General features: G+C 32.9%; 14 protein-coding genes and 1 long non-coding RNA gene across 21 annotated transcripts; 7 read left to right on the forward strand and 8 right to left on the reverse strand.

Moving 5' to 3' along the window:
• The first annotated feature begins 11,402 nt into the window (after positions 1-11,402).
• On the forward strand, positions 11,403-18,828 carry LOC105792249 (DEAD-box ATP-dependent RNA helicase 5). 3 transcript variants are annotated; one of them, XR_008198669.1, is made up of 7 exons: positions 11,403-11,477; positions 12,276-12,344; positions 14,550-14,638; positions 15,373-15,439; positions 16,846-18,404; positions 18,478-18,534; positions 18,629-18,819. XR_008198669.1 is itself a non-coding variant. In XM_052634684.1 (6 exons), exons 3-6 carry the CDS (start codon positions 16,966-16,968, stop codon positions 18,710-18,712), a joined length of 252 nt encoding a protein of 83 aa, XP_052490644.1. In that variant the 5' UTR covers positions 12,261-12,344; positions 14,550-14,638; positions 15,373-16,965; the 3' UTR covers positions 18,713-18,805. The 3 variants fall into 3 exon arrangements, 1 of the variants encoding a protein (XP_052490644.1); XR_008198668.1 differs by having other exon boundaries at positions 15,373-18,404; positions 18,629-18,828; XM_052634684.1 differs by lacking the exon at positions 11,403-11,477 and having other exon boundaries at positions 12,261-12,344; positions 15,373-16,990; positions 18,319-18,404; positions 18,629-18,805.
• A 7,163-nt stretch (positions 18,829-25,991) lies between these two features.
• LOC105792248 (probably inactive leucine-rich repeat receptor-like protein kinase IMK2) lies at positions 25,992-27,622 on the reverse strand. Its single transcript, XM_012620731.2, has one exon. It carries the CDS (start codon positions 27,416-27,418, stop codon positions 26,216-26,218), a length of 1,203 nt encoding a protein of 400 aa, XP_012476185.1. The 5' UTR covers positions 27,419-27,622; the 3' UTR covers positions 25,992-26,215.
• Positions 27,623-29,581: 1,959 nt separating this feature from the next.
• Positions 29,582-30,079, reverse strand: LOC105793431 (RING-H2 finger protein ATL14). Its single transcript, XM_012622343.1, has one exon. It carries the CDS (start codon positions 30,077-30,079, stop codon positions 29,582-29,584), a length of 498 nt encoding a protein of 165 aa, XP_012477797.1.
• A 1,714-nt stretch (positions 30,080-31,793) lies between these two features.
• Positions 31,794-34,210, forward strand: LOC105792244 (probable LRR receptor-like serine/threonine-protein kinase RKF3). Its single transcript, XM_012620725.2, has one exon. The coding sequence runs from the start codon at positions 32,142-32,144 to the stop codon at positions 34,026-34,028; it is 1,887 nt and encodes a 628-aa protein (XP_012476179.1). The 5' UTR covers positions 31,794-32,141; the 3' UTR covers positions 34,029-34,210.
• A 2,083-nt stretch (positions 34,211-36,293) lies between these two features.
• On the forward strand, positions 36,294-38,539 carry LOC105792245 (probable LRR receptor-like serine/threonine-protein kinase RKF3). The gene has a single exon (XM_012620726.2). It carries the CDS (start codon positions 36,477-36,479, stop codon positions 38,316-38,318), a length of 1,842 nt encoding a protein of 613 aa, XP_012476180.1. The 5' UTR covers positions 36,294-36,476; the 3' UTR covers positions 38,319-38,539.
• Positions 38,540-38,848: 309 nt separating this feature from the next.
• Positions 38,849-41,215, reverse strand: LOC105792246 (probable indole-3-acetic acid-amido synthetase GH3.6). Its single transcript, XM_012620727.2, has 3 exons — positions 40,707-41,215; positions 40,507-40,614; positions 38,849-40,403 (listed from the first exon to the last, which is right to left on the reverse strand). Exons 1-3 carry the CDS (start codon positions 41,018-41,020, stop codon positions 39,077-39,079), a joined length of 1,749 nt encoding a protein of 582 aa, XP_012476181.1. The 5' UTR covers positions 41,021-41,215; the 3' UTR covers positions 38,849-39,076.
• A 1,806-nt stretch (positions 41,216-43,021) lies between these two features.
• On the reverse strand, positions 43,022-49,365 carry LOC105792247 (uncharacterized). The gene is made up of 4 exons (XM_012620729.2): positions 48,269-49,365; positions 44,580-44,787; positions 43,698-43,827; positions 43,022-43,611 (listed from the first exon to the last, which is right to left on the reverse strand). Exons 1-4 carry the CDS (start codon positions 49,132-49,134, stop codon positions 43,343-43,345), a joined length of 1,473 nt encoding a protein of 490 aa, XP_012476183.1. The 5' UTR covers positions 49,135-49,365; the 3' UTR covers positions 43,022-43,342.
• Positions 49,366-52,266: 2,901 nt separating this feature from the next.
• Positions 52,267-67,228, reverse strand: LOC105792250 (piezo-type mechanosensitive ion channel homolog). Of its 4 annotated transcripts, XM_012620734.2 has the most exons (21): positions 66,891-67,228; positions 65,859-65,939; positions 65,326-65,485; positions 65,079-65,236; positions 64,005-64,161; positions 63,702-63,888; positions 62,906-63,021; positions 62,278-62,362; positions 61,956-62,171; positions 61,687-61,861; positions 61,165-61,293; positions 60,804-60,977; positions 60,455-60,688; positions 58,301-59,854; positions 55,455-57,943; positions 54,915-55,310; positions 54,595-54,753; positions 53,528-54,037; positions 53,266-53,419; positions 53,022-53,166; positions 52,267-52,867 (listed from the first exon to the last, which is right to left on the reverse strand). In XM_012620734.2, exons 1-21 carry the CDS (start codon positions 66,937-66,939, stop codon positions 52,732-52,734), a joined length of 7,464 nt encoding a protein of 2,487 aa, XP_012476188.1. In that variant the 5' UTR covers positions 66,940-67,228; the 3' UTR covers positions 52,267-52,731. The 4 variants fall into 4 exon arrangements, with proteins under 4 accessions (XP_012476188.1, XP_052490641.1, XP_052490643.1 ...); XM_052634681.1 differs by lacking the exons at positions 65,326-65,485; positions 65,859-65,939; positions 66,891-67,228 and having other exon boundaries at positions 65,075-65,219; XM_052634683.1 differs by lacking the exons at positions 65,326-65,485; positions 65,859-65,939; positions 66,891-67,228 and having other exon boundaries at positions 63,809-63,888; positions 64,005-64,114; positions 65,079-65,216.
• Positions 67,229-78,286: 11,058 nt separating this feature from the next.
• On the forward strand, positions 78,287-82,427 carry LOC105792251 (BTB/POZ and MATH domain-containing protein 2). The gene is made up of 4 exons (XM_012620735.2): positions 78,287-78,846; positions 80,378-80,726; positions 81,229-81,505; positions 81,979-82,427. Exons 1-4 carry the CDS (start codon positions 78,434-78,436, stop codon positions 82,155-82,157), a joined length of 1,218 nt encoding a protein of 405 aa, XP_012476189.1. The 5' UTR covers positions 78,287-78,433; the 3' UTR covers positions 82,158-82,427.
• A 4-nt stretch (positions 82,428-82,431) lies between these two features.
• LOC105792252 (EID1-like F-box protein 3) lies at positions 82,432-84,195 on the reverse strand. The gene is made up of 2 exons (XM_012620737.2): positions 82,847-84,195; positions 82,432-82,611 (listed from the first exon to the last, which is right to left on the reverse strand). The coding sequence occupies exon 1, from the start codon at positions 83,746-83,748 to the stop codon at positions 82,888-82,890; it is 861 nt and encodes a 286-aa protein (XP_012476191.1). The 5' UTR covers positions 83,749-84,195; the 3' UTR covers positions 82,432-82,611; positions 82,847-82,887.
• A 23,617-nt stretch (positions 84,196-107,812) lies between these two features.
• Positions 107,813-109,644, forward strand: LOC105792254 (probable glutathione peroxidase 4). The gene is made up of 6 exons (XM_012620740.2): positions 107,813-108,077; positions 108,182-108,258; positions 108,352-108,413; positions 108,558-108,676; positions 109,074-109,241; positions 109,383-109,644. The coding sequence occupies exons 1-6, from the start codon at positions 108,024-108,026 to the stop codon at positions 109,416-109,418; spliced, it is 516 nt and encodes a 171-aa protein (XP_012476194.1). The 5' UTR covers positions 107,813-108,023; the 3' UTR covers positions 109,419-109,644.
• On the reverse strand, positions 109,612-113,543 carry LOC105792253 (golgin candidate 5). 2 transcript variants are annotated; one of them, XM_012620739.2, is made up of 9 exons: positions 113,446-113,543; positions 112,869-112,933; positions 112,477-112,639; positions 111,563-112,302; positions 111,171-111,344; positions 110,948-111,064; positions 110,530-110,709; positions 110,374-110,420; positions 109,612-110,178 (listed from the first exon to the last, which is right to left on the reverse strand). In XM_012620739.2, the coding sequence occupies exons 2-9, from the start codon at positions 112,914-112,916 to the stop codon at positions 109,860-109,862; spliced, it is 1,788 nt and encodes a 595-aa protein (XP_012476193.1). In that variant the 5' UTR covers positions 112,917-112,933; positions 113,446-113,543; the 3' UTR covers positions 109,612-109,859. The 2 variants fall into 2 exon arrangements, with proteins under 2 accessions (XP_012476193.1, XP_012476192.1); XM_012620738.2 differs by having other exon boundaries at positions 111,563-112,314.
• Positions 113,544-114,117: 574 nt separating this feature from the next.
• Positions 114,118-115,710, reverse strand: LOC105792255 (probable aspartic proteinase GIP1). The gene has a single exon (XM_012620741.2). It carries the CDS (start codon positions 115,615-115,617, stop codon positions 114,289-114,291), a length of 1,329 nt encoding a protein of 442 aa, XP_012476195.1. The 5' UTR covers positions 115,618-115,710; the 3' UTR covers positions 114,118-114,288.
• An 8,963-nt stretch (positions 115,711-124,673) lies between these two features.
• Positions 124,674-126,601, forward strand: LOC105792256 (small nuclear ribonucleoprotein SmD1a). Its single transcript, XM_012620742.2, has 4 exons — positions 124,674-124,808; positions 124,929-125,005; positions 126,071-126,262; positions 126,369-126,601. The coding sequence occupies exons 1-4, from the start codon at positions 124,795-124,797 to the stop codon at positions 126,428-126,430; spliced, it is 345 nt and encodes a 114-aa protein (XP_012476196.1). The 5' UTR covers positions 124,674-124,794; the 3' UTR covers positions 126,431-126,601.
• An 8,448-nt stretch (positions 126,602-135,049) lies between these two features.
• On the forward strand, positions 135,050-137,036 carry LOC128042916 (uncharacterized). Its single transcript, XR_008198508.1, has 2 exons — positions 135,050-135,113; positions 136,848-137,036. It is a non-coding gene; the product is annotated as an uncharacterized LOC128042916 (long non-coding RNA).
• Positions 137,037-144,179: the final 7,143 nt, after the last annotated feature.

Below are 144,179 nucleotides of genomic sequence, written 5' to 3' on the forward strand. Positions count from 1 at the left end.
AATAAATTTGAATTGAAATGTGATTATTGAATAGAAATTGAAATGGTTTGAATTGAATTATTGAATTGAACTGGAATATTGAAATAGAAATTATTGGTGATTGATATGGATTTTATTAGAATTGAAATTGAGAATGTGGAGATTGATATGTGAAACGATCTCGAATCAATTATGGAATACTTAATATTGTTATGTGTACGCATTGAACTGTGAAAATCTTGAAGCAATGAATTACTTGCAATCTTGTGAAACTGATTGGAATAATGAATTTATAATTGATACTGAACTAATATGGAAATTTTACTGGAAAGTAAATTAAATACCCTATTAACTAGTCGGGCTAGTCGGATATAGTTGGCATGCCATAGGATATGGAAGAGTACGGGTTATTGCTTACTTCGATCGAGCACTTATGTGCCGACTCATCTTATCTTATCATATCGATTCGATACTTTGTGTGTCGAATATTGTTATTATTTATCATACATGATTCAACACTTTGTGTGTTGAATCTTTATCTTATCTTATCTTGCTATCGCGTTCTTCGTTCTTGATCGGTACTATGTACCGTATTAGGCACTATGTGCCGTATTGGTGTGATTGGTTGGAATCTGTATCCGTCAAAGTCCGAGTCAAGTTAATAGGGTAAATGAATAATTTTGATAATATAAATTTTATTGCATGATCTTGAATATGAATTGAAATAAGACATTAAATTGAGGTATTGAAATGAAATGTATGAACCATGGGTTCAAGAAATAGATAATGATATAGTTCATGAAATAGTTTTGGTAGTATGAGATGATGTAAAAATATAAGCAAAGAGAAGCAAACTGAAATAGCCATTGTTGAGAAATGAGAAATGAAAAATGAAAATAAAATGATTTGAAATAGTGAAATAATATGTGAATTTAATTGAATACAAGTTATTGAAATTTATTTATGGATTTAATGTATAAATTGAGTGTTAGAAGATTATAAGTGTAAATTGATTATAAATGAACGAATCGAACTGAAAAATAGTTGTTATTATTATTGTTGTTGAAACAAGTTGATTTAATATATTAAATGTTTATTAAAAGATTAAAAGTATAAATTGAATATAAATAGAAATGATAATGAATGAGTTGATAAATTGATTGGATTTGTATGAACTGGAATGAGTTATTAGAATGAGATGTAGAAAAATCTAATAAATTTTTCATAGTGAAATAAGTTCGAATACACTTAAATATAAGACTGAAATATTGCTTATTGTTATTAATGATCAAGTTGATTTAAAGTATGGGATAATTAATGAATAATTGTAGACATAAACTAAATGTATATAATTTATCCATTAATGTTATTAATTTGAATTATGGTAATACCACTGAGTATTCCCATACTCGGTGTCTGATTGTTTCCGTGCTGCGAGTTAGTAGGAAGCTGATGCTCGGTCCAAAGATCCGAGTAATCTCGACCTCAGAGAAATTTTGGTGATGTACTTTTGTTTTGATAATGTGGCATGTACCTAAGTGATATATAGGTTAAGTATAAGAGTTTTGTGATTGTGGTTTTAGAACGATGTTTAAATTGGTTATAAGTATGAAATGGAACTAATATGACATATTTGATTAAAGTATGCTATGTCTGTTATTTATTTGTGAATTAGTTATAAGTTATCCGATATGTCCGGTAATACTCTATAACCCTGTTCCGGTGACGGTTTGGGGTTAGGGGGTGTTACAGCTATTGACATGTGTTATAGTTAAAATTCGTTAATGTGATATTTTGAAATTAAAAAAAATTCACTTCATAATTATATAAAAATAATATTATAATGAATTGAATTAAACAAAATAATTTTAATATTATTATCAAGTTTAAAAATTAACGTTAGCATTTTAATCGGTTAAAGTATCTAGGCTAATATTGAAGTACCAAATTATATTAAAATTAAAATATAAAGATTTAATCTTAAATTTGAACATTATATAAGCATCGAAATTGAAATTTGATTATTTTACTTAATTTAAAAAGCAGAGCTTATTAACTAAAAAATCCTCGTAAAATAATTCAATAATTATTTGAGTCTTTAATAGAAAACAACATAATTAACCCTTAATCGAATATAAATAATAGCTCAAGTAACTCGTTTACAGCATTTGGTTTCAAAATCTAAATCATAACAGAATTATATCCTACTATACTTGCAATTAATAATCCCCAAAACAAGCAGGAACCAGAACAAATCAAGAACAATATCAAAACAAATGCAACAATTTCCAGTTTCATCTTCTACTCACTAACAATGAGAAGCTAATATCTGAATTGAAAAAACAGCACTATCAACAATTTCCATTGTAAACTCTTTGAAAAAACCAGCAGACTATCAAAAAACTGTCTGAATTGAAAACAGCAGACAATTTCCATTGCTCACTGCCTCAAGTCTGCAGTAAGCCTGGCATTCAATAGTTATGGAATCCGAAACGCACAATGTATAAACATCAATACAGACTCTGATTTTAGAAGAAATTGTGCACAAGACACAATTTTAGAGGCTGATTTTAGAAGTTAAACCAGAAGTTTATGAAGCGCACAAGGTATAAACATCAATACAGACTCTGATTTAGAAGCTGAGAGTTTTGCAGCATTTCTTCTTATCAGTTAAATTGTTATGTTTTGTATGAATTTTATATGATTACTTGTCCTACTAGAAGAGTAAACATTTAAGTTAAATAATTCAGTTTGCTAAATAAGATTTATAAATTCTCACTATTAAAAAGTTAGAGCTGTAGCTTGCATGCATTCATGAGTATGCTACTAGCAAAAGCTCCTTGAATATGAAAATTACATAAAGTAGAAGCTTATTAACTTATTGCAAGCAAAATGAATGGTTCTGTACCTATGAAATAATAAACCTAGCTTAAACAACTTCATATAACATACAAATATTTTAGCATAATGTATAAACATCAATACAGACTCTGATTTTAGAAGACATTGTGCACAAGACACAATTTTATCAAATTTATTTTAGAAGTTAAACCAGAAGTTAAACATCAATACATACTTGCCCTTATGCCTTAAAACTATTTGGATTACATAACAAAGGAAAAGAAACAATAATACAAACATGCAATCGGGGAAAACTAACCTTTCAATCGAACATGCAATACAAATATTGAAAAATACCTATGGAAAACTAACCTGTAATGAGCAAATCGGGGAAGAGTGCGATGAAGAAGTGTTGGAACAAAGAACCTGTAATGAGAAAAGGGAAATCGATTAAGTGAACAGTGCAATAATCGATGAAGAAGAACCTGCAATAATTGATGAAGAAAAGGAAGAGTGCGATGAAACGAAACCATATATATGTATATCATGATCAACAACCAAACAAATAATGAAAAAAAATCATAACCAGCAAGAAACGAAATGCCGATTTACCAAGAACTGAAACAATCGCACCAAAAACTAATCGTATTTATACAAAAAAATTGCAATAACACCCATTAAAAATGCATGCAAAGAGGAAAGAAATAGAGATTACTCACAGGCGGAGATTACTCACTTGTCACTTCAAAGCGTCCGGAGATCTGAGACCGTGGAGTCAGTGAAAGATGCAAAAATGAAAGTCGGGAGCGGCTGGAGGTTTAGTTCACTGTGTTAGGATCGTCCCGATTAAGTAACGAACAAGTAAAAATAGAAGAAGAAATTGAGAAGATGAACACACAAATTTAACGTGGAAAAACTCCTCCAAAGAGGATAAAAAACCACGGGTAAAGATAATTTTACTATAATGGCAAAAGAATGAAGAGTACAAAAGATGGAGATAAAACTAAACCCCAAAAACCCGAAAAACAAAGAACCCTCAAAACGTAAACACAAAATTCTCTGAATGTGTTATGAGTTCTAATCTAATGGGTATTTTTTCTAAGATTGTAAAAGAGCCTATTTATAGGCTAAATTAGTAAGTCAAATAAACTATACTAATAAATGATAAATATATTATACTAATAAATACTAAATCTTCTTGAAAGAAAATATATTTTTGTTTAACTTGACTTGCAAGCAATCTCTTAGAATTTGGGTCACACAACTCTAACAATCTCCACCTTGACACGAATTCTTTCAACGCCATCTTTGTCAAAACCCTCCACGGGCCTATCTTGAACTATACAGGGAATTAACTGAGTCGAATCTATGCTTAGAAGCTGGAAGACTTCTAGCCTTCGACTTATGCACTGCCAAATCAATACTAACCCGGGTCTGATTTTCATGAATACAGTGCCCTAACTTTTCAAAACCTGCATCCAAAAGAGAACCTCTCTTCAACGAAACGGTCATACCTTTTTCCCTCCTATGACCAAGTTGCCTCCGCTCCAAACGAGTTGACTTTGACTCCGTAACAGACGAGGGACGTCCGATTTCACCGGTCAATGTAGAACCTTTCAGAATATAAAGACTGCCAGTTCTTTTACCTTTTAACAAAACGAGAGCTCCACGAGATACTTTAATGTCGCTCGACTCGGTGTTGATTCTACATCTTTTCAAGTCTAAAATACTCAAGGAGATGAGATTCTTTCGTAAATCAGGTACATACCTGACATCTGAGAGTGTCCTAATCGTCCCATCGTGTATCCTAATTTTAACAGTACCAATACCGATTATCTTACTAGATGAATCGTTTCCCATGTGCACAACTCTACCTTCAACTGAACTGTATGTGGAGAACCATTCTCTATTGGGACACATGTGGAAAGAACATCCTAAATCTAGGATCCACTCAGACGTAAGCATGGAGTTATCGCTCGTTGACACTAAGAAATCATCACCACCTTCATCGACCAAATTAGCACCAACTACATCTTCCTCGTTACTCTCAGCAGCTCTTTTATTTCGCAGTTTATAACAATCTGTTTTGACGTGACCTAACTTTTTACAATAGCGACACCTTTTGTCTTGTTTCTTTGATGCTACCAAAATAGAAGCTTGCCTATCTGCTTTGCTATTCAAACCAAACTCATTGTTGAGTTTGTCTCTACTCAACAAATAACCCTTCACATCTTCGAACGAGAGTTTGTCTCTGCCATAAATCAAGGTCTCCCTGAAAGACTTGTATGAAGAGGGTAAAGAGCACAATAATAGCATAGCTTGATCTTCATCGTCAATATGAACCTCAACGTTCTTTAAATCATTTAAAAGAGTAATGAATTGACTGATGTGATCTTTAAGAAGCTCATCTTCGTTCATGCGAAACGTAAATAGACGTTGTTTCAACACTAAACGGTTAGCCAGAGACTTAGTCGCATAAAGAGTTTCTAACCTTTTCCACAAGGCGAATGAGGTCTTCCATTTTGTTTGATTTAGATTCTCAGGCTTTTTCCCTGTAACAACCTTTTTCAAGCCATTTTGAACTAAAATTGCCATTATCCGAACTTGCCATAGATTGAAATTTGTCTCACCATCGAACTTCTCAATTTCAAACCTTGTTGCTGCCATATCTGAATGGGCTGATCTATGAAAATTGAACTAGCTCTAATACCACTTGTTAGGATTGTCCCGATTAAGTAACAAACAAGTAAAAATAGAATAAGAAATTGAGAAGATGAACACACAAATTTAACGTGGAAAAACTCCTCCAAAGAGGATAAAAAACCACGGGCAAAGATAACTTTACTATAATGGCAAAAGAATGAAGAGTACAAAAGATGGAGATAAAACTAAACCCCGAAAACCCGAAAAACAAAGAACCCTCAAAACGTAAACACAAAATTCTCTGAATGTGTTATGAGTTCTAATCTAATGGGTATTTTTCTAAGATTGTAAAAGAGTCTATTTATAGGCTAAATTAGTAAGTCAAATAAACTATACTAATAAATGCTAAATATATTATACTAATAAATACTAAATCTTCTAGAAAGAAAATATATTTTTGTTTAACTTAACTTGCAAGCAATCTTTTAGAATTTGGGTCACACAACTCTAACACGCTGGCAGCTTCTATTGATGTTGGGAGGGAGAGGGTGGGGTGGAGATTGATTTCGGCAAGGGGAGGGTAAAACAGAGATCGATTACCTAATCTTTGCTTTTGGAAGGGTTTAGAAATCGGCGCTGAAGTAGAAAAAATGCCGAATCCGTCCGCAACGTAATAGGCCCGTATTAGGACAATACAGCGAACCAAACGGCGTATTGAGTGGGGCCACGAAATAGGAGTGTAATGGCTAATCCATTACACCCAACCAAACAAGGTATAATAATTCAAATATGTCCAATCTGTCAAAAAGCACTCACCTAACATATAATAACATTTAAAAATATTGTCTTAAATTCTAAAGCCACGTAAAAGAAAAAGAAGTCTAAAATAGTTTTATGTTTCCTCAAAACAAAGAAGACAAACAAATTCTAGCAACTTCCGAGGTTTCTCATTCCCTCATTTTTGGTGAACTATGTGTCAATGAGAAATATTACAGTATTTTATCCCTTTCTAATCTGATTTTAGTATTTTAAATTAGATTTAAATTTTTAAAAGAAAAAAAGTTGAAAATTAAGAAAAATATTTGATTTGTCATTATGGTGTAGAATCATAGTTTCATACAATTCTTTTTTCTCATGTGTCAATTTAATTTTTAAAAATTATGAAGATATAAAGTATTAAAATGATAAAATTATATTTTTAATATCGTAAAAATTATAATTTATTTTCGACCTCTAAAATATGTTTCTGACTTCACCCATATTAGACAAAAAAAGAAAATCAGAAAAACAATGGGTTTGCTAACCATAGCTTGGTTCGAGAGACAAAAGAAGTTTTGTTTGCCCTCTCATTCGCCATTGTGGCCAAGTATATATTGCAGAGAGCTTTGAAATAAAACTATATATATATAAACCAAAGCACAAAGGATGGAAGAAATTAAGAATGTATCTCAGAAAACCCAAAACCAAAGTGTTTGAGTTGGGGGGTTGGAGGCATGCCTAACAAATCCCACTCCCTCAATCAATGCATTCAAGTTTTGTGAAACAGATATGCTAATAATCGGTTGTGGAAGTGCAGAGCGACAAAGTAAGGAAGCGGATGGATAATATCACCTTCTATTCAGTTCCCTACCAAGTCTGGTCAAGATATGCTGGTAGCCGGTGTTCAAAATATTTCATTGGATTCGGGAACTGCTAATAACCAAAGCGATTCAATGAGCCAAGGATATGTTAGTGTCACAGTTGCAGTTTGAATCCCGTGACGAAAGCAAATAGAACTTCATTTGAAAGGTTTATTTAACCCATTTAAACTAATATGATTCGTGGAACACATACTTCAATGAAACTATAGTTAGTAAATTTGTGATCCTAAGAGATAATATTGTATAAAGTTTAAATATTGTAGATAAGTTTTGATCTCGAGAGTTGATTTAATTTAGACTGTACCATTGGATTTGGGGAGTTTAACTATAAATAGAAATTCTTTAAGAACATTTACTCAAACACGTGGTGTTTTTAGTTTTATTGTGACTTTTCTGTTCGTTTTTTTCCTTTTTCGCTTGAAAGTTTACTTAGACCCAACCTAAACACAAATTGACTTAGTCCATGAACACCTTTAATACTAACTAGACCTATTTTAAGGTCGGGTTATTTGCTTAAGCCCATAGTCGAACTTAAACTTCAGGGTTTAGACAAAAAATTAAGTTCAAAAATAAGTTTGACAACAAATTTAAATCCATTTAAAATATTACTTTCCATACTTTATAATGACGAATTTGTGTAAATTTCAAATTAATTTACATAAAATCTAAGGTTGGTTTAATGTATTTATAAACCCTTCATCCATTGTAACGTAATTACTTACTTGTATGAAAAGAATTAAATTATCTTAAATTAAAATTTTAAATTTAAGTATAACAAATAGATGAAAACCATGATTTAAAAAACTCAAATTTTGTTATTTCCTTAAACTTCAAATATTTGCTGCTGAAAAGAATAGCTTTAAATGTAAGTATATAATTTTGTTGGGTTGAATGGTAAAAAATTGATTTTTTTTTTAAAGTAAAGTCTTAAGTTGGAGTTTTCTGTATGAAAATATAACATTGAAAGAATTTTTCCTTACTCATGGATTCAATTAAGCTCCACACTAAATTTAGTTGGGACCCAATGCTGCTACCAAATACTTAATAGATTGTAAAAAATGTAAATTAAATGTGTTTTTTATCAGTAAATTATAAAAAAATTATAAATTTGTTACTAATATTTTTTAATTTGTTTTTTATTCCATTGTTAAATAACTAACGAAAATATGAGGTGATAATTTTTAAAATTAATAAGATAATTAATTTAACTCTCAATTTTTAATTATAATAGTTGAATAAGCAGATATATTATTTTTTATTAATTATTTAACCATGAATGATTAGAAAAATCAAAACTCAAATACTACTATTTTCTTCGGTAGAAAATAATAGCAACAAGTTAAATCTTACCCGACATCGACCGAACTAGATCAGCTAATAGTAAACTTTCCACTGTATTCGAGGGATCATCGTATACTTGCAAACTTAAAATTCTGAGAGTATAACATTTAGCCATACAATCAATAACTTCATTATGAATTTTTGGAATATGACGAATCTTTGCTCTTCAACTCTTCTCAAAATTTAATGCAACAAATATAGCTCTACCAGACTGCTATTGTCTCTCCCATCAATCAAAAATATGTTCAATTGTTGGGATGAAAATATGTTTTTAATTAAATAAATTTAATTTGGAATGTCACGTAAGTCATCCAAGTTAGCATTTAAAACCATTTGGATTGCCACGTAGGACCGCTGTTAGAGAGAAAACGGAACTTAACAGTAAAGTGACCACTTTGTAACAAAACGATAACGTAAATGACTAAAACGTAACATTTCAAACCTAAATGAATAAAATATAATCTGATACAAATAAAAATGACTATTTATATTGGAAAAAAGTAGATTAAATTCCAAATCGTGGGTTACATCATCTTTCCCACATTGATTGACATTTGTTTTCATTTTCACTTATTTCAGTGAACATATTGTCAGCAGTTTGATGGGCATTGAGTTTCGGAGTGTTGGGATAATTGACCTAATGCAATGACAGATTTGGTTTTGTTTTCCTGATGGGTACTTCTCTATCTCCCCATTGATTTTTTATTTAATAATAAAAACATGCTTTCTAATCAATTTAATTTCGACTTAAATAAGAGACGATGGTCCACGTTTGATTTTTAAATTTATAAAATTTTGTGTTGAGTCCTTGAATATCTTTAAATTAGTTTTGAAATTATAGAATATGTAGTTGACAAGAAAGAAAACTTCATACCTTAAGTTTTAGGTTTGAGTTTTATTATGCAAAATTGCAATGTGTGAGTTTTCATCTCACTTTGTACATTTGTCATGTATGGATTTTGGTCGATTATTTTCAATTTGATTTGGTTGTTTTCGACTCTCCGTCTACTGTGTTTTGCACTTGTATTACATTGTAATTATTACCAGTGGCGGATCTAAAAATATGACTTAGAGAGGGTAAACTTATATTAGCATTGTCAACTACATATTTTCTTACTATTAATTTCATGTGTAATTATTCAATAATTAAAATATACATGTATATTTATGATTTGAAATATGAATAAAATTAAAGTTTAACCTTTTAATCTTGATAATTGCATTATGCTTCCAATTTCTAATAAGTAATACCAACATATCAAAATTCAAAACTAGTATAATCTTCTACCATCTGCAAACAAAAAAAAACCAAAATTAAAAATATATATATATTTAAACTTTTTTGGGGTTTGGGGTAGAATTTAAAATTTTGAAGGATTTAATGTAATAAAGTTTATCTTAAAGGGAGTGCTATGTAAATTTCTAAAAAGTTAGGGAACAGTGATCGTTGAACTCATACTTTTATATAATTTTCATATGATTGAAATTTAATTGGATAATATTCATTCTCTAAATCCACTAACTAAAAGGTATTTATTGTCTTAGAGGGGAATCTAGGGGGGCTGGCAATGGCCCCGACCCCCCCTAAAATAGAAAATTATTATTTAAGCTATTTAAAAAATTTAAAATATAAAATTAGTAAAGGTAAAATTACACTTTGCCCCCCTAAAATTATAAAAATTTGATTTAATCTTTTTAAAAATTATAAAGATATAGACTATAAAAAATTAAAATTTCATTCGGCCCCTCCTAAAAAATTGTTCTAACTTCGCCCCTGTACCGGCTTCCATAAAGCATAAATTCCACTAAGAAGTGGATTAAAACTAATATTTCTCCCCAAAATTTTGATCACCATGCTCTTTCTCCATTAAAAAAGACAATTAATAACTTTAATCCAAGTCTTAGTGTCCACTATTGTTGTTTAACTTAAACTTACAATCTATTATTGTTGTTTCTTTCTAATTGAGAAATTTGGAAGTGGTGTAAGTAGAGGTGATCATGGGTTGGGCGGCCTGGCCCGGCCTGTAATGGCCCAAATTTGAGGTTATCGGAACAGTGGTTTCGGGACCACAAATCCGATGAGAAAAATTTTATTTTTCTTATATTTTTATGGTCTAAAATTTCACAAAATTATTTCGTGAAAATTTCGTTCGAAAATTTCGACGTTTGGGCACTCAATTTAGTCAAAAGGACTAAATTGTAAAAGTGCAAAAGTTGAGTTCTACATGTTAGAGGTGTCCAATTGTTATGAAACTTTAAATTGGAGGTCCTTATATGGTAATTATACCATTGGTAACTTGGTAGACAAAAATGGACATGAGATAAGTGAAATAGAAAATTTTTAAGTTAGGGGCAATTTGGTAATCTAGTAATTAAAATGAATTAAAAGGAAAAAGATGACAAATTATGCTCATCTTCTTCATATGAACGAAATCAGCAAGGGGAAGCCATAGTTAGGGTTTTCAAGCTTCCAAGCTCCATAGTAAGTGATCCCAAGCCCGCTTTTAATGTTCTTTACGTTTTGAGATCCCTGTAGCTTAATTTAGCTTATTCTAGCAATAATTTAACCTAGGGTTTATATTTGGAAAAATACCCATAGGTGAAAAGTGTTTATTTTGATGTTTTATGATAGAATATGAAGCTAGAAATTATGTTAAACAACTTTTGCTAAGCGATTTTAAGTGAAAACGAGTAAAACGACATAATCGGTAAAAATACCTAATGTTCATAAGTACATGTTAGAGTGGGAATTTGATGTTGCCATAGAAGGAAAATGTTCATAATGTTATAAAACATAAGAATAAGAGATGAAGTTTAATTTTCGAGCCTTGGGGCAAAAATGTAATTATGTAAAAGTTTAGGGCAAAATTGTAATTTTGAAAAGTTAGAGTCGAGGGCTGTTTTGATGAATGTGATTATTAAATAAGTTAAATTTACTATTTTAGATCAAGAAGTACTGAAACTCGAGGTTAGACAAAGGGAAGAATAAAGTTGAAGACTAAGTTGGTGAATTTGGCTATAATTGGTACCGAGGTAAGTTTACGGTAAATAAATGCAATATTTCCATATTTATTATCAATGCTGTTATTTTCCAGCAACTATGAATTTATTTTATGAATTTATTTGATGATGATCTAAGCATGAAATGATAGAGAATTAAAATTTAAAAGTCCCGTTGATACATAAGGATGGTACTGGATACGAATGTTATGACATTTGGGTAAAGAGATCCCATGTAAGACCATGTCTGGGACATGGCATTGGCATCCTTAAGATCATAAGAGGTCCCCTGTAAGACCATGTCTGGGACATGGCATGGGCACCGAGACGAGAGGTCCCATGTAAGACCATGTCTGGGACATGGCGTTGGCACCGAGATGAGAGGTCCCCTATAAGACCATGTCTGGGACATGGCATGGGCACCGACATGAGAACATCCCATGTAAGACCATGTCTGGGACATGGCTTTGGCATGTTATTATCAGAAGAGACCCGAGTATCCTTATTATTCCAATGTGGTTCAACGGGCTAGTAAACGAATCAGGTACATGAAAGTTCAGTTAAAAGCATGAATGACAAGCTCAGGTAAGTTGTAAGACTTAAGAACTTATTATACTATCAATTGACGTTCAACGATGCAGCAAGGATTGAGTAAGTTATGCACACAAGTATTCTAAGTAAACAAGTAAGAGAACTAGTATGAGATTAACTAAAGAGTAAACTAGAGATATAGACATTGAGTTTAATTATTTAAGTTAAATATTGTTATTTATTTGCTAGTAAACTTACTAAGCTTTATGCTTACTTCTTTTATTTCTCTTTCTCTTATAGTATTGCAAAGCTACTTCAAGGATCCTAAAGAAGTCGGAGATCGTCCACACTATCAACTACAACTGCTCGGTATTTTATATCGAAACACGTTTGAGTTATGGCATGTATAGGGATTTAGTTATTTTGTATGTTTGTAATGATGATTTTGCTAATGAGTGATGTGTAAGTATTTGATGATGTATGGTCATTAAAATGGTTAAGGATGAAGGTGTTTGTTGTTATGAAAGATTAGGTGATAAATTATGCATGGAAATCATGAAAGGATAAAATTTGGCAAAGAAACAGAATTCAGGCAGCACAGTGACGTGAATTTGAAAAATCACCTAGGATGGTATAAAATGAATTAGAGGGTGAATGATATATGGAATTAAATCTTGTTGAGTCTATTTTCATGGAAAAATAACAGTGTAGCAAAAGGAAATTTATATTTTAAGATATGTGAATTTTAGTAAGATAGGGTCAGAACTGTTTTTGGAGTCCCCTGTTCTGAGTTTAGAAAATAATTACAAATTGTACAAAAATGGTTATGAGTTGAAATTTACATGCTTAGATTCCTTAATGAGTCTATTTTCTGTAGGAACAAGTGGGAATAGCATATGAAAATCCTATAACGAGAAAAGTTATTTTTAGTAACAAGAGGTCAGAATAGTCGAATGGTGAAACAGGGGAGACTTTAACTAATAAACTGTACTAATTGGCTGAACCAAAAATTCTAAAAATTTTATGGTGAGTAGATATATGAGTTTAGTTTCAGGGAAAATTTATGGAATTAAATTTCGAGTTCTGTAGCTCAAGTTATAATTAATTTAGTAACTGCTGCGCGATTGGACAGATTTGCTGTAAATAGTGAAATAAATTTTCAAACCTAGTTTTTATGCTCCGAATTGGTAAGATAAGCTAAGTAATGCCTCGTGCTCGACTCCGGAAACGGTCTCGGGTAAGGGGTGTTACACGGCCCGACGGCCCACCCAAAATATGGGAGGGTTCGGGTAAAAATATAGGCCCGAAATATGGGTTTGGGCAAAAAACGAGGCCCATTTAAAAAACGAGCCGGGCCTCAGGCAAAATTTTTTTGGCTTGGGCCCGGGCCGACCCGGATATAATTAATATTTTTTTATTTTTAAAATTTATTATTACATTAATACATTTCCCATTTCCCTTCCCCTCCCCATTTCCCATTTCCCATTTCCCCAACCCCGTGCATCTGATAAATCCCTAACCCCTTCCCTCCCTTTATTCCCCCAAATCGAAAATCCACCTCAACCTCCACCTCCACCGATCCACCATTTCACCTCCGGTCCTCCACGACTCCATGTAACAGCCCAATTTTGGCCCAAATCGGAACAGTGGTTTCGGGACCACACATCCGAGTCTGAAAAATATTTCAATATTTTATTCTGTGTTTATTATGTGTGAATTTACATGTGTGAAAGTTTCGTGAATTAATTTTATTATTTGAGTGCTTAATTAAAGAAAAAGTGCTTGATCGTGTAAAAATAAAAAAAGGCTAGTTAATGTGTAAAGTGTTAAATTGCTAATGTCTTTTTAATATGGAGTCCTTAATAGGTTATTAGCCCACTATTAAGTGAGTGGGTGGTATTGGTCAAGAATGACCTTGTATTAAAAGGTATATAAATTTATGAACAAAGGTTAAATAAGTAAACTAGTAATATGTTAATATATGTTAAATTATATCAAAATATAATTCATTATTCTTCATCCTCTTATGACCGAAACTAAAGAAAACAAAAAGAGAAAAACATAAGCTAGGTTGGGCCAATTTACAAGCTTGATTCAAGGTTAGTTTTGTTTTAATTTTTGATAATTTTTAATGTTTTTGATATCGTTGCTAAGTTATCTTTAAAGCCCATGCTTGAATTTTTGAATTGGTTGTGTATTTTGTGATATGCCATTGAAGAGAGCTTGTTGTTTTTGTTGTTAGATGATGGAAAATAAATATATGTTGTTAGATTTTCATGTTTTAATTAATAATTTTTAATAAAAATGTGTATTAAGGACTAAATTAAGAAAAGTGTAAATTGAAGGACTAAAATGTGAAATATATGACATGCATGGACTTACATGAGCTTAGTGAATATTTGGCTAAGCTATTGTACAATGAAAGTTTGTTAATTTTTGTATTTTTGTGAAATAGAGACTAAATTGTAAAAAGTGTGAAATGTTAGGGGTAAATTGGTAATTTTCCCATTTGTGTGTTTTTGGACTAAACTAAATGACTTATTGAATAAAAGAGTTAATTTTTAATATGTTTAGATCGAGAAACGAAGAAAACGGAATTGGATCGGGGGAAGTCAAAAGTAGTCAAGTAGTCGAGTAGTCGACTGTGTCCGTCGATATCCGAGGTAACTCTATAAGCATATAAATGTCATTAAATTTGATAATATATATATGTTACATGTTGGATGAAATTTTTGTGAATATATTAGTGTATGGCCGAATGTATATTGAGCAAATGAGCTATATTCGAGTTCGATTCGATCGAGATACATTGTCCGAAAGTCCCGTACGAACCTTAGGAATGGATAGGATACTTATGTCATGACATAGGATTTCCGATATGTGTTATCGTGTAAGACCACGTCTGGGACAGTGGCATCGATTTGTGACTACATGTAAGACCACGTCTGGGACGTTGGCATTGTACGAGTTTCCGACTATCCGTGTATCCTTTTTAATTCCGAGCGGTTCAACGGGCAATGTTAAGTGATGACCGAATGTGAAGTCGAATTAGTAATGTTCAGGTATGTATTTATATCATGCTATGAAATTTAAGGTAAGTTGTATATTGAATTGATGATTCAAAGTTGATTGATATATGAATAATGTGTGAGCATGTTCATTTGGTGGTATAGGGAAATCGGCCTATTATCATAGTTTTAAATTATAAAATGCTAAGTATACAAGAAATTGAGTATTTGTGCATTAAGTTTTATAGAGTTCAATGTTTACTTATATTTGATTTGGTTGGCTTGGTAAAGTAGGTTGATATTAATGTAAAAATGAAAATGAATAAGGTTTGCTTATGACTTACTAAGCTTAAATAGCTTACTGTGTGTATATTACTTTTCATTTTTAGATTTTGGAAGTTGGTTACGAGCTCGGGGACCGTCAGCAAAGTCTATCACACTATCGACATCTTTTGGGTACTTTGATAAATTTTTGAACTCGATATTATGGCATGTATAGGCTTGTTTATGTTTTTGGTTAGTTTTGGAACATGTATATAAATGGCCATGTGAAAATGGCTCATCTTATTTTGATCGAGTTTGGCGTTTATGCATATGGTTTTAATGGTCATGGAAATGAGGTTTATAATTTTACATATTGAATTATGGTATAAGTTTGTGATATGATAATAAATGTGATATATATATATATATATATATATAGTTTGGACATGTTAAATTTGATTAAGTGATTAGTATATGTACAATAGTTATGCATTGGATGATGGATTGATTTGATGCATAAATGCTGCCCAATTTGTTGCATAATGCTGTCCAATTTTGATGCTTAAATGCTGCCCAATTTGTTACATAATGCTGTCCAATTTTGATGCCTAAATGCTGCCCAATTTGTTACATAATGCTGTCCAATTTTGATGCTTAAATGCTGCCCAATTTGTTACATAATGCTGTCCAATTTTGATGTCTAAATGCTGCCCAATTTGTTACATAATGCTGTCCAATTTTGATGCTTAAATGCTGCCCAATTTGTTACATATATGCTGTTCAATTTTGATGCCTAAATGCTGCCCAATTTGTTACATATATGCTGTCCAATTTTGATGCTTAAATGCTACCCAAATTGTTGTATATATATGCTGCCCAAATTGATGAATAAAAGTTGTTCAAATAGGGTAGATTACCTATGTTGTAATATGTAGTTTAGTTAGTAAATTGAAATGAAATAAATGTTTGGATATATGCTTGAGTTATGATATTAAGATTTGATTAGGTAAATGATAAAGATATAGTTGGATTTTGAAATATAGTTAGTATATGAAATTTGATTAATGCATGTTTGATTTTAAATTGGTATTGTAGGCCATGTGTATTCGGATATAGTAGAAATTGGTGATAGATAATACAATGTGATACAAATGGATTTGGTTTAATGTCAAGGCTATGAAAAGAAAATGTTATATTTATATTCGAATGTGTATGGTACATGGATTTAATGTTTTTAAATTAAATGTGTTTTAGGTTGCTTGTAATTTTGATTAGTTTAAAAGTTATGAACCTAAGTAACCATACGAAAATAATCCATTTTCATGATTTTGTTCTAGTTATTAATAATGGCACATCTATACTAGTTATACATAATCTTTATGCTTTTGTTAACAATTTGAATAATATGATGTTTGTAATTATACTTATACGGCTTTGTACTTGATTCATTCTGATTGGTATGATATATGATTTTAGATGTAATAAAATTTATGAAGTTTGTACATATGAGGCTGTAATTTATATGCTAAGTGGTGCTTTGTTTATGTATAAAATATGTATAAGTATTTTATATATGCTGTCTAACTTGAGTTGATTAGGTAAAAAAAAAATTTGAGTTGGGTTTTGATCGGTAATGCCTCGTAACTCTAATCTAGAGACGGATTCGGGTTATGGGGTGTTACACTCCACCTCCGCTCTAACGGTGCTTCTAGCCTTGTATGTCTTCTACTTTGAATTTCAAAGGTGAGTTTGCTGTTAACCCTATTTCCTGTTAACCCAATTCGAATTAGTTTTTTGCTTTTTGATTTTGATTGTGATTTTGATTTTTGCTGTTATCGGTTTTTTTATTTTGATTTTGAGACACTGAATCTTCGGGGGGGATTTAATTTCTGCTATTTGACTACTACCTTGGTAGTCACAGCAATGGTTGAAAGATGAACTTCTTAGGCAATTAGTCACTCGCTTCTTTAAGCCATGCCCTTAGCACCAAGACTACTGGCCCTTCCTGCAAGAGCAGAAAGATCCATTCTTTGCCCCTCCTTCAAGGACAAGAGATGGGGATGAACGCTCGCTTATTCGATTCGTCCTCTATCTAAGTTCATTTGTGATGAAATCTTTTCCTACCCTGAGGTCAGGCTTAAGCTTATTCCCGTCAGTTCCCTCACTCTCTTTCAATGGCATCTGCTTTCAATTCATTAAGAAAGAGATTGCCCGTTGGATCAGAAAAAAGAAAAAGAAAACTAGTTTTAGCATATAGGAAATCACTCAGAAAAGAGGAAAAAATACTTTGCCTCTTTAGCTCTATGTTCTTGGCTGCACTATAGATGGACATCTTCAGTAAAATATTTTAACCTTCTTTGCTGCATATTTATTCTGTTTATGAATCACAAATTATATTTTACAACCGTCATATTCTTTAAATATTATTTTTGCATAATGGAAGAGTTATATGCTCATATCATACTAGTGTCAAAAGTTTGATACATTTCTACAAACTATACTTCAACACATTCGGAATGGTGTATACATATTATTCTTTGCAACAAAAAGAGTGATTGAGTCCAACTAAAGCGAGTGAGTGAAAGGCGTGGCAAGAGAGCGAGTTCGACTCGCGAATGATCAGCAAGTAAAGGACCAATCCTTTAACGCCAGTACTGTTGCGAGACTGTTACTTGGTGGCTCACAAGCAACATATAGACTAAGGTTTCCCATCACTCACTCGCTCTTTTTTGAAGGCTCTTTCTATTCTCTTTCTAGTATGGTTCCCCCATAAGAACACTGAACGCCCAGTTTCGCAGAGCAGCTCCCTCCCCAGCCCACAGCATAGTGTGGAATCTGGATCGTTTCATCGAGCACCATTCCTTTTAGATAGAAAGGTGTTCTGACTCTATTGGATCAAGTCATAACCTACGACTTCTACTAGTATAGTATTCTTTGCAACATTTTTATTTACTTAAAAAAAACTATACCATTAAGGTTCAATCAAGCTAAAAAATATTGTTCTGTATCTTGATAGAATAATGTATGAGCAATTAGGTTGGAAATCCTCATGTTGCTTTTAACCTTTGCAGCTCATCAGATGGTAATGTTTAGTGCTACATGGCCTGCAGTAGTTCATCGGTTAGCTCAGGAGTACATGGACCCTAATCCTGTTAAGGTAATTATCTGAATGCTTGATGGTGTTGTCATAGCTTCCTTTATATTTGAGAAAGTAATAAATTTGTTTTCAGGTTGTGATTGGCTCAGAAGATTTAGCTGCCAACCATGATGTTATGCAGATAGTTGAGGTCTGATTTTATTTAACCGGTTAAACTGTCTTTCATATTAACTTATTTTGTATATATATAAATGCTTTTATTAACAGTTTGTTTTCTTATGTAGGTTTTAGATGATCGTGCACGTTATGAGCAATTGACTGCATTTAAAATTTCTCTTCATTGGCTAAATAGAATGGGCAGCATTTAAAATTTGCACTCTGTATGTGTGTGTTCTCTAACATTTTAATTGAGCTTCATTTAAATAAATAAGTTTGCAAATCCTTTCATTCCTTAAATTTAAAATGGTTCTTGAATTTTGATGCTATTATAAGTTTCACTTAGTTGTTGACTTTGAATTAAGCACATGAGCTATTTAAAACATGCGATAGTGCTAATCAATCTAATTTGATGATGTTAGTTTAACATGGCATTGAGATGGTTACTTGATATTCATGTGATTGAGAGTTATGCAACTAAATATATCATCTAGAATTGCTTGATGGCTCAAGTTGTTTGAGTTTAAAAGTTCAAAATAAGTTGTGGATACTTAATTGCATTAAAATTTAAGTACTTTTTATTGGTTCAATTTTGAGCTTTTTTTATGTTCTTTCTTTCATTTAATTTCAGGAGTCAAAACTGTTGTTTAATTGAGTTGATTTTGTTTTGCATGAGTTAATTTACTAAAAAAACGAGCCGGGCCGAGCCGGGCTTGGGCTTAGGGATTTTTTCTCGGGCCAGGCCTGGATAAAATTTCAGGCCCATATTTCGGGCCGGGTCTGAGAAGTGGGCTGAAAATTTTCTTGGGCCCGGCCCATGATCACCTCTAGGTGTAAGGGACCACTTTGGAATTTTATTATTTTTAAAAGAGAAAACAAAGAATCAAAATTAAGGCTGTTGGAGTATTTTAAAATGGTTTTAATTAATGGAAAGTAGAAACGGACAAAGGGCATCTAGACATTTCCTTTTTGACTTTTAGGTCCCTTGCTTAGAATATATGCTTAGTTCTTGCATTCTCCAATAACCAATTATTCGTTATTTTATTTTTCTTGTTTTTCATGTTTTTAAGTTTTTCTTTTTCCTGTTTGTTGTCTTATTATGAAGCTGTCTCCTTGTAAATTAGCTTTTATGTCTGAAAACAGAGTCTAGTCATCGTCAACATTTTGTCTTTTTCTAGGTTTCATTAGTAAATTTTCACTCATAAATTATTTTTCTATTTTAAATTGGTTTTAGTTTTTCCTAGAAGTGATTTATAAACTATTAACGTGCCATGTTCATATTAGTTAATTTCTTAGGGCAGACTAGGACAAACTTCAAGGATCAATGTGAAAATTAAGGAATAGTTTAAGGGTAAATTTACTAAAAAGTTTTTTAAATATTAATAATTATTAGAGACAACATCTTTAATAATGATTAGGACAGAATCCCTTTAATTAAGGTATTGTTTATGTTTTTCTACTTTGATGCTTTTCATGTCTATTTTGTGATTTATGTTTTAGGTTTATAGTTGTCATTCTTAATAATGTCATCTTTAATGTTTAAAATTATGTTCTTTAGGAGAATAATGTGGCTTATTACGGACCCAACACTTGTTAATTAATTGTTGTAAATTTTGTGACAAAAAAATGATTGAATAGTTCTAAAATTTGCATAATAACAAACTTAGTTTTTAACGTTTATATATTGTGTCGAATATTTACACATTATCTCAATTTAATCTTAATATTTTTAAAGATTGGGACTTTAAAAGATCTTCAAAAAGAAAAACATTAAATTTATAAATCAAACATTAAAAAACACAAACAATGGAGCAGGGATGTCAATTGGGCGGGGTGGGTGCAGGGGGTGCTCCCACCGCACTCATCCATGCCAAGAATTTTCATCCCCATCCCCGCTCTGTGACCCTCTACGGGTGCAAAACCCAAAACCATCCTCACTGTCGAAACCGTTTTTTGAAAAACAAAAATTTAGTTGTCGACTTTAAAAATAAAACTGGAGTCGCCACCGATCCTTTATTAAGGTGTGATCGGCTCACCTTAAAAATTGTTTTGGTCCACGAATTTTGAGAAAACGAGTTTGGGAGTCACTTACGCACGAGGAAGGGTTAGCACCCTCGTAACGCCCAAAATTGGTACCAAATTGATTATTGGATGTCTTAGTGTCGAAAGTTAAAAGGATTTTAAAATAAACTCAAATGATGAAATTTGAAAAAAACGATAATCAATTGTTCAAGTCATGTAAAGAAATCGAGTCCCAATACGTTAGGGTACAATTCCTCATAATCCCCGAACTTTGAATATCACTTTTATTTTATGCGAAAATCTTCATTTCGAGAAGGTAACATACCACACCCAATACGTTAGGGCACGACAAATTAAGTTCCCAAAAATGATTTTTGGTGCTCGTATTTAAAATAAAGAATATCCTTGGTAATTTGAAGTTAGCAAAGAAAATCGGAACCCAATACGTTAGGGTTCAATTTTCCTCGAAAATCCCAAAACCTTAAATATTGTTTTTTTATTCACAAAAAAAAACCTTCAAATCAAGAAAATAAATTTGGCGTACGGTTAAAACCAAAATATATTTTCGAAAAGGGTATATCAAAAGTTACTGTATAATATGAAGCAAAAACTCTAATTTAAAGCATATATGAACATATATTTACCAAATATATATACAAATATAATATAACAATAAAGTCGCAAACTTCTAACACATGCAAATAAAATAAATGAAATATATCCAATAAAACAAACAAAAACATGTATAAAAAAATAAATGTATATAATAAAAATGCATATGTATATATTTACGAATAGAAAAATAAAATGTATAAGTATATATACATAGGTAAATCGTGAAAATTCATACACGTATATATTCAAATACATATATATATGTACAATATGTATATAAAAATGATAAAAATATTTACAATGATTTTAAAGAAAAATATGTACATAAATATATTATAAAAATGTATGTGTATTTTAAATGTGGGAGTGGTGAAGATAAAATAATAATAAATAAAATATGTACATGTGAATCAATAAAATAAAAATATAAAAATATGTATATATATATATATTTACAAAATAAAAATGTGTAAGTATGTATAAAATATAAGCATGTGAAAAACTATATAAGAAGAAATTTTAAAATGTGTGAATGAAATATATGCATGCATGTATAAAAGCTTAAAATATATATATATTAAATATGCATGTATGTTATACATAAAATATGCGTATGTATGAATGAAATAATAATAATGTTAATAATGATAACAATAAATAAAAATAAAATAAAATAATGTAGCATAATTATGATGAAACGGAAAAAGATTAAATTGAGTTAAAAACAAAGGAATGGGGCAAATTTAGAATAACATTTAAAAAAAAGATCAATTTGAACGCGAGAGAAACAATGGGGGACTAAAAAGGAAATTATTCCTTCCTCCCAAAACGCTGCGCAGCTGGGGCCGAATTGAAACGCGGATCAAATACGCGGCCTAATTTTTAAAATAAGTAGAAAGAACTTAATTGGAACGCATCGCAGAAAAGAGGGGCCAATTGCGCAATTAAACCTTTAAAGCCGAACACGCGGATCCTCCCCTTCGGGTCGGGTCACCGCTGGTCAAGGCTTGGATAAAACGCGCCGCTTTGAAGTTTCAATAAAACCTAATTTTTCCTTTTAAAATTTCATAAACCATTTTAAAACAAAAAAATGTCTGCACCCTCCCCTTTTTGTTCTCTGCTAGGGTTCTATACCCAAGCCGCCCCTGCTCCACCGTGGCGCCACAGCCCGATCATGACGGAGGTGGCGCCGATCGACGACTCCGCGAAGAGGTAAGCTTCCTTTCCTTTTTTATATTTTAAACGAAATAAAAAGGAAAAAGACGCAAATGACGAACACCAATTAAATAAGACGGAAAAAACCTTTGTTTAAAAAAATCGAATCTGTACTTTTAATCTTTTCTCCGATTTCTTTTGTTTTTTTACCCTCCAAATCCCCTTTACAGATTTGAAATCGGCCTTTTATAGCCGGAATGGAGAAGAAAAGAAAAGAAGAAAAATCCAAAGAAATCTATTCATTATTTGTTGGCCTATTCTCGCCCGATTTTTGATATTCTTACTTTCTTTTTGTCGTATTGTTTGTTGTCGCAGTATAACGTGGCATGAAGCGGCGCATGTTGGGAGGGTCGGGTGCGAGATTCAAGCGGCGAGCGAGACTAGAAAGGCCGACTTGTTTGGCGCTAAGCGTAAGCTAGGGTTTCGCTAGTCTATTTTTTTTTGTGGGCTAGGTTTAGGATTATTGGGTTGAAAAGGTCTGGGCCAATTGAGCCTTATTACACTCACCCCACAACCCACAAGACTAAAACCATCCGCACCCCACCACCCACATAGGTCCCTAAACCCACCTAATCCCCGCTATACCTGCCCCGCAATCCACTTCATATAATATATTTATAAGTATCAGTTAAATAAATATAAACCAAATTTTTTATGAAAAAAGTATGAAATACTTATCCTTCGGACACCCACCACATATGTGACATTATTCGAACTGTCACCATTTAAAAAAAAAAGTCATCGCGACCCTTTAATTGGTAAATAAAATATAACTTCAATACGAGTTTAAAAATTCAGAAAATAAAATCCTTACATAATATCCAAATACAAACAATGTCTCAAATACATCATAAATATCTTCAAATGCAACACAAGTGCAATAATTAAATATTATTAAATTAATAAAATACTATTAAAATAATTATTAAATTAAATTTTTATAAATTTTTATTTTTTAAATATGCTTATTATATTATGCAAGGCGGGCGAGGATGGGGATGGGTAGGGTGGGGTGGGGCAGGTACAAGGTCATACCCACGCCTATTGCACCACCCACAGCGAGTCTAATTTTTTCCCCATCCCACCCAATTGTATGCGAAGTGGGGCGGGATCCAGCGAAACCCGCCCCACTGTCATCCCTACAATGGAGCTTTGAAAATTTTTGTTTTTGTTTTTTATTTTGCTAAAAAAACTCATTTTAGTTTAAAAATTGGTTTGCACATTTGACATGATAATAACTTCCCATCTTTTCCGGTAAAAAACTTTGACAAGGGCGGCGAGACCTAAAAAGAGAAATCATCCTTTAAATTTTTTCTATTAACAAAACCATCCAAAATCAAAACAAATAATATTAATAATTAATTTTAAAATTAAATTAAATATTAAAATATTAACACTATCATCTTTAAATATCAAAATATATAACTTTTGTCAAAATATAAGAATCAGATTAGACCAAAAAATAACACATGTACTATATTAGAAAAAATATCAAATTCTGATACTAAATGATACGAATGCAACTTAAGAATTAAAATTAAGAAAATACCCCAAATATAATAGCAACTGGGTTAGTGTACACTTTAGCCCTTGAACTTAGCAACTTGTATCTACTTGGTACTTAAGCTTTTTTTGGACCTAACTGGTACATAAACTTGAAAACCGTAAACCAAAGTGGTACTTTTTTTAAGTACTTAAACTTTCTTTTAGACCTAATTGGTACTTGAACTTGAAAACCTAAATCAAAGAGGTATTTTTTTTTAGATCCAGTCAATCCTTGTACGTCATGTGTATTAAAAATGAGAAAAGAAAATATTTTTTAATTTTATTTATTAAAATACATTGAAAAAATTAAAAAACTTTTATTTTTTTCTAATACTCTCAACTAGACTTAATCATGGGTGGGGTTGGGTTCAGTTCCCGCTAATGTAAAATTTTAGGCCCATTTTCTAAGCCAAAACCCGACTCGAAAAATAGGTCTAAAATTTTGCTCAAATCTAAATCAGACTAAAAATACTAAATTCAAGCCTAATACAACCCGACCCACCCGTATTAAATTTTTTTATATAAAAATAAATTAAAAGTTTAGCAAAAGAATGAATAAAACTTGGTTTGCATCCTCCATCATTGACCGGGGTTCTTAGGTTTTTTGTCTTACAAAAATATCTTGATTTTATTGCCATTTGAAGTTAGTTTCCATGCGCTTCTTGTTTAGTTGTTTTACAATACAAAGTCATGAATATCATTTTTATTTATTTTACTAACTCTATTTATTTCATTTTCTCTTCTATTCAATTCTCTTATAACCATAAGATACAAACATGCAGATGTGTGTTTCAAAAACTAGACAATTAAGGGAAGAAAGAAAGAAAGTATATGCATGTGTTTGGGCCGAGCCGAGTTCGGGCCAAAAAAGTCTTATCCGATGCCCAACCTGTTTAAAAAACGGGTTTTATTTTTATTTTTTTGTCTAAATTCCTTTTTCGGATCTATATTTTTGTCTAAACTCATTTTTCGGATCTATATTTTTGTTCAAACTCTCTCACTTTTCGAGCGAGCCTTCGGACCTGGATAGGTCGCTCGGCCCATAATCAGTTCTACCCCTACCCCTACCTAGACCCGTTTGCTCTCATTTCTCCTTCTTCTCCCAACCCCTCACTTTTCTCAATTTTTTTTTCTTTATCCCCCGAACATTATGAGTTCAATATGATTCGTCTTTTAATACACGTGTCATATTTTAATTGATTGATATTAAAAATTTAACGATGTTAATCATGTATTTAAAAGACGTATCACTTTATTATACGTTTTCAAATTTAGATATCAATTAAGTAAAAAAATTAAATATTAAATAAATATAATTTGTCAAAATTAAAGACTGAAGTCTACATTAATCCGACCCATATACTTAGATTAGTGTCAGATCCATTAGCTTCATGGAGCAAAGAATGGGTGGTGGGCCTTACATCCCATGCAACTTTGCCAAATAAAAAGGCTACGTTTGTAGTGACCTCACCGGTGTTAATGGGTTTAAGCATATAGGCCCATTTAAGTTTGCTTGGTATCAATTAAGAGTATTAGTTAATATAGTCGTTAATTTGAATATTTATAAAATCTTAATTGAGTTGATGTACGAGTTAATGAAAGATCAACTCAATTTGGTAATAACTAAAATATCGTTATTTGTATTATTTTAAAACTATTTTTATCTTTTCTTTTATATAAAAATTTGGAAAATGCACATATATATAAAGGATTTAAACTCCAAACATTATATTTTACCATTTCAATTAAAGCTCGTTGTTGAACGTTTGCTTTTTTCACCTACATTATGGGTGTAGTGTAATCTTAGTTAAAAAGTTTAATTCAATTATGACGAACTTATATTGATTACACCAACTTATATCTAACGTGTTGATAAAGTAAATAATATTTATGACACATTATATTTTTAAGGAAAATGTAAATTGAACCTTAGAATTATTGAGAGTAACAATCACGAACTCCAAATATAGAATGTAGAATAATTATAAAAAAATGTCTTTTAAAAATTCCAATTAACATTAAACAAAGTGAGATAGGTGAAATAGTACATATTATGAATTTATGATAATCAAGAACATAATAAACCACAAAAATAAAAAAGTAAAAATTACAACTTACATTTTCTAATTTATCAACAAATTCTCTTTGAAAAGAAAAAAATTCAACAAATTCGTTTTGAACCTAAAACATATTCAACAAATTTTCTTATAAAATAAATAAACGAATAAAAAATCCAGTAAAATAAATGAATAAAAAAAATTTCCCATTATTTTTATCTTCCTAAAGTACCCGGCACTAGCACTTCAGAAATTACCAATCTACCCTTTCCATTCGTTACAGAGGGAAGTAGGCCTAGTCTTCTGTGTTTCAAACTTCAAAGGGCAGGGCGTCTGTACGGGAGGCACCATGCAGTTATACTGTATACACAGCGAAGAGCTTTGAGGGATCTCAGCCGTTGGATTAATCCCGATCCCGGTCAAAAAATTATGCTGCAAATAAAGTGTTTGTAAGCTGGCCGATAATAAACGGTCCACTAAGCTGTCCGGTACCTGACCCGTGAACCGGTTATGATTCAAATAAAGATTCTGCACGGTCGAGAACATCGGTGAAATTCGACCCGAAAGCATGTTATGGCTCAGATCAACGGTCGAGATCTTCACTTGATCGCCTGGTTGGACTGGACCGTAAAACGAGTTTCTTTGCAAGTGAAGGTTTGTGAGAGGAAATGAGAAAATCCGGTCGGGGATTGGACCGGTAAAACGGTTAAAACTCAAGTCTAGGAAACTTAACTGGTCGAGCCGGGATAGGACACTGTCCACCGGTCCAGTCAGTTGGTTCCATGAGAGAGAGAGGAACTGGAGGGAAGGAGAGAAGGAGTTGGGGAGTGAACCGGTGAGAGCGTTCCGTTTTAGGTCCAACCGGGTTAAGGCTTGGGAGAGAAACGGAGGGACCGAACCGGAGAGGTTATTGTGGCAGAGAAGAACATTGGTAAGCTCCGGTAAGGTCCCGATAGAACGAGGGATTTTACCGGTGAGTCGATTGTAACTGAGATCAAGCGTTTTAAGCCTTCTCAATCGACCGAGACTCGCCGGTATATCCCCGGAGATAAAATTCCGAGTTATCGCAAGAACCCGAAGGTTCTCTAATCGCGAGATCGACATCGGCAACGACCCGAAGACCCGACCCGGAACCAGAGAGAACTCTGTAAGTGCTGAGAGTTTACCAATAGCCGTGTCTAACCTTCCGGTTAAACCCGGAAAACCAGCACGCGGGTCACCTAGATTAAGAGCTATTACCTTATCGGACTCACAATAAACTCCGGTGAAGTTACAAGGATCGGAGGTGAAATCCCAGGAAGCAAAAAAACTAGACCCCGGTAAATCATTCATCGACTTCCTAATCAACTGTAAAGCTAAAAAATCAAGTGGGTCTAAAATTGCAAAAGCCAAGAATCTACATTGAAACAGAGCAGCTAAAAACAGAGCATAAGAAACCAATCTCTTTCTTCCTTGTTTCCCCATTGAAAGAGCCGATGGGCTTTTTTGGGTCCACGAAGGTTAGCTTTCTTATTGACAGAATACTATCAACTCAAAGGTGAAAGCTTTTTTAATGGCTTGAAAGAGAATGAAGAAGAAGAAGAAGAAGACTGGAGATTGGGTTGTAAGAGGAAATGCAGAGTATTGATGGCTTATAGATGCTGATTACTGAAAAGGGAGTGAATCAGTGAACGTATATTTTTTGGTTTAGTTTATTATTATTTTTTGGTTATTGATTTTGTTTCATTATTGGGATAGGTTCGGGAATAAACGGTTGTCCGAACCTACTCGTAAGGTAGAAATTTAGGTTCGGAGAGTGCGGAAGCTGTATTAGTGCAATTATGTTCTCTTATAGAAAGTAGTGTATAGAAAGTAATGTTACGACAAAAGCAATTATATTTCTCCGGATCGAGGTTTAGGGTTGTGAATTCCGTCGATTGATGTTTTATATACAAGTATCAAACAAGTCTAGTATTCCATTTCGATTTTTTTATTAAAAAAATGAGTAAATTAATTTTTTTTATATTTCACACCATGTAAATTAGAGTATTTTTTAAAAAAATTAAATTCATGAACCATACAATTTAGAGAAAAAAATAGCAAACACTCGTCGTAGATGGTGAAAGACAAGCTTCATCAATACAACAAAGGCTTTAGCCTCAGCACCAATAGAACATTATGACACGTTGATAATTGACTTTGTCACAACTCAAGCACGATGTATCTGGAGTGATTGCAAGCACTTAATACGATAAGAAAATTAGCCCCGGATGGTCCAAAGCGGCGAGCAAAAGTCGACAAAAGAATCGAGCATTCACCAAACTAGAGAGGATGTCAACAAAATCATCCTTAATATCATATGTAAAACTAAGTTTACATGCATAAACAAGACTAAAAACGTGCTACAAGAGCATACAATACTTATTAAACAATGGAAAAACAAATAAAAAATATAAAACTTAAGACAACATAGGTCCAAATTGACACGTGAAATCATTTATTATTTTAAAATACTCTCAAAACATAAACAAATTAAGAAGTTGACGAAGAGCCACCCATTTTTCAAGAAAAACTACTGGTAGTCGATGGAGTTTTAGCGAACGACAAGCACCGTGGAGACAATAAATAGATTTGCAAACTGAAAAGAGAGAAGACATATGTAGTGAATCAGAAGAAGAAAGAAATAAATGATTGATGGGAGAGGAAAAAGGCGAGTGATAGCTAGCTCAAAAGTTGACACCGCTGCTGAGGAAAACAAAAAATAAAAAAACAAATAGCTTGGGGAGAAAATTATAGGAAAATTATAGGAGGATTTAAGGAGGATTTTAAAATTATAGGAAAATCACTAAACCCATATAGAAACCCGACCCATCTTATGCCCGATTGACCCGAGAAAACCCATTCTCGACTGACCCGACACATCACTAATCTAAACAGACAATTAGTAAGGATATTTATCAAATTTTCTTAAGAATATTGACTAAACAAATACCCTACTTTTCACTACATTAATCATGCATTTATTATAAAAAAAAGCATATTACCAATGTAAATGATTACTTTTGTTTCCTTATTAATATTTTCTCTAAACTAAAATAAATCATATAAAATGATCATGGGAATCTTTTTATTTAATTATATGATTATATATGTACCTATTATTCGAAAGGGTAAATTACACTCACGGTCACTTTTGTTTATCTTAAGTTATATTTTAGTTACTTATGTTTGAAATGTTACGTTTTAGTTACTTACGTTATCGTGTTGTAATCTTTTAGTCACTGAACCGTTAATTGCTACTAACGTGACATGTTAAACACCCATATTTTTTTTGTTTTGAGCAATTTAATTTTTATTTTATGTTCTTTAACTTTCCATTTTTTCTTTATTTTCTATTTTCTTCTGTTTTAATTAAAATTTAAGTGACTTATTCAATTTAAAAAGAAAAACCCCAAAAAAAACCAACTTATTTTCAATTCTTAATAACCAAAATTTATTGTCGACTTACAATTGAAATTTAAAAACTTACAATTGAATTCTCAAAATTTTAATATTATATCAATTAGATACATTCATCAATCTATTGCCGACTTAAACACTAAATACCAACTCGTATCTAACCCATAAAATATGTAAGACAAATAAATATCAAGTGGTTGGAGACGATGTTAGTTCCAAAGTGTAGACTGAACCACGACAGAGAGGGCAAACCTCATCCTTAACCAACCATTTATCTATACAAAGTTGATGGTACATATGTTTGCAGTTAGGAAGAACCCTACAAGTATCCCCATCTTTGAACTCTTCCAAGCATATAACGCAATCTGCGTGACACGATTCGATTTCTCCCTCAATCTTGTACTTAACAACGGTCCCGACCGTAATCGGCCTCGGAACTTCATCCAGCAACGTTGACCGGCTTCGCATGGTGTGATCAACTGCCGCTACATATCTCGGCAACCTGTTTTCGATGTCCTCGTCAATATCCCAGCAAAAACAATGGAGCAGCATCAAGATAAACACGACCGTGAAGTATAAACAAGACCAGACAAGAAATACCATGAAAATAAGGATTATGATAATAATGGGGATAGCAAGCATGACCCCTACGGGTATTGCAATTATCATGCTGATCGGTGGTTCCATTATTTTGAGAGATTCAAAGAGATTTTTTTTGGTATATTAATCAACTTAAAGGCAAATTCGATTAAGGGCTATATAAAGATAAGATAATAGACTTTTATTATAAGTAGGATTTAACTATAAAAATTAAAATATAATAATAAATCTATTCTAAAACCTTAAATCCCCTAAATATTACTTATAAATTAAAAAAATTCCTAAATTTCAAAAAAAAAAAATGGTTGCTCTAAGCCCAATCGTAAAATCTTTTAATGACAAAGCTATGAGTTTTGTTAAGATAATTACCATCACCAGTCCAAAACCCAAATGGATTTGGGCTGGATTGCAATAAGCTCGTGGGATTGGCTCGCAGGTCAAGCTCGCTTAATCTGGTCACAGGACAAGTTCGCATAAGATCCTGTGAACACGTGTTTAGTCTAGAAGAGGATATATGTCTATATACATGTATATATTGCATTCTAATTGAATATTCAAAATATCACTATCGTATCAATCAGTTCATTCTACAATTAGTTTAGGCATTAAATAGTATCTCAAATTTGAGGTAGATCATATATATATATATATATATTGCATGAAAGGAGTGAATCTAGGTGTTAAAATAAATAAATAAATAGTTATCCTAGATTTTAATGATATTGTCTATTTTTCAATATATCAGATTCAAGCTCTTTATATAGTGAATACACATGTATTTATAATTTTGTGCTATAAAGATGCTACATGTCTAATTTGAATTGCATTTAACAACTAAATTGATAGAAGAACATGATAATGCAATGTTGATGCTTTGATCATTTATTTAAAACATGCTAAGTTTTAGGGACTAATCTGCAATTTAGACGTCAGTTTTAAAATGTTTTGGTATTATCCCTTGAATTGACTTCATTTTCACCTTACTGAGGTTCTGGAAACAGTCGGAAAATGTTTGCCCTTAGCAAAACATGTGGGAAATTCATTTTCCTAGATGGAAACAAAACATGCCTCACTATAATAACACAAGTTGTTGAAATTTCAACTAACACCAATATACTTTTTATTTACAAGTGGAAATTTATTTAGTCATCCACTAAAAGGAAAAATAAAAGTCAATATGCTCAATGCAAAATATTGTAATAAGATGGTTGGATTTTTTAAAATAATATTCCGAGTTTAAGTCTTATTAACATGGGATTGTAGCGTTTGTTACCGTTTATTTGATAGGCGGAGAGGTTTTAGCGATTAAATATGATCGGAGTTCAATTCTCCATCCATCGAGTGAATTGTCACAAACTGTTACAATCTTAACATTATTCTATTAACAAGTCTCGTAAATAAAAAAATAATGTAAGAACTTTTTATAGAAATTTAATTTGATTTAGCTTTAGATTTAATCAAAATGTCAGTAGAGAGTAAAAGTACCATAAAAGTCCTTGTATTAAAAGTCGGAATGCATTTTGTTCGTTCTACTAAAAAATTGAGTAAATTAATCTATTAACTTTAGATGAGAGAGTAAAATGGTCATTTTGTTAAAACTTCGTCCATTTTTATTGTTAAAAACTGGACTTTATACATTAATATTAGATACAAATAACACGTTATGTGTCACTGTTTGATTATTCTATCAATCGCGTCAATTTTTAACTCTACTTTAAATAAAAAATCTTTAATTTAATATATAAGAATTAATTGTAATCTGAATCATCCATTTGCATCATCTATTACCAATAAAGAAGAACACTGCAATAAGTAAGAATGTGTTTGGTTCCTAAGAAAAAAATGACACCATTTTGAAACCTGGGGAAAAGACGAAAGGTTTTTAGGAACCCAAATTGGACCCGAAACGAAGAAAAACGAAAAACCAATCACATCATCGATACATAAAAGAAAAAACCACAAAACCAACCTTCCACGAATTTTTCAACTCCGTTTCTCCGCCGCCAGCTCCGCCGTCTCCGAATATTTTTCACCCGTAACTGTCTCTAATCTTTCAAAAACATAAAACCCAGAGACGAAACTTAATCATTAATCCCGTAATCACCACCACCAATGAATTATTATCTTCCATAATCAAATTTCCACCCAAATGTCCTTTCATTATCTTCTCTTCTTGTTCTTCATCTTAAACCTTTTCCCATTTTGTTTTGCTCAAAACGATACCGTATCATGTCCCTTAAACTTCACCATCCTACGGCCGGCTCTTCCCAACAGACCCCAACACAACACCACCAGCGAGTGCCATTACCTCCTCCAAGGCCTCCGCCTTGTCCTCTCCGACTACCTTAAACGCACCGGTTTGTTCTTCCCTCCTTTAAACACCTCGGAGTCCTGTTGGGAATCTTACCAGTCCCTCCTCCCAAGCTTCAACATCCGTTCTTCATGTGGTCTCGAGACCGATTGGATCTCCCAAGGCTGCAATAACTTAACCACGAAGGCCGAATTCGAAGCTTCGACCCCAAACGCCACTTTAAACGACGTGGTTTTGAATTGTAACCAGTCGTTACATGGTTCAGCTTGTGCTTCATGTGTTCGAAGCTTGGCTAATGTACAAGCTGTACACTCGGTGAACAGTTCGATAGCAAGCGTGTCTGATTGTACGGCTTACCCCTTTATTTACGCAGCAGCTGAAGCTAATTACTTGGGACCAACTGATGAAGATACAGCTTCTTGTTTGTTTTCAATTGATTTCAGTAATGGTGAAGGTAAGAAAAAAAATGTGAATTTGGGTGTAATAATTGGTGTTGCGACTGGTTTAGCTGTTTTCATTGTTGGGTTTTGGTTTGTTTATAGAAAACTTAAGGATTCAAAGAAGAAAAGAAGGGATCAAATTGGGAATCTTGAGAACAATTCTGGGTTGGATTCAATTAGTGAAAGTACTAATTTGGTTAAGTTTACATTCAATGAGATTAAGATGGCTACTAGGAATTTCTCAATAAATAACATTATAGGAAGAGGAGGGTATGGAAATGTGTACAAAGGGTACTTACTTGATGGTTCTGAGGTAGCTTTTAAGAGGTTCAAGAACTGTTCCGCCGCCGGCAATGCCAATTTCGTGCACGAAGTCGAGGTTATTGCTAGTGTTAGGCATGTGAATCTTGTTGCTTTGAGGGGATATTGTACAGCTACGACGCCATCGGAGGGTCACCAGAGGATCATAGTGTGTGATTTAATGAAGAATGGGAGTTTGCATGATCATCTCTTTGGTTCCACTAAAAGGAGACTTACTTGGCCTATACGTCAAAAGATTGCCTTAGGGACAGCAAGGGGATTAGCTTACTTGCATTTCGGGGCACAATCGACAATCATTCATAGGGATATCAAAGCGAGTAATATACTTTTGGATGATATGTTCGAGGCCAAAGTAGCTGATTTCGGACTTGCTAAGTTCGCGCCGGAAGGGATGACGCATTTGAGCACTAGGGTAACCGGAACAATGGGGTATGTTGCCCCTGAATACGCTTTATATGGCCAATTGACCGATAGGAGCGACGTGTATAGTTTTGGAGTAGTGCTTCTTGAGTTGCTGAGCGGAAAGAAGGCACTCGATATGGGTGATGAGAACCAACCTTTAGTGGCTGATTGGGCATGGTCATTGGTGAAGAACGAGAAAGCTTTAGACGTTATCGAAGATGGCATGCCGGAGTTGGGGTCGCCGGACGTTATGGAGAAATACGTGTTGATAGCGGTTCTTTGTTCTCACCCGGAATTACAATGCAGACCATCTATGGATCAGGTTGTGAAAATGTTGGAAACAGACATTTCAGTTCCTTCGATCCCTGATAGGCCAATTCCTATCGTAGCTCGTATTGATGAGATTGAGAGATCTATAAGAAGTAATGGCTCAGGTCAGTTCATCAGTTCTGGTGGTCATCAGATGTTTGGTTATGAAAACAGTCATCATTCTGGTTATAAGATGGGAGGGACAAGTTCTGGGTCTTCAATAGAAGTTCCTCATAAACACAACTCAGCATAATAAAGGACCATTGAGTTCTCCAATGGTGTTATAAGGATACAATAGATTTACAATCAAGTAACGTTCATATAAAGTCAATAGATATAAGGCATACAGTGGTCATTTCAATTTATAAGTACTTAAAGGTGTACATATAGCAATTTTTTTTTCTCTATCCAACATCAATTGATTTGTTCAAGAAATGGTGTATTGTGTTTTTTTTTTTTTTTGTGTGTGTGTGTGTATGGAAATTCTTCTCTTCTTGGTCCAACTCTTCTATTGAGCCTCAAAGCTGATTTTCTTCATAGAAAGGGGAAGGAAAATTTGATCTTCAAAATAAAATAAAATAAAAGTTATTATATTTATAGCTCTAAATTTGGCCATCGCATGTAATTAATTATTCTAGTTGACGTTGAACTTAAAAATTGTTAATAAATTGTTACTTGTCGTGAAAATTTTTAATTTCTCAATAAATTTTCGAAATATTGATCGTAGATGACGAACAAACTCCTCTTAAAAGGTCTATTATCGGACTTTATCTTCCTCATCTGTCAAGATTTGTGTCAGGTTCATAAAGAAGAAACACCTTTTATCTATTCAACTCTTATATACAATAAGAAATGAATTCAATTCCCATCAATTGCAAAATTGTGAATTTGCATGGTGGATGGAGGTGTTCTTCCTTATGAACATGGCGCTATTCACGAAGAAGGTAAGAGACAAAGTTCAAAATTTATTGAAGGGGTTTGTTGGCCCTCAACCAATGACACCTTTCTGTTAAAGAAATTTCCAATCACTTGAAGTATGGTTCAACAATGATTGATGGACTCCTCTTATAACAGGTAAGGTATTGAGCTTAGGTTCCATACTCAATATCAGCCATGGATTTTGTATTTCGCCTTTACCAAGAGCTGCATCTGGTTCATGAAGGGAAATGCCTTCCATCCTGCAAACAAAGTCACAAATTACATTGGTGGGGATTTAACCCATATTCTATGACATATAGGAGTAGCATAGGTAAAAATGGGGTTGAAAAAAAAACTCAGTAAATACTTTTTTAGTTTAGCAGCAATGTTGTAATCATAAAAACTTAAATTCCATCCTAGATTTCTCTTTCCAAATATAAAAGTTGAAAAAAAATTAATAAAATATATTTAAAATATACAACACGTTGCCTAATTGGTTTTTTAATATACATGGAACGAGAATCTGGTAAGTGAAAGCAAATTTAGGGTTCGTTTGTTTACATGTAAAAAAAATTACGGAAAATATTTTTGCATTTTCCTGCGTTTATTTCACAGAAAACAACTTAATCAACAGAAAATGATTTACAGGTCAATGTAAAATAAGCTTTCTTTTCCTGTAAAATGACTTATCCTTTTGAAGAACGTAACTCATTTTCTGAAAAAAAATTCAAAAGAATAGGTCATTTTACAAAAAAAAAACTCTCCTATAGATAATTTTATTTTTATATAAAATTAACTTAAATGAAGTCTAATATTGTTATATTGATAATAATTTTTATTTTTATTTTTAAAAATATTTAAAATATTAATATAAAATATTATATTTTTAATATTATTAAACATACATATTTAATTATTTATATTTAGTCATATAATAAATTATTTATTGCAATTTTATTTTAATAATAACTTTTAAAAATAATAATTTTAAATAATATTATTCACATATTATGGAAAATATCAGTATTAATATTTTAATAATAAATATTTATTACAATTATAAATATATTAATAATAATTGTTTTGTAGTATAAAGGTTAAAACATGTCATAAATCTATGTACTTTTCATAAATTTGTAATTTAATCTTTGTACTTTTATTTTCAAGAATTTAGTTCTTTTACTTTTAAATTTGAAAATCAAGTTTCATTGTTGATATTGATATTTTTTTTCAATTCACATTTTAAATAACAAATACTCACTTGGTAGCTATGTAATTAAATATTTTTAACAAAATATTTTTAATATATGTAAAAACAATATAAAATATAAAATTATAAATATAAAATAAACTCAATTAAATAATAAAAAATAAAAAATCTCAAATATATACTTGTTTAATTAAAATAACTTTTATAAAATAATTAGAAGAAACTCGAAAAATAAAATAAAATATTTTACACAAATTCATCCAAATATTAAAAAATATTACCTTTTATATAAAAATAAATTATTTTTCAAAAATTATTTCTCGAAAACAATTTTACTATAAATATGCATTAATTCTATAAAAAACATAAAATAAAAGGAACCAACTTTGAAGGAAATTGCCCACTGTGTTTCTCTGCCGTTTCTTGGTCTGCGCTATCCCGCTATTGCACATCATCTCATCTTCCAAGCTTTTTCTTTTTCCAGTTTCCTTTAAAACTCTCAACGAAACTTCAAAAGTTAAAATCATAATCGCCTCTATGAATTGCTATCTCTCATAATCAAGTTCCACCCCTATGTCCTTTCACTACTGTCTTCTCTTCTTCATAATCTCAACTTTCTTCCCAGTTGGCCTTGCTCAAAATGGCAGCTTACCATGTCCCTTGACCTTCGCCATCCTCCAACCCATCCTTCCCACCACCTTGCCCCAACTCAACACCACTTTGAGTTGCATGGTTGTCCGCCAAGGTCTCCGCTTCGTTCTCTCCGACTACCTAAGACGCACTGGTTCATTTGCCCCTCCCTTAAACTCCTCCGAATCATGCTGGCAATCTTACCAATCGCTCATCCCAAACTTCAACATCCGTTCGTCGTGTGGTTTCGAAACCGCTTGGATCTCTCAAGGCTGTATGGATTTAACCACGAAGGTTGATTTCGAAGCTTTAACTCCAAACGCTACCTTAACCGACGTGGTTTCCAACTGTAACCAGTCTTTGCGTGGTACCGCTTGTGCTTCGTGTACTATCAGCTTGGCCAATTTGCAAGCTGTGTACTTGACCAACAGTTCGATTGCAAGCATCTCTGACTGCGTGGCATACCCGTCTATTTATGCAGGAGCTTCTGCTATTTACTTCGGAGCAACTGGCACGGCCATGTGTTTATTTTCACTTGATATTCCTGTCCCTGATACCAGCAATGGTGAGGGTAAGAAACAAGGTGTTAATTTGGGTGTATTAATCAGTGTTGGTGTTGTTGGTCTAGCTGTTTTCATTGGTGGGCCTTGGATTGTTTATAGAAAATATAGGGATTCAAGGAAGAAAAGGAGGGATCGAATTGGGAATCTTGAGACCGATGCTGGGTTGGATTCTATTAGTGAAACTATCGATTTTGTTAGGTTTACTTTCGATGAGATTAAGAAAGCTACTGAGAATTTCTCTACAGATAGCATTATAGGAAAAGGAGGCTATGGCAATGTGTACAAAGGGTACTTACCTGATGGTTCTGAGGTGGCTTTTAAGAGGTTCAAGAACTGTTCTGCTGCCGGCGATGCTGAATTCGCTCACGAAGTCAAGGTTATTGCTAGTATTAGGCATGTCAACCTTGTTGCTTTGAGGGGGTATTGTACAGCCACGACACCATTAGAGGGTCATCAGAGGATAATTGTATGTGATTTGATGAAGAATGGGAGTTTGCATGATCATCTCTTTGGTTCCACTAAAGGGAGACTTACTTGGCCTGTACGTCAAAAGATTGCACTAGGGACAGCAAGGGGACTGGCTTACTTGCATTACGGGGCACAACCAGCAATCATTCATAGGGATATTAAAGCGAGTAATATACTTTTGGATGACATGTTTGAGGCTAAAGTAGCTGACTTCGGACTTGCCAAGTTTGCACTGGAAGGGATGACACATTTGAGCACTAGGGTTGCCGGAACAATGGGGTACGTTGCCCCTGAGTATGCATTGTATGGCCAATTGACCGATAGGAGTGATGTGTATAGCTTTGGGGTAGTGCTTCTCGAGTTGTTGAGCGGAAAGAAGGCATTCACTATGAGTGATGAGAACCAACCTTCTGTATTGGCTGATTGGGTGTGGTCGTTGGTGAAGAATGAGAAAGCTTTGGACATTATTGAAGGTGGCATGCCGGAGTTGGGGTCGCCGGAAGTTATGGAGAAATATGTGTTGATAGCGGTTCTTTGTTCTCACCCAGAGTTACAATGCAGGCCATCTATGGATCAGGTTGTGAAAATGTTGGAAACAGATATTTCGGTTCCCTCGATTCCTGATCGGTCAATTCCAATTGTGGCCATTGATGAGATTGACAGATCTATAAGGAATCGTGATTCTGGTTGTGAGAAAGGAAGGACAAGTTCAGGCTCTAAATTAGAAGTTCCTCATAAGCTTAACTCAAAATAATAGGATCATTGAGCTCTCCAATGGTGTTTCCTGTTTGGTTTAGACTTTTGCTTCGTGAGCTCAGAGTTAAATCTGATGGCATAAAGATATTACAATCAAGTTAGGTTCAGTTGAATTCAATGAATATATAGGGCATACAGTAGTCACTTCAATTTGTAATAGCGTCTTGTTTTTTTCTCTGCTGCATGAATTGATATCTTGAAGAAATGGTGTTTTTTTTCTTTTTGGAAATTTGCTATCAGCCTTTGCATAGGATCTAGTCACAGATCAAGATGAGCAAGAATTCTTGCTTTGACCTATGGTTACTCAAAGAGGCAGATTTTTGCTATGAGCCTCGTGCGTGAGTATAAGATATGGATATGTGTATAATGAGTGCATGCTCAATTATTTTTGCATATATTTAGAGAGTTCTTGAACGGTCATATCTCTATACCCATATCTTGGATACATGGACACAATAACTTCAAGAGATATAAGGATCCAGATCAACATATCAATAAATAAATGGAACAAGAGAAAGAAGACACAAATGAAGCAACTATCGCTCTGTTTAGATTATAAATATGATAGTAGTTTACATATGATTCCAGTTATAGCTTGGCATTTCAATGCTCACAAGTATTTAGGAACTGATAAAATAAGACAAATTCTGTTTCTCAAAGCACATTGATAAGTCCATTGAAGACCAACCTTCAATTATTCCTGTAAGTATCAAAGGGCTGCAAGCCATTAAGTATATAGAGATTCTTAAGCTAAGCTTATATAGTCACAATAACATTTTCTTCCAAAACGTCAACAATGCTAGGGTTTCTTATAATCTTAGGTGGCTTATATTGACTAGCTGGTGTTCCATTCTCTATTGCTAGTTTTAGTAACCTATCAAAGCTACCACATTTCAAAACTGATAGTGATAAAGGGCTTATCTCACCTTTGTTCCTCTGCACCTTATAAATACTTCCTAAACTGTCTTCGAGATCTGAACAACATTTTCTAAGGTTTGATTCCTGCAACTTGTCCTGCAAAATCATATCACATTCTTTAGCTTCAATAAAGATCTTCAGTCTCTTAGGACTTGAACCGAAGTCAACGGAACTCGTAAACTCCACAATCTCTATTGCCATACCCATAGTATTTCTCAGTACAAGTTGAAAATTTTCCATGGCAGCCATCAGATCTCCCTCAGTCACTATCTCATATGAAGTTTTAGGAGCTCGCATCACAAACTCCAGCAAGGGAGATGAGTTGTAGAAACCAACAACTCTTACAATGTCACCTAGGCGATATCTATAAAACCCTCTATATGTAGTCACAACTACTTCATACATCTTCCCTACTTCAACACCACAAACATCCACAGTTTCTTCACCAACAACATTGTTCTCAGCTAAATCAAATGGAAGGAACTCAAAATATGCAGCGGTTGGAAGCATAACAAATCTAGTCAAATCAGGTGGTTGCTTGATATCCAAGTTAATGGCCACGCAACACTCTGATGCAAAGTAATCCCCACCTACCAGAGGTACCTCCCCTGCATAGTACTTAAGCTTGGAATAGTACTGCTTCATACTCCCAGTCGTGACACTTCTAATATATCGAACATTTGGCCATAATTTATTCAAAATCCCACCCCAATCCTTCTTTTCAAAAATCAATCTAATTCTATTTGACAAATCTGGTTGTGGTCCACCAAGAACCTCAACAACAGAATCCCTCATTCGAACATCATTAATCACCGAACACAGGAACCCTTTTTCGATATCATCACATAGTTGCTTCCACTTGGATTCTAAGACCCTCATAGCTTTAATCAAACCTATGGCATATGGGACATGAATAGCATCAATAGAATCAGAATTTCTAAGACCACAGAGAAGGTGACAGTACATTTGGTGCTCAACATTTGATCCAAGAATCACTTCCATGGGGCTGCTGAGAGACATAAACAGAGAGCGATTCGGATTACTACTACCATGCAAAGGGAATGAAGAAGCTGCCATTACCTTGAAACCCCCTTTCGTGGTTGTAATGCTATCGGCATATATAAATACTAGTCTCTTATTCACTTCAGGCCTTGGAGGAAAAAACCTAAAAATTGAAAAAAAAAAATTCATCGAATTAACAAATGTCTTTGAATTGAAACGAAGATCAAATCATAATTCACTTATTTAAATTTGGAAAAGAAAATTACTTCCGAAGAACAGCGGCGCTTCCTTGATGAGCTATATGCGACGCCCCTTTTGAAAGCGTTGAATCAAAGTAAGGTATCAATTTAGGCTTCATTGAACTCGTTCCAGAACTACTCAAAAACAAAGAAGATTAAAAAGTCAAACATACTGAAATTTTTGTTGACCTCGAAAAGAAATAAGTAGAGTAGAGTAGATCAGTTACCTGTAAAAGAAGCAAACGAGAGGATCAACGGACAAGAGGTGGCGAGGATCGTGATCATCGTCACTGGTGCACTTGTCTCCGTCGGCTAATTGATTGATGTAATCAGCGTAGTCATCGTAGCAAGATAACGGCACGGAGCGTCTAAAAGTGGCGGCGTCGATCGGGAGGTTGTGATCTCCGGCATCGGGGAGGTGGCGTTGGAGATAACGCACGCCGCGTTGGTGTTGGAGGATGGAGCGTAGAGTCTCGGCCTGATGACGAGAGAAATCCTTCGTTGATTCCTCTAGTTGCTTCAACAACGCGTCGTCTGTCATCTTAAAGTGAGGCTAGTGGTACAGTTGATAACCGGGTTCACTTACTGGACAATTTGGTGGTGGAGGTGGCGATGGTAGCGGAAGACGATAGCGGTAGAGACAGGCGGGTCGTTTAAAAAAATAAAAAAAAGAGAGCAGGGATTTTCACACGTGTTATGACTTTTGAAATTTTGGTACGAAGAAAATGAAAGAAAGATGCATTTGGATTTCTTCAATTTTGGACAGCTAGATTTTAGCTTTAGTCAAAATGGATTCGGGTATTAAAATAATTAAAAAATACTGTAGAGGAATAAAAAATTATTTTAAGATATTTAATTAATATAATAAAAACATAATCAGATATTTTAAAATTTATCTAAATATATTATTAAAATAAATTATTTCTCAATTAAACTTTCCATACCTTTAATTTTTTTAAAATAATAAAATTAATAAACATTTTAAAATAATTAATTTATAATTTAAAAATAATTTTAAATACTGTACTAGATTAATAAAATTAAATAAAATTAAGCCTTTACAATTTTAATTATATATTAAAACAAGATATTTTAAATATATATATTACTATAGCAAGTTTTTAAGCAATTATGGTAATTCTCCTAAAAAAAGTTTAAATTGTTTAAAGATAGAATTCAATCCTTCAAAAATAGAAAACTATTTTATTTATTTATTTTAAATACTGTTTACAAAATTGATTTTTCTAACATAATAAAAAATATATTAGATAGATGGCTTTAAGAATATACTGTTTTAAATGAAAAAATGATTTAATTTCTTTACCATATTATATTTATAATATAAATAAATCTTAAAACAAAATGATTTAATATATTTTAATTAATACATATAATTAACATATATAGCATTTTAGACTATTATGATAAAGATACTAGGTCGGTTCGAAAATTTACATATATAACAAGTACAATTATATCGATAAATTCAACGGTTGAATTGTTAAAATATTAATCGTACAAAAAGATGAAAAATATTGTAAGTGAATCCCTTCTCTTATTTTAAATATAACATTATTTTTCAATATTTAACTGACTTCACTGATCAAAAGTCGATTAACATCAAAGTCCATCAATCGATTTTTGAAAAAAAATGGTTAATTAAATTAAATGAAAAGTTAACTTAATCAAGCGAAAATTTTGATTGCAATTAGACCTGATCACAGGCTAGGCCATGCCGATGTCAAATTTTAGACTCGAGCCCAACCTGACCCAAAAAATAGACCTAAAACTTTGCCCAAGTTCGACCTAGATAAAAAATGCTAAATCTAAGCCTAACCTAACATGCATTAAAATTTTTATATAATTTTTTATATAAAATAAAATTTAAAAATATAATATATCAAATACACTAAAAACATTAAAATAAATATTTCTCAATAAATTGAAAATATATTTAAAAAATTTTATAGTTAAATAACACTAAAATAGTTGCAACTTATCAAACAAATGCCTCTAAAATAGTAGCAAAATTAACAATAAAATAAGAGTTATACAATATCCAAATAATAATAATAATATAGTAACAATATAATAGTAAAATGATAGCAAAACAACAGAAAAATGGCAACAAACAGCAATAGAAAAAAATTTAGGCCAATTAAGGTTGGACCGAGCTCGGACCAAAAATATTATCGAGGCCTGGCCCATTTAAAAAACGAGTCTTATTTTTTGTCCAAACTCATTTTTTAAGCTTATAGTTTTGCTCAAGCCCTCTCACTTTTTGAACAAGCCTTCAGGTCTGGACAGATAACCCAACCCATGATCATATCTAATTGCAATAACAAAAATATTTATTATTAAAATTTAATTTGTTTTCCTTTAAAGAACTATGTACATTACACATATAAATCCCAAACCAAATATAACCCAATAAAAATATCATGGGAACTCCTGTACTGATAGTCAAATTGCATTTTGTCCCCTTTACTTAAAAAATAGACAAATTAGTCACTATACATTAGATCAAAGCGCAAATTGATCATTTCAATTAAAAATTCCATCAATTTTTGCTGTAAAAAACTGATCTTTGTACATTAGCATGAGGTACCCATGACATGTCACGTGTCACAGTCTAGTTATTTTGTCAACCAGACCAATTTTTAATAATACAAATTGATGATATTTAACAGAAATGACCAATTTGCTCTTTAATATAATGTACAGGGATTAGTTTGCCCATTTTCTAAATAGAATGGACAAAATGCAATCTGACTCCTAGTAGAAGAACCTACATGATAGTTTTACCAATATGACCCTATAGTTTCTATTTCAAAATTATTTAAAGCAAAGTATAAATTTCCCGTCATGTATGTGTTTTCCATATGCTTTTTGATGGAGAACTGTCTGCTGTAATCTTCACGACTCTCTGTTTCGGTTGTTGCCGTCGCTTCCGGCTGCCATTTTCTATGACATTTTCATCTGTTTTTACTACGTCGACTTTCACTATGTGATGATCTGAAGTCCCTTTTGAAGACAATACCGAATACGAACCCGGAACGAATTTGTACGACGAATTCGGAGATGCTAGTATGTAATCAACCCGAGTACCGTACTTGCATGTCCCTTGCACACCTGCAAGCATAGAAAAAAAATAAAACCATGCTCGCATGACATTCAGTGAGAATTTTAATCAAACAGTTGGTGGGGTTATTTTTTACTTTGTCCTTTAGCAATCACGACGACGGGCTCACATTCCCCTGAGAAATCCTTGGCATCAGTGTACTGTTTATTCTTCAGGTATTTCATTACTTCAACCTTTGGTGTTGGTTTACCAATTTCTTCATAGTACTGTAAAATATAATGTACATTTATCGTAAAATATAATGTACATTTATCGATACGTTGCTTTCGGAATTGGGAATTAAAATAGGTAAATTACACTAGTAGTCACTTAACTATGAAAATTTAACAATATAGCCATCCAATTATGAAAAGTTACAAAAGTTTTAACCAACTATTCAATTTTATCTTTTTGGTCACCAACGGTGATAGCTTTTAAATTTGGCATAATAACAACTTTAACCTCAACATTCACAAATTATGTCAATTTAGTCATGAATCTAAAATATTTAATCCTCAACATTTACACATTGTGCAATTTGTTATTTTTGTTGCAATTTTGCTTTTCTTTGTGAAATTGAAGTTTAATTTTAAAAGAATTGAGAAAAAAATCAAAATTATTATCTTGGATTTTCGAGTATTATCAATTTTTTATATTTTCAATCAAATTTAGTTGATAAATTTATTTTTTAGCTTATTAGGTGAAAGAGAGAAAAGAAGAAGAAGCAAAACTACAAAAAGACTGAATTATAAAATGTGTAAATGTTGAGGGTTAGATTTTTTAAATTAAGACTAAATCGACACAATGTATAAACATTGAGGGTTAAAATGGTTATTATATCAATTTTAAAAGCTACCATCAACCGACGAGAAAAAAAAAGACAGAATTGTAGTGAAGTGATAAAAAAAATTACTAATATTTAGGTGACTACTAGTATGGTGTACAGATTAAAGTATAACGGGGCTCCATGAATATTTACCTTAACAATGTCAGTCCATCTCTCTGTGGAGTAATCTGTTTCCTCCAAGGAATTGAGGCCTCCAGCTAAAATGTGTGGACCATCGTCGGATTGAATTATTGCGTTTATCTGTTTCATGCGCCAGTTCTCGTCGAGATGATCGAGCTGAGTGCAGTGGAAGTCGATTTCACCTGTTTGGGGCACATCAATGGTTGCTTTTAGGACATTCCTGTCGTCAATTATTCCAAGGGAATCATTAGCACTAGTTTTTAGTTCCTTCACTAATAGATACATCAAGACCCAAACTAGAAACTCAAATATGATTTATTCATAAAAAAAAAATCAATAATTTGAATCTCCCCAACTAGAAATGATTCAAAAATAATTTGAATTGAGTGTTAAACTTAAATAACTAAATTCGAAATGATCTGAGTGTCAAACTCGAATGATAAAACTAAAATTACTTAGATTCAAAAAATTCGACTGACAAAACCAAATTATCTAAATAAAAAAAAAGTTAAACCCAAAATAACCAAACTGATGTTATGAACTCGAAATTACTCAAAAATTTTAAATTCCAAAATGATTATCCAAATTGACACGACCTAAAACCACTCTATTTCGTTCAATTGACATGTCTAGTTTAATGTCATGCTTTGACATTCTTCCCCAATAATTAGAAAAAGCTAGCCACCCATTAGGTAATAAGTTAATGTAATTTTTGGCCCTTGAATCTGACAAGTAAATCCATACATGAGTCAAAGTTGGACAAATTTTTTTGCACCTAGGATCAATGAATTCAATTTAAATAGTAAAAATATTAGTTAAAATTTAGTTTTAATTATAAAAATATATTTTATTAATTTTTGAACAATAAAACAAGCTTTTTAGAATTTTTTTGGAACTAAGCCTTGATTTGTCAACCCGACCCATGGACACCTCTTTTAGCAACTAATTGTACCTATTTTTATCCACTTTCATACCTAAACTTGAAACAAATTCAATTTTGGTACTTAAACTTAAATACTTAAATATATGATAACGTGACAATTTTAAATTGTGCCATATTATCAAATTAGACAATTAAAGATGCAATCTAAGATGGACTACAAAGGCATTGCAATAACTATTAGTAAAGAAATTTCCATCATGTATTATCTTGCTTGCAAGCTTTTTGAAGAAAGATGGATAAATTGTAGTGTTTCATTAATTCATCTAAATATAGATATGCCAGCAATACATTTTACCTAACTCTTAATTTGATATACATTCAAATCATGATTTCGTTTTCCATTGAAACAAACAGAAAATAGAAGTTGGAAAAAGCTTGTAGCACTATCTTTTTCTCCAGTTTAAGTAATGTTAACAACTATCATTCACTATTCATCATTCTCACAATTCTATAATTTCCCCACACATAGCTAAACTATTGGTTTGGTTAAATGCTATTTTCTTTACTAACTTTACCCACAAAGTCCACATAACCATTGATGTTGAGTGTCTATTTTTTTTTTTAAATATTCATATTGGTATGAGGATATGTCACTCAAAAATAAGTTGACAAAGGGTGAGGAGTGACTAGAGTGAAATCAGAAAATTTTTCTAGTTAAACTAAAATTTTATAAAATTTAGAGGATCAAAAATAAAATTTTACATTTTAAAGGGATCGGCTCTATGATCCCCTCCATTAGGGGTCGCATCTAGGTGTGATGATTTTTTACTTACACCCAACCGTTAAAAAAGGATAATCCTTGACTCTTACTTTACTCGTCTTAGATTATGACAAACACTATGAATGAAAAAAAACTTAGGTAAAAGATATATTTATAAAAAAGCTTATATTAAAACTTTTCGTTAAAATAATTAAGTTAGAAGTTTTGAAGATGATATATCTTTATGTTCAAATCCCATTACAGTAATATTTAAAAATACCTTTATATTAAAATTTATTACTTTTAATTTGATATATGTTTGACTCGTAACATCAACTTATTAAAACCTTAAATAATAGATATATTACAAAATCTTATAATAAAAAACCTAATTAAAATATATAAATTAGTTAAAAAGTTATTAAGTCTTATAAAAAGTTTTTAAAATTCAATTAAAAAATATAAAATTAGTTATAAAGTAAATGAGGGGTATTTTGAGTAGGTCAAAATTCAATCTCAACTTAAACCCAAAAAATTTAATTAAAAACAACCCACTAAGTTCACTTTTTTCAAAAGGCTTCCAAATACATATATGCATTCGACGCTCTCGAACCCAACTAACGTAGGGTTACTATTACTTGCAGTGATAAGACTTCAATTATTGGAAGATAGGTAGGAAAGTTAGCCCCAATGAGAAAACAAAGAACAAAAAAAGTAGAAAATTCTGGGAAAAGAAAAGGAAAAATAGGTTGGAACTGCAAAACAATGTGGTAATTTTCTTATAAATTTTTTCCCTTTTGGGTAAATGGGAAAATATCAGAAAAAAAAATAAATTAGTGTATAAAAGATGAAGAAAGTGGGTGCAAGTCCTTTTATTCTGTCAAAACAATATACAGCTGTTTATGAAAGATAATTGTTTGGAAGTTTTTACTTTAAAATTATTTGATTCTTGATTTGGCAGAGTTCAAGGTACCATTCTTGACTAAAATGATTTGGATGTCGGTTAGTTTTGTATAAGTCAATTTAAATAGAATTATTTTTTTTATTTTAAAATTTCGAGTTTAGGTTAATTTAGACTTTGAATTGTTTCGAGTTTTAATTATTTTTGGGTTAAAGTTGGGTAATATTGTTTATGATTAATTTAGGTACTAATCAAACTAAAATTTCAAGTTTGAATCAAGATTCACAATAAATGATATTTTGTTAAAGATTTCGAACTAAAAAAGAAGTCTACAAAGTGTTATTGTCCTCGATGGTTTGTCTCCCTACTCGATCAAGAACTAAAGTGCTTGAAGAATCGACCTCTTTTAACCCATGTGGTAGTATACTTGCCCAACAATGCCCCATAGATTATAAAGTATAGGTCTAAATCCAACCAATGGTGAGTGAGACATTCTTATTATGTGAACCCACCACCGATGTTTCTTCAAGCACTCGAGTTTGGGGGACAAACTCTCTCGAATAATACTAAATGTGCTAAGAGTCCGTCAATCCCGAACAAACAACACTTCTTTTAAAAAAATTTAAAATACCTCAACATGCTTAAAATATTAGGCTAAATGCTCAATTTAGGTCCCAAACTTTTAGGAATTTCTCACGTAAAGACTAAATCTTTCAAAATCATCATATAATAACCCAACCTTTACAAAAGTGATCAAATAAAGGTTTTTCACCTAATTCAACTCAATTTATAGTAAAAATTAAGTGGATGTTAGACTTGTCCAAGAGTCGAGTAGTCCGCCCAATCCGATAGGCTTGGATCAAGTATTTTTAAAATTTAAAATATTTTTTAAATACTTTATTAACTTTGAATAGTAAAACGAGTTTTTTTAGCAAGTCGACCTGAAAGCAGAAGTTTGAAATTCGAGACTTTCAAAAAGAATTTGATACTTATTTAATTATTTTGAAATATTTAACTCTTATGCGAACAACTCTAAAAAAATTCAACCAACTTAAATATTTAACTATTCCTTAAATACTATTCAAAGGGTGAATAAAAAAAATAAAATAAAAATTGAAAACATTTAAAGACGGTGAAGTAAAAGAAAAATTACTCACCTGAAATCTGCGTCATCAAAGATCTTCTGCACTTTCCACCGCTTAATCGGCCACTTCGAAAGCACGGCGTTGCCGTACTCCGGCGCCCAACTCTCGGCAAACACGTAGTTCATCCCCAGAGCAGCTGCTAAATCCGACAAAGGTCTCATCCCTTTCTCTTCCTCCGCTTTCACATCTTGCAAACCCAATATATCTGCGTCCAATTCTTTCAACACTTCCAACACCGTTTTCCTACTTCTATAACCTTCCCAATCATCGACCCAGTTCCCCAAATCCGTCGAAAAACTCACCGGAGCTTTACAACGACGGCGACCACCACCCTCCTTTTCATTTTCTGAGAAGCTCAATTGCCGGTTCCTCAGCAACGAAATCTCATTATCCGGTAAATTAATCGACACCCTCAGCTTAGATTTCACGAATTTTTGTTGTTTCGTGAGATTATCGTTTTCGTTCATGGAATTTGGGTGTAAGGGGGATTGTTTTAGTATACCCTTTGGCCGGTGATCGTTTGTAGACTTTGTAAAATCTTCATTATCGTAGTCAAAACTCGAAGATTTATCTGGTTTTGGCATTGCAGGTGCCATTGAAAACAGGGCGGCATTGAAAGTCGCTATACGAATTGGCCTCGCCGACGCCGAGTTTAAAACACCCGATTCGCGATTTTGGTGAATTTGCGAACCCCCATTCACGATCGTATCATCGTGAGGTTTGGTGTAGACTTTAATGACGATTTTGGAATTTGAACGGCAACGAACCGGCCATCGGAGACGAGGGAAAAGGCCTTTGATTCTTTTGTTGAGGATTTTGAGCATAGTGGAGAAATGGGTTTTGAACAAAATGGGTTCTAAAGCTGTTGATGATTGCATGAGCAATTGAAAACAGGGAAAAAACAACGATGATGAAGTGAAATGGAAATTGAAAGCTATTTTTGTAGAGTTAGAACACTGGTTAGAGGTGTAAGAGAGGAAGGAGTGTTGCTGGAAAGGGTTTGGTGACACCTTGGTAAACACAAAGAAAGGGTTGAATTTTTTGAAGATTCTAAAGTTTAATAAGTGATGTTGGGATCTCAAAATCAATTCAACTTCTTAAACTAAGAATTTATGGTCTAACTGATGGGATATAGATAGGATTATTTGTGAATCAGTAAAAAATCGATAATTGACTCAATCAAACTAAGAATTAATTATTTTATTTATTAAAAAATTAAATTTTGAAGAATATAAATTTGACGAAAGATGTTGGAAAGGCAATGAAAATTTGTGGGAAAAAGCTAACAACTCCAACTAATATGCATTTAATTATTGATACTAAGTCTTTAATTAAGATTCTTATCCTGCGTACAAACTTCCCATGCAGTTTCCTTAGTGGAGCCTCCTATATTTGAACTCATCCATCAAGTATTGCCAAATGACTTGCTTTCATATCCAAACAAGATTGAGTTGGTGTGGGCTGTGGGGTTAGATTTGTTGATTTCCTCCAAAACTCAATTCCATAAGAAAAAAACCATTGAAATTTAAAGTAATTTAAATCTAAAAACAAACTTAAAATGATTCAAGCCTTAAGTAATGTGCCAATACAGGAGGATGTGGGTTCTTCGAGTACTTTAAAGCACATTTTCCTCTTATTTATGGGTTCAGAGAGCTATGAGTAGTTCTAAGCCTGGTTAAAATAACTTAAATAAAAACTATTAAATAGTTCAATGTCTCTTTTGTGACTTTTTGAAGTTGAGTGATCAAAACGTAAACATATTAACAGTTTAATTAGTTTACATAAAAAGAAGTTTCCATTTTCGGGTCCAAAGAACAGCTTGTCAAGATCAAAGGAAAATTAAATTTGGCTTAATAGAGAATCTTGGGTTTTAGAGTTTTTTTGGCTTAGAATTTCAGTGTGTTCATATTTACAAGCTTAAATTGTGTGTATCTTTAAATGATTTGTTTTCAAAGGTAAAATTTTATTATTAGTCCCTATATTATATGCAAGTTTTGAATTTTTTATTTTATTATAATTTGGTTAATTTTTGTTTTCGAACTTTTGAATTTTGAAATTTTAAAAATCTACTATTAATCTTGTACTATGCGTAATTTGTGGGTTTAGTCCTTACTATTTAGTTTGATTATTTTAGTCATTATTCAAACAATAGTCATCAATCTCATTAACTAAAATAACATGCTTTTTATGAGTATTAAACGGAAACAACAAGATAACATGGTATTACACATGTGAGAATATGTTTTATCGTGTGATTTAAAAATAATAAATTTAATACCCGTTAAATTCAGATTTAGTGCATGTACCACCCGTAAGTTGTTGATTCAGTCCCTGTATTTTAATTTGATCATTTTTAATCCTATAGTTTTTTTAATTTTTAATTTTTTTATTTTTGGCCAAACAATAGTTGTTACATTCATTAGGTTATGCGATTTCCAAAACTTGACGCAACAAGCATATTATTACATATGTAATGTCATGTTAACTTGTTGTTTCCGTATATTACTCTCAGAAAAGCAAGTTCATGGATTTAACCATTGTCATTTTAATCTAACACTGAAATATTAAGATCGAAAAGTATATGACTAAAAATGATTCAAACGGAGACCATGAACTAAATCTACAGTTTTACATACATAAAAGGACTAATAGCAAGATTTAACCAATTAGATTTAAAAGACTAAAATTTCAAAATTCTAAAATTGTCAAAAAAATTTGACCATTTAACACTTACTAATTAAGTCATGACTGAAATTTTAAATGTCAAAAAATACATGAAATAAAAATAATGCGCATAGATCTCATTCACCATTGATAAATAATGACACGACATATTTTCATTAAATTAAACAAAAAAAAATATAAAGAATTTATAAATAAATACTAATAATTTTATTTAAACGTATTTAAAAGATTTATTTATAGTGAATTCAGGTAGCAATAGTAGAATCATGGTAGGTCCCAGGAAAGAGTGGCCTGCATCGCCGAAGTGTGAAGAGGGGACAAAAGGGCATCCACTAAAAGTATGGTCATAAAAAAATTAAATAAATATGGGGTTGGGTGGAAAATGATTTGTATTTAAAACAATATTAAATATGTGGGTCTACTTCCGATTTGCTTTTTCAAGGAAGATTCCACAAGCTTCAGTTTTGTAATTTTTGTTTCTTTAATTTATAAATTACAGAGAGATAGAAGTAGAGTGATGGTGCCTTGATGATCAACACCACCAAGATTTCTTGCAAATTTCATGGTTTTGGTGTGATATTGTGGCCGTTAGAGATGTAAAAAATGTTTTCTTTTTCTTTTTCTCCAAAAGTTGACTTCATGAAACGGAAATAAATGTTTTACACATACGAATGCCAGTTACAATGAACAGTTGTACTACACAAAGCCCCAAAAAGCAAATAACTTAATAAATCTTTATGACGATTTTCTCAACCAATAACACTTTCAGCGATGAGTTTTTAAACAGTTCTTTACTCTCGTAGCAGTAGAAACATCTTTAACTTGAAATAATAGATGTAATAAAATCCCAAACATACTCAAATTCTTCTAAAAAATCACCCACAAATTAAAAGAAAACAAGTCACCACAAAACTTAAGCGTCACGACAAACTCCACAACACACAATCACCAATTATTCTCATATAGATTGTACACTACAATTTAATAAGAATAATATGAAACCTCACATCATCTTCAATTTACTCCTTTTGTGTGTGTGTGTGTGTGTGGACATAATATTAAACCTCAAAACTCAATAAATGTTCACACATAGCATGTTCCACATGGGCCATCTTTTAGCTTACTCACCCCTTATTGCAGTAGCATTTTGACAACAATTATTGAGATTTTTATAATTGGGTCAACTCATGGTATATTATATATATGTGCCTCTTAGTCACTTCTTAGTAAGGTCAATTCATATACATACAGACATAGCTCAAAGGATTATTATATATTCAAAAAATATAGTTTAAAGGAAAATGCTATTTGCCAAGGTATCCCCATTCTATCAAGTGGAAATATATATATCATCCTTGTATTAAAAATAGGCAGATGTTACAAAAGAATATACTCCCTTTCAACATATAGTTTCCTTTTGTTGTTTTTAAACTGATATGGTACAAATTATGTACACAATCCCTCCCAAGAAACCTTTTCTACTCTTTAATATTAAGCAATGGTGCTTTTCTTTTAGACCAACCGTGAAGGACAAAGTTCAAATATAGCAAGAACCTCAATTGAAGTTCCATTTCATGGCTGTTTTGTTCATGTTTAGACCAGTGTAGCATTTAGCATTTTCTCCAACATGGTAATCGAAGAGACTATGACCACCATAAAGCTTCTTGGCCACCGAAGAAGAAGCACAAACCAATTTTTGATTGATTCCGGTATGTCCGTATGTTTTACTCAGCTTGTTTCGTGAATACCTGTGAAAACTCTTGCAACCGAAAGTGCATCAGTGATGGTGACTAGTCAGGTTTAGTGTACTCAAGTAGCATGTGCGGTGATCTGTAAATCTTCACTAGGGTCCAGTAAAGGACCTCTTCGACTCCAAGCTCACCCTCTGCTCTCGCAGCATATATATCCTCACAAATGGCTATCAACCTACATCAAAACCGGATAAACGGGTGTAGGTGAAATAAGAAATGAATGTATATGTTCTCCATGCTTTCGTCCTTTAGCCTTCGGCATAAGGAATTCTACCATAAAATTTTCTTATAAGGATGCATATATATATGTATGTGTATATATATATTACCTGTCACAGGAAGGCAGGTTTTCATACGGTATTCTCATTCTTAGGTCGGAGCATTGAAGCCTGATAAACCGGCCAACAGCTAGTACAAAAGTTATGTAGAGACCCCAAATGCTGAATTTGCTTAGTGTGTCTCCAAGAATACCCTCTGTTGCAGTATTGCAATATTAATCACGACGACAAAGAAAATCATAAAAAGTTGCTATCGAAATAAATATACAACAAAAAATAGTTTTCGAGAACTGACGTGGTGGAGTTTCTTCGGATACTACAATGGCCATTGGTCCTGAGAAACCTCCACAGTGAACCATATCAGATGAATTGATAATATGGAAGGACCACCACTCGAAAGTTGCTCGATTGATAACAAGATCTGCACTCACTAAACTAACTGAATTGACCTGTAGAATTTGGTTTCAAGTCAGTGATATATTATCAATGGCAATAATGGAAAACAGTAGTTAACAATGTATCATGGAAACAAAACCCGAATGAAAAGTGCTGTATACCTCCGGCTCAAAAGTTCTGACCTCACCAGAACCGGTAACACGGAAGTATCTTGAATAAAGATTGTATACCCTAAAGCCATTTGCAGAACCATTGAAAACCTTTTGAACATCAGATCGATCGGGAAGATCCTTAGGATCTAGAGGTTTTTCATATTTCGCAACTTCCTTGCCTTTTGGCCGATCCCTTGAAAGCAGCCAAGTAGATGTGATACCCATGTCCATATCCCACTCAAGGGACTGAATAAATCTTCTCTGAACCACGTCGGGAACGAGCCACAAAGTACTCGCATCTGCTTGGCAGCATATCAATTGTATATCATTCTTATTGTAAGTGTCCAAATAATTTAGGGGATCTAGATTAGCATCGGAATTGAGCTTATCCCATGGGATCTTTTCACAGAGGGTAGTATGATACAAGGTCAACCTTCCACCAATGGTACTGATGTCTATTTGAAAAGTTGCATCTTTGATGGGGTTTGCAATATTTGTCGGATTGCCACTGCTGTACATCTGGCAGAACCAAAGCAAAACAAAGTTATTGATGGATCGAGTTATAGAATGCTCCTTCCACCTAATCACAAGTAACAATATACCTAGACATTCATAGGTGTACACGACTTATGGTAAAAACATTAACGATGCCTGCAGGCCCACAAGTAACGATATACATTTTCCTCAATTTAACAATAGCAATCTACAAATTACAAAACCCCATTTCCCGACAAAAATACATGCACACAAGATATTAGTGGCAAATACATCCAAGAACATGGAGTTGTTTTATAATGCTTCAAGCAGAAAGTTGCCAACTCAAGTGTTTGCTTTACATATTCAGTGGTCCTGGACACCTAGAATATGCATGCACATGACTCACCATCCACATGGAAAATTACAAAGGAAATAGGTCCTAGCATACCAGGAATGAGAGAGAATAAGAAAATGCCAATTATCAAATGGAATCCCTTCTGAGAAAAGTTTCTCAAATGGTTTTTAGGTAATAAGTACTAGACATCGAAAAACATATCGTGCAAATAGTAGATCTGGTTAACGGTTATGAAGTCTCTTACCAGCATAGGAGCCCAGATAACACAAATTAGGATAAAGAACAGACATATCCCATTGCAGCACTTGGTCATTTTTGTTTGCTTTTCTCCTTGTTTGTGCTGAGCTCTATTCAACAAAGCATCGCATTTGACGAGGTACAGGCTTGCATTTATGTCTTCCAGCTAAGGAAAAAAAGTGACATGTCAGTTCTAAAAATCAACAAGAAACAATTCAATCAAAGAATCCCTGCTTACTGAAAATCAAAACAACTATTCTTTATAAATAATAATAATAATAATAATAATAATAATAATAATAATAATAAAAGAAACTCTGGACTTACTTTGAGCCAGTCATACATGGTCAAAGATGTTGTTGTGCATGACCAATCAAGTACACATCGTAATTCATAAAGAAATGGCAGAGCCCGATAAAGTCTATAGCCTAAGTAATTAATTCGTGAGACCTCACTGGTCAAAAACTGTCGAAACAAGGTGCTTTTATGAGGAATTCCATGTCGGATTTGTACAGCCTGAAGTGCTAGAGAAACTGCTTTAGCAAGAAATATAGCACGCAGTACTAGCCGTGCAGCATGCTGGTCGGAAGGTTCCATTCGCCAAGCATACTGTGTAATCGAATATGTGAAGAGAACAAAATTGAAAAGGTAGAAAACAACTTTTGCTGTTGCGAATGAACAGAGATAAAGTATTCGATCAACAACAATCAAGAAAAAAATGATCTGCAAAAAAGAATATGACCCAGTTAGGATTAGATCACAGCATATCTAGCCTATAGTAGCCCACGTAAGAATGCAAAGAAATGACAACTAAGCCATTAGAAATAGTCAAGCAAAGTTAAGAAGAGAAATAAGAAATAAACTTACAATTAAGATAGTTACATATTCTATAGGAAATTGATCTTCTAGCTGATAAACATCAAGAAATTCACTCTTGTTCTTTATGACAGACTGGTAGAACATTGCAACTAGGAAAAACACAGTCAGATCAGCAACAAATATGTAAGCATACAGATCAAATTCCCTTTTTCCACCACCAATTACAGAGAGTATTTGGTATGGGAATCCCGTTGCTTCAACAAACCCAGCACGCTGTGCCCCAAGAATTTCTTTCGCCACATCAGCTGCTGGAGTTAGTGACCTGTACCAATCTGCTGAGGTACATCCTGTCAAGGGAGATGCATACACCACCTCAAAAACAATCAGAGCCACATTTGGGCTTTCTCGACTTCTTTCAATGCTTTGAACCTGGACCCTACTAGCAAATGGACAATTACTAGGGATTGTTTGAGTACATCTCTCATCATGAACTAGCCTGAGCAGTTGATTCATTCCAGACTCAACCCTTTCTGGCTGAATCCCATCCTCTGGCCACAAATGAACATCCACCGAAACTTGAATAAAGTAAGGAGGAGTTTCCGCTCCCTGTATCAATGATTTCCAGTACCAGAAGAAGCTTCTAATTACCAGTTTCGCCGTGTTTATTACAAATTGGAACAACTCTGATACCCTTTCACTCCAGCTATAGTTCACAAGAACCTCTTTTCTATAAAGAGAACTCCTCCTATGGGAATTATAGTCAGTAGAGGGCATCCATTCACCATCTTTTGCACTTATAGAGCTTTGTAAGAGGGTAAATAAGTACACAAGAAATAGAGGCAACGAACTCACAACAAATGACGATTTGATTTCACGAGCAGGAAATCCTATTTCACGGAGCAGGTCTGACATGATACTCAATCCACAATGCTGGATTACAATTTGATACAGATACTGAAGCAACATATAAACTTCCGTGTAAATCAGCATGACAACCCAGAAGATATAAGTCGGACCTGTATTCACACATAGAGCATACAAGAAAAGAGCTGCAAGATACACCATAGATAGCAAACTGAAGTTCCAAAGAAAGACGAGGACAAACAAACAGTAGCACACAACATCGATATTAGACCACATCTGGGACCATATATGCCGAAAGATCCGCCCCAGCTGCAAACTCGTAGCATCAGAACTTTTATCAGATTGCAGAGAAGATGAACGGTTCAAATGGATATTCTGCATCTTTTGGCCCTCCATCTCATCAAAGGCCTCATCCTCAACAAATGAATGCTCATTCATATCGGAATCTTCTGGTGCAATGTTTAAGAAATTTACAAGGTTATTAACTGCCTGATTACCAATAGACTGTACCTGGGAAACGCCATCACCGAGGAGGTGTACTGCAGAAATCAAAGGATGCTCCTTTGCTTGGTTTTTCCTACTTCTCTCTGAATCTAAAAAAGCACTATCAGCATCAGATTCAATTTCAGTGATCTCACAAGGTGCATATTCCATTGAATTCTTTGGAGATTCCACAACTTCAGGATTTTCTGCTTTCATATAAGCAGCATATGTGTGTGTTTCAGGGGGAAACACTGAATCTTGTTTATTAACTTGTTCTTGCTTCCAAAGAGAGCTTTCCTCTTTGTCAAGAGGCCCAACATCCCTATTTGAAGTAAGAGAAGTCCTCCTCCTCCGTAGGCCTTCATCGTCAGGAGTCACATCACCAAAAGTTGCGACAGAATTCATGCTATGGAGCTTTATTTGCAAGTTAAGCATCTCAGATTTCATCTTCTCCACTTGCAAGTTGCGTTGATGTTTCTTCTCCTCAGCTTCACGAATCTGTTGCAACTGCGCAGTTTTCCAAGCAGCTTTTTTCTCTTGCTCATGTACAATGGCACCAATTTGCTCCGCTTCAAGGTATCGTGACACATAATCAGACTCGTGGGAGGAAAACATATATGACTGAAGTGATACCAACATAAATATGACAATCTCAACAAGTGCGGATCTGGCAGTAATTCGAAACCCATAGTCATACTTGTAAAATCCAATGACTTCATATATGTAGCTCACAGTATTGCATTTTCCAGAACTAAACTCCCCCACGAAAGGTGATTGATAAGCAAGAGAAAGAACGATCACCACAAAGTTGTAGATACGCAAGAACTTGAATATTTTATTCTTTTTCTTGAGAATTTCAAGCCTCATCCGGAAAAAAACAAGAGCAAAAGCAAGATAACCCAGGTGAAGAATATCATACTCAAGAGTTCCAGTAATCAAAATCAATACAAGGACCAGGTCCAATAGATGGCAATAACAATAAAGCCTTACATAGTCGAGAAAGGTCCACATGCTTTTGGTTTCAAAAGAGAGATCTCGCCAAACAAATGAATTTTTACGTTGAGACAACATTTGCCGATATGTTGATGAACCTGAGAAATCAGACAAGTGATCTGCACGAAGCTTAAAACATGCCAGCAGAAAGACCAAGAAATAGCTAATAAGCATTCGGGGATCATCAATGATCAGTCCTGCACGAAAAGGAGAAATTAACAGCAGATTAGTTTGAACCTCTATCATAGGCCAAAATTAAATAATGAATTGATAGATAACTATGAACCACTGACAGGAATAGACAAACTCTTCCAAGCATAAGCTAATTTAAGCTAAGTTAGAAAACAGTCTAAAATTGTTCAAATGCCCGTGTCAAATATACCAGACTTCTTGTAGAAATAAAAAGGATAAAACATGGCAAAGTAACCTAGACGATAATGCTAAAATAAGAATCATTAAGTCAATTTTCTTCTCCCAGTCAAAAGCAAAGTATAATAATTTGTGCAGTGCTCATCTGCCCCATTTAAGCAATAAGCAGATCCAGAGATTAATACCCAGCCAACAGCTCCTGCAATACTGAAAATATGAAGCCGAGCTTTTCCAGCAGTCATGGCAACGGATTTCAGACTGACTTGGCTTATTTTGATTCAGAGGGAACATACTCTTCCAGATGGCAAAATACTCGAGGACGAGAACAGAAGCAAACAAGAAGACAAGAACTGGCCATAATTTACGAATAATCTGCCGATTCAAAAGAATACAAACAGCAAGCACTGCAATATATAGCATAGAGATGGCATTCAACAAAGCAAAACTAGCGAGAAGCAAAGCAATCATGTTAATCTCCAGGCCATAAAGGCTAAACATGTTCTCTATCCAGAATTTCAAATATATTTTTAAGAGAGCCTTCTGTGTTTCAAATCTCTCTTTCCTTAATGCAAGGATTCGCTTCTTGTTCCACTTATGACTCTCCTTGGTGCTTCCCCAGAAATATCCAAATGAAAATTTTCTCACACCATTAACCTCAGAACCTCCTGCTGCTTTGGAGGATCCATGATGAGGTGCTTGAGAAAAAGCACTGCTCAAAGATGACCATGAATTGCTTGCTGCTCTGTCTTGTCTTATAGGTTCTGTCCCAACACTAGAAGATGGCTTATCTTCCCCATTAGACATGTAGCCATTGGTGTAGTTATCCTCTGCTGGTAAAAATAAAGGACAGGGCTCTTCCCATTTGCCTTTGTTTGAAATACCACTTGGCATATTATCCAACCAACGGAAAACATTGTACTGAAGGATGCATGCAGAAATTACCAGAACCTTTCCTCTCAAGCCCGATTCTATACCCCAAAATCCTGGCTCATATGCACGAATACCCAAAAAGAGCGACAAATCAGAATGCTTTTGCCCTGGAAACATTTCAGCTTGTTTACCCCACATCTGAAAAAGATACTCTGATGTAACCAGAAATCCTGTATAAACTAAGAATGATTTGGATGGGATTTGAGAAGCTTTAGGTAAAGTTGAACATATGACAAGGCCAAGTAGATACAAGAATCCAAAAGCACAAATTGGAGATAAAGATGCATAGAATAATGAGACAAACAGGACCTTCTGGCTGTGCCAAATCAGAAACCGCTTGGCAAAGCCAAGTATCCCAGAACCTAAAGGATTGGGATGGTAAGTTCTGTTGTACTTGCTCTGCCTCCTTTCATAGCTATAAAGTTGCATCACAATTAGAACAGCTAGAGATTGCCAAATATTATCCAACAATGAAGCTTCAGGATCATAACCCAAATAAAAATAGAGATTTATAAACCCAGAGAGCCAAATCTTAAAGCTGGTAAAACTGCTTAAGCTATAGATAATAATGAACACCATAATTGCATATATTTTTAATGGAAACCATAGGCGCCTTTTAGTTCTCTCAACAAGTTGTCTTCCAATAATCCAAACAAGGAGAAGGAAGATGTATCCAAATGATATATAGTTGGGTGTCACCATGTATACTGTGAGAAGAATAGTCAGCAAAGCAATGTAGGTTCCACATGATCGATATATTGATAAAAACTTCTGCCCAATTTCGCTAAGGAATGATGCTATCCTTCTCTCTGAATAACATTAAAACAAACAAGTAAAAAAATGCTGCCAATAGAAGTTTAGCAGTAGAAGCAGTAACGGAAATATTAATAGACAAATGAGTAACAGAAACAAAATACTATAAGAAACAAAATGGCATAGATACAGCTATCTTGAACATTCCTAGAAGTCCAAATTCATAAGAAAGCAGACATCTCATTGTGGCCTAAGGTCAGGCTAAGAACCAGCGATAAAATAATCAAAAAATATTTACAATCATGTCTAGATCCATAAAGCCTGCACATCATAGCAGGATGATACCAACTTGTTCAAGGTTTAGTTTGCTATAATATTTGAATAAAATGTAAGGCATGAAATTTATTAAATGGCTCTCTACCTAGAATGCAAGTACAGACAAAAAAACAGTCGATTTTACTACCAAGTTCCCCATACGTGATGAACATAACATTTCGACATTCATTTAAAATAAGCTAAAATATAGGACTACCTATCAAAATAATTTTAGCATTTACAACTAATAGTGGAAAACCAAACTTTTTTTATAGGTATTTCCTTTTTCAATTTTCACAGCCAAATTAGGACAGAAATTTTGACATGGATAGAGATTATACCATAAGAAGGATTATCATGGTAGTAGGAGGCGCTTGGAGATGCATAGACTGACAAGAGGACAGACTTGTTCAGACCAGCTCTCAAGATGCTAAATCCAACAGGAGGGCTAGGGGTGTGCTGCACAATTGCTGAGAATGAAAATAGCATCTCAAACCCATGGTTATGGACTGCACAGAAGCAAGCAAGCAAAGCTATTTCCAGAAAGTTCAATGAACTGTTATGTTTATGGAGACCTACATCAATTCAGAGAAGATTCAGTTCCTTTCTCTTTCCAGGGCAAGGGTAGTTCATTAATAGCCATAATCATGACATATAAATGAAATTAGATAACACAAAGCAAATACATACCCAACTGCGACATGATTTCCAAAACAATGGAGCCTTTTTGCTCCAAAGCATTAGAGATCAAATCGATCTGAAGAAGGTACAATAATGCAAAGTGAGCTTCACAAAGAAGAATCAGAGACTGACGAATCTTTCTGCTGATGTTGTGGCTCAAAAGATAGATCAAAAAGAAAACCACTGAAGCAGAGGAGAAACACATAAAGCCAATTAGAAACTGCTATGGATAAACTCACAGTAATAATACAAATTTGCACTTGCTTATGTGAATTGTACAAGAACATTGGACAAAAATCCTTATGCTAAAGGAAAATTTATAATTATACTTAACTAAGAACTAAAGCCGACAAGGTTAAATAGAACATACAATAGACAGCATGGATTAATCCGGGTTTCATTGCTATGATAAATATCAGTGCAAGCATGATAGCTCGAGAACATTTGCGCAGTCCCCATGCAATTGTAGCCACAATGAACACCTTGGTCTCTCCATCCACTGCAAACAAAGGACACGAAGAAGCAATTATATAGATTAAAAAGTAAAATTACCACCCTTTTGTACCCAATATCCGTAAATGATCTTAAAATAGATAAGAGAAGCAGTCTAAAGCAATGCCAGAGTAGTAGATATACGAGAAAATAATGAGTTTTATGTGCTGTCAGAAGACAGAAAATCAAAATTAAATCTTAAAGATATCTTAAAATAAAAAACTAACTCTTCAAGCTCACTGTTGTAAGATAGAAATCTAACTCCCTAAATGCACAATCCTAGAAAATATATCCCTTCTCAGGATTTCTAAAGATATATTCCAAATCCGACCTGATGACAGTCCTCAAAATGCAGATGCCAAGAAAGAAGTCTGTAGCACTCAGAATATATAATTCATACCTTCCACAGCAGAGTTGTTCAATGATAGAGCGTCCTCATCAGATAAATAGAGGAAAACAGAATTATTTACAAGATTCCCCAAAGCAACCAAAATTCCAAGACAAAATTGTGCAAGCAAAAAAAATCCAGGTATGGGATAATGCCAAAATCCAACCATCTCCCAAATTTCCATATCCTGCATGAGCCCATATGTTGATGAAAACATAAGAAAAAAGAAATCTGAACCATTTGAATTTATGAAATGATGAATTCGCAAAAGAGAGGAGTACCTTCCCAAAATTCCTATTCAAGAAAGCAAATGCCACATTGAATATATAGGTGCTTACAGCCCACAAAAGAATGAAGACAAGGAGAAGCCCATTTAACCGGTGCAAACGGAACAGGGAAGGAAATGCATACACAATGTAGCCAACATATGCAAGTAGCCCAAAAGCACATATACTTGCAAAATGGAAACTCCAAAAGGAAAGAGCAAACAAGGATACCTGTCAAAATTTCCACAGACAATTTACATATATAACTTAATATTGATAAAATTAGAGAAAGACCCATAAGATTATAGCAACATTTAGTAAAAGGTAGCAATCATACTGGAAAACCGTAAGTGAAAAAGTTGATGGTAAAAGTCCGGAAAGCTGTCCCTCGTAGTAAAACATTGGTATGCCTTACACCAGATCTGGAGAATTAGAATAACTCATTACAGAACTCAAAATAACCTATCAGTTAAAGAATGGACCCTTTTGTTTTCTAAAAAATAAAAGCAGAAGCATAAATGATACATGAACATCTTATACAGTGTGCCAGATCCAAAACAAACATTATGGTGAAAAGAAAAAGTTAATTAAAATGAGTGCTCGTAATTAAAATAATTCTTCAAAGGAGCAAATTGAATCAGTAATTTGATCATGTTCGGTATCCTCTCACTACTGCTTTCTTTCAGGATAGCTCTATTAAACATAGAAAAGCATGATCAAAATAGTAAAGTGTAGATAAATACACTTAGGTTAAGAATAAGAGAAGTTTCCAGGATATAGCAGTATAAATAGTTATTTGGATAAACTATTTCCAGATTATAGGTGCAAGAAATGAATTAAATCCATGGATAAATCAAGTATCCTAGAGTTTGCAATTTATGTTGTGTATAATATTTTGCCTCCTTTTAAGAATTAAAAGCATATAACAAGGGAAGAATCAGAAATAATATAAATAGGTATGTTACCTTGATTCACGAATGAAGAATGAATGCTTTGAAGGAAGTAGTTGCTCTGTCAAGCTACTTTCCCGCGTGGACATGATAAAATCCATTTCCTCCAAATCACATTTGACGTAGGATAGCTGCAGTACAAGACAGAATATTTAAATAGAAGAAACAGACACCAAGACAAAAGCAGTACAGAAATATTTTAAAAACCAAAAGAACACAACACATAAATAAATAAGATATTTTCAAAATATTGTCATATTATGTCTTACAAGTAATCCAAAACTTCAGGTATTGCTAAACAAAACTTAATGACAACCATAAATAAATTCACAATAGACATGTACTAAGCATATACATAGAGCTGCTCTAATCTTGTTCTCAATTATATTATTTCTTTATAAGTAAATTAACTTGTTCAAAACTATTAAGAACATATATTATATAAATATGTGGTTTCCAACTAGGAAGCTCTCAAATTTTCAACTGCAATTTCATTGAGCAAATTGAATAAAAATTGCATCCAGAATGGCAAAAATGTCATCAATCTCCAAAGTCTAGTTTGCAACTAAATACTTCATATCTGTCCGAGAAAATTTTCTTATAGAAAGAAAACACTTCAAACCATCTTAAATTAGTAATATGGGGAAAAGACTATTAGATGGACAAATGTCAGACACAGGAAAGACTCAAATGAAGTCAATTTCATAATATAAGATTCTAGGAAGAGGGAAGAGTGTATTGCATTTCATTTAAAGGTTCAGCTAAAATCTTTAAACAGAATCAGACCTATAGTAATAAAACTAGTACATACCATGATGTAAAAAAGTACAAGAGAAACAGAAGAGCAAATTTCAGTCCACTCAGATGTTGAACATATTTTGAATAGACCAACAAAATCAGCTATCCACTGTAACATACTTGAGAACTCTATAGGGAGTTGATACACATAAAGCATGAAAATGCTGAAGCCTGCATAAAACTGGAGAGCCTTCCACAACCTTGACAAAAAAGAAACAGAACATAAGCTACTAAAAACATTAACCAATGATAAAATCAAATTCATTGACAAAGAAAATGAAATAGAACAATGTACAAAGAGTCAAGAAGCAATCACCTGAATAGTCCTAGAAAATTGCTAGTCAAAGACCAATCCACTAGCCCAATACAGCTTCCAATGAAAAATGGCAGAGAAATCCACGAGGGATGGCTAATTCCCACAACCAGCTGAATAGCAGGTAGAAGCAAACAGGAAGCAACTTTAAGATGGGAACCTTTCATGAAATAAACAATGGAAATAATTTTATATCAGTTTCAATTTAAACAAGACTACCTGAGGTAACAAGTAAATTAAAAAACTCAATTAAAATTTTAAGTTCAGAAGCTGAAGCAGAATAAAGATTAAGAAAGAAATGTTTAAGATAGTTTTAACTTTTCTTTCTTTTTCTATAGTGTCCGAGGCCAACAAAAGTACCAACTTATTGTCAACGGCATAGACTTAATGGGAATTGAAATTTATATATAAAAGTTATAAAGCTGACTGCAATGCAGATAAGCAACGCGATCATTTCAGTTGGCTAACCACCGAAATAGCAAACTACCAGGCATACACATTATATGTTATTAATGCAGTCTCTGCATACATTGGATATTACTAAGTTGGCAAGGATACAACTCAATACTGCATGAAACACAAAGCATTTATTCGCAGAGAAAACTCAACTGTCTGTTCTGTTACCACATGAAAACCCTTGACTAGATTGACAAGAACTATAAATTGAATATGAGGCAAAATAATGCTTTAGAAGTTCTAGTAGCTAACTTATAAGCTTTAAGTAGGCTACAGAGATCAATAATTTCACCTCCAATCCACAAGGCCCCAAAGATCACAAGAGAAATATTCCACTGGTAAAACATGTGCTATCATTGACACAAAATGAGAAGAGAATAATAAGGCTTCACTGCTGCTTTAGAAGAGGGACAATTGGGGGAAGAGTGTTGAACTTGATTTAATTCATTTAACAAAGTAAATAAAATCAGCTCTAGTTCATATCCTCTGCGTGCAATGAGTTAATCCTAAAACATGCATATAGGATTGCTAAATGGATCCTGTTTTGGGTGGGGAGAGTACATAGTGCAACAATATCACTACATAAAAAACAATTAGAAAAATAAGGAAATACTTACAAACCTAATTGTTCAACAACTGTTAAGAAATGACCCCAACAAGTATACCGCCACGGAACAAGACCGAATCTGTTCCCATGTATATCAAGCAATGCAACTACTAGCACTAGAAGTTGGGTAACCAAAAAATAGATCACAGTGGGAGATCTCCAAGACTGGATTCTGCAAAAGCATGGCCAAAGGGACAAACTGTCAAAATATGCAGAGACTGAAGGAACAGAAGAATTAAAGAAAACAAAATATATCCTCACATCATAAAACCAATTAGCTTGAGCCACCAAGCATCTCCTACACTCTGTTTATAGCCTCCAACAGCCCATATAACAAGATATGCAACTTGTGAAAGAAAAACAAGTAGGGAAAAGATGATAACAGGCCACAGTAACAAATATTTCCTCCTGAAACGAAATCCTACAAGAAAGTAATCCCATGTTAGATGTTACTTTATTAGAAATGAAAACAACTTCAAATAAAACCATTAACATAACAATAATCAGAAAAAGAAGTTAAACTTATAAAAAATGCAAGAAGTCAAGAAATATCATAAACCCCTCTTCTAATTTTCTTATAGACTCGGGGTTATGTAACATTAAAGACTGCTGAATTCTACAATAAGCAATTAGCAAAGTTCATTAGATACGTACAGCAAAATCTAAAGCACCAATGAGATAAAAGTCGTAAGAATAAACAATGACCAACTGAGACCCTGCTGAATTATGGAAAATTAGAACTACAGAACTGCAAAGATAAAGCAAAACTTTACTAGAAAATCTTCATCACTTACCTATTTTAGGTGCAGTATACTGAATGAGAAGGAAAGCGATCAAATCAACAAGAGAGATCAAACTCCAATTGAGCAATGAAGCTTCAAGAAAGACAGAACAGGTAAAAACTATTAATTAATTGATGGCAGAGCATATATGTATTTGTATATCCATACACACGACAAAAAAATGCAGTTTCAAACAGTAACTCATAAAAGAAATAAATGATCTCAACATCAGTAGAGAATTTTTCTTGCTGGGAGTCTTCTATGTAGAGCATTCTGTAAGTTATCCATTTACAGGTCACTCAACTTATAAATTTTAAAATTAACACTCTATGGCACTCTGCTAAAACCGTGCCCCGAAGCTCATTAACAAACCAACCTGTCCCTCACCAAAAAGAATACCAATGAAGTTTTCACTTTTCAAGTGACTTTTAACTGCAAAATCCCTTCTACCCTTCTCACCTTATCAGGTTCCAAAATAACAAAGACTGGACGATGTCCTGTGTCACAAGCTAATTTTAAACTAGGTTCAGGTACCCAGGAATTAGATTTTTACAGTCTCAAAAACTTGAAACTTACAATTGATACTGGTCTAGTTCAAGAATGACCCCTTGAAGTGAATTTTCCAAACAATATATGAAAAGAACAGAAGGTTGCATATAAATGCAAAGACTAGTGTTCCCATCATGAACTCATGAGCAGTAAACAAAATCCTTACTCTTAAACAGCAGCTTGGATGATAAAAAAAAAAAGGGTCATTTAGACTCTCCTCAACTTCCTAAGACACTCCCTTATGGAATTTGGACTTGGTTATTTCTCTATGGGACATAGCATAGCTCAAATTATACTGATAAACACGAGCACTCTAAGATATAGCTCAAAAAATGCATAGATAAAGCGGATTCCAACAGACAACCAACACCACTAAATGAATTTCTAATTAAAAAAAGGGGGGAAATGAAGCAAAAAAGAAAGAAACCCGGAGTGTTTATATAAGTTTATAAGGGATGAAATTGAAAGTAAAGAGTATTAAGAAACAAAGCATACCTGTGAGAAGCAGCAAAGGCAAAGCAAACCCAATTAGAAAACTCCCCATGAGATTAGCACTTGAATTCCACCAAAAAACCAGATCGATTCACAGCAAAAACACAGAATCCGTTCATGGGTTTTCGTTTTCCATTAAAATCAACGAAAACCCATTTCACATCAAATCAAAAATTTCCTCCTGAGCAAACGAAAAGAGGAAATTTTTGACCCCAAGAATGGAAGTTCGGGTCACGTGTTTTTCAGCAAAAGAGGGAATAAATTAATAAAAATAAAAACGAAATTAGCTATGGGTTTTACTAAGTACAAAACCAAATTCGTCAAAATCTGATGTCTTGAAGTATGTATTAAGGAATTAAAATAACAGTGAGGTTGATTTTATATTATCAACATAAAAAATGATTTTTTATAAAAGGAAAATATGGCTTTACCTGATCTTCTAGAATATTATATAACTCAAGATATTTCTTTTTACCCGCGCAATGTTGCGGACGGAAATATCTGTCTACCATATTTATTTATTTTGTTACATATAATTATTTAAAATTCGATTAGTTATCGAATCAATCAAATCACCAGTTTATTTAATTGAATTAAATAAATTATTAAAATTTGATTTGTGTTTGAATTAATCAATTTATATTAGTTTCTGAATTTATCTATCCAATTATTTTCTTTGAATTGGTATCCTAATCGATTATCGATTCGATCATCAATTTATCTAATTCGATTCAAATAATGCTAAATGAATATAAAATTTAGATGATAAATAAAATGGTAAATATTGTATATGTATAAATGAAGGATTAAAAAATCAAGCAATGAAATATGAAAATATTTTTTGAAGAAATAAAAATCAAAGTGTTGGTTTTGATGAAAAGGTTATCAAAATAAAATGAGAAAAAAGTATTCAGGTTTGAAATTTTATATTTTAGTCACTCTTTCACTAAATCATTAATAGAATGTTAATGTGACTCTTTTTTATTGAGATAAGAACAAGTTTAGCATTTATCACTTTAGCTCTATTTTTTTATCACTTTGGTATTTAGTTAAATTGTTATTTTTACGAAATGTTGTATTGTACCATTAAGACTATTATGTTGGCATCGTTAAAGTTTTAATGGTTCAATCAACTTTTGTCAAAAAGAAGAAGCAATTCGATAAATTTTGAAAGGTTGAATCAAAATGATTAAAAATTAAGACCAAAATGACAAAAAGGATAAACACATTGAGCTATTTGTCGTTATACCAAAATTTTATTCAAGGTTAATAAAATCCCATAAATAATGATCGAAAATTAAATAAAAGCTATAAAATTATATCAATTGCTATAAAATTACACAAAAAAGTTACCAAATGTTATGGATACTAGATTAAGATTATATCATATCCGAATTTTGCAAAGTATTTCACAAATTGTTCTGGTTCAAACAACCTCAAGGAAGCCCTACAAATGTTGATCATCTTTGGGCACCACATAACCTTTATGTAGTAGTTGATCTTGGAACCAAGTTTTGGGATCTAAGTAAAATTTTCAAATATTTAGGAGTTTAATAATATTTTTTTTAAATTGAGGTTTAATTAAAATTTTGTGAGATTAATGAGAAACTCAAAAAAAATTAGAAGAGCTTAATTAAAATTTTCAAATAAATTAAAATACATAACGAAAATTTTCAATACAAAAATGAAAATAGAAATTTTCAAAAAATTTGGAGGTCAAAGCTCCCTTAGCCTCCATTATGGTCCGCCATCGCCTTTATGGTTCATCAGTTCACTATTTGGAAGAGTAAGATGTATAACGTGCTTATTAAGTTCATACTGAACACTTATATTAATTATAATCGTTTATCAATGGTTACAAATATTGAAAATCAAGACCAATTAACCATATTGAACTAAGATTCTTCGGGCTTCATTAAGTTGACATTTTTTGTCATTCTTTCCTTTGTTTTCTTGATATATTCATCGGATATTTCATTGATATTCAACCCCAAACCTGTAAGCACTAGTCTCGAATCATCAGGTCGGACCGGCGTTGTCGGTTTCGCCGTGGCAAATCCATTGCCTGCCTCTCCACTGGCTACAGGGATGATGATCTTTGGGCGGCCTATACCATTTCGCAATGAATTCTCCTTACCCGAGGGGTCAGGGACCGACAAACCGAACTTGTCAACGGTAGGCCGATCATCCAACTCTTCTGTTTGCTTAAACAAAATCTTAACTGTAGGATCTGAACCATCATCCTTGGCTTGGCTTGCCAGTGGTTCTTGTACTTCATTGCCGGCAAATTCACCTAGTGACCCTTTACCAATTGAACCCTGAGCCATGGTGTGACCCAAGGTTAACCATTTCAAGCCTTTACGAATGAAGTTGAAGAGCCTATGGCAAATGCCAAATGGCTGATCATCCTTTCCCTTCTCCTCCATTGCCTTGGCTGAAAATAAGTGGAAAAGAATCGCTATTTGAATGATTCTAAACTTGAAGTTCAAAAAAATGAAGAATGAATGAATGAGATTTTCCATGGAAGGGAGGGATGTAATTTAATGGATTCTTGGAATAAGGGGGGAAATTGTACTTTCCTTGAAGTCAAGTTTTATTCCAAAACAGCAACAAGAAACATCGAGGGGAATTGGTGATTGGTGAATGTAGTTGATGGAGAGATTAAGATACAAAGTGAAGTGAAGCTTCTTCTTCTTTTTTCTTTTAGCAAATATGCTTTGTGAAATTACTCGGAGATAAGATATTCTTTCTACACTTGATGTAAACACATTTATGGAATAAAGTTGATCAAGACTTTTGATATATGTGCATGAGTCTCGTGCATATTCAATCAACAATGACATGTCACCAGTGAAATAAGAAAAGATAGTAAAAAAATTATAAATAAATATCAATAGCTTCGTTCTAAAATAAATCCAAACTCTAAAATAAATATAAACCTTAAATCTTAAACTATAAAATCTAAACTCAAAACTTGAAAAAATATATAATAATTATAATTAATATTTAATTTTATTTAAATAAAGTTATTATTATCTCCACTATTTTATTATGCACACCAATAATGTATAAAATCTATACACATTAAATATAATTCATATATATTATTAATGCAATTTAAGAATCTTCCCTGGCACTTCAATTAGAATATGCATATGCATAAATTGTTCTTCACATGCATATATATATATATATATATATATATATATATATATATATATATATGTGTGTGAATGGCTATTTATATATAGAAAAAGAAAGAAAGAAAGAAAAAGCATAGATTCCTAAGGGGCAGCATTAAGGAAACTAATGGGTGTCTGTTTCACATGAAAAGAGAATATCAACTTTCATCTACAACTTTGGGAATCCTTTCCTAATGTCGTATAATCGATTTTAATAGCCCAAACCTAGAAGCATATGATTAAATTTACTAAAATTTAATTACAATTAATTGAACTCTTTTGATTGATTTAGTAGTTAAGTGTTGCTCACTTAGAGAACTCACTCGAGTTTAAACTTGTGGAGGGATAATGGTAGGCCTTTATATGGCCAGCTCTTTTCTGGATGTTGTGTGTGCGTGTGTAGTGTGACAGTTTTTAAAATTGGCATAATGATGACTTTAATTCTCAACGTTTATATATGTGTCAATTTATTTAGTCTTGATTCTAAAATATCTAACCTTCAACATTTACACATTGTATAATTTGATTTTTTTTTTTTTGCTTTTTATAATTGGATAACCATTTTGTGATTTTTTATAATTGGGTGACAAAAAAGAAATTTACTAAGTTGGGTGACTACAATGTAGTTTACCCTTATAATTTTACATTTGTCTAACCAACAAATTGGGTTACTTAGTTTAGGGTTGAGTAAGAAAATTGAGAAACCCGAAATTTGATTTGAACCAATGCATTTTATTCGGTTCGATTTGGTTTCAAATTGATGTTATCATTCATATCTCACAATTCAACTTGTGTTCAATTTGTCCGCATGAAACCCACTTTATTCAAATCAAACCAAATGAAAAGAAAACCATATTTAAATGAATAGTAGTGATAGACTAATAGATGGATTATTTCGATATCTATATGGCTAGTTCATTTAACCCAATTATTATTATGTTGTTAAAAAAAACTAAATATAATCATACAAAAGTTAAAATTGTTTAAATGTTTCAAACAAAAGTTTATATATTAATGTAAGTGGATCATTTATTGAATATAATAGTTATGATTATAAGCACAACTATAATTTTAGTAAATTAGTTTATAAAATTTTATAATAATTTATTCATAAAAGAAATTATTCACAAATTGTCAACAGAATATATTTGATAGTTATGAATTTAATCGATTATATGACATATTGCAATGACTCAATTATAAATAATCGAAGCTAGCAACTAATGAAATTAATTAAAAAAATGATACAATAAACATTAGGTATATGAATGATTTATATGTTAACTTTCTTTTAACAACTTCAAATGATTTATCAACTTAATAGCTTAACTTAAAATGACTTTTTAAGTGAGTATAAATATAAAAACAGTACACATGAACTTTCATCCAATGTATAATATGATATATGAATTTAGATTTTGTGCGATTATACACATGAAACTTTGATCGTGGATCAATTTTATGCATAGAACTTTGATTTTGATTCAATTAGTGAGTATTTAAATAAATATACAATAATTTATTTATATTAGAAAAGTATAATCATCTCTGCATGCAGTGTGTAAACGTAAAATGGATTATATCAGTAATGATGTTAATGGTTTGTGAAAATTGAATCAAATCAAATTATCATATGTGAAATTGCACAAAATCAAAGTTCATATATAACATTGCACATAGACTCAGATTCATGTGCAGTTTTGAGATTCATCCCTTTTAAATGGCATTTGCAAATGATTATGATGTTAATTTAATTATTTAATTTACTTTATAAATGAATGTAAAGTATGTATTATGATTGTTAAGAAAAAATTAAGAATTGCAATATTAGGTTTTTTGGGCCCAAAACAACGTGGTTGTTTTTTTTCGCAAGCATGGCCCAAATTTGCCAAAGAATTGCTAAATCAAATCACAATTATCGATTTCAAATATTTCGATTTTTACTCAACAAATTCGATTTTAAAGGTAAAAAATCAAATGAAGCAGATCAGTTCAATTTTTGTCTAATAAATACTGTATCAAACTGAATCAAATACACCCCTAATCTAGTTGATGCCTAGTTTAGGAATAGGTTGTACTATATGTAATTTAACTAGACAAGGTAATGTAAGAATAACTCACAATGATCCAAACAAGTAAATAAAGATGACTCAAACTTAAAGTTACCAAATCCATAATGACTCGATATGAAAACAAAACTCAAAACCTCAAAACTTGAATGACCTAAGCCCAAAATACTTGAGACGCGAAATCAAATCAAACCTAATACAAACCCAAAATCAACTCAACCCGAAATGTTCTAAAAAATTTAAAATTTTATTTGACCCGATCTAGATGGACTAATTCAAAATCAATACGATCCGTTCAACCAGAAGCTATACTTATCATCTATTGTCGATATAAACATTTATAAGCAGAGCGGAGATCTACTAAAATATTTCTAAAAAATGTAAAATTATAAATTAATATAACGATAAGTTACTCTCAAAAAAGAATTTCTAACTTCATCCTTAATCATCTCATACCCTTGAAGTTGATATCAAAAGTATTACATAATCAAAGCATTCCACAGCTTGGTGATAAGGGTTTGATTGAAATCAAATTCGGAGAAATTTTTTGTTACCCTATGTTTTTAAAACTTAAACTAAAATCAAATCGAAATTTAAAAATTATTCGATAAACCATAAAAAAACTCTTTTGTAAAGAATGTAAAAAATAAAATAGAAAATTAATATAAAAGTAAAATCTGAATTCAATCTAATCAAATTATTAAGGATAGTTTGAAATTTTTATAATCCAATTAAATTAAAAATCAATGGTGACTAACCAGCTGGAAATTTTGTATTGGGTTGAGTTGAAAGTAAAAATTTTAAGGTTAAAGTTAAAATTTCGTGTTAAAATTATTTAATTAAATTATTAATTTTACAAAGGATCGAAAGTACAATTTCTCATTTACTCAAGTGTTTAAAATGGATTATATAACATCCTCAAAACCCCTTGGTCGTAAATAATATGAGATAAAATCTTACCGAAATAAGGTATAAGATCAAAGAAAATGAAGGTTGCAATATATCAAAAGATATTTAAATTAAGAAGCATGACATGATGTATTAAGGAAGGGACTAAATCATAAATATGTGAAATATTTTTGGCTCAAGTGTAAATATTCAAAATTTAGGGGATCGAAATGTAAAAATAAGAAAGTTGAAGGACCAAAATTGAAAATAATCAAATTTACTAAGACATGGAATTGGCATGCAATGACCAAACTGGATAGGTGAAGAGTTGTGAGGGACTAAATCACAATTTTACCAAATTAAGTGATGTTTCAAGGATGGAATTTTGAAAGATCATAAATGGTAAAATGGTCAATTAGCAAGAGGGAGAATTATATAATGTAATGATGATGTTGATGATATTTTGGTAATTTTTTAATTAATTAGTTAAATATTATTTTATTAACATTTTATTTAGATATTTATTATTATTTTATTTAGAAAATGGTAATATAAAAAGAAATGAAGGATGAAGGAAATTTATCATCCTTCCAACGTGAGCGAAAGGGTGAGAAAGGAAGTTTTCTTTTCTTTACAATTTAGTCATTTGCCATGAAAACCTACATTTTTATCCAAAATTTAGGAAAATTTCCTTAGATATTAAAGAGAGAAGATGAAGTAGAGATTCTAAAGAATATGCCCATCAAATTAGAAGCAAGAAAATAGTAGATGAAAGTGGAGAAAATGAGAAGAAAAATGAAGGAAAGTGGTGAAGATGAGAAATGCATGGAAATGAAGAAGAAATGAAGGAATTCTTGACAAATGAGGTAAGTTTCATACTAAACCTACTTGTATTTCAATAGATTGAGTTAAAGATGTTTTGAGTAAGATGTATGAAACATGTGTTTAATCTAAATACTAGAAACAGAAAGTATTTGATGAAGAATAGAGACTTTAAACACTAAATTGGTAAGAGAGGATGTGATTTGTACGGTGAAAAGTACTAAGATTAAGAAATGAATATGTAATCTACACATAAACATAAGTGACTAAATTGTATAGTAATCAAAAGTATGGAAATTATGTGTGATTGAATGAAAGATAGTGCAAAGGACCTTGGAAAGGAAAATATTTTCATTAAAACAGTTTGGACAGCAGCAGTGACTTAACTTTGAAAATTCACCTAAAATTATAGAAATTTAGTTAGAGATCGAGTTAAATATGGAATTAAATCTTATTGAGTCTAGTTTCATATGGAAGAAACGATGAAAGAAACAAGATTTTATAGTTTGAGATATATTAATTTTCGTGAAACAAGGTCGGAGTAGATTCGGGTTCCCCTATTCTGACTTTGGAAAATCATAAAAAATTGTAAAAAATGATTATGAGTTTAAATTATTAATGAGTCTATTTTCAATAGAAACAAATGAAAAAAATCATCCAAACCCCGTACTAAGAGATAATTAATTATTAGTAAAGAAAAGTTAAAGTCGCCAAGCAACGAACAAGGACAAATTTGAATAATTTATTGTCTTGATTGGCTAAATTATAAATTCTAAAATTTTATGGTAAAAATATATTTGAGTCTAGTTTCAAAAATATCAAGTGGATCTTAATTTCAAATTTTGTAGCTCAAGATATAAATAATTTAGTGACTATGACTCAAGTGGACAACTTTGATATGAACATATAAGTAAATAGTGGAATTATAGGCAATGTTACATATAAGCATGTTATATACTAAAAGCTAAAGATTATAATAAATATATACATAAAGGATGTGGAATGGAGAGGAGGAGGAAAAAAATATGAATATATATATAGTAGATTAATTTGAAATGTTTGAAATGGTTGTAAATGATGGAATGATTAATACATGTGAATATTTTAAACGAATTGATAAAATAATAAGTGAATAATTGTTAATTGATGTGATATTAAATTCTTTTAAAATTTTATGAAGAATTAAATTGATTGACACAATTTAGAAATAAATATGAAATATACATAAAGTGGGTAAACTACTTTGAAAGTGCAAGTCCTCCAATGGTCTTATTTGTAAAACTTTAATATTTGTGTTAATTTTATAAACTTTTGTTATCTTTGATTGAATATCATGTTTTTATGAGGACTTGAGATTAGAAATAGATATAAGTGGATGATATGTAAAGTGAAGTGGCGGTTATGACATTTGAATACGGTTCAGGTAATGATATAAATAAATAAATAAATAAAATTAAAGCGTGGAACTTGTAGGAAAATGGAGACGACTTCATGATGACAAGTTCGCCATGTCACGACGTGAAAACCCCAACGTCGCGACGACAATTCAAATTTTTTTATGAACTATACAATTTGGCCTTTGATCAATTGTGGATATTTTAATGAGCTCATTTAACTCATAATTAGTTTATCGTAAATTCAATTATTACTGAAATGAGTTAATGATCTATATTAATTAAATAATATGATACATTGATCTGAAATTTTCAGTAGTTGCTTCGGCAACGAATGTGACATCCTGATGCCTTGACTCGGCGACCGGGTCGGGTATGGTGGTGTTACAGATTAAATTAAAATATTATATTTTAATTTATAACTTACACATAGATCTTTCCGTAGGTTGGGTCACTCAACCCGATAAGTGGGAAGGTTTGGGTAAAAATATAGACTCGAAAAATGAACTTGGACAAAAAAAAAGCATTTTTAAAAAATGGGTAAAGCTTCATGTAATGCTTTTTTTGGCCCGAGCCTAACCGGTCCGACATGAATTAGCAAAAAAGACAAAAACTGCTATTTTGATGCTATTTTTTTTTATTTTCTTACTGTTTTGCTATCATTTCACTATTATGTTACTACTATTTTATTGTTATTGTTTGAATATTGTATAACTCTTATTTTATTATTAATTTTGTTACTATTTTAGAGTCATTTGTTTGTTAAGTTACATCTATCTTAGTGTTATTTAAGTATAAATATTTTTTTAATTTATTGGAAAACATGGATTTTATTTTATTAGTATTTTTTATGTATTATATTTTTATTTTTTTATATAAAATTTTTAATTTGGCCGGGTCGAGCATAGGCTAAATTTTAGGCCTATTTTTTAGGTTGGGCCCAGGCCTAACAAATAGGCCTAAAGTTTTGGCAATGTCCAACCCGACCCATGGACAAATCTACTTATACATAATATATAGACTAAATTCATAGCTTACATATAGTATAGGGTCTGATAATAACTTAATTTATAAAAAAAAAATAACTTTATAAAGTTATGATAAAAAAAACTATAACATTTTTTAATGAATAAGTTTGTTATTTTTATAATGTATAGTATAGACACATAGATAAGTTATGTCTATATTTCTTCGTCATATCTTTTTATAAATATATATTATAACCCTTTCATAACATGTAAATTATTTTTATAACAAACTTTTGGCCATAATTTTAGAATTATTTTAGGATTTAAATTTTTTTTATAACTTTATAAAATACATAAATTTTTTTACAATATAAAAGGTTTATAATATAAGAAAATTTTGGCTAGACCTGTCCATGGGCCGGGTCCGGAAAAAAATTTCGGCCTGACTCTTAGGCCCGGGCCCGGCCCGACCCGAAATATGGTATTGAAATTTTGCCCAGGCCCGGCCCGGTTTTTAATAAACACAAAAAAATATTTTTAAAAAATAAAAATAAAAATAAAAATTTTTTAAAAGTATTTTAAAATTAAAAAATAAAAATAAAAATAAAAATTTATTATATTCGGGCCGGGCCGGGCCCGGGCCAAAAAAGTTGAGCCCGAGCCCGGCCTATTTTTAAACGAGCCTCGTTTTTTTGCCCAAGCCCATATTTCGAGCCTATATTTTTACCCGAACCCTCCCATATTTCGGGCCGCCCGGCCCATGGACAGGTCTAATTTTGGCCATAACTATTCCAAGTACTCATTCATGTTCATGTTTATAATATAATTTCTATAACTTGTATACAAATAATTTTTAAAATTTGATTTAAGTGTAATTAACTGCATAATTATTCCAATTCTCACCATCCCCTTAACAATTGAAAAGTTTAGTCGGGGTGCTCCAATTTCACCCAATTCGGTGGGAGCCATCAATTACAATGGTTACACACACACGTCATCCTTGTGTAATTATAAACAATTACATCCAAATCCAATTATTAGATGCCTTTTCAAACACTGCCTAAACGATAGGCAACTTTAAGCAGACTTACTTTAAATATAATATTTATTTGGATTAATATCCTATTTGGTACCTAAGTTTGGCTTCAATGTTCAATTTGATAAATGAGTTTTTTTTCTCAATTTGGTACTTGAGTTTAGCTTTAATATTTACTTTGGTACTCGAGCTTTTTCAATTTGATATTTGAGTTTTTTTTGTTCGATTTAAGTATCTAAATTTGGCTTTAATAATTAGAAAAAGAGTCAATGAAGCTTTAACAAAGTTGGCAAAGACAGAGGCTATGAACCTTGAAGACTCGAGTTTTAGTCCCATTATTTGCAATTACAATGGTTGGGTTCTCTTTTTTATTTTGTGTGGATTTTATCTAGTTTTTTTTCCAAATTAGTCCGGCTTTTATCCGATTCTTTGTTCATTACTTAACATCATAGTTAATTAAACATATATTTGTGTTTGTCTTATACTTTTCTTGTATTGTATACTATTGAAACTTCAAAATAAATAAATAAATAAGTAAAAATTTAAAAGTTGAACTTAAAATTGAAAATGTATGTTTGAGATAAATCTTAAAACTTTACATAAATTTAATGTGTAATTTTATATGTGAATTTTAATATGGTATAATTATACATATGGAACTATGACAGTGGTTCAAATATATACGTGAAACTTTAATTTTGATTCAATCATATATATTCAAAAAATAGATATATCAATTTATTTTATATCGGATAAATATAATTATTTACGTATATAATATATAAACATATAATTGTGTTACATTAATAATTGTGTTAATAATTTTGAGCATTAGATCAAATCAAATTTTCATATATAAAATTACATATTAGACCAAAGTTCATGTATAATTTTGAGATTTAACTCAGACATTAAATTATAATAAAGAGACTAAATTCATAAAAAAATATAATTTATAGGGACGTTTCATAAAATTTTACCTAATAATTATATTACGTATGCCAATAAAGTCATCATCTTCGATGAAGCTTAGTAAATTCAGTCTCAGATTAACAGAAAAAAGAAAAAAAAAAACCCCATAAAATTCCTCAAAGAAAACCCTCTCTTCCCGCGAAAATCCTTCTCAATTTAACAAGAGAAGGAAGTTTTTAAAGCCTTTTGCAATAAAAATTTGTTGGAAAGGGCTCATGGGAAGGGTTCTACGTGAAACACCGAATCCACCATTGTCGTCGTCGACGGAAGGCGCCACCACGTCGTCGACGTCGGTGATGAAGACGTTGAACGGGTCTCACCACTTCAAGATCACGGGGTACTCGCAATCGAAAGGTACGGGGGTCGGAAAATACATAGCTTCCGATATGTTCATGGTGGGTGGGTATTTGTGGGCGGTCTATTTTTACCCCGACGGTAAGAGCCCCGAAGATAATGCCGCGTACGTTTCGTTGTTCATTGCTTTAGCGAGCGAAGGGACGGACGTTAGGGCGCTTTTTGAGCTCACCCTTTTGGATCAGAGTGGGAAAGAGAGGCATAAGGTGCATAGCCATTTTGGAAGGACGCTTGAAAGCGGTCCTTATACTCTTAAGTATCGTGGCAGCATGTGGTAAGGGTTTTATTTTGCAATTTCAATTGGAATTACAGGGTGGGTTTTTGGGTTTTACGATGAATTTTCTTTAGTTGATTGAAGTTTTGGTGGGTTTAATCTTTATTCTTCTTTTGTGATTTTTATCGGGGTTTTAATTATCTTGCAAGATAGTAAGAACTGCATAATGGGTTTTTCTGGCTCTTGTGTTTGTAATCTTCAGGTTTACTTTGTTGTTTAAGGCTAGAGTCTAGATCCTCTTCCCTTTTTTTTTACATTTATTGAGCTTTACCCTTTATGTTGGTTCTTAGGTGGCTAGGATGTTTGCATAACAAGTTTGTTGCCTATGAAATAGCAATATAATTGTGGGAAATTTTGGAGGAATAAATTAGCTTCATTCTTGTGACATACTTTTTTTATATATGAAAAGAATTTGGAGCAGTTGGCAAGAATATAATTTCACATGAATTATGCTAAAATTGGCTATTGCACTAGATTTTGTTAGCCACTATGCTGTTTCTCATGTACATTCTTATGCATTGTGTTTTGCTCAGTACTTGTTCTCCACCTCATTTCCTGGCTGACCTTAATTGCTATTATTATTAGTATTACTTTTTTGGTCTTTCTTTCCTTCTCCTAATCTTATTAAGATTCCATGACTTGTGAATTTCGATTTATTTTGAAATACATGTAATATATTGAGAAGAGGTTGTGGGGATTAGTGAGAATAAAGCAAAGTTAATTCAGTCATATGTCTGCTTTTATATATATATATAAACATGTGTTCTTGTCCCTTTTTTGGTTTGAGACTAGTCATGTTTGGACCAGGGTGGTATTCAAGTAAAACCTTCCTAATAGTGATGGCTCAAGGATTTGGACTCAGTCCAAATGCTTGGGCAAGAAGTCTACTCCACTTCTTCCAACCATGCTTTTTTTATTTTGAGTTTAGCATGTCTATAAAAATTACTTCTTATTAAAGTGTTCTATTAAATTTGAAGGATTTCAGTTTTTTTTTTTTTTTAAATTTTTTTGCATATTGCCTCCTGTTTGACTGTTTGTGTAGACATGTTTTTCTTCAAAGCTACACTTGTATCTGGTTTCTTTTATGCTCCATGTCGATCCATACAGTTCAAACTTACTGCAGCTTGTTTAATTTGGCATCTTCGTAAAGCATTTGGTTGCAATCAATTATACATTGTTGACCAGGACATATGCAACAACATTATTGCTAGCCTAATCGAACAATTCTATAGTATTGATTACTTTACTTTTTTGATTGTTTATGATGTCTGACCTTTACTAACTAGATGATAAATGTTATTAAGACACATGTGGGTTGCGTTATATCAGATTTCGGTCTTAGCCTCTTGGCCCGTAGGTTCTTAGCACCCAATTTCTGTAGGGGGATTTGCCAAGTTCCGGGGTTTGACTCCTCTTGTCTTCCCCCTGAAATGAACAAAAAGAAGAAGCATATTTTATTTGTTTCCCTCATTTCTCTTGGTATATGATAACCTTTGGTGAGTAGTAAAGTAATTAGTTTGATTTGCTGCAGGGGATATAAACGGTTTTTTAGAAGAACTCTTCTCGAGCAGTCAGACTACCTCAAAAACGATTGCCTCTCTGTTCATTGTAGTGTCGGAGTTGTTAAGTCGCATACAGAAGGTCCTAAGTTCTACTCCATAGCTGTTCCGCCTTCAAGAATCGGTCATCATTTTGGACAATTACTAAAAACTGGAAAGGGAACTGATGTTAGCTTTGAAGTTGATGGGGAAGTCTTTTATGCCCACAAGTTGGTACTTGCTGCACGTTCGCCTGTGTTTAGGGCACAACTTTTTGGTCCTATGAAGGAACAGAATACAAAGCAGATAAAAGTTGAAGATATTGAAGCTCCGGTTTTTAAGGTTCAGTCAAATACCCCTCTTCTTATGTTGGACAAGAACTTATGCTACTTCTTGACCAATGATAATGCATTGGTGATGGATGCAAAGCATTAACCTGCTGTGGATAGCATACACTGCCTTGGATGCATCATGTCAACTCCATTGATAGCATGCCTGATGTTAATAATTAGTTCTTGGAAACTTCTCCATGCAAATTATATGCTGGGGTGGCTGATGCTTATGCTTTTGAAGTCAATTTGTGGCATGTACTGTCTTAATCTTTTAGTTATTTGCTTCATATAACGCACATGTAGATCGTCAATGGTTATACACAACAGTACATTCCTGAATGTGCATTTCTTTACCTTTCTAAAAATAATGATATTCGAGCTTTATTTGAAGGCTACAAAATATTTTACTCGTCAAGCTAAAGCAATTTGACTATATAAAGTACGCAATTTGTGGTCCGGGTTGCTGATACAGTATTATCTCTATTGACTATTCCTTATTTTACACTTTGCAGGCCCTACTTCACTTTATGTACTGGGATTCTCTACCTGACATGCAAGAGCTCACTGGTCTCGACTCAAAGTGGGTGACTACATTGATGTCTCAGCATCTGCTTGCTGCCGCAGATAGGTATGGACTAGAAAGGTTGCGATTGCTCTGTGAGTCCAATCTTTGTGAGGATGTTGCCATTAACACTGTGGCAACTACATTAGCCTTGGCCGAACAGCACCATTGTTTCCAGTTGAAAGCTGTGTGTCTCAAGTTCGTTGCAGTGCCAGAAAATCTAAGAGGTGAGTGTCTCTTTATGTTTTGATATGTACATCAATGTTGAATCAGGGCTATCCATGCCCAAAAATAATTGCTTTTAGATAGAAGGCATAGCAAGTTATCATATAGCTATTCTTAAGTTTGTCTTCTTGTTATGGGTCATAAATGCCACAGCTGTTCTCACATAGAAGTACCATATAGCCGGATTGTGTCTTAGCCCTCGGGATATTATGCAATCATTCTTCATGCAATTGAACAAAGCACGACCTTAGGGTTTTCTATCTCGAGCTTTTATCATATATTGTCGAACTTGAAACCCTTCATTCAAGTACAGGTATTCTGAATGTCTCATTTGGGATTTCATCAAGTCATACAACTGCAATTGCACTTTGGTTTATACCATCTTCATGTCAACATCCATAATCTTTACAAGATTCATCCAACTCTTAGGTTTCTCTTGACTGAACCCTCAGCGTTTTTCTTTTGTCTTGGGCAGCTGTAATGCAAACAGATGGTTTCGTGTACTTAAAGGAAAGTTGCCCATCTGTCATGACCGAGCTGTTGGAGTATGTGGCTAGAGTGATTGAGCACTCGGTGTATGTATGCAAACATGGGATTGAACCCGTCTTTGATGGAAGTGATGCAAATGGTAGGAGGGTGAAGCAACGGCTATAGTTACATCTTGGTACAGTTTCCTTACTAATTAAAAAGAAAATAAGAAAGAAGAAGATATGAATGACCAAAAATAGATGAAAATACAATTGGACTAGAAGAATTCCTTTTTCTTTTTTTAATTTTATTTCAGTGTTGTAAGCTTGGGTATGTGTAAGAGATGTAAATTTAGTTGTTCCTTTGGTTGCTCTGTATTGGGAAATGATATTTCCTCATTACATATTTGCGTTTCATCTTTAAAATATTTATATATAACTTTTAATAGGATCTAAATCTGTATGTTTAATTGTATTATTAGGTCTACTCCATTCAATATATGTATATCGAAGTACAGAAAAAGGGGGCCAAATGACCCCAAATACAAATCTGACCAAAATGAAGTCATATGGGATGAAAACATGACGCTAGCCTTTGTATTGTAAAACTCGGAGTCTCCGGCGGTCGTATTATTAGTGGCCTGTGGAAAGATAAAGACAAAAAATGTGTGAAGCTAAGAGGTGATGGGAGGGGGAAAGGGAAATGGTGAAGATGCGTAGTTGACATTGAGGTGATAGAAATCATAAAATTTGGAGACTGAATTATGATCCACGTGTGAGGGCACAGAAAATTAAAAATTGAATTAAATAATGCATTAACGCAACAATTAAATCGTTTTTAACACTCGTAAGATCAAAAATCTTATCTCTACTTACAAGTTGAGCAATTAATTGGTGGGGTCCACCCCCACCGTGTCTTAAAACATTAACGAGCTCCTGCTCCCCGTGCCATTTGTCACCTTCTCATGCTTCTTATATGCTTCCCCATTGAAATCGCCGCCGTCCTCATCCTCCTCTTCCTCCACCTCCTCGCAGTTTTCTTCATCCGACGACAGTGGCACTAGCCAACAAGTCCCATGCAAGTGGCCGTTCACGCAAACGAAATACTCCAATCTCCCGTCACGTGACCCCAGTCGCCGAGCGGCGCTCTTGGGAACGAGCCGAGCCGCTGTCATGCTCCACACTCGGGTCCCGCAGTAAGGACACCTAACCCGGTCGTCGAACGCTACTTGCCGTCCGATCAAGCAGGCTCGTGTGTTGGACCTGAGAAATCCCCGAAATACCCCTCGGTAAATCCCTAAATCGTCTTCTTTATCCCCCACTGGGTGCTCACACGGGTCACTGACGAACAACAGATCCGCCCGACATTTTTTGGTCAAGAAGCTCCGACCCGAAGTCTTCGAGAACCGAGACGCACCCGCGAAATGACCCGGAGAAGGCCGACTCAGTTTGAAATTGCGAGTCGACTCACAACCACAACAGAAAAACATGAGCTTCGCGAGAGCATCCCATCCACCACCTATTCTCCCATTAGGTGAGCCGTTAACCAATGCCGATACCATGCGAGGCGCTCGATATACACAGAGCTTCCGCCATAATAACCGTTTCGCTATAGCTCGAAGCTTACGGTTGACTGAAGCGGTCAAACAAAGGACCTGCAAATCCCATTTTATTGACTCGAAAACGAGTAACAGTACACACTCGTTGAGTATCCCCGAGTCATCCGACTCGGTTTCTTGACTCAGTGGATTAAGTCTTCGTCTCTGGGCGGCACTCATTTCTTTTAGGGGGCGGAGGAGGTTCGGGGGATAGTGATGGTAATTTAAAAGCGCCCAAATACCAGTGTCTGAAACTCGAGCGAGGGACACGTGTCGAAATGGAAATGGATGATTTATTGCCCTAGATCATGGGACACGTGGTGTGGTACGATTGGGAGCGTGTGACGCGTGGTGGATTTGTGTTGCTGCGATGCAGGTGATCGAGGACCGAGAATAACGTCAGCTGGTAAATTGAGATGTCAGGATCAGCCTCCACGTGTCCATATGCTTCCCCCGAAATACGAGATATCTTTTTCATGCCTCGATAATATCTAGATGGCTCAAACTTCAACGTGTTGGATGCAAGTTGAGTGCTCTTTTCTTTCCCTAAATAAAAAATGATTTTTTTGGTTAATTTATTATTTATGTCCTTTTTATTGAAAAAAAATCTATACTACAAATTAATAAACATAATGTAGCCTCTACTTTTACACATCAATTTTGAAATCCTCGATACCAATGTTTTCTGAAATTTCACTCCTTACGTTAAATCCCTTCTATTATGGATTTCATTAAGCTACTCTCTATTCTTAATTAAGGGGTTTTCGAAATAATATGATTTTTTACTATAATAATATCAACTTTGTATGGAAATCCGATGGCATGTCGATTGTGAATTTGAGATTACCAGAATTCTATGTTTTTCTTTAACATAATCATTATCTCGTAGTCACTCAAAATAAACAGCTACCTTATCAATTATAGTCATCTTATTCTGATAATTAAAATTTTCATTTTTTTTTCATTTTATTAAAAAAGGGAAAAAAAAGAAAAGCTTAAAATGATTTTTAAGAGGAGAAATAGTAGTGGGATGAAACGTGGAAACATATTAACGGAACGCGTGTTTGCTTCCATTTATGGAGACGATCATTGTTGATAAAAAGGAGGCGGGAAGAGGCTTATTTGACTCGTGATCAGCACGTGGATTGAAGATTCTAATTATGGATTAAAGTGAATAATATATTAAAATACATTAAACTTAATTACAAATAATTATAATATGTTACTTATATAAATAATACAAATATTTTAAATTTTAAGGGAAACTATACAAATAGTCATCTAATTGTGCTTGCGTTTCTGTTTTGGTCACTCAACTTTAAAACATTTCAATTTAGACACTGATATTTAAATTTGTTCTTATTTTTGTCACCTGTCATTAAATTGTTCTACCTAGCATAATCATACATTTAGTCCTTAATATTTACATATTATATCAATCGATCCTATTGCCAAATCATTCAATAAATGTAACTCTTCGCACTTATAAATTCTATCAATTTAATCCTTAAACTTTCTTTCAACTTTTAAAATAGAAACATTTTACATCAATAAATTTGTACCTAAAAAATCTTCTGCAATAAAACAAGTGGTAATAAGCTCTATATTAGCACTAAAAGTAACCCAATATTTTATTTTCTAAATTACAATACTCCAATTTAAATTTTAAATATTAAAATTTTATCACTTAACCCAATAAATATATGATCTGTAAACAACACCATGGATATCCCAAGAAAAGGAAGACCCTTTTTGTCTTAAGTACAATTTTATTAATAGGGTTATTTAAAGCTATATTTCTTCAAGGTTTAATTGTGTCCATTGCTTTATTAAAAATGTATATATTACTATCACCCTTCTTAACAAGTCTCCTTAACATTCAAATGAACTCTTTGATGACAGATTCAAAAGTTGTTCGTTCTAGAGGTGTCATTTTGAAAATTTGTCGATAAAGGAATTGGTTTGGAAAACGCTCATTACTTGAGAGAAGTTTTTTTCTTCTATGGATTTTACAAATTTATGGACGTGGAATGCCTTTGTTTTAAAATCTGAAAGCTTTAGTTAAGAATGTAAGTATTGCGAACTAAATATGTTATTATACAATTTAAAAAATGATTTTTCGTTATCAATTTAACTGCGAATGACTAAAATAAGAGTCAATTCAAATGTTAGTGTTTAAATTGAAATTTTTTAAAGTTGAATGACCAAAGCAAGAATATTGATACAGTTGGGAATTATTTGTATTGTTTAACCTAAATTTTACGGTACAAAATTTATATAGGTAAAAGAATAATATTAAAAAAAGGACATTTGTTTGTATTTTTTTAATAAATTATAATAGGACAAAATTCAAACAACAAAAAGGACTCGAACCTAGGTCACATCTATAACTATTATATATATATAAAAAAAAAAAAAGGAATTAGGAGTTAACGAAGCTAAACTAACTTTTTGTGTTCGTTGGGATAGGAGAAATTTATTACATTATGAGGTTCGAGGCACCTTTTCAGCATAAATGGGTGCCCACTCATTTATAGCTCATAAATAGATTCTTGACCTTTTTCCGAGCTTTTCAAAATTAAATTGATTCGCGGATAAGTTATGATTTTGATTTTTTTTATTATTAGTTGACTAATGTAAAATGAAAATATAAAAAATGATAAAATTAAATAGTTGAGTGATTATTTTTAATTATTTATAGTTAAGAGATAAAAAAATAGTTGAGTAACCTCTATTGTAATTTATTTTTTAAATATAAAAATAATAATTTATTTGACAGTTCAATTAGTTTTTAGTCTAGATAAATTAACTTGTACCAATTCTCAATTTAATTGGCCCAAACAATTCTCTAAATCAATTTCCAGTCCAACCAGCCAACCTAAAGAAAGGCATTTGATTGACTGAATTTAATTGAACCAACAGATCGATAATTTAACTGATTCGATCATGACAAGAAACAAGAATGAATCCAACGCAACAAACCTCTGCTCAATTCTATCCCAACCCTCTTATAATAACCCTCCGTATGATTGTATCAACAATCTTTTATTTCTAATTTAGCGAAATTATATTGATATAATTAGTGCATATTTTAAATAATCTCAAGTCATCTTTTGAACCAAAAATAAAATAAATTAATTATGAATTCCATCCCTCGATTTTACAAAAAAAATTAACTTAATAGCAAGATTCAATACTATTATTTAATTAAACTAACATTTCAAATTTGGATTAAATTTTTAATAAAAACTAAAAGGATGGATTTCATAATTAGAGCCAAAACGTGGGATGGCTAACATCTTCACAATGCTAAAACCACAAAATCTTTTCATTTCCTATCAATTTTACTAAATATGTGATACATATTTTGATTAATTAATGTAGAAAAGAAAAGAAAAACAAACAAATATTGTGGCTATTTCGGCCTACAACAATAACATTTATGTTGCCATTTACTTTGCTTTCACACAAATATCTCATCCAACATCAAGTTTGTAATTTTGTGTAAAAACAAAATGAAATAGATAAACTAACATTTAGTCCCTAAAATTGTAATTTTTCTCATCTACATTAATTTCTTTGTTCAATTTGGTTCATGAACTTTGTGACACCCTAAATTGTTTCATACCATCACTTGAAATTTTTTAAAATATATATATTTTTGTATTTTTAGATTTTTATAATTTTTTAGAAAAATTCAAGTGATGCTCTAATTTTTTAAGGATTTAGAGCGACATTTAGTCATTGAATTTGATAATTTTTCCAATTTGATCCCTGAATAATGTGACAACATTACGAGTGTATGATTGCATCATGTAATCACTTAAAAATTTTAAAAATTATAAAATTACTTAGATATTTAAAAAAAAGGGTGATGACATGTTATCATTATAAGATAAGTTTAGGATGAAAAATCATGCTAAGTTTGAAGACTAATGTAACCAAAAAATTCAAGGACTAAGGTGAAAACTTTACCAAATTTGGGGACTAAATATAAATAGGTAATTATTTTAAAAAATCAGCTAATTTACCAAAAAAAGCCACTTTTTTTAAAAAATTACCGAAATGGGCCGATTTTTAATTATTTACCGGAATGGGCCATTTTCCGAAATCGCGTCACGTCGGTAGCGATGTCATGAGTGCGATGATGAGAGACATCGCGTCACGTCGTAGCGACCTGCCGACGTGGAGGAAATCGCGTCCTTGAGGAAGTGATTTCCTCCACGCCGCCAGGTCGCTACCGACGTGACGCTGATGTCCCGTCACGCACTCTAACATCGCTACGACGTGGACGCGATTTTGACGATTTTTACGTTTGGGTTTTATGGCTTTTAGGGTTTAGGTGCGAGCTTTTTAGGGGTTAGGGTGTCGGAAATTTTTTTCGAGTTGACGATCTGGTCAAATAGTGGAAATCGCTTACCGGGATGCTATTTGAGAAAAATTGTGAAATAGTGGCCTCGTGGGCGCGATTTCGCTCTGATGGTCATGTAAGAAATAACTTTTTTTTATCACATCGAGGAAATAGTATAAAATCGCTGATACCAGGATGCTATATGAGAAGAAATTGTGAAATCGCGCCGTCGTGGACGCGATATCGCTACAGTTGGTCATGTAAGAAATAAATTTTTTTGACGTTTCTGAGCAAATAGTGTCAAATCGAGCCCTCGTGGACGCGATTTTGCTACAGTAGCAAGTTTGGGCTGAGGCTATAAATTAGACAGAAAATGTTCTTAGAATGCATAACTCACAGCAGAAACATTTTAGAGAGGCTAAGAAAGTTAGAGTTTCAAAATGAGTGAACGTATTAGTGCTGTTATTTACTACGATGGTGAGGTTTGCCACACCGAGAATGGTGTTGTTTTTTTTGTCGGAGAATACGGTGCGACTGTCATTTAGCCAAAACATAGATTTGACAGAACTCCGTAAAAGAATTAGGCGTAAAATCTTCGGAACCACGCCAATGAAAGTTCATCAATGACGATCGATTTTGTTCTTCGTTGATCCGGTGACATATGACTCGTTCGACATAAAATGTGCTCGTAGCTTGGAGGCAATGGTGCGACTCATCTTGCTAGCGAGCAACTTATATTGAGTTATATGTACAATTTACGCCGCCAATGATGTACTTCCGTCCGGTGTTCGAGATGTATACACGACCACGCCAACACTTCGGTTAGCGTGTTACAAAATACGGAACAGACCCATGTTCAAGATGGCGGTGTCGAATGCACATCCCCAAGACACTCTGTTGGTGGATGGGACATGTACGTCGGTGGCTCGACGTTTGACGCTGGAAATACGAGCTGGGGAACTGCATCAAGTTCTACTGGATGGCAATCTACATCCAATTGGGGACGTTATCAAATGCCTAGAAGAAGGGATGACATACTACCTATGACATCAACTGGTGAGGGGACGTTGTACGTTGCAGATGATTGTGGGTTAGAAGGTGACTCCGATGTGGATCCATCTCGAGAGCCCGGGCCGGATGGTGCAGAGGTGGGATTATTTTCTGAACCAGAGCCTATTCCAACAGAAGGTGAAGATGGTGATATGAGTACAGATGATGAAGAAAATCCACGATTCAGAGCATACTCACCTCCAGCCCACATGCATAATGTCGATCTGTCAGCAAATGATGCATTAGAGTTTCCAGATCTACCACACCGGGTGCGCGATCGTACAAGTTCGGGGATAGATCTCGGTGAACTTGAAGTTGGTAATCAGTTTACCAATAAAGATAGTTTTATTAGTGCTTTGAAACAGTATAGCATCAAAAACGGCGTTAATTACCACGTGGTTAAATCAAAATCTGATAAGTTTGAGGCGAAGTGTGCGGTGCAAGACGGCACATGTTCATGGAAAATCGTCGCCTCGTTAAGGAAGAGGACAAGGTTGTGGGAGATCAAAAAGTACAAAGGTCCACATATATGTGCTGCAGGTACAGTATTGAATGTGTCTGAATAATATTTTTATTTTCCAATGTTGCATTACTTAATGTACTCCCTCCCTCTGTAGGTGTTTCAGAAGATCATCCGAAAATGGATTCACTATGTTGGCTAGCTTGATATCGCCTTACGATAAAAGCGAGATCCTCGGACTTCATCTGGGTGATAATTGCCAATATCCGTAGCCAAATGGGGTACACGCCCTCTTACCGCAAGGCTTGGATAGCTAAGCAAAAGACATTGGAGAAGATGCATAGTGGGTGGGACGCCTCATATAATGAAATATGGCAATGGTGTCAGATGCTAGAGAGATACGTCCCAGGTGCTATTACAGACCTTGAAACAGAACATGCGTACTACAACGACCGATTGCTACGTGGATGCCAAGTGTTCAAACGCATATTTTGGACTTTTAAGCAATGCCGAGACGCATTTCCGTACTGCAAGCCGTTGGTACAAATTGACGGTACCTTCATGTTCGGTAGGTACACTCATCGGCTATTGGTTGCAGTGGCACAGGACGGCGGTGAGAGAATTCTTCCAATTGCATATACAATAACACCGGGGGAGTCGTCTGATGACTGGAATTTCTTTCTCTCTAGGTTAAGGAGGCATGTGTGCCCCCAACCTGATATCTGTGTTATTTCAGATCGGGGCACCGGTATACTAGCTGCATTTGATCGAGAGGGAAGCTTGTGGCAGCGTACACACCATAGATATTGCCTGAGACACGTTGCTTCGAACTACTACAGGCAATATCCATCTAAGACCGAACGACAACAAGTGACCAACATAGGTATTTACTGTATAACTATATTATTTCGTTTGTCAAATTGAATTAGTTTTATTGGTAGAAGGGGTATAAAATATTCGCTATGTTCTTATATTGGTAGGGTATGAAATGAATAAAGATCGTTTTCACGAGATGTTGGCAATCTTGCGATCCCAAAATAGAGAAGGGGCGGACTACCTGTGCAACATACGTTTCGAACAGTGGGCACAAGCATACGACGGAGGCCTACGATATGGCCATATGACGTCGAACCTGGCAGAATACATAAATTCTGTTCTTAAAGGAACGCGCCATCTACCGATAACAGCGGTTGTGCGAGAGACATATTTCCGCTTACGCGCTATTTCCAAAGCGGCGAAATTTATGCGAGCTAGATGCGGGGTGGGCATGTATGGTGCGAAGATAGTTCAAGAAATTAACAAAGGCGGCGAGGCAAATATCATGCACGCTGTGTGTCACGATCGAGACAATCTATGGTTTCGCATGACGGAGTTCGACATACCGCACCAAGGCGTTGTTGGCGGGCAATATCGTGTACACTTGCGAAACAGGACTTGTGACTGTGGGAAGTTCGATGCACTTCGTTATCCATGCGCTCATGTTATTGCAGCCTGTCAGAAACTCCGTCTGGATCCGCTGAGTTATGTGGACGAAGTGTACAAATTAGAAAATATGTACAACGTATGGAGACACGTTTTCCCACCGGTCCCAGATGAACGTAACTGGCCACCCGTATCTGTTACTCCTTTTAAGCTGTTACCGGATAGAGAATTACGTCGCAAGCCGAAGGGTCGACCTTTCTCCACTAGAATAAGGAACAATATGGATATCCAAGAAACAGCCAGTCAACAGAAGTTGTGCGGATGGTGTAGGAACCCAGGCCATACAAGTCGATCATGCCCTAATCGCAATAGTTGAATGTAATTATAGAAGAAATTACCTTTTATTCAATTATTAATTGATAATTGTATTAATTGTTGGTAAAATTATCAAATTACTACAATTTCTTAAATGTTACTACCAAAAAACATTTTACTTAAATCTAACATTATGTAAAACTACAATTTCGAAATGGTTAGTAAGATTGTCAAATTATTTGAGTTATGTTGGTAAAATTATTACATTAATTCAAATAGGTTAGGGTTGGGGTTTTAATTAAATTAGGTTAGCTTAGGGATTTCAATTAAGTTAGGTTAGGGTTTTAATTAAATTAAGTTAGGTTATGGTTTTTAATTAAATTAGGTTAGGGTTAGGGTTTTTAATTAAATTAAATTAGGTTAGGGTTTTTAATTAAATTAAGTTAGGTTAGGGTTTTTAATTAAATTAAGTTAGGTTAGGGTTTTTAATTAAATTAAGTTAGGTTAGGGTTTTTAATTAAATTAGTTTAGGGTTAGGGTTTTTAATCAAATAATGTCAAAATAACTCGGAAAAATTTCTATGTGTATTACATCGTCATAAACTTCTATTTCATTACATCAAAGGATAATTTTTAATACGGTAATCAATGTCTATGACCGGGGGATTCGGTTCCACATGGCGGCCGTCGACGGTTACGCGCTGGATTCCTCCTTCCTCTAGCTTCCGACGGCGGTTGTTCTTCCTCGGGTGGTGATTGTTGTTCTTCCGGTTCGGCATCTGCTTGTCGAACTTGGGACGATGATCCACCTTCAAAGAATAGTGTATGTGGAGGTGTTTGCATCATGAACAATGACGAGTTTGAAAGCCATGCGTTCTTGGCGATTGGTAAAAATGAGAGCTCCCGACGGCCCCTTGGGACCCTTCCTGTAGATGGCCTACTTATCGGTGGTCCGCTTCGGCATTACAGAAATGGAGCTGATCCGCATTTGGCTCCAACCCGCCATAGGATTCGAAAAGGATACATGTACGGGTTAGGGTACATATAAGGGCTAGGAAACATATCTGGCATCATAGGGAAAGGTGAATACGTGGGTATCATCTGTTGAATTGCTGTGTCAGGTGACTGCGTCGGTGCTCTCGTTGGGGACGGTGATTGCATGGCCGCTGATGATGAACTGGGTGAATGTCTGGGCCTCGTTGGGGGGCTGGCCTCGTGGTCTTGTCCCCTTGGATTTAGAGGCCCACGCCTTTCCTTTCCGACACGTAATTGCTGCTGCCTCTCCTCCGTCGTAAGTAAATACGGCTTACCATTGGCCCTAAACCATGGCATGTATTCTGGAACGCACGCTAACTCGGGAACGATGATTGGTTCCCGAGTAGGTAGATATTCATTACGATTTTCCCACATTTCCATGGACACAGTATCTAGGCCAATCCGTACCTAACAACCGAAGGTCGATTTTGTGGTGCTCGTCAAACTCCTCAGGGTCCGCAGGGATCGGTTGTCTACATCCAAACTGTCGTAGGACTCTCATGCATGCGGTGGGGCTCCACGGTTGCATAGTTGATCAACACCACTTTCACGTGCCAGCGTTGATTTTGTAAAAACTCTTCCGGATTACTTGCGGATGCGGATCCTCGTATGGTGTCCATTGAAACTACACGAACATGATAGAAATATTACATATATACATAATACTAAATACTAAATATCAATCCACTAGCGAATGGATGGAAATATCTATTTGCAATAATACTTACTACGCTTCCGAATCGCTGCTCCAATAGAAGCCGATATCTTCAAGTTCATCGGTAATCCACGATAACTTCTCGGATGGTTCCACCTAATTAAATAAATTTTTAGCATACTTTTATTCTTACAAAATCTACATAACAATTTCAAAATGTAATATAAAATTTACCTCGTTACGAGTGGGAATGTATATGGGTGGTTCACTCGAGGACGTAGAAATGGAAAGCGAAACCGTGCCCATGATTGCAGTAGTGACAGGCAACCTCCAATTTTTGCTCTCCTCGGTTTGGTCGCCTCGCACATCTCCCGATATAATGTTGCCAAGACGACAGACCCCAAACTAAATTCACCGGCTGCTCTAAAATCAACGAGTTTTAGTAGTCACCTTAGATGTACACGGCTCCGTGACGTGTCGGCCATGAGATAGCCTCCAATTATTTGAAAAATGTATGCTCGAGCATATCGGATTCTTTCAATTTCGGTTGAATTTTGATTCAGACCGGGGAAGGTGGCACGTAACCAGCCCATCTCCACCTTACCTCCATTCATTTTATCCGGAACGGCGCCCAAAAGCTCGTAGCACACCGCCTCCCAATTGCTAGATTAGGCGGACTTGATCATTGGTCGCCTGACCTGGCAATCCCAAATGCAGATGGACATCTTCTAGAGTGATAGTGCACTCTCCACATGGAAGATGAAATGTGTGCGTCTCAGGTCTCCACCTCTTGATCAACGCACTGATCAGTTTTGGCTCCAACTTGCATCCCCGGCCTACCATCGCCACGTGCCAAAATCCCGCTTCCATAGTAGTTCTCTACTAACGGTGATGGAGGAGCATGCATATTCCGAATATTGCATGTCAATACCCGATCTTCAGCCTTTTATAACAAAAAATAAATTAATAAATATCTAAAAATACATAAATAAAAATATCTTAAATAAAATTTAAAATTTAAATTTAATACTTACCATGTTCATTTGCTCCACCGATATGTGATTCCTATCAAGACGAATCAATGATCCGGCCATTGTTGAAAATATTAAAAATTTTAAAATTATTTAAAAAATAAAAAATTTTAAAATTTTCTTAAAAAATGAAATTTAATGGGAAAAAAATTTAATATGGATTTGGAGATTTTTTGAAGGAAATTGAGAGGATTTTGGAAGGAATTTGAGAGTTTGAGAGAATTTTGGAAGAAAATTGAGAGAATTTTTGAAGGGAATTGAGAGAATTTTTGAATGAAATTGATATTGAATTTGTTTGTGAAAATAAAAGGGGAGGGGTGGGGGGTTTATATAGTAAAAAAATTTTACCGTTGGGGGCAACGGTCAATTTTTTGACCGTTGAGCACTGTTCACGCGCGCGACCACATCGCGTCCACGTCAGCGCGACCTGCTGACGTGGAGGGAAATCGCGTCCTTGAGGAAGCGATTTCCCTCCACGTCAACAGTCTGTAATGGCCTAAATTTGAGGTTATCGAACAATGGTTTCGGGACCACAAATCCGATGAGAAAAATTTTATTTTCTTATATTTTATGGTTTACAATTTCACAAAATGATTTCGTGAAAATTTCGTTCGAAAATTTCGACGTTTGGCACTCAATTTAGTCAAAAGGACTAAATTGTAAAAGTGCAAAAGTTGAGTTCTACATGTTAGAGGTGTCCAATTGTTATGAAACTTTAAATTGGAGGTCCTTATATGGTAATTATACCATTGGTAACTTGGTAGACAAAATGGACATGAGATAAGTGAAATAGAAAATTTTTAAGTTAGGGGCAATTTGGTAATCTAGTAATTAAAATGAATTAAAAGGAAAAAGATGGCAAAAATCATCATCTTCTTCATATGAACGAAATCAGCAAGGGGAAGCCATAGTTAGGGTTTTCAAGCTTCCAAGCTCCATAGTAAGTGATCCCAAACCCGCTTTTAATGTTCTTTACGTTTTGAGATCCGGTAGCTTAATTTAGCTTATTCTAGCAATAATTTAACCTAGGGTTTATATTTGGAAAAATACCCATAGGTGAAAAGTGTTTATTTTGATGTTTTATGATAGAATATGAAGCTAGAAATTATGTTAAACAACTTTTGCTAAGCGATTTTAAGTGAAAACGAGTAAAACGACATAATCGGTAAAATACCTAATGTTCATAAGTACATGTTAGAGTGGGAATTTGATGTTGCCATAGAAGGAAAAATGTTCATAATGTTATAAAACATAAGAATAAGAGATGAAGTTTAATTTCCGAGCCTTGGGGCAAAAATGTAATTATGTAAAAGTTTAGGGCAAAATTGTAATTTTAAAAGTTAGAGTCAAGGGCTGTTTTGTTGAATGTGAGTATTAAATAAGTTAAATTTACTATTTTAGATCAAGAAGTACGAAACTCGAGGTTAGACAAAGGGAAGAATAAAGTTGAAGACTAAGTTGGTGAATTTGGCTATAATTGGTACCGAGGTAAGTTTACGGTAAATAAATGCAATATTTCCATATTTATTATCAATGCTGTTATTTTCCAGCAACTATGAATTTATTTTATGAATTTATTTGATGATGATCTAAGCATGAAATGATAGAGAATTAAAATTTAAAAGTCCCGTTGATACATAAGGATGGTAATTGGATACGAATGTCATGACATTTGGGTAAAGAGATCCCATGTAAGACCATGTGCGGGACATGGCATTGGCATCCTTAAGATCATAAGAGGTCCCAGTAAGACCATGTCAGGACATGGCATGGGCACTTAGACGAGAGGTCCCATGTAAGACCATGTCAGGACATGGCGTTATACCGAGATGAGAGGTCCCTATAAGACCATGTGCAGGACATGGCATGGGCACCAACATGAGAACATCCCATGTAAGACCATGTCAGGACATGGCTTTGGCATGTTATTATCGAAGAGACCCGAGTATCCTTATTATTCCAATGTAGCTCAACGGGCTTGTAAATGAATCATGTTCATGAAAGTTCGGTTTAAAGCATAAATGGCAAGCTCGTAAGTTGTAAGACTTAAGAACTTATTATACTATCAATTGATGTTCAACGATGCAGCAAGGATTGAGTAAGTTATGCACACAAGTATTCTAAGTAAACAAGTACGAGAACTAGTATGAGATTAACTAAAGAGTAAACTAGAGATATAGACATTGAGTTTAATTATTTAAGTTAAATATTGTTATTTATTTGCTAGTAAACTTACTAAGCTTTATGCTTACTTCTTTTATTTCTCTTTCTCTTATAGTATTGCAAAGCTACTTCAAGGATCCTAAAGAAGTCGGAGATCGTCCACACTATCAACCACAACCGCTTCGGTATTTTATATCGAATCACGTTTGAGTTATGGCATGTATAGGGATTTAGTTTTTTGTATGTTTGTAATGATGATTTTGCTAATGAGTGATGTGTAAGTATTTGATGATGTATGGTCATTAAAATGGTTAAGGATGAAGGTGTTTGTTGTTATGAAAGATTAGGTGATAAATTATGCATGGAAATCATGAAAGGATAAAATTTTGCAAAGAAACAGAATTCAGGCAGCACAGTGACGTGAATTTGAAAAATCACCCAAGATAGTATAAAATGAATTAGAGGGTGAATGATATATGTAATTGAAGCTTGTTGAGTCTATTTTCATAGAAAAATAACGGTGTAGAAAAAGGAAATTTATATTTTAAGATATGTGAATTTTCGTGAGACAGGGTCAGAACAGTTTTTGGAGTCCCCTGTTCTGAGTTTAGAAAATAATTACAAATTGTACAAAAATGGTTATGAGTTGAAATTTACATGTTTAGATTCCTTAATGAGTCTATTTTCTGTAGGAACAAGTGGGAATAGCATATGAAAATCCTATAACGAGAAAAGTTATTTTTAGTAACAAGAGGTCAGAATAGTTGAATGGTGAAACAGGGGAGACTTTAACTAATAAACTGTACTAATTGGCTGAACCAAAAATTCTAAAAATTTTATGGTGAGTAGATATATGAGTCTAGTTTTAGGGAAAATTTACGGAATTAAATTTCGAGTTCTGTAGCTCAAGTTATAATTAATTTAGTAACTGCTGCGCGATTGGACAGATTTGCTGTAAATAGTGAAATAAATTTTCAAACCTAGTTTTTATGCTCCGAATTGGTAAGATAAGCTAAGTAATGCCTCGTGCTCGACTCCGGAAACGGTCTCGGGTAAGGGGTGTTACAAGGTCGCGCTGACGTGGACGCGATGTCCTGTCACGTACCCTGACATCGCGCTGACGTGGACGCGATTTCGGGAAAAATGGCCCATTCCGATAAATAATTAAAAAACCAGCCCATTTCGGTAATTTTTTTAAAAAATTGGCTTTTTTTGGTAAATTAGCCTAAAAAATCTTTAAATGATGTCTATAAAATTAGTTGAGACAAGCAGTTCCGTTGTCGATAAGATGGAGACAAGACATAGGATTTTTAACTGAAATGATTGGGTGTAAACGCGTACCCACCACAACCTCTAGTCAAATGTCAACACATACCACCTCTCGTTTTCTGACACGTGTCGTACGAGAAGTTCAAATAGGACACGTGTTTGGCACTCATTAGACCATCTTCAAATTCGTTACCCTTTTTCTTTTGTAATGACCTTTCCACAGTGCTCGAAAAGGACACGTGGTGGGTAGTACGAATTTCCTGTCGGACACGTGGCGAGACCAGAATTATTTTAGTCCGGGAAACAGAAAAATGAAGATACGGGGGGCGGGTTTCGTTGTCCGTTTTCGTTCTGCCGCCGGTCGTGCTTGGTTTTGTGTCGTTGTTGATGACATAAGCGCTATATGTCATTTACTGTAAATATAAAAATATTTTAATTTTCATCTACTATGTATAAAATTATAGGATTATTCAAAATTCTTTACTTTATTATTTTCAATTTTTATATTTTTTGAGACGCAAACAAAAAATCATTTTTTAATAAAAAATATATGAAAATAATAAGTTAACAATGTTTATACTATAACAATATGTTTATTTGGCTGTAATAGCCAATCAGTTCCATGTCTATTCTGAGTGTTACAAGACTCGATTAGTTTGGTTGGCTGAATGTTATTCAACAGAATAGCTAATTACAGGACTATTCCTCAAACTCTCTAAATAATCATTCTTTACTTCATCCTTTGAATGGCTATTCCAAGCAACTCAGAATAGATAATTTTTTTTTATTTTCATTTTAACCCAACCAAAAACCAAAAGGGAAAAAAATGGTAAGAACAAAAATCATTCAACATATCTCCAAGAGGGAAACTTGCAGCAAATTAAAGAGAAACTTTGATTGAGTTAATTTACGATAGATGGATGTTTTTAACCAAACCAAAAAGGAAAAGAAAAAATGGTAAGAACAAAAATCATTCAACACATCCCCAAGGGGGAAACTTGCAACAAATTGAAGAGAAACTTTGATTGAGTTAATTCACAGTCATTGCAGATGGAAATTTCTGGGTATTCGGTTGGTGGTGAACGGTGGATGGAAACGATGGGCATGGTGGTTGATGACCAGAAACTGAAAAACGAGTTTCTAATTTTTGGATTTTTGAGAGAATGAGACACGATAGAGGAGAGTGAACACCGACAATTGATAGCAGTAGATGACGACATGCAAGCAGAAATTTTTGGCATGCAAGCAGCAGATGATGGCAAAAATAGTGGTGAAAGCCACAAGTAATTTCTGTAGATCTGAACTTTTGTGATGAAGTTTAGGAAAAAAACCTAAGATGGGAAAGAAAAAGAGGAGAATTAGATGATTATTCTGGGTTAGCCACAATCAGGGTAGCGGTGGAAGCGACGACGATCGTTACCGAAATTTGGAATCTAATAAAATGTTTTTTGCCAAACAATGAACATTTGAGGGAGAGAGCATTTGAGGGAAAAAATAAACTAGATAAAGAAAGAAAAAGTCAAAAATAAAAGAAAAAATAACTTATATATTAATTAAAAATTACTATATTTATTAAATATTTACTATTTTATTGAAGTAATATTATGAGTATACATATTACATGTTGAATAATAATTATATTAACATATGATTAAATTATTTATTATTTATTTATTAAATTATATTTAATAATAATTTTATTAAAATTTAATAACAATAACAATAATTATTTACCTATATATTTTTGCTAAGGGTATTACGGTTATTTTAGTTTTTTTCTTTATGCTATTACAAATCTATTCCATTCAACCAAACATAAGAATACCATTATAGTTATATTCCATTCCATTCGATCAAATAATTGAATTACTGATTACAGCTCTATTCCATTACAACCCTATTCCATTCCTGTAACGACCCGTTTTTTGTAGTGCCAAAAACGATGGTTTCGAGACCACATTACCGACAAGTGAGTAGGAAAAATATTATTTAATTAATATTCATAAGTATTTATTAGAATCTTATTTAAGTTTGGATTAAAAATTTTGATGATTGATTGATTAATTAGGTAAAAAGGATTAAATTGAAAAAAAAAAGTTGCAAAGGTTAGTGTCTATTAGTTAAAGGTATTAAACTAAGTAATATGCATGATTGAGTGAACTTATATGGTAAATAAACCATAGGGAAATATAGTGGACGGTTGTGGCCATTAGCTAGCTTTTTATTTTGAATCAATTGAAGGGTAATTTAGTAAAAGTAAATAAACTAAACAAAAAGAACACAAAAATTTAGTTTCATCTTCTTCATTTTGAAAGTCCCCAACCGAAACCACCATGTTAGACCATTGAAGCTTCGGTTTTGATTTTTCCTCTTGCATGTAAGTGCATTTTATTCCATTTTGATTAATTTTTGTGTTTTTGAGGTCGTTGTAGCTAGACCGAGCTAATTTAGGGACTAATTTGACAAATACTAAAAGGTATAAGTTTTAAAGGAAGTTAATTGTTCTTGAAGTGGTGGATGAATTTATAAGTTCAATGGTTCAGTTTAGCTATTTTGTGAAGCAATTTTTGCTAGTATTAGCTTCCAAGGATTATAATGTTGAAATGTAAAAATAGCATGGTGTTAAACTATAAAATACAAGATTTTAGGGACTTTATAAGAATCCTTATATGTTCAGTGAGCTGGGGAAATTGATTTAAGAATATTAATTAAATTGTTTTTTAGCAAGGGCTAAGTTATATATAAGACATTGTTGAGGGTGAAATGTAAAAATTGTTATGGGATAAATTGTTTAAGTTGAATCATAATGGTTTTGAATTAGTTAATGAAATTAAATTATCATATTTAGATCAAGAAACGAGCAGAATGGTCGTTAATCGAGGGAAAGAGAAAGTCACTGAGTAATCGACCTCGATCATCGGAAGTTAACGCATTTTTGGAATAATTTGATAGTCAATTATATATATTCAAATGATTAGTATTTTGAATGTAATGTTATGGAAATATATATGAAAATGGTTATGGAGTAAATTATAGAAATTAAATATAGAAGATTAATGTAAATGATTTAAATTATGAATTGAAGAATTGTGGAATGATGTAATTACGTATGTAATTGTCGGTTTATCCGACTAGCGCTGGGCGCAACTCATTGTTGGTTTATCTAACTAGTGCTGGGCACACATTTGATATCGTCGGTTTATCTGACTAGTGCAAGGCACACTTATTGTCAGTTATTCGACTAGCGCTGGGCGCAAAAATTTGTTACGATTTATCCGTTAGGCATCAGGTGTCATTCACAAATTGACTCATAATGATAATGTTTAATCGATCCATTGGAAAAAGGTTGAAATATGAAGGTATATGAAATGTTCATATTGAACAACATAGTAAAATTTCATGGAAATAGACATTATATGTTTTGGATTATAAAATTAAGGCCATTAAGTGTAATTGTAGTTCTTTGAGTTAAGAACTTCCTCATTATTTAATTATTTCTTGTTGTGCAAGTTAGGTACCTACTTTTTTTTTTACAACCAACAATCCCAAACTCAAAGTTGGTGATATTTTCTTTTGATGTTTTGACATGTATCTAGGATAATAATGTGTTGAGTAGTAGCCTTTAGGGTTATAAATGAATATGGTAAAGGTTACTTGCATAAGATGTTGCTATATAACTTTGAATGATCTTATACCTTAATGTAAATGCTTGGATCAACTTGTGGTGCATATATATACAAGTATTAATCCATAATAGTTCTTTAGTGAATTGGTTGGTTAGAATGTAGGTGTTCGAGTGTTTGGATGCAAATCTTGAAATTTTGTTTAGTTGGCGAGGCTTGTAATGGTAATTTGTTGAAAGTGTACATGTAATTATATTTGGTTAATTTGGTTGTTGTTGAATGAAATAGGTTGATTATAGTAATGTATTAACTTAGCCTAGTTATTTGTTTGGTTGTCTTTGATTCAGGTGCCTTTGAATGACATATTGATTAAGCTTAGGATGGATGAAACTTTGGCATGGAAATGATGTTTTGAATGTGCTTTTGAACCTAGGAAGTGAGCTTGATATGGCGTGTCTTGTTGCACAAGGAATGGTGTGTGAAATGGCTTGAGATAGGGGTTAGATACGTTGTACACGGCCCACTCACACGGCCGTGTTTCTTATTGTCTTTAGGCGCAGGTTTCACACAGCCTGTGACACGGTCGTGTGTCTTAAAATAGTTTGTTACACCATTTGAGACACGACCAGCGACATGACCGTGTGACCCAACATCGAATACACACACGAACAACCACACAGCCTGCGACATGGCCGTGTGACCTTAATTCGAATATCCACACAGGCAGACACATGGGCTGGGACACGACCATGTGTCCGGACTTCGAATGTCCACACGGTTTGGGCTGTGACACATGGCCTTGTGTCCCCTGTTTTAAAACTTTTAACTTTTTATTAGTTGTTCTGTTTTATTTCAAATTAACCCCAGAATGTCCTCAAACTATTTTTAGGGCCCCGTAGACTTGGTTTAAGGCCCGTAAGTATATGTTTGTTATAATTGGAATGTGGTTTAATTAATTGTATTTATAGATGAATATTTATGAAATAGTAATGTTAAATGTTTAAATCGTTATCGTAATACTCTGTGACCTAACTTCGACGACAGAGACGGGTTAGGGGGGTTACAATTCCAGTGAACCAAACGTGGTGTAAGATTTCAAAAATAGAAGAACTCAACTTAATGAACTTAACATTTATCGTTTAATGAGAACTAAAATTTTAAAATTTAGAGATAAATATCAAAGCTATACTTGAATTTTGATCCAATATGCAATGCTATCCATGAACTTTGATTTTGTATAATTTTATATATAAAATTTTGATTCGATTCAATTTTTACAAATTAATAACAACATTATCGAATTAGCACAATTTTATATTGATGTATTGCATACACAAATAATTATATTAATTCGATATGAAAATAAATGAATATATATTTTTTAAATATGTAAGGTTGATCAAAATTAAAGTTTCTTATATACATATGAATCATAATTCAAGTTTCACATGTATAATTATACCAAATCAAATTATAGATCGGACTAAATATATATATATATTTAATCTGTATCCCTAAAATTTTAAAAATCCAAAGTTAAAAGTAGAAAAACTGAATTTAGAATCCACATTTGTTTGTGGACTGTAATAAGGCAATTCGAGGCTTGCTAGGGTGGGCCGTATCGAACAAGGCCTCCTTTCACCTTTTTGAAACCAGCCACCTTATATATTTGTTTATGTGGGGGTGGCGTCCAAGCAGTAACTGAAGCAGGCTGAGAAGGGGCAGCTGGCTGAACGTGGGAATAAGCTGACCGGGAAGTCTGCCAATCATGGAGGAACTGGATGCCAAAGTCATGAATACGAGCCGAAGAACAGTGGTCATTCTTCCAAACAGACAAATTCCTGAAATGCCATAATGACCAAAGAAGAACACCCGCCTTGACCTTGGCAGCCACCACCACGTCCCCAGATTGAAGCAACAACGGGAACCAACTCTCGACGGTTAAAGCAAAAGGCACAATCCGAGCCATATCCCAGATTCCCGTCGCTATCGGTCAAGTGATCAACACATGATCAAGGTCCGCCAACGCTCCACACCGAACACGTATAGTAGCGGAACAGAGCAGCCCTTTTCAGCAAGACGACAACGAGTTGGAACAAATCGTCGCAAACACCTCCACATAAAGTCCTTCACCTTTGGAGGTAAACAAGCGTTCCAAATACTTTCCCATGGACCCTTGATCCTCAATATGTTGGCACTAGATAGCGAGTTGTAGAGAAACCGATAGGCGGATTTAACTGTGTAGATCCCCATCCTATCATGATGCCATATAAACCTGTTCGGACACGGGAAACTAAAGAATACGTGCAGCATCAACCGGGGCAAACAATCCGTCAACAAGCGCCCTACCTCATGCGGTGCCCGACTCATTAAGAAGGTAAAAGACCCACAGTTCCTCCAATCCATCCAGCGGAGGGGAATCGACGTAGAAACCCGACAAAACCATCGAGCCAAGGATCCCTATAAACATGTATGGACCAACCATCACCAAACCTCCGCCTAAAATATTTGCATAATTTTGGATTCAAATCATTTGGGTTTGAGATTCAGGTTTTTCAAGTTAAATAGTTACAAAATTTGGATCATTTTGGATTTTGACCATTTCAAGTTTAGATTGTTCTAGATTTTAGGTAACTTGGTTCCGAGTTAATTCAAGTTTGAGTTGAACATATTTAGGTTGATTTTTTATGGTTAAACTAAGTAGGTCAAGTGTTGAATTTTATTTGATTAGATCAGTCTCTTGAGTTTGGATCAAAATTAACAAGTCTAACTTTAAATAATTTCACATTAACCCTATTGATTACTTATGGATACTGTTTTTCCTCTTTTGTTTGGGTTCAGCCGATAACGTATCTAAAAGAGTTTAGAGTGTTTTGGAGTGATATATAGAGGCGGAGATGAGGGTAGGCAGTGACTTTAGCCCCGGAATGGTAAGATATTATCTTTTTAGTCCCTTTCAAATTTATGCAATTACAAATTAGTATAATAGTAAATTTGCATGACATAATGTATTCCATCATCTCTACCATAAGATATACAATCAACCTTCTCTATAACAACTTCATTTGTTTGAATTTTTTTCTATTATAATGAAGTGACTGTTACACACATACTATTATAAAGAGATAATTGTTGTAAACTTATAATAGAATTCATATCACAATTTCCATTAAATAAAGAAAGTGATAATTATGTTAAAAAAGTGAGAATCAAATAAACAAAATTAAAATACATATAGTAGGTGCACGCATTATTGCTTTTATGCATATTTTATTCGAGTTCATTCACGTACCTAATTATAAAGTTTATAAATATAACAAGTTCAATTAATTAGTTTGAGTTATCATATTAAATTAATTAATTTATCACGAGTTATTAAATTAAAGTAACCAATTTATATATTTATGATGTTTCAAATTCATAGGAGATTATTTAATTAGGGAACTTAATAGTTTATTAAATTTATATTGTTAGTTCCATTCGTTAAAGATTATTTCATTTAATAAAATATAATTAATAATTTTTCATGTGAAATTGAAACATTTTATTGAAAAAGTGAAAAATTGTTATAAGAAATTAAAATAAAACATAAAAATCAATTCTAACATAAACTTGACCGCTATAACAAAATACGAGAATTACCACATCATCATGTCATGTTATATATCTAAATTTTATATTTAACTATTTTGTGAATTTATTTCATAAACGCCTCTATAGGCACTATATTTCTATACTCTTTTTTTTTTTTTCAATTAGGCTTTTCTTTAGCAACCCTTCTATGTTGCTAGCCATCTCTTCTTAAAGAACCACATTTTGGCTGTAAACAGTATTTTATATCTTTTAGAATAAATTGCACTTAAGGTTATTCACCTTTTAATTACTTAATTATTCGAAAGTTTTCATTTAAATCACTAAATTATTTAAAAGTTTTTATTTGTCACACTAAGCAATGATTCGATAATCGGTATGGTGGATTAGTACCCATCGATGTGTAGAAGAACACACCTTATTTTCAAGTTATTTTGACAATTACTGTTGGAGATTGGAGAAGAAAGTTGTTTGAATTTTGATTTACAGATTCATAACGTTCAAAGTCGTTTTATGGGAAAAAAATTAAACCATAGAAGAGTAGTAGAAGAGTCGAGTGACTTAAATAAGAACTTTTACATAGTTTATTCTAAACGGCAGAATATAACCAACCCAAAAATAATCCTTCATCTTGTTGTATGCATTGCCAATTTCAAAGTATTATTATTATTTTTTATTATTATTATTATTATTATTATTATTATTATTATTATTATTATTATTATTATTATTATTTTATTGTGGATAAGACAAAACTGAAAATTGTCTCATACATGGAAATAAAACATACATGTGAGGTATTTGTGAGCACAAACTTCATGAAAAGTAAAATAGTTTTAGTAAGGGATAATATATTATTTGGTACTTAGGTTTAGTTTTAATATTCAATTTGATAGTAAATTTTTTGTCCCAATTTGGTATTTGAGAGTTTGACTTCAATGTTTAATTTAATACCTAAACCAAACAACTCAATGAATGTTTGACACATATATTCTAGTAAAAAAATATACAAGTACTTAACTGAGATAAAAAAAATAAAACTTAAGTATTAAATTGAACATTGAAGCCAAACTCGAATACTTGGACGAGAAAAAGGGAAAACTCAGGTGTCAGATTCAAAAAGCTCAGATACTAAAGTGAACTTTATTGCCAAACTCCGATACCAAATTGAGACAAAAAATCAAATTAAAAATTTAAACTTAACTCGTGATTTTTTAAAAAATATATTATTAAACTAATTTTTCATACTATTTTCCCTAACTCAAATTAATCTATGAAAATAATTGATTTTTTTGGAATAAACTTTTATCAATATGAGTTGACTCAAGTTTCAAATTGATACGTTAAAATAAATCTAGATGAAATTTTTTATGTAATAATGATAATTTATATCTATATAAATTTTGATACAATTATACATATAATTTTTTATTTAATAACTCTATTTTAATTTAATAAACTATTAAGTAATACTTAATTAAAATAGTTGTAAAAGTGTAATATTTTGGTATTACTTAAATTAAATTAAAATAGAGTTATTAAATAAAAAATTGAGTTGAAGGAGAATAAAAAGAAAATAATAAATAAGGAGGGCTTAGAAGGCAATTAGTCACATTTCAATTTTAGTGCGCAAGCAGCAGCAATTCACTTTCAAAATTCAAAATGGTAAATTTGCATGTCAGGTCCTTGAAACTGCAGATGGTCACTTAATTAGAATTCTCTCATTTAATAACTCTATTTTAATTTAAAAAAATTAAGTATTACTTAATAATTTATTAAATTAAAATAGATTTATTAAATGAGAATAGTTTATTAAATTAAAATAGAGTTATTAAATAAAAAAATAAGTTGAAGAGGAATAAAAAGAAAATAATAAATAAGGAGGACTTAGCAAACAATTACACATTTTTTTCCCTTTGGCACCATGGTGCCGCCAATGACTTTGGCACCAATGGTGCCACCAATTTATTTGGCACCTTTGGTGCCGCCAATACCATTGGGGTAACCAGTACATTGTCAGATTTTTTTTTGCAGGTTTTGTTTTTTTTTGATATATTTTGGTAAATAAAAAAATTTATATATTTTGGTAAATAAAAAAAAGTTGTAATATTTTCGTAAATAAAAAAAAGTTGTACTATTTTGGTAAATTTTTATTTTTTTTATAATATTTAGGTAAAAATCCAACTTTTATCAATATGAGTTGACTCAAGTTTCAAATTGATACGTTAAAATAAATCTAGATGAATTTTTTTATGTAATAATGATAATTATATCTATATAAATTTTGATACAATTATACATATAATTTTACTATATGCTTTAGTTTATATTATTTTATGATACTCAAATTTAGTTTTAATATTCAGATTGGCACTTGAGTCTGACTTCAATAATCAATTTAATATCCTGATCAAGCTATAGCATATGACCAAATAATTGTTTGATACATTTGCTCTACTAGAAAAGTACTTAATTGGGACCAAAAAAAAAAAAACTAGAATAACAACCTATATATTGAAGCCAGAATAAGGCTCCAAATCAGGACAAAGAAAAACTTGTGTACATAATTAACTATTGAAACCAAATTTAAGTATCGAATAGTTTATTAACTTGAAAACTATTCTATCTACTCTAAAAGCTCCATGATTTTTGGAAATAGGTTTCATTTCGGATGATGAAATAGAAGTTCAGTGATTCAATAACATAAAATGATAAAAGTATTAACGGAAAAATTAGTCATTAAACATTAAATTAAAGAGTAAATTGATTTTTTTTTGTTAAATTTTCGTCCATTTGCATGGTTAAAAAATGGCGTGGTTGACAGAACATCTAGACAATAACACATGACGTCTCACATGTAACTCATGCTGACGTACAATAATCAATTTTTAATAATAAAAATTGATGATATTTTTAAGGAAGAAATAATTTTCTTTTGATATAATACACAGAGAAAAATTTTCACGTTTGAGTAAAAAAATAAAATGTAATCTAATTTTTAATATACCCGACTTACTCGAATATAACTTTAACAAGAAAAACATAAATTTTCAAAGAGCATCTAAGTTTTAAATTAGGTTTGCTAATTAATTACGGTGGACCAAACTTTCGTGCAGAAGAAGTCAAAAAAAGAGGAAGAAGATAACTTCGGTGCTCCAAATTTGGTGAAATAAACGATAATTTCATTAACTAATTTAATAATAAGGTGTCATTTTTCATTACATAATCTTTTCATTTTTTAATTTTAAACCCAAAAAAGAAATCAATTTTTAAAAAAAATATTGCATAAATCTTCTTTACATGGTAAGCTAATAATTTTCCCAGTCTGGCAAACCCAGCTAATAAGAATAACCATAAAAACCCAATCTCTTGATTCTCTTCCCATATATATATTGCAGCCAAAAAAACAGCTACAAAAAAACCCAAATCACAGAGAAAAGTTCACAAAGAACCCAAAGTTGTTAACTTTTTTGATAACCCAAAACACAAAAATGGGTGCTTCTGAATCAGTTCCTCAAAAATCAATCCATGAATTTACAGTCAAGGTTGGTTTTCTTTCTTTCTGTTCTTTTGCTTTAATGTTAAGATTTTAAGTGAATGATTTTGATGTTTGAAGGTTTTTTACTATGTTATATATTTGTGTTTGTAGGATTACAAAAACCAAGATGTTGACCTTAGTATGTACAGAGGAAAAGCTCTTCTTGTTGTTAATGTTGCCTCTAAATGGTTCTTTTTCTCTTTTTTCTAATTTTTCTTCTTCTTTTTTTAATGTATTTTTTTAAAATTTATAAAGATTAGACCTTTGTGATTTTTGAACAGTGGACTCACTGATTCAAATTATACCCAGTTGACTGATCTTTACAACAAATACAAGGACCAAGGTTAGTTCCTTTTCTTTAGATTTTTGTAATTTTTAGTTTCTAGGGTATTTTGTGTTATATGAACAGGTAGATGATTTTTTTTACAATTTTTGTTCCTGGATTTGTTGAAGACGGTTGTGTTTTTTTTGTGTTTGTGATGGGAAGGACTGGAGATTTTGGCATTCCCATGCAATCAGTTTTTGAGCCAAGAACCTGGTACCAGTCAAGATGCACAAGAATTTGCTTGTACAAGATACAAGGCTGAATACCCTATTTTCCAAAAGGTAATGAAAATATGTATGTATGTGTGTGTATCCTTCGTTCTAGCTGCATATTTTGTTTTGTTGATTTGAACCTAAATTAATCCCAACTTAAATTGACTGAATCTGAACATAAAACAATCCCAACAAGTAACTTGAATTGATCCGATCCAAAAGTATAAACTCGAAATTGACCCAAACTTAAAATGACCATAAAATTTTACAACTTAAGACCAACCCAATCCACTAATTGACTAGGCTAACTTGAATACATATGACCAGCTCATTTTTGATGAATGAATGAATGAAAGCTTTGACTGTTTATCATGTTTGCTGCTTTCTTCAATACAGGGACATGTTGGGGACTTTGCATTTGCTAACTCATTGCTCATTGCTGCTAAATTATTTGTTCTATGTTTAGGTTCATGTCAATGGTCCAAAGACAGAGCCTGTCTACAAGTTCTTAAAGACAAACAAATCTGGGTTCTTGGGAAATAGGATAAAGTGGAACTTCACTAAGTTTTTAGTTGACAAGGATGGCCATGTCCTTGCTCGCTATGGCCCTAGCACTACGCCATTGGCCATTGAGGTACTCCCTCCCTCCCTCCTATCTTTGTGTATCTGCAATCTTAGGGAGTAGCAATTGTTCGTTATTTAAAAAAATTGACTTTTGCTATACCCTATATATGATAATGTAGACTAATTATCTGCTGTGTTGCTTTGCTTACAGGCTGACATCAAGAAAACTTTGGGAGTGGACATGTGAAAGTTATAAAAAGAGTTAAAAGTGAGGGAATGGAAATTAGAAAAATAATATTATATTTATGAAAGTGTTGGTTCATTCCCATATTATTTTTAGTTTATTGGATTATTGTTTTTTTTAAAATTAATTTTCTATGTTGATGTGAAGATATTCATTACCATTTAGACAGTTTCTTTGCTGCATTAGAGCCAAGATATAGACAGAAAATAAAGTACTCACGTTCCATATATATATGTGTGTTTAATGCTGATCAAAATTTGTGCCAATAGTATTTCCCACTAACAGAGATATAATATGTTTGCAGAAAAATGGCTATATATGGCTATAGAAATAGCAACTAAGTCGAGGTTATTTAGATAAAAAAACAGTCTAGTAACTGTTCTTAATACCCGGGAACCTTTTTTTATGATGCATCGTCGATTCATATAGCTTCACTGTACAAACTCAGAATTCAGCATCTTTGTCAAAAATTTCCCATCCATCATCCGATAGTTCTTTTCCATCAGCTTTGGATCTTTTGTCCGATGATCTGCTCTTTGGAGATTGTCCATCGACAGATGGTGTTGGGCTTCTTTTTTCCGGTGTTTTAGCTGTTTCCCATTGGCCGGAACCAAGATCTGATGATCTGCTTTTCAGAGATGAACCGGATGAGGCCAGGATGCAGCTGGTTTGGCTTGAGGATATTGATTTGCTTAATGGAATACGGTCATCGAACTTCTGTTTAAGCAACCTTATATCCTCGCAAATAACAGATATTTCTCCTCTGCAAAAATAAAAAGGAAATGTTTATTGGAAGATAGCTAGAACTGTATCAACAAATAATAGTGTATTCGCATGCATCGATCCATTCTCGTGCTAATTCATACAGAATACCAGAGACATAACCATCATACATACAGCTATCATTTATTTCACCCAACCAACCAAGAACCTATACGTATAACAGAATTATACTTACTGTAGTGAGTCAATAATCTGGCCACGGTCCATAAGAAACTCACGTAACTGCAGCGGAGCATATGCAAAAGGGTACGTAAGTCCAAAATAAGTAATCTATTTTAAACTTTGTCAAGTCTAAACAAATTTTAGTAGAGTGGACAGAAATGAAAGCTACCTTGGAATTTTCTTCTGCCTCCTGCCTTAGAATCTTGGACTCTTTGACCATTTTCACCATAATGGCTTCTTGTTCAGCAAGAGCGTTACGAGCAGATTCTTCTTTTTCCAGCTTTTCCTGCTCTGCTGCTTTCATCAACTCTTGTGCGGCAGATTGTCGAGCTTCGAGGGTTTGACGCATCTGTTGATAAAATTATAAAGATATAAAATGAGAGTATAACAAGCTCAAAGCTCTTCATATCAATATCATGTTCTTGTTAAATACACCATATATGTTATGAGTTTGTTCTGTATAAATTTTCTACTTCTCCATATTCCATCCACATGGATAAACATATTGATCAAGCCAATAAATGGCATGCAGATTTATACTAAAAACCGACTAGCTAAGTGCCAGGTTTAATGTTTTCCAAGATTACCTCATCAAGAATAGCAAGAGATTTGTCTCTTTCGTCTGACAAGCTGAGCAAGCGATTTTCAAGCTCTTTTACTTCAGTGACTAGGATTGCCTTCTCGCCGTATACTTCTCCAGCATGCTGCAAAACAAAGGCGAATGGCTAAGCTTTCATACTCTTTAAAAATCATAAAGCTACATTCTAGTTTTGGTAATTAAAACATCTAGGTTATCAACAAGTGCACAACCATGTCATTTGCTTCCTTTGCATGTGGCAGCATCTGTTTAAGTTCCTCCACCTTGACGAGAATATCCATGCCCCCCCTTGCAGCTCCCTCTTTTGCTTGTTCGGCAGCTGCCTCTTGAAGTTCAACTTCTTTCATCAAGTTCATAATCGATTGCATGGTCTGAAACAAAATTTTCTGAACCAAAATCTCATAAGTTAGCAGTTCATCCTCCCAAAATAGCAAAAACAAAAAAAAACATTAGAAGTTCAAAATCTCAAAGATCAGTTCATTCATCATGCCACGATCAACGATATAATGGACTAAGTTCTAGTATTATTAGCATTGCATAGGATCATTCTCAAACAGCCTCCAAAGTTGACAAAAGAAAGTAACAAGTTTAGAGCAAAGAGTACCTTGTTATCTTTAGCATCTTCAATGATCTCTTCGAGTAGATCAATTCTACATGTTTGACTTGATCTACTAACAACAGCATTGAAGGTCTCATCCTCAACATCACTCATTTCACCAATGCAACCCTGCTGGGATTTAAGCCCTACAAAACTTTCTGGCAATTGTTCTTGAGAGTATGACAGAACCAGCATGCTCACAGCATTTTCTTCACCTACCATGGTTCCATTGAATGAACTGCTTCTGCATAAATCTTCATTCAAATCCACGGGTCCATCAAAATTTAACTTATCATTACTGCTGTCATTCTCCAAAAGCGGGGCCGTATCATCAGCCGAGGTGAATGGGGAAACCTGTGGCGTCCTCAGAAACCCATCTTCAATGTCTGTGGTTCGGTCTTGACTTGATGAACCTAACTCCTTAGTTTCAAGATTTGCATATAGCAAAGAATTATCGACCTCTGAAGCATTCCAGCTGAAACTAGAATTACTTTTCTGAATTTCAGTATTCCCCAACAAAATCAATTCCTCAGTTTCAATATCAGCAGCCTCGTTATTATTGTTGTCGTGGAATTTTGAAGTAGTTGCTGCATTTTGTGCCTCAAGAGAATCCACATTGCTGGAAGAATCAGTAAGACAAGTGTCTCCGACAACTTCACGTGTTTCCAACAACGGTTCTGTAGAAGAGCTTGTTCCTTTTCCAGCTGATACCTTTCGCTGCCTCAACTGATTGCTTTCTTCCTCTTCTATAGCCGCATCTTCAAAAACCCATATATGACATTAAGCAAGTCAATACATCAAGGAATAAAAGCCAATATGCAGCTGATACACATGCACATATGAAGTGGCACTTACCCTCTAATACAAAAAACAGACCAAACAAAAAAATAACTAAATCTTCCACAAATAAGAAGGCTGACCTTCATTTGATTCAATTCGATGACTCTGGTTCTGCAAGGAAGAACTAGCAACCGCGGTTCGTTTAGATAGGTAAGGTATAATCTCAGACAGAACAATCTCAGCAGCTGCATCAACGTCCTTAGAGTTCTCAATAGCAACAGCTTTTAGAATACGAGAATCGACCTGCGCAAAAGGAGCAAGAAAGCTATTTTTTACTGGATGTTGGTTATATTTTCAAAATACAGAGATGCAATTTGGGAATTTATAAGGAAAATTTAAAGCTGAAGTAACTCATTGAGCTTTAACCAGAAGATTTACAAATTACTTAAAAAGGGGGTCACAACTCACACCTCCTTTTTTGTGTTTAATATAACCCCCCCCCCTAAAAAAAAAAAAGAGCAAAAAGAAATACCTGCGGAAATATATCCAGCAAGCATTGAAAAACCTTATTGAATCCCATTCTGGAAAGCTATTAAGCTGCAAACAGAAAAAAAGAATAAAAAAATGAACTTTTACACAATATGTATAACCAATATCATAATAAACAACAAGAAAAGAAAAATTAAATAAGAATCATAATTATAATCGAAAATTCATTTCCATGCAAAGAGAAACCATCGATTGACAATTTTTATTAATTAATGACGAAGAAATCTAAACATAAAATAGAATTAAATAAAAAAACCCTAACGCTTGTTTGGTGATTAAAAGGACAATATAAGCCACATTTTATTCTTAGAAAGAAAAAAAATTCATATTTCATTTCAAAGGAGAATAACAATAAAACCAGAATGAAAAATCAAAAGGATTTCTAACATGAAACGAAGGGAAAAAACGAATTAAGAAAAATGAATCTGTTTGGCAGCAAAGAAAATTTAAAAGAAAAATACATACAATCAAGATAAAGACTGAGCAAATTTAATCGTTGAAAATATCAAAAAAATAAATAAAAATTAACGAAAAATTAGAAGAAGAAAAAAAGAACATACCTTTTTGAGAAAGTGAAACCAGAGATTGCTAATTATTATTTTTTTAATTTCTGATTTATAATTAAATTTTTAGTGTTTTGTTATTTGCAATTTATATATATAGTCATGGGAAAAGCCGGAGAGGGAGAGGAGAATTACGCAGCTAAGGAACTGGATATAACCGTAATTAAGGGTTTTGTTTGAGGGTATTTTCGTCTATTAATTTATATACGAAGAGTCTGACCGTTTCGGGTCGTTGTTAATTGGTGGCACTTTGTAATGTAAGGTTTGTATTTGTCAGCGGAACCTTCCTTGTGTTCATTAAGTGTTACAATAAATGAATTTATTTAGATTTCATATTATATAAATAATTAAATGGATAAAAATAATGCTTTTTAATTTAGATAATGATTTCACATTTGAATGGTATTTTGTTTTTCGTAATATTTTGAATAATAAATACGTATTTTTTAATATAAAATTACAAATCGTATTCTCAAAAATAATTTAAGTCCGAATAACAATTGTAATCTAAAGTAATATTATTCAAAAGAATAATTAATTTTAATATTAATTAAATAATAATTAAGATATTTAGAATTTTATTTAAGTAACAACTCGGTTGCACAGATAAGGCATGGGGTTGTCAGTGATTTGGGGTTTAAGAAGATTGAGTTTGTGAACTTACACTAATGGTTCAATAACAAATTTATAAATTTACTCATCTTTGTGACCGTAGCTTTTTCAATAAATTAATGACAAACTTTTAAATGTAAAGTCATTAATAATTGAATGACTTAGGGGTAATTACCGCAACTACAATTGATCGAAGCAACGAAAAATAAATAAACAAATCAATGCAAATTATCTTGTTGAAGCGAAATTGAAATTAGAGCACGTGGTACCCTTCAGCAAAACTGAGGAAGTAAATCCTAATCTGCTGTTGTCGAGATCAAACTGCAGCAAATTATCCACCATCTGTTGCCCACCAATCACCACCGATGTTCTCGGGTTGACCCCACCATCAACAAATCCCAAGCACCAAACATCTCCGCCACCATCTCTCGTGATCCTCACCATTGAATTCGAACCAAACACCCTCCAAAACACATTATCACTTTGCATCACGAAATCGACGGTCGGGACCCCCGGTCCTACCCGAGTTACGGTGATATCAGCCGCGGAATAACACACGCCGAACGGTTTCACGGTGTCGGTCACCGTGAGGTTCAATGCAGACGATTCGTTCACAAACGCTGTGGTTAAAGCGTTGTAAATAGAACTTTCTAAAACAGTGTAAGGTACGGCCGTGCTTATTTTTGTCCCCCCGGATCCGTTCTCCTCGACAGCTAATAACGAGGAGTTTATCTGAATTGGTTTGCCGTTGACGTTGATGGAGGTCATATTGATGTAATACTCATCGGACGGTTCACCGGCGTAGGTCACGACGGTGCTCCCGACGGGGTTTAAAACTAGGGGAGTGTAAACCAGTAGTTTGGAGAGGTCGGTTTTTTGAGGTGAAAAATAGTAAGGCCCGACGGATCCGATTAGAGCAACGCCAGGATCCGACGGGGATCCAGGGAGACACAGCGCAAAACAACGAGGAACAGAGAATGTGTTGCTAACCTGCGCCGGGAGTGAATAATTCGACCTACCGAACGCGGCTAGTCCGGTCACGTTGTTAGCTAGACCCTCGAGTAGCGAACTCGGCGAGCAAGAGAAAATGTAACCCGGAAGGAGAATCGGCGGCCCTTGAGTCGACCCGTCCGAGGTGGGCAACGCGAGTGAGTCGGTTAAGGCGGGTGAGAGGGCGATTTTTCGGGTAACGGAGTTTTCAGGGAAAAGGGAGCAGCTGTCATTGGCGCAGGAAGGGCTCGGAGCATTGAAACAGACGGAGCAAGGGAGATTGTGGCCGAGGGAATCGCAAAGAAGGGAAGCCCAGGGAATGTGTTGGTAAGTGGTGGAGTTGTAGCCGGCGTCGCAGGCCACCCAAGAGAAGGAGGCGCCGACGTCGAGGTGGAGGCGCGTGGGTTGGAGTGGGGTTTTGAGATAGACAGTGAGGGAGTAGAGGAGGGTGGCATTGTCTTTTTGGATTGGTGATACAAATGAAATGGCATGAGCTGGTGATTGAATGGAGAAAGGATACAAAAAAAGTATGAAGAAGAAGAAGGTAAAGAAGGAATGGAAGGGCATGGTTTTTGCTGGGATTTGTGAAGATTGAATAATAGCAATGGCGGTGAGTGAGCTGAATCAGTGAGTATAATTGAGATTTGAACAGATGGGAAACACAGAGGACCGACAAGACGAGAGTGATGACGACAGGAGACAATGACACGTGTAGAAGTCTTTTTTATAAATAATCGGTCAAACTTTTGTTTTGATCCTTCTACAATGCTAAAATTTAAAATTTAATCACTAAATTTTAATTTAACATAATTATTATTTAATTCAAATGATTTTCAACAGAATATACGAGTATGTTTTATAAATTTCACCCTAACATTTTAGCGAGAATAATTAGAGGTTATGATATTTTGAATTTAATAGTATTATTATAAAATATATAATAAAATATATAATATTATAAAATAAAGTTATTAAATTATATAAAATTAAAATAAAAAGATAAAATCACCACAAAGACTATTATACTAGGAATTGGATTGCATTTTGCCCATTGTACATTGGATCAAAAAATAAATTGGTCCTTATGTTAAAAAAATTTATCTGTTTTTATTGTTAAAATATGATCTCTATAAATCAGCATGAGGTACACATGTCATGTGTCACTATTTGGTTATTCTGTTAGTGACACTGGTTTTTAATAGTACAAATGGATGGAGTTTTTAATAAAAACGATCAATTTACTCTTTAATTTAATATACAAGAACTAATTTATTATTTTCTTAATAAAAGAGGTAAAATATAATTTAACGCAACAACCTAAGAAAACCAAAACAATAATTTCACCTAATGTGATTTTAAAGATGTGGTTGGATGCTGGCCTGGTTGTTGGGGAATCCCATTGCTCGCCTTTGACCTTTTTTAGCGAAAGTAAAACATCTAAATAATCTAAAAACCAACACCCCATTCGCGGTCCAATTAATTTGATGAAATATTTTTGCTTCAATTTATTTATTGGTTTAATTGTATAAATTATTAGAAAATTAATTTAATAAAATAGAACAAAAATCCGATAAATTAATTTAATCCTTTTTCAGACCAATACCTTAACTGTTTTAATTAAGTTTTAAAAATAGTGTTAAAATTTTATTTGTTCTAATCAACCTTTAAGAAACCAATAAAATTTTTGAATTAATATATTATTTAATATTTAAGTTTGATTTTAATAATTGAATTTTTTATTAAATCATATGTGTCAATAATTTATTGGGTCCGTTTATTTGGATATAAATTAAATATTGAAATTTAAGTATCAACTAATATATTAAACCAAGGCTAATGTAAAGGTTTATTTAGTATATTGTGGGTTTTTTACCCAAATAATATTAGAAAAAAAACCTAAATGGGTTGTTTCAAAAATTATGTACCAAAATGGTACATTCAAATGGGTGGAGGGTGGTGCTGGTTTTCTGACACAAATCCGCAGGAAAAAAAATTAAATAATAGTGAAGGCATGTAGATAGGCAGCACCCAGGGTAAAACACAGGTCAAATACGGGTCGTATACGGTAAAAACCAGACTCAAAAACCAACCTGCTGCCACAATGGGACAACACACTAGGTCATGCCTAGGGAAGAGTCGGCACCCAGTGGTGGAGGAGGCGGCATAGACGGCACTGGTGATGCCTCTAGCAGATGCGGCACCACGGTGGCAGGCGATGAGACTGCTCATGCAGGGTATTTGTTTTTATTATGTGTTTGGGGACCTTATAATGATCCCCAAGGTTCATTTTTGGCCGGTGAGTAAATGAGAAGAAAAGAAGAGAAGAATGAAAATGAGAAGGAGAGGGCGGAAGGGAAGGGAAGGGAAAAAAAAGAAAAAAAAAAGGAGAGAAGGAGAATAGAGACAGGGAGGCAAAAAGAGAAGGAAAAAAATAAATAGAAAAGGAAAGGGGAGTTTGTTTTGTTGTTTAGGAAAGATTAGGGGTTTAAGGAAAGGTTTTTTTTGTTATAAATTAATGGATTAATGTTAATTTAATTTGTTTTGTTGTTATTATTGTTAATTTAATTGGATTTAATTTTTAATTTTATTTTGTAAGGTATTATTTGGTTAAAAGAGCTATTAAGGTATGATTGTATTTATTTTATATTTTCATTCATTCATAATTTATTTTTAATGTTTATTGAAGTAAAAAGCCTATTTATGTTATGTACAAAGAATGTCTTATTTTTTATGTAATTTATTTGTTATGTGTGTTTTAGGTTGATTAGATTTATTTTTATGAAATTTATTTGGCATGTTATTTTGATTATTTTAATATTATTTTTTTATTTTTATGTTGGTAAAAGATGAGACCATTGATATGGAATTTGGAATTTATGAGATAAATTAGGAATTAGTTTATATGTTCTAATTTTTAATATTTTATAATTGAGAATAAGAGTTTATGTTTTTAATTTTTATTTTATGTTATTTTTATTATTTTAATTTTTTTGTATTTTATGCGGTAAAAGATTAAACCATTGAGATGGAATTTGTGAATGGGACCATTGAGTTGGAATTTATAATATATATTTATTTTGTTAATGTAGTATAACAAAAAATATGATGTGGACAAAATTGTTTGGTATTTTTCGTAATTAAAAGCAATATATAAAATTTAAGTATTTTGATAAATATTTAAAATCCATCAAACTTTGAAATTAATAACCGAAATTTGTTTTGAAATTGCAGGTATCACAATAGGTTCATTGATTAAGAACGATGGTCACATATCAAACACAGTTAATAATATGGTAATATATTGTTATTTGTTAATCACAGGTTCCCTTAAAAAAAGATCTACGTAATTTACAGAAAATTATGTTATTATAACTATTTTTTTGTTATTTAATACTGTCAAAGCCCGTACCGCGCATTAAGGGGTCGGGTGAATGGTTTAGGATATTCCCCGGATGAACGACTGATGCCATACTTGGAGTTAGATGGATTCGGGTCAGCAGCATTGATCCAGACGTTTAAGAGTCTTGTTCGCCGATGCTAAGTCCAATTTTACGAGTTTGAAATTTTCATGGCTGAAAGCCAATTTTGAACATTTATCAATTAATGCCACTGAGCATGAGGTGATGTGCGCAGCTCTAGCATACATTATGCATATTGTAGGGGGTGTACTGGTGCCGGATGCGAACAACAACAGGGTTCATTTGATGTATTTACTCGCATTAGCTGATTTGCAGAATGTTCGTTTACAACAGGCTATGTTGTATCGTGAGCTTTGTCGGACGATAAAGCCTGATGCCGTAGATATAAGCAGATGCCTTGTATTGTTGCAGTCATGGGCTCTTTATCGGATGTCATTTTTGGCATCGGTTAGGCACCAACCATACGTATTTTCACTAATGAACAAGTGATAAAATTTAATTTGTTATTAATTAACATTTTTTTCTAATGATACTATTCTAACGGTACTATTCTAACAAGTAATTTGTTTTCATAGATGAAGTTTTTATCCTGGTATTGGGAGGTCGTACACTATCTCGATATATCGTCTAATGATTAAACAACATGCTGGGAACGGGGTAAGCGATTCCAATATTCGTGATATGTAATTACTTTGTATATCTTACTCGAATTGTGTTAAATTTTAACCATGTTATTAATCGTGCAGTTTATCTGGATGCCGTATCGGATACCAGAAATTGCGGCTATTATACTCTCGTCTACCCACATTCATTCTCACATGTGGTGTATTAACGCACCAATTATCAATTTCCAGACAGTCGAGTGGTATAACGGGGATCGAGTACTCCGGCAGTTTAGTTGCATCTAGTATATCTCGGATCTGCTAATGCAGTTGAGGAAGATTCACAGGATCAATAAGAGAGGAAAACATGGAAATAATTAGGGGGTTGTGCACTGGAAATATATTACAGTGTGGGATAATCAAATGACATCAGATGGATATTTCTTCTGATTTGCAACCATCGTTAGAGTACATACAATGGTACTCTAGTACGAAAAAACCATATTTATTTGGTGGGTAGTCGACTGTAGTCCCCCTGCACATGCATCGACCTGGGGCATATGAGCCAATGCCGGATATAGAGGCTGAGCCAGAGCTTGAGCCAGAGCCTGAGCCCAAACGGTCGCATACATATTCGACTAATAGTTCTTATCATTCAGAGTTACGGGTCAATGACTATTTCCTGCGCTCGTTAGGACACGAATATCATTTCGGATTTGATATCTTTGGGTCGTATCCACTGCAGTACAACACTCTTCCCAGTCCGTTTCCACCACATTACTCTATTCCTCCTGGGTCGTATCCATCGTAGTACGGCACTCATTTCGACTCAAGTTTATTGATGGCGTTCGGGGCATATGATTTTTCTTCCATGTTTCGCACACTCTCACCTGCGACTGAAGAGGATGTTGATCGTGACAATCACCCACAACGTGAATTTCGACCCCCGTAAAAATATACCCCTATGACCACACCATTAAACCATCAATTTTAGGGGTTTCTTGCTATTTAAATATTACAAAGTTTGTACTTTTTTATTCTAAAAAAATATAAATTAAGAAAAATACAATCTTTGTATTTATTTAATTAGATTAATTGCAACATTAAAACTTGGAACAAACTTTCTGGTCATAAATTAGATCAATTGTAACATTACAACATTAAAGCACTAAAACTTGTAACAATTTGTAATATAAATTTTGTTATATAAATTAAATACATTACAACATTAAAAATTGGAACAAACTTTGTAATATAATTTAGGTACATTGAATTACATAAACTCAATTCCTACCTGATTGTGACGATTGTCCAACATGGTAGTTTCGCTACAGGTATTTACTTCGATTATAACCAGCTAATTTGCATAATCCACAACGCTTACCGTCAGATTTCTCCCTAATGTCCATTTCATTACGAACTATGGATAATTGCGGACGACCTTTCGGAGTCTTACGCAACCCTTTGTTTGGGACAAGCTCGAAAATCGTCGGAGGTACCTCCCACGTAGACAAGTTAGGCAGGACGGGGAATTCATTCTCCCAGACACGCAAGGTGCGCTCGAGGGTGTACACACCATCGACAAATTGTTCAACATTGAGCGAGACTTTAACACATACTGTCACGACATACGCACATGGATAATGAAATGTTTGGATACTCCTGCAATCGTACCGTTTGTTTCGGAGATCAACTCCATAGGATCTAGGTGGTATACTGGGTCGATGACCGATGGTCTCCGTAACTCAAAATGTTTCAAGACGTCGTGAATATACTTTTACATTCATCGACCTCGCCATCCGACGGTTTGCAACCATTGCATCCCTAACATCCTCGAAAAACACGTGCCCCGCCTCCATCTGGTTGACTTGTTGCTGATCCATTCTTGGCATCAAGGTAGCCAACCTGTAAAATGTAGCCGAGAAGACAGATGAAATCGGAAGATGTCGTGTTTTCAACAACACAGCGTTGATCCCCCACTAAGTTTGTAGTCATTTAACCATAACGAAAGCCCTCGTCAAAACTTTGAGCCCATTTTCACGGCTCCATGGTACCCAACCACTGTCGGAAAGATGTGTTCATTTGACCCTCTATGTCACTCTCAAGTCGAGTCATTCTTTGGTGGAAAATGTGTGGCTCTAGCTCGTGTGGTGTATATGTATTAAGTAAAAATACGTTACATTATTGTCCTAAAACATTAAAACTTATATTGAAAAGATAAGGTTATCTTTTACCTATTCTCACAACTTGTCTTCGCCAGTTTGCATTCTTATAATCTCGATGAAAGTTAGCCGCGATGTGTTGGATGTAGTAAACGGATCTCCATGGTACACTGGAACGCCTAATGGCGACAATTAATCATTTTCCTCTATCGGAGATAATGTAAATATTATCGTTGCTAATAACATACCTCTGCAGGTTGGTAAGAAAGAATTCCCTCGATTCCATGTTCTCTTTATCTACGATGACAAATGCTATCTGGAGCACGTTCTTGTTACCGTATTGAGCAACCGCAAGAAGTAGAATCTGTGTATATTTTCTGTATAGTCAAGTACCATCTACTTGCATAAACGGCTTGTAATGGGGAAATGTGCGCACACATGGATCAAATGTCTAGAACATCTGATGGAAATTTTTTTCCCGGTTGTATTTGGTCATCCGGGCCGTAATAAGGTCGTGTCCGTAACTCAATGACAGTCCCCGGTACGTACTCCCGCATAGCGGCTATCCATCCCTGTAGCTCATTATATGACGCATCGGAATCCTCATACAATTGCTCTATTGCCATATGTTTAACTATTCATGCCTTTCGGTATGATACTCGATACTGGAATCGTGCCTGTATTTCGACAATAAGTATTGAAACTTTAATGGTTGTCATATCCTTCACCATTGGCATGATACACGTACAGGTAGTTTTGGAATCAAGTTTTCAATGATCTTCTGTCATACGTGTTGATGTGCATGTGTGAGGCCCAACAAATTTTCGTATCTCCCAGATCTGCGAATTTTGAATAAATGCAACTCGCACCTGCCAATTGCAGCCTCCCGCCGACTTTCAACACTCCCCAATATATAATGTCAGTTTAGACACTACGACTTTGTAGTCCACTAATATATTCATGCTATACTATACACACTCTTCCTTACTTTTGAATATCTGGCCTACAAAAAACTCCTTAGGATCGAAATTTACGGCCAACTGGTGAGCAGATAGTATTTCAGGGTACTTCGAAAACTCGGCTACGTGCGCCGTGTTGGGGTTTATGAGCAACATGTGTGGCCCAGGATTATTGTGTGGCTTAGGTTCCCAACTGAAGACGCGTTAATGTTTCCATCGTCATTCACGTCTTCTTCGTTAATATCATCGGGGAACTCGTCCCCATCAGGATCACTATCACTATCGACCTCTTGATCACAAGGATCACTACTATCGTATCCATCATCACCAACCACATTAATATCGGGTGCAACATTAAGATCGATATCGATCCCGTGTGTAGTCGATTCACAATCAACGTACAATATTGGAGCCACCATGCACGATTTTTGAGCTTCATGTTCTTCACCATATGCATTGAGATATTCATTTGCCTCCACACCGACTAACTTAGCAAATAAGTGAATCGGTGCATTTTGGTCACTCCGATTTCCACAATAAAGAGCGATAATTGTCTCCACGTCTTCATCGTCTACAAGTTCCATTTCGTTGAATTTGATGGGATCTGTCGAAACTGAAAACTTGTAGAAAAGTTTTGAGATCCTTATTCCACAACGTCTAATAATTTTCGTGCTAATCTTTTCCTTCATATCATCGAATGAGACATTTCTATTAAATCTCATTGCTATTTTTTGCCAACATTCAAATATACATCCAACGATTGTTGTCAAGATGATTCCATCGAAATAAAAGCATACGAAAAATGATTATCCATCTTCAATACTCAATCTGTTAAAAATAAACAAAAATTCTCAAAACAATTTGAACAACATAAAAATACTTACATAAAAATTTAATGAATGAAAAGAGACCATTTCTAACAATATCTATGAAAAATATTTTCAGTATTTATCTATTTTTTCTTGTTATTATCACTAACTAACAATTACTTTATAACAGTTACTAACATAAAACTTTCAAATATATTAAAAAATTTAAAACATAACATTCTCAATAATCTAAACACAAAACTTACTAACAAATCACAATAAACAAAATAACTTTAAAACAAAACATAAAAATAACACTAAACAAACTATATAATACTAACAAAATAATTTTTTCTTATCATAATCTATTATATTTAAACATAACAATAAAAATAATAATACCTTTTTCTTTCTTCTATTCTCCTTCTCTTGTTCTACTAAATTTTTTTAAAAACTGATACGAGCCGGATGGGGGAGTGGGGGGAAATATACTAGGTGTGTCGCCTATCAGATAGGCACCACCAGTGCCGCCTATCAGATAAGGGTCACTGGTGCCGCCTATCAGATAGGCACCACACGCCTTTTGTATTTTTGTACCCGTATATACCCGAATGGAAAAGTGGTGTCACCTATCCCTTTGGCACCACTACTAAAATATTATTAATATTATTAATATTATTATTAACTATATTGTGTCAGAATGAGGGTAGGGCTGCCTATGCACCACCCTCCACCCATTTGAATGTACCATTTTAGTACATAATTATTGCAATATGCCATTTTGGTATTTTTTTATATTATTTATGTAAAAAACTCGTATATTGTTAAAAAATATAAATATAAATTAACCTTGGTGATTGAGGCAATGGTCACTTTGTCTCATTTATGTTTAAACTCAATAAAGCACACTTATGATGGCAACTTTCCCTTAAACACTGTCAATTCCAAGTAATTATTTGGTAAATTGGTAATATAATTTAAGAATTTATTTTATGGACTCTTCTCACTACATCAATAATGGTTCTTTTTTAATTATTTAATAACATTTTAACAATTTTTATATGTCATTGACATAAAATTATGGTATTTGTTTACCTTGAATGCTGAACCTAAACCCGAACCCAAAACTTCAAATCTTAAACTCAAACTCAAACCTTGAACCTCGAACCCAAATCTTGAATCCAAGTTTAGGGTTTAAGGTTAAAGATTCAGGGTTCAAGTTTAGGATTCGAGGTTCATGGTTCAAGGTAAAAAATTTACCAAAATTATGTGTCAATGACATAAAAAATTTTGTTGAAATGTCATTAAATAATTAAAAAAGGAGTCATGGATGATATAGTAGGAAAAATTTATAAAATAATTTCTCGTATAATTTTATTAGTGAATCAAATGATGACTCAATATTTAAATAATTTAAAATTAAATTCACCTCATTTTATTTCTAAGAGATAAATATTAAATTTATACGAAAATGTATAATTTAAGTTAGATATTTATTGCTATTTCTAATGATGTGACGTCGTTCAATTAATTAATAGCGAATCAAATAATATCCCTACTCAAGAAAGTGTTGGGCTGATAACTAAAACGAATATGGCCCAAGCATTAAAACACTATTACGAAACTACGACGTCGTTTCTTATGAAGTCAACAAAGTCAAAAGGCCCTTTAGCAATGGCCCGAGAGCCCTAAAATCCCAAGTCCACAGCAAACCTGGCAGGTTCTTCTTCTCCTCTCTCCGGCTTCCTTCCACAGTGCCATTGGCTCTCTCTCTTTCTACCTCTATCTTCAACATGAAGCTCGTCAGGTCATTTTATGCTATGAAAATTTCGTTTCTTTGTGTTTGCGAAGTGAATGTGTAGCAAAATTTAAAAAAACAAAAATCATTTTTGATTCTTAATATATGATTTTGAAATATCGTGAGCAGGTTTTTAATGAAGTTGAACAATGAAACGGTGTCCATTGAGCTTAAGAATGGAACCGTTGTTCACGGTACCATCACAGGTTCCACCTCTTTCCTCTTTCTCCTTTCCTTTTTTTCCCGAATTTAAGGGTTTATCTAAACCCTAAACCCTCCGTTTAGCGAATTTGTGAAACCTTGATATCCAAAAAGAAATCTTGCAATGTGCCATAGGCAGTGAAGGTTTATTTCATCATTTAAATCTCAATTGCGTTTTTTGTGTGGCTGGACTATTTGGTTAAATTAGTTACTATCTTTAAAATTGGGGGATCGATTTAGGTGTTGTATTATATATTTAAGGTGAATTGGTATTGGACCTATGATTATGGTAGTTTTGATGTATTGGATTAGTGATTCTTCTAATCACATCGAGTTTAGTAATGAATCAGCAATCCGTTAGGTGAGCCTCTGGAATTTGGTGATTTTGGTATGGCAGCCGGTGGTGATTTTGGTGGCCAGAATTTGGAAATCGAGGGGGTTAGAAATAGAATCAATAGAGAGCAAAAGGTCTCCTAAATGCCACATCATTCATACTATGTTGATATTTTCCCACGTCATTAGCACACGTGTCTATTGAATCCGTGTTACCATACCACATGTATGCAGCTGTAGGGTTGTAAATGAACCAAGCTTGAACTAATAGGCTTCTGTTCATGTTCATTTGTTTTTTTTAAGTTGTTCATGTTCGGTTCATTTTCATTAAAATTTTCAGAATTGTGTTCATGTTTGTATAAGTGTTCATGGTTGTTCATTTAAGTTAAACGAACAAGTTCATGAATATTAAACAAACATGTCCATGAATATGTTCATGAACTGTTCATCGAACGCCTTGTTCATTTACAGCACTACGCAACTGTGCTAGATAATAGCAATTTCTTGCCTGACTAGTCAATTGAACTTGTTTTTACTTAATTTTGAAAGCTTGTACATGCATGTACTGCAAAATAATAAAAGATTATAGGTTTATTTACGGGCAATAAGATTTCAACAGCATAGTTTCTTTTGCTTATTAAAAGTTGAGGGTATGTTTGTATATTAAGCCCGTATTGCCCTACACCTGTTGGCATGCAAATTTTCATGACTGGTTTAATTTGCTACATTTCTTTTAGGTGTGGATATCAGTATGAACACCCATCTGAAAACCGTGAAACTCACTTTGAAAGGGAAAAATCCGGTCACTTTAGATCACCTTAGCGTGCGGGGTAACAATATTCGTTACTATATCCTGCCTGACAGCTTAAATCTTGAGACGCTGCTAGTTGAAGAGACACCTAGGGTGAAACCTAAGAAGCCAACAGCTGGTATTTGCCGTTTCTCTCCTGCTGTTTTCCCATGTGTTGTTAATCCTACTTGTATAAGCTTGTTTTTCTTGTAGTATTGATCTCTCTTATGCATTTCCAAATTCAGGGAAGCCTTTGGGACGTGGTCGGGGTCGTGGCCGTGGGCGTGGACGTGGTCGAGGCCGTTAAATATGCACTGTATTTTTGGGACTGCTGGATATGGAGACAGCTTTGTTGTAGGGTGAATTCCTTTGGTGATGTTACGAATACTATAGGGAAATTGTATTGGGATTTTTGTATTTTGTGAGATTTTTGGCCTGGTTTGGATAGCTTAATCATGAAAACCTGAGATTCCTTGAACCTTTTCTTTTTAAATTATTATTTTCAAAATCTGCCCTTATAGGATCTGATCAAGTCAGAAACTATTGAATTCGGATTAATAGTAAAAAGAATAATTTGATTAGATTCCTATAATGGAGGATCTCTCGCCTAAAATAAATTCCTTTCATTTTTTCAAATCTTAAGACATAACAAGTCCACGTTTTGGGTTGAATTTGAACTGAATTATTATTAATTAATTTTTTAATTTTTAACTGTTAATCCAATCGTTTTTTAAATTAATTGAACTAAAATATTTCAGTTAATTTAGTCGGTTAGTCGAATTAAATGAAATTTATATATATATTTTTTGTTAAAACAAGTACAAAACATAAAAAAATTGATAATTTTCATTTGACCGAATTATCCGAATTAAAATTACATATAATTTGTATTATTAATTATTAAGTTTGGTTAATTACTCGATTTCGAACTGAATTAACTAATATTCAAACTTTCAAAAAATCATTAGCCAACCTTTGACCGAATTAGATTGGTTAATCGATCGATTAACCGAATTAGATCCGTTCGGTCGGTTAATTCGGTTTTAACCAAAATTTGAACACCCCTACTTTAGCGTACTTGAATCCATGTCTTCCTACACTGACAACAATCCCGATGCCAACCGAGTTAAGACTCAATTGGCATTTTTCATTTGCTTTTTTTTTCTCAAATTTTGGTTGTTTCAAAATATTTTACTTGAGTTTCGATTGTTTTGAGTTTGTGTCATTTTAAACTTTGATAATTTAGGTTGGGGTTCATATAGTAAAAGTATCATGGAAACCCTTGTACTAGGAGTCAGTTTGCATTTTACCTTCTGTACTTTAAAAATGGACAGTTAGTCCCTATATGTTAGATCAAAGAACAAACTGACCATTTCAATTAAAATTTTCATCCATTACTACTATTAAAAACTGGTGTGACCAATGGAATAACCGGACAATCACACGTATACCTCCATAATACTTTTACCAATTTCAAATATTTATTCAAATGGTTAGAGGTGGATATCATTTTTAAATTTGAGTTATTAAATTTGTGATTAAATCAGATTTGGGTGGAAATTCTAGATTGGGATCGTAACAATCAAGAAAATCATGTATAAAAATAGAAGTGGATTATTGGGAAAGTTTGGAACAATTTGGAACAAGGTGCTGACCTTTCATTATCAAAGTCAAACAATAGATAAATGAAAAAGGTTGGTGAGAAGGTTAGGCCAAGAGGCATAGAGAGACCAGTAAATAGGTGTAGCGCACGTTTCCAGCTTAGCCTCGCTGCTCAGCATCGCCAATTCCCCATCTAACATTCTTACTACTATCATTCATCCCCCAAAACACAATCACTACACAATGTAACTAAACTATTGCTGACTTGATATTTAAAAAATTATAAAATATTCACAGAATTATTCGAAAATTTTTATTTACGTAAGTGAGTTATTAAGGTTTTTTTAAAAAAAAAATTGTCTAATGAACTTCAAGGAATAATTTGATGATTTGTATAGTAGATTAATACTCATTCTCGAGTAGAAGAGCATACCTTAGATTCAAGTCGATTTGACGATCAATGTTGGAGAGTAGAGAAGAAAGTTATTTTGATTTTGGTTCGCAGATTCATTACATTCAAAGTTGTTTCATGAAAAAAAAATGTAGAAGAGGAGGAAGTTAGCTTTTGATTGGTTCAAGTTGTGCGAATAGAGAATACCATATTGCAGGAATTTTAACAGTCCAATGACTTAAATAAAAACTTTCAAATGGTTTAATGACCATTTTATAACTTTTTGAAGTTGAATGATCAAAACATAAACTTACTAATAGTTTAATGACTTTAAGTGTAGTTTACCCTCAAAAAATTAGAATAAAGTCTAATTTGCCAAAATAAGTACAAAAATTTAATATAAAAAATTAGTATAAAAATAAAATTTTAAACTGAATCGAATTATTATGAACAGTTAAAAATTCAAAAAAACCTAATCAATTTGAACTAAACTTACTCCTTGCCACAATTAGGTATGACAAAAAACTCAAAACTTGATAGGTTCTCACCCGACCTGATCCGATAAGATCATATTTTGTTGTTTTTGAAATTGAGTTTGGAGACTAGTTGAGATGGGTCAAATTATTCACCTTCTCGCCACACGACTGGACTAGGCTGTACCTTCAGTAATATTAATTCTCGGCGGCATCTGTTTATGGCAGCAAATTAATAGATAGTTTAGTTGGATTTGTGTGCACATAATGTTCAAACACTAAAATTAAATGACCGATCGGGGTTTTAAATCTATACTTTTAGTAAGCTAAGTTATTGAATTTCGTAAATCTATCAACTAGGGCGAAATTAGAAATTTTGTGTACCAAAATTGAGATACAATGGAATTTTCTTTTGAGGGAGCTAAAAGATTTAATGGAAGGATTTAACGAGGGGGCTAAATTAAATTCTTAAATTTTTAGAAGGGATAAATAGGAAATTGGACCATTTAAACAAAAGGGCCAAAGCTATTGGCCTCTAGCTTCGCCCCCCTATCAATTTCAACTCAAATCCAAATATGATCCACCCTATTTTATTGTAAAAAAAGTCAATACACCTTAAATTGATGAAACGAAATTTAATCTGATTTGAAATTTATATAGACGCAAATTCATAATTATCTGAACCTAAAATGACTCCGACCAATAACTCAAAATACTTAGAACTTGAATCTCACACCAAGGGATGGAGATAGAATTTTCTTTTGAGAGGGCTAGAATTGAATAAAAAAAAATTTCAAGGCCAAACCGTAAACTTTTTCATTGTATTACTCTGTATTCTAACAACTTTTAAAGGGACTATAAAATAATTTTACCATTGGCAAGAGTGCAAGCAAAAATCTTACTAACTTTCTTAGCATTCCCATTTCCCAAACTAAAATAACTCAGGAAATTTCAAATCCCAACATGTAATAGTCCGTTTTCAGTGAAATCAGAATAGTGGTTTCGGGACCACAAATCTGAGTCCGAAAGAAAAATAATTTTAATATTATTTCATGGTCTGCATTATGATTGAAATATCGTATAAAAATCTTGTTAAGAAAATTTTACTGATTTTATGTTTAATTTGAAAGAAAGGACCAAATTTTATAAAGTGCAAAAGTTGAATTCTAGTAGCTAGAGGGATCAAATAGCTATGGAATTCAAAATTGGAAGTCCTTATATGGCAAAAAAATCATTTAGAGGAGTTAGTAGATAAATAAGCTTAGTCATCAATGGAAAATTAAATAAAGAAAAGGATGAAATTGGAAAGATGAAATAATTAAAGATGATAAATTAATTAAATAACAAAATATTATCATATTCATCATCTTTCCCAAATTAAATACATGGAAACCCTCGTTATGGGTGTTGAGCTCAAGCAAACTATTTTGGCTTAATTAGATCTGGATAGATCAAATACGAAGTTAGAACGAGGAAAAAAAAGTGTCGGATTAGTAGATTACAAATCCACGAACACTTGTCGAGGTAAGTTCGTGTAATAAAATTATATAATTATATGTTTGAATTGAATGTTATGTATGTGTATTGTGTAATTGACATATATGAAAATCAGTCACATATCCAACAATGTTTGACAAATATTAAGTCCCGTTTGAATAAATGAAATTCGATGGATACAGGGTTTCTGAATTGGTTGTGGTCTTGCATGTGTTACGAACATACCATAGCTCGAAAGAGCGTCCCGTTATTAGCTCTTATGAGCATCTTGATACTTGGCTGTCACGAGCTTCCCGTTATATGGTTCTTGCGAGCTTCCCGTTAATAGCTCTTCGGAGCTTCCCGATTGGTTGTGATCCTACATGTGTTGTGGACACACTACAGCTCTTATGAGCGTCTCGATATATGGCTCCCTGGAGCTTCCCGATTAATGGCTCTCTAGAGCTTCCCGATATTGGCTCGTATGAGCTTCCCGTTAATGGCTCTCCGGAGCTTCCCGTTACATGGCTCACATGAGCTTCCTGTTATATGGCTTGGAAGAGTTTCCCGTTTATGTGCTTGTATGAGCATTCTCGAATGTAAATTGACGGATTACAGATTTGTACACTTTGTGTGTACTACCCGTGTATCCATCGATATTTTAAATGATTTAACGGGAAAAATCCTAACATGAGAAAATATATGAATTTGAAATGAATCATTATCCGTATTTACTGAAATATATGGAAATGATTTGTACATGTTATATGGACACATGATGTGGAAAATAAATGTATATGGCAATTTGTTGATTATTGACCTCATATATGTTTCTTGATATTTCTATGAAATACATGACTAAGATGCTTGGTAAGGATATGTGTTTAACCATTTGGCCAAATTGGTTTGAGCATGTTTAGTTTGCTTACCTTAAATGTGAATTAAATGGTAAGTTAATTTCCCGTTATACAAACTTACTATGCATTAAATGCTTACTCTGTTTTATTTTGTCTGTTTTTTAGTAATTTGGAAGCTCGTTGAGTTGGAAGCTTGGCGGAGATATCTCACACTATCCATCAGCTCATTTCGGTATATATATATATAGTATACTAAATTTTGGTTATAATGACATTTATAGGCTAAAGCTAAATTTGGCCAATGATGACATGAAAATGAGTGGTATATTTTTATTTGTATAAATATGGCCTTAATATGTTTTGTCGAAACCGTTTTTTTGAAAACAAAAATTTTAGTTGTCGACTTTAAAAACAAAATTGGAGTCGCCACCAATCCTTTATTAAGGTGTGATCGGCCCACCTTAAAAATAATTTTGGTCTGCGAAATTTGAGAAAAGCAGTTCGGAGTCGATTCATACGAGGAAGGATTAGCACCTCATAACGCCCAAAATTGGTACCAAATTGATTTTTTTAATGCCTTGGTGTCGAAAATTTGAAAAGATTTTAAAAGGAAACTTTTTATTTCATGGATGAATTAAAATAATAAGACATTCTTATTTCAAAAAAATAAAATACCACACCCAGTGAGTTAGGGCACAATGTTTTTAAATCTTCAAAATACTCGAATATTGCCTTTTGCTTTTGAAAATTCTTATTTCGAGAAGAAAATGTCATGACCAGTAAGTTAGGACCCAATATTTTTGAATTCCCGAGAATAAGCTTTTATTTAAAATTTGCGAATTTATTGCAAAACAAATACTTGACTTTCTAAATTCATCGAAAAATAATCGCAATCCAGTAAGTTAGGACACGATATTTCTCAAGAATCATGAATGCCAAATATCTTGAAATTTTATGAAATATCATGATTTTAATACTTTGACAAAACCAAAATATACATTTTTAAAAAAGGATATGCTAAAAGAGGTAATGCATAACATGAAATCAATATTCTAATTTCAAGCATATATGAATAAACATTTACAAATATATATACGAGTATAATATACAAGTAAATTTGCAAACAAAAAGAAGGAATGAAATACATCAAATAAAAACAAATAGAAATACATGTATTAAAAATAGAATAAAAGTATAAAAGTATGCATATATATATATATTTACAGAAATAAAAAAGTATACATGTATTGGTGAAACTTGAAAATATATAAAAGATAATAGAATATGTGAAATGATAAAAAAATTTATAATGATTTTTAAAATGGGAACATGGGTATATTAAAAATGCCCATGCTATAAAGCGTATATGTATATATAGTATAAAGTATAAAAAAGGAAAGTAAAATAAAAACAAAAAGAGTATGTATATATGTAATATATGCGTAGAAAGCTGAAACATGCATATATATTATACAGAGAGCATGCGCATGTATGTAGGCATAATAATAATAATAATAATAATAATAATAATGTACAACATTATAGTAATAAATAAAATAAAACAAAATAATAGTATGGCACTGTGATAAAAACTAAAAAATGGGTTAAATTGAATTAAAAACGAAAAAATGGGCCGAATTTAGAATAATATTAAAAAAGGATCAATTCGAACGCGCGAGCAACATGGGGGACTAAAGAGGAAATTATTCCTTCCCTCCCAAAATGCCACGCAGCGGGGTATCAAATTGCAACAAAAATAAAATCTGCGACCCAATTTAAAAAAGAGAAAAACAGGATTTGACTGAAACGCGTTGCAAGAGGGAGGGGCCAAATGCGCAATTTCCCCTTTGAAGCCAAACGCGCGGATCCTCCCCACCGGGTCGGGTCACCGCGCGGGTTGTACTAGGGCAAAACGGCGCCGTTTTGAACGTTATTTAAAACAAAATTTTTGTCTTTCAAAATCAATTGAAACCGAATGAAAAGAAAAAAAATAAAAAAAAGCAATGCTTCTCTGGTGCTCTGCTAGGGTTTAATCCCTAGCGTCCTCGCGCCACCCCTCTGCCCATGCTGGTGCTCCGATCACGACGGATACGGCGTCGGTCCGGCGTCTTCGACGAAAGAGGTAAGATCCCTCCTTTTTTATACTTTTCGCCATATAAAAATAAACTAAAACAAACTAATATATTCCAAATAATCACCTTTTAAAAAAATGAAATATGTTCTCGATTGACTTTTATTTCGATCTTTTTTATCCCCCCGTATTTCAGTCCCCTTTTACATATTAAAAATGGCCTTTTATAGGCCGAAAAAGAAACAAAAATAAAAATATTTTGCTTGTTTTTTCTCCTTCGGACTCTTTGAGTCCGTTTTTGCAGGTATCGTGGTGTGTACTGTAGCGTGGAGTGATGGCTCGAGACGCGTCGGCTACTGCATCTTCTTTGAAGGCATGGAGGCTGCGGCGGCTAGGGCGTTTGGAGGCAGGGTTTCAGCAAGTGATTTTGCTGGGCTAGGGTTGAAATTGGCTATTGGGCTTACGCGGGCCTGGGCCAATTGATTGGGCTTGTAAAAACTTGGATTGTTTTTTATTTTGTTTGGACCTGGGCCAATTGGGCCCTATTACATGTTTGATGTATGATTTGTTATGGTTGAATGATGAATACTAATAGGCATATTGAGGCATTGTTTGATTTGGTAGATTTAGTACAAATAAGCCTATATGTGTGATTGGGCAAATAAGTAAGTATAATTACTTAATTATATGCGGAATTACGAACTAGATTTTCATCTGATTTGAATACTTTGGTATGGCTTGATGATATATTAAAGTAATAATGGAGGTTGAAGACAAATGGGGTGAGAAATGTGACCTTGGAAATGACCTAATTTCATCCACACGGGCAGAGACACGGACGTGTGTCTCAATCGTGTGTGACACACGACCTAGCACATGGGCATGTGATCCGGCCGTGTGTCCCCTGAATCTTAAAAATTGAGAAACTGAATGCTTAAAATTATCCACACGGCTTAGCACATGGGCGTGTGGCTTGGCCGTGTGACCCCTACACCTATTTAATACAAGTCAGTATGCTCACATGACTTAGCACACGGGTGTGTGGCTTGGCCGTATGACCCAAATCAGTGAGCACCTTAAATTGGACACGGTGTAACAACCCGGTTTTGACCCTAATCGGAACAGTGGTTTCGGGACCACAAATCCGAATTAGAAAAATATTATTAATATTATTATGTGTGTTTATTTTGTGTGTATGTGATTGTGTGAAATTTTCGTGTTTTAATTTCGTCGTTTAAGTGTCCGATTTAATAAAAGGGCTTAATCGCGTAAAATGAAAATTTAGGGGTTAATTATAAAAGCACCTAATTGTTGTTGTCTTTATAACTTAGAGGTTTTATAATGCAAATAGTCCACTATGTAAGTTAGTGGGTGGCAAAGGATTAATATAACCTTATTATATATGTTTTGTTTATTAATTATTAAAGGTTAAATAAGTAAATTAATAAATAATGTATAGTATAATAAAACAAAACATAAACAAGCCATTATCATCTCTTTTGTTGGCCGAATGTTGCAAAGAAAGAAAACATCCATGGCATTTAGGGTTTCGGCACTTTGCTAGCTTGATTAAGGTATGAAATTGTTTCGGTTTTTGATAATTTTTACGTTTTTGAGATTGTTGCTTTGAATACTTGAACCCATGTATTAATTTTGTGAATTGTTGATGATTTTGAAATGTGCCATTGATGAATATTTGTGTTTTGTGATGTTTGATGATGAATAATGGAAGATATGTCTTAGATTAACATGTTTTGTCTTGGGATTTTGATGAATTTGAGTATTTAGGGCTAAATTGTGAAAATAAATTTTGAGGACTAAAATGGGAAATAAATGAAATACATGGACTTGTATGAATACAATGAAGATTCGCCTAACTATGGTGTTGTGAGATTTTGTGTAATTTGTGTTTTACTTAATAGGGACTAAATTGCAAAAGTGTAAAATGTCCAGGGCAAAATGGTAATTTGCCCATTTATGTGTTTTGGATAAAATTGAATGATTTGATGAATAAGAGGGTTAAATTTGAATATGTTTAGATCACGAACTGAAGAAAACAGAATTAGATCGGGGAAAGTCGAAAGTAATCGAATAGTCGATCGAGTCTGCGGATATCCGAGGTAAGTCTATTAGCTATATAATGTCATAAAAATCAGTATATAGGTATGTATATGTGCTGTATTTTGATGAATTATAATTGAAAATATGTTGGTTGAAATAATTAAAAGTATGAGTGAATTATATGCATTATTGTTACATGTTCGAATCATAGGTATATACTTATATAGTCATTTGAATTTAGTTAAAGTATGAAGGTATATAAGTATATACATGTATAAATTATTAGATTAATCAAAGATATGTATAAGATATATGTATATATATAAAAGGGTTCGAATGATTATAAAAGTATATATATATATAAACTCTTGGATTTGATTTGTGATATGTATGTTATAATTGTATATATATATATAGATTCGAATAAGCATGCAAAAAAAAATACGTGCATGTGTTGTGTATTGAATTTAGATATGTCATTATATATGTATATACGTGTATAAACCTTTGGAATTAATTTAAGACATGTAATTCATGAGTATATATGTGGTATTGAAAAAGTATGTTTATGTGTGAGATGAAAATATATGTATATGCAATATTTGATTGGATATGTTTACATACATGAATAGGTACTTAATCCGAATTTAGGTAGGATATATGTGTAAGATATTATGAAATGCGATGAATCAAGTATATGCGTATATGTTCTTGAAATGAATTTAGGTATGGAACTTATATATGTTTAAGAAAGTTTCGATTATGTGAATTTATTCATGCAAAAGTCTTGAATGGAAATGAATATATGAGGTTGTTAGTTTGAATGACTAATATAAAGTGATCGAATGTAAATCGGACTTATTGTCTAGCAGTGGATGCTTGGTGATATAATTCGAGCTATGTGCCTAGCGTGTTTAATGCTTGGTGAATTAATTCGACTTTACGTCTAGCGGGCTTAATGCCTGGTGATACATTTCGGACTATAGGTCTAGCGGGCTATAAGCCGTTGTATCGAATCGAGTTTTAAAACCTAGCGGCTAAGTGCCTAGGTGAATCTATTTAAACTATGTGAGAATATGCAATTGATATATCTATGATTTTGGTTATATGAAATCGATGTATACATAAATATTAGGTTTTTATATGCTTGGTGAGTATACATCTCCATTCCGGTTTTGCATTTGATTAAACATAATTGTATGCATTTGGTGTATACAAATGATAAAGGCATATGTATATCGGTATATGCGGTTGTTGAATTTATAAATGCACATGGGGATATGCAGTTGTTAAATATATACATGGAGCCTATGTGTTTGATAATTATTTATGGATGCAATTGGGATATATATATAAATGTACTCATTAATTTGTATATGATGAATATGTATATATGATGAATATGTATATATATATATATATATATATATATATATTGAATGTATGTATTAGCGATGTACTCGTGTATTAATTCATAATGAGTCTATATATATATAAGTGAATATAATATGTGATTGGTATATATATATATATATATATATATATATATATATATATGTGTGTGTGTGTGTGTATGATCAATTTTATGCACATGATAAGTACATATGTGAATTGAAAGTATGCAAGTAATAAAGTGTATATACATTCGGTTTTTAATTGTTGATAAATATGTATGCATTTGTCTATAAGTATTTGTTAATATATATATATATATATTTGTTGTTATGCTATAGACTTACTAAGCTATAAAAGCTTACTTTGTTTGTTTTCTATCCATTTGTTTTTTTTTTTAGATTTTGGAGACGCGTTACGAGCTCGGGGATCATCAGCATAGTCCATCACACTATCGACTTCTTTTGGTATTTTGTTAAATGTTTGAACTCAATCTTATGGCATGTATAGGTTGAGCACGATATTAATTACATTTTGATTGTAAATTATAATAGCTATGCGAAAGTAATTAAATTTTCATGTTGTGATCAGTTTGGTTAAAAAAAATGGTTATGTTTGTTCGGTAATGCCTCGTAACCCTAATTCGGCGACGGATACGGGTTAGGGGTGTTACACACGGATTGTGACACGGCCGTGTGTCCCTATTTCGAATGCCCACACGGCCTTTGACACGGGCGTGTCTCTTTACAATGTGAGACACACGGCCTGGCCACACGGGCGTGTGTCCCCTACACATTGGAAAAAAATTGATATTTTGCGAAAAATTTTCTGAGTTCCCGGTTTAGTCCCGACTTGTTTCTAATTTACATTTTGGGCTTCAAGGGCTTATATAAGGGACAATATAATTGAATATGATTGACTTCTGATATGAATATTAAATGATATGAATTATCTGTATTTGATCTGTAAATTTCAGTAATGCTCTGTAACCCTATTCCAGCGACGGATATGAGTTAGGGGTGTTACACAACATACTCAATTGAAAGATTAATGCCCAAATATTCAAAAGAAAAAAAAAAGAGATTAATGCTCCAATAATTGTTATTAATTGCCGTTGTATCATTTAATATTGATGGTTAACTGTCATTTTTGGCTTCCAAGGATTTGAATGTATATATATTTTATATTTGAGGTTCGTGATTGTCTCTCTTAATAATATTATTTTAAAGTTCGAACTAAATTATCCCTTAAAAGTACAATATATCTTATCATTATCTCAAATAATTTATTGTTATATTTAATACGGTTTTAAATCAAGCAAACAGTGAACAGTCATTTGTCTTGTTTGATTCTTGCTGTTTTTTTTACCCAAATATAGGGAAGCAAAGTAGTTGTTTTTTCTTTTGGCCAGTTGTTGTTTAATGGTCATAAAATAAACATTAATTGTTTAATGAGATTTGAACGTAGTAAAATCTTAATTTTACTATTTAATCAAAGTTTTATTTTAATATTTTTATACATTTTTTAATATGCACAATTTATTATCTCCACCAGTTGTATATATTAATAATATTGTTAATTGATTTGGTGTCACAAGGCAACTCAACATTAACTCACGATTGATGACAAAATAATGATAAATAATTGTAGTACATTTAGTATTGTTTATCGATGTGTTTATGTGTTTAAATTTCGTTTTAATCATAATTTAATCTATTTTTTTATTTTAATATCTTACATATTTTATGTGTTATTGCAATTAATTAGTTTCAAACTATACATTTAATTGTTTATTGTATGCTATTTTTAAACACGCATCTGTGTTCTAAATCTTTGGTGTCCACACGCATGAGTGTGTGATAGGATTTCTAGTATTTATATTAAGTCTTTCATTGAGTTGGTGTCAAGGATCAATCGAACGCCAACTCAATTGTAAAATCACTAGATTACCATCATGTATTCAAATCAATAAAAAATTAACCGACCCCAAAATACTGTACATAACAAGCATTCAACTTTATCATTGTGAGCGTCAATTATTTTTTATATAATTTTTAATAAATATATTTGCATGAGAAAATCGTGTACTTGGTCATTGTTTAAGTTAGCTAGAAGAGATTATATAAACATAATCATTAATCCATCCATGATAAAAACGTGCACCATAATAATAATAATAATTATAAAAGCTTAATAATTTTTTCAATTTGATCTCTCTATTTTTGAGTCCAACATTAAATACATGATATACTTAAAAGTAACATGTAATTATTAAATTTAGTAACTTTTTCCAATTTGATCTCTCTACTTTTGAGTCTAATATTAAATGCATAATATACGTAATTTATGGTTAAAATTTATTGTATTTTGAACTTTTATATACGCAAAATACGATTTTTAATTTTTGTTTTTTTATACAATGCCTAACCCTTAAATAAGAGGATAACGCGCTTCAGCACACTTGAACACGTATCCTTTAGTACTGACAACAATGTCAATGCCAATTAAACTAAAACTCAATTGACAATCTTTACTATTTAAACTAAAAACCTTTTTAAAATAGAAATTTCTGTTATTACTCTCAAGAGTGTGTGCTGAGGAACCTGAACTCATTGAACTTTAAGAGGTGATAGTCATATATGCATTATTGAATGAAATGATCCAACTTTAATGAAATTGTGTTCATAAGTACTTAGGTAGCACCTCAAAAATGGAGTTTGAGAAAAAATCCTACAAAAAGTTGAATAAAATTTCACGTGAATTATGGGAAAGGAAGAGACATAATTTCAATTTCCTCAAACTATATATGGGAGTTTCTTGGTAAGGTAGCAGTAAATGATTCGAAAATGAGGAAGATGAGACATAAAAATCTAGATTTATATCAAACAACATCAGTTCATGTTTCATAACTCAAGAAATTGTCTTTTTTCAATGAAGTGAAAAAGGAAACCCATTTCATAAGTTTAACAAAGTTTGAAACAATTGATGTTGTGTTGTAAAAACATGTTTTTCTTTTCTTGTTTTTTCAATCCTTTGACGTCAATGGCCACCTCTTTCAATCAGACTATATATACAAAATTTTCACAACAATATCACTATTACTCTCATTTATTTCCTTTTTCTAATAAATTATATGATACAACTAACTCTGATTAGAATAGGGTTTTTCAACCCTTAAATAGATGTAGTGGAAACTCTTATTGTATCATTCGTTTTTCGACATTAGTAATTTTTTTCTCATTTGCCCGTGATTTTTCCCGAAAGGATTTCTACATTTATTATAACAATAATTTTAATAAAATTCGAAACATTCTCATTACCAATAAATTAATAATTAAGGTTAAAATATTTTTAAATTCTGAATTATTTTTATTTTTTACAAGTAAACTTTTGTACTTTTATATTTACTAATGTAATAAGATAATGTTATAACTTGAATAGAGGTTTAAGTATATAAATAAATATTGATTTTATCTTTTATTTATCACTTAATTAGTGTTTAAATATATAAATGTAAAAAGTTTAAAAATGCTCATAAAATTTATAGATTCATTGAATTTTATTTATAATACCATCATTGCACTTTTGATTTGATCTCAAAAGTAAAAAGAAAGATTGTACAATGCAAAACACTTAGCAGCCCCCAAAATTATGTCCATTCTTATCATCTTTGTGAGATACATTATTGGTCAAATTTTGTTATTAGCCGCGTAAAAGTAAAAATTTAATTATTTTATTTTTAATTTATGTATTTTTGAACTCATCAACTTTATATGCATTAGACCATTTGTATCTATATGCATTAGGATCCCGATTTATAGATTTCTTAGTCCGAGAAATCAAAATAAGAGGATCGAACTATTTCTTCTAACTCTTTTTCAAATTCAATAAATATTGGTTAATCATATATTTCATTATAGTTCTATGATTTAGAGTATCATTTCCAATTTGATCCCTTTGAATTCCATATTCGAAGTTGCGATCGGATCGATTCTTTTTAATGAATCGATTCAATACATTTTTTATGTACCCACAGGTGCTATGTTGGATTTGAATTGGATTTCGGATCAATTTATCTTGATTCAAGGCCTCCATTATGTTGTTGCTAGCAAATACCATTATTTTTGGTTTTGGGATATCTTCTAAATAATTCCCGTAGGAGATTCGAACCCATTTTTTTTATCCTTCGATAAAAAAGATTCATTTTCTTCATAAAAAATAGGAGGTAGAGCTGATAAAAATTTCTTTTTCAATTCATCCCTGGAGTTGAATACCTTATTCAAGAATTGTTTTTAATCCAATACTTAGGAATCAAAAGAAAAGGCAAACTCTTCAATTTCAATTTAAATGGTAGCAGTTAAATTAATTTGATAAAATTCTGTCTAGATTTTTCGATCAGATCATTCTAAGTCTCGATATTTTTCTAATTTAGAAATTTCAACTTTGATGCAAACGATACTCGTTAAATCTATTAACTGTTTTTTAGTAATATATAAAAATAACATGTTGACATGACATTATAGGCATGATAGTATGATTGCTAAATCTAATTTTAGAAACAATTTCTTTTTATAAATTTAACAACTATTGTTTAATTAAAACTAAAATCTTAAATTCCAATAGAAACATGAACTAAAAATAGTAAATTATAATACAGAAATTAAATCTACTATATATATATTCATAATTTGGACAGTTGATTCGATTACTGCACGTACATATTTTACATGAAATGTTGTCTCTTCGTTTTGTTTGAGAATATTTCTTGTGAAACTTTCTTTTGCATTAAAAAGTATTTTATCTCATGAATGAAGATGCTTTTGTTTCGATATTTATGAAAATTTTGTTACTTTATGTTTACTATTTTCGTTCTACTAAGATAGTAAAACTTAATCATTTGAACTTATATATTAACCCACAATTAGATTAATTGGCAAATTTTAAAAACAAAACTTTTGAGTTTCGAATGATGATGGTATTGTAGAAGTATATGTAAGCTCGACTATGAAGATCAATCCATTTGAAGAAACTTAATTCGAAGATTGGATTGGATTGGATCAAGTAGTTGCATCCATTGAGTTATGGAAGTTGGATCGAGACAAGATTTGAAGACATATCTCCGATAACCCAATTTATATAGGTTATTATTATTATATTGTATCTTGCTAGTTTAGCTGCTATTAATAAGGGACTAGATTGTAGTCAATTTCTAGTTTGTTAGACTTATATAGGTTTTGCATTGAATATTAAGAGCACTTATCTATTCATTGTAGAAAGTATATTTTAGAGTTCATTTGAGAAAGTAAACATGTTTTATTTACTACCAAGGTTCTCGGGGGAAAACTTAGAGGTAAATGAGGTTGCTGTACTAGGGTGTGATAGAACTTGAATCACTTGCTGTATTGAGATTAAATATAATGGATTTATTCATTGAGGTAGACTCCACAAATATAGGAAAATCGAACTGTGTAAACAATTCTGTGTGTCACGTTTTTGTTGTGTTCATCGTAGTGCCATTTTTAGTGGCCACTGCAGCCATCACTTTCGTTCAAGTACTCTATTTTACTTAGCAATTCACAATTGGCCGTTTCTAAAAATTTAAACAATTAATTTATTATTTTTATAAATTTTATTTTAGTAAAATAATATATACTAGATTAAAATATATTTATAAAAATTTTCATAAAATGATTTTTATTGAAAGGACAAATTAAAATTTTAAGATTTATGTTTTAGGTTCAAATCCTATCATGTGTGTGTGTTTTTTTATAAAATTATTTTGAATTTAAATTATTTTTATGGATTTTATATAAGAAAATAAAAAATATTCTTATAGTAGTATTTTCTTTTACTTAAAAAATATTTTTAAAATATTTTCCTAATTAAATTGATTTTCAATTAATTTGTGGGACACAATTAAAGATTTAATAATGCTATATGTTTTCCTTATTTTTACCAAAAAAACCAACATTAATTAAAACATAAGCTAAGCAATAAACTTATTCTATTTAAAATTAAATTAAAACAAAAAAATAGCTATAATACAATGAATAAACGGAGAGATTCATTTACTCTCATGTAAATTGTTAATATAATTATACTTGTTATTATAGTTTCTATATTCGTTAATATAATTAGTTTCTATATTTTTCAAAACTTGAAATTACTATCCTAGCTAAACAATAAAAGTTAAATTCATTAAGTTTAACTATTTTCAAAATCTTATTCGCAAACGATAGTCACATGTGAAAAGCTTGTTAATAAACTAAGAAACTAAGTAAAGAAACAAAGAATAATCAAATTGCATAATATGAAACTAAATCTACATTCATTACCATTTGGATTAGGATTGAAAATTTAAAATTTAAAACGTATAAATACTAAAATTTACCAATTTAAAATGTATAAAGACTAAAACTGGCCAAATTATATAGATTAAACTTACAATTTACACATAATACAGTGAATAAATTCATAACTTATACATAGTAAATAAATTAATATAGCATAATTTGACCTAAAATTCTAAATCAGTTCGATATATCTAACATATTAAAAACTATAACTGTACTGTTTCTTTTCATTACAAACAAATAGACATTTTAATTTATTCAAAATTCGACATAAATAATATTTTTAAATTAAAAATAAAATATAATGATTGAATTTCTAAAAGGGTTAATATATATTTTGTTCCTATACTTTATCACTTTGAACTTATTTTGAAATTATTTGGTATCAAAATTTAGATTTTGTCACGCACTTTGATATCTTTTTATAAAATCATTCAAATGTAACAACGTGACAAAGACATATGGCAAACATTAATAAAAAAATATAAACGTCTAAAAATCTTTGTAAGTATATAAATTTATTAAAAAATTATTAAAAAATAAATGAATGTCCCCATTCAAATGGACTTAGACATCAATTTGTCAATGTTGTTTAGATATTATATATATTTGAAATTAGATTTTATATATTTTTAATTTTAAAATAATCATATAATTAACATGATATTTTATAAAAAACATATAAAATTACTAAATGAAATACATTCAAATGAATTTGGGCAAAATGACATTTACGTTCATCCGAATTTGGACTTTTTTTGTCCAGTTCATTTTAGACATGAAATAATTTTTATAATTTTTTATAAATTTATAATTTATAATTTTATTTATTAATGCTTGCCACGTGTCATAATACAATATTGTCACGTGTTGTCGTATTATTAGTTATAAATGTCATATCATCATATTCTATCAGTGATACAAAAAAGGTACCAAAGTGTGTAACAAAATCTAAATTTAGGTACTAATTAGGTAAAAAAAGGGGTAAACTACATCCAATGTCACTGAACTATTAGTAAGTTTAAATTTAGGTCACTTAACTTCAAAAAGTTACAAAAAGGTTACTAAACTATACGAAAATTTTCATTTAAGTAACTACACTATAAAAATTGCCACTGTATGGCCTTCTTCATTCTCACCTTGACACCAATTGAAAGGGTAAACATCCCTTCCTCTTCTACAATTTAGTTTTTTTCATGAAACAACTTTGAACGTCTTGAATCTGTGAATCAAAATCTGAACAAGTTTCTTCTCCAATCTTTTATATCAACCATCATATAAGCTTGGACTTGATATGTTCTTCTACTCGTCGATGGGTACTATTCCACCATATCAATCGTCGAATTATCGCTCGAAGCTTGTTGACCAAACTTAAAAAAA

This window comes from Gossypium raimondii, chromosome 8, assembly GCF_025698545.1.
Source record: "Gossypium raimondii isolate GPD5lz chromosome 8, ASM2569854v1, whole genome shotgun sequence".
Classification (NCBI taxonomy): Eukaryota; Viridiplantae; Streptophyta; class Magnoliopsida; order Malvales; family Malvaceae; genus Gossypium; species Gossypium raimondii.

What these genes read in the sequence shown, in the direction of transcription:
- LOC105792249 (XM_052634684.1), top strand. Translation starts at nt 16,966, where the DNA reads ATGTCTTCTACTTTGAATTTCAAAG. An exon ending in TGGACCCTAATCCTGTTAAG is followed by an intron (nt 18,405 to 18,477) that starts GTAATTATCTGA and finishes ATTTGTTTTCAG; the next exon opens with GTTGTGATTGGCTCAGAAGA. An exon ending in ATGTTATGCAGATAGTTGAG is followed by an intron (nt 18,535 to 18,628) that starts GTCTGATTTTAT and finishes TTTCTTATGTAG; the next exon opens with GTTTTAGATGATCGTGCACG.
- LOC105792248 (XM_012620731.2), bottom strand. Translation starts at nt 27,418, where the DNA reads ATGGGGAAACAAGGAAGAAAGAGATTGGTTTCTTATGCTCTGTTTTTA.
- LOC105793431 (XM_012622343.1), bottom strand. Translation starts at nt 30,079, where the DNA reads ATGGAACCACCGATCAGCATGATAATTGCAATACCCGTAGGGGTCATG.
- LOC105792244 (XM_012620725.2), top strand. Translation starts at nt 32,142, where the DNA reads ATGTCCTTTCATTATCTTCTCTTCTTGTTCTTCATCTTAAACCTTTTC.
- LOC105792245 (XM_012620726.2), top strand. Translation starts at nt 36,477, where the DNA reads ATGTCCTTTCACTACTGTCTTCTCTTCTTCATAATCTCAACTTTCTTC.
- LOC105792246 (XM_012620727.2), bottom strand. Translation starts at nt 41,020, where the DNA reads ATGACAGACGACGCGTTGTTGAAGCAACTAGAGGAATCAACGAAGGAT. An exon ending in CTCGTTTGCTTCTTTTACAG is followed by an intron (nt 40,615 to 40,706) that starts GTAACTGATCTA and finishes GTTTTTGAGTAG; the next exon opens with TTCTGGAACGAGTTCAATGA. An exon ending in AGCGCCGCTGTTCTTCGGAA is followed by an intron (nt 40,404 to 40,506) that starts GTAATTTTCTTT and finishes TTCAATTTTTAG; the next exon opens with GTTTTTTCCTCCAAGGCCTG.
- LOC105792247 (XM_012620729.2), bottom strand. Translation starts at nt 49,134, where the DNA reads ATGCAATCATCAACAGCTTTAGAACCCATTTTGTTCAAAACCCATTTC. An exon ending in GATGGACTGACATTGTTAAG is followed by an intron (nt 43,828 to 44,579) that starts GTAAATATTCAT and finishes TATATTTTACAG; the next exon opens with TACTATGAAGAAATTGGTAA. An exon ending in CGTGATTGCTAAAGGACAAA is followed by an intron (nt 43,612 to 43,697) that starts GTAAAAAATAAC and finishes CTATGCTTGCAG; the next exon opens with GTGTGCAAGGGACATGCAAG.
- LOC105792250 (XM_012620734.2), bottom strand. Translation starts at nt 66,939, where the DNA reads ATGGGGAGTTTTCTAATTGGGTTTGCTTTGCCTTTGCTGCTTCTCACA. An exon ending in TGAATAGGAATTTTGGGAAG is followed by an intron (nt 61,862 to 61,955) that starts GTACTCCTCTCT and finishes GGGCTCATGCAG; the next exon opens with GATATGGAAATTTGGGAGAT. An exon ending in GAACAACTCTGCTGTGGAAG is followed by an intron (nt 61,294 to 61,686) that starts GTATGAATTATA and finishes CTTTGTTTGCAG; the next exon opens with TGGATGGAGAGACCAAGGTG.
- LOC105792251 (XM_012620735.2), top strand. Translation starts at nt 78,434, where the DNA reads ATGGGAAGGGTTCTACGTGAAACACCGAATCCACCATTGTCGTCGTCG. An exon ending in AAGTATCGTGGCAGCATGTG is followed by an intron (nt 78,847 to 80,377) that starts GTAAGGGTTTTA and finishes GATTTGCTGCAG; the next exon opens with GGGATATAAACGGTTTTTTA. An exon ending in TTGAAGCTCCGGTTTTTAAG is followed by an intron (nt 80,727 to 81,228) that starts GTTCAGTCAAAT and finishes TACACTTTGCAG; the next exon opens with GCCCTACTTCACTTTATGTA.
- LOC105792252 (XM_012620737.2), bottom strand. Translation starts at nt 83,748, where the DNA reads ATGAGTGCCGCCCAGAGACGAAGACTTAATCCACTGAGTCAAGAAACC.
- LOC105792254 (XM_012620740.2), top strand. Translation starts at nt 108,024, where the DNA reads ATGGGTGCTTCTGAATCAGTTCCTCAAAAATCAATCCATGAATTTACA. An exon ending in TCCATGAATTTACAGTCAAG is followed by an intron (nt 108,078 to 108,181) that starts GTTGGTTTTCTT and finishes TTGTGTTTGTAG; the next exon opens with GATTACAAAAACCAAGATGT. An exon ending in GTTAATGTTGCCTCTAAATG is followed by an intron (nt 108,259 to 108,351) that starts GTTCTTTTTCTC and finishes ATTTTTGAACAG; the next exon opens with TGGACTCACTGATTCAAATT.
- LOC105792253 (XM_012620738.2), bottom strand. Translation starts at nt 112,916, where the DNA reads ATGGGATTCAATAAGGTTTTTCAATGCTTGCTGGATATATTTCCGCAG. An exon ending in AAGATGCTAAAGATAACAAG is followed by an intron (nt 111,345 to 111,562) that starts GTACTCTTTGCT and finishes ATTTTGGTTCAG; the next exon opens with AAAATTTTGTTTCAGACCAT. An exon ending in CAAAGGAAGCAAATGACATG is followed by an intron (nt 111,065 to 111,170) that starts GTTGTGCACTTG and finishes TTTGTTTTGCAG; the next exon opens with CATGCTGGAGAAGTATACGG.
- LOC105792255 (XM_012620741.2), bottom strand. Translation starts at nt 115,617, where the DNA reads ATGCCCTTCCATTCCTTCTTTACCTTCTTCTTCTTCATACTTTTTTTG.
- LOC105792256 (XM_012620742.2), top strand. An exon ending in TGTTCACGGTACCATCACAG is followed by an intron (nt 125,006 to 126,070) that starts GTTCCACCTCTT and finishes CATTTCTTTTAG; the next exon opens with GTGTGGATATCAGTATGAAC. An exon ending in ACCTAAGAAGCCAACAGCTG is followed by an intron (nt 126,263 to 126,368) that starts GTATTTGCCGTT and finishes TTCCAAATTCAG; the next exon opens with GGAAGCCTTTGGGACGTGGT.